The sequence below is a fragment of the Oryx dammah genome, unplaced genomic scaffold (assembly GCF_014754425.2).
Source record: "Oryx dammah isolate SB20612 unplaced genomic scaffold, SCBI_Odam_1.1 HiC_scaffold_20, whole genome shotgun sequence".
Lineage (NCBI taxonomy): Eukaryota > Metazoa > Chordata > Mammalia > Artiodactyla > Bovidae > Oryx > Oryx dammah.
In genome coordinates this window covers 67783207-67908403 of record NW_024070204.1, presented here as the reverse complement: position 1 = coordinate 67908403, position 125197 = coordinate 67783207, and the positions used below count along the sequence as shown (strand labels likewise).

Below are 125197 nucleotides of genomic sequence, written 5' to 3'. Positions count from 1 at the left end.
ATAAGGAGTGTGTCTGGCCTCATGAACCTCCAGAGACTTTGGCTTCAAGGTCTTTTTTCCCCAGGGCCTGCCCTAGGATGTCGGGGGAGGCCGCCTTAGTCCTGGGGTGGAAAGTGGATTTGGCTTCAAGTTGACTGAGGGTCTCTTCTAGGGTCCTGCTGCTGTCACCTGCCTCCGTTGAAAAATGCCCCTTGCCGAGAACAGCCAGAAGAGGTCCCCAGTGAGGCCCTACGGAGAGGGCAGGGGCGGGGGCAGGGGCAGGGGGTGAGGTGGGTGGGGGCAGCAGCGTCTTCTCTGCAGAGGCCTCCCAGACAGAGGGAGCCGGCTTCTTTTAGCTCCCTCTGTGACCCCCTCAGAACTCAGGCCAAACACCGCTCTTGGTTCTGTCTGTCTTCACCCCTGGGCCCTCGCCTTCCTGCCCTTTGCAGTGCATCTTCCTGAGGGCTTTGTGAAGCCCTTTCAGGGGCCTTATCTCACTGTGACTTCAGGATGATTTGTGAGGAAGGGGCTATCATTATCCTCATGGTATGGGTGAGGAGACTCAGAGAAGTTTAGCTGCTTTCCCAAGGTCACGGAGTAAGTGGTGAAGTGGACATCCAAACCCTAGGTGCTCTTCAGTTGCAGTACCTGCTACTTGGTGAGTGCTTACTGGATGCCAGACCCCCTGCTGGCTGCTTCGTGTCCCTTCCCTGGCACCCAGCAAATATTCCTTGTGTTGGACAGTTGGACTGATGAACAGACTGGGGCTCAGAGAGAACTCTTGACGTGCCCAAGGCCTCGGTGAGCAAGTGATGAATCTGAGATCCTTGATGATAATAATGGTGACTGTGGTGGTCATTTATTGGGCACTTATTATGTGTCAGTTCCTTTCACCCTCTACTATTTTATTTCACTGAAGCCATAACCCTGTGAATTGAACACGTCCTATCTTTCGTGTTGGAAGTTTCAGAGACGTGAAATGACCTGCCCAAAGCAATCCAAGCTAGAAAATAGTGGCACCGGTATTCAGTCAATACATTGAATCAATCATTCATTCATCTGATACATACATACTGTTTATTGTGAGCCAGATGCTGTGTCAGGGTCTGGAGATACTGTAGTTAGCTGAGCAGAGTCCCTGCCTCACAGAGCTTATGGTTCCTTGGGGGAAGATACAGTCAACTGAATAAATATAAACTATTTCAGGTGGTAGTAAAACATAAGGAAAAAGAAAATAGGGTGAGGAGGTAGAGGTGATGGAGCTGCTATTTTAGATAGAAAGGGAAGGGAAGGTCTCTGGCAGAGGAGTCCCATGCAGACAGCGAGGGTAAGAGCATGCCAGGCAGAGGCAATAGAGAGCTCTCAGGCCTAGAAGCCTGTCAGGGAAATAATTTGGAGGGCCCATGGGCTTATTGCAGAATGAATGGAGGAGAGAAGCTGAGTGTTGCAGGGGCTAAACCACCACTCCTTCCCTGGTGGCTCAGCGGTGAAGAATCTGCCTGCCAGTGCAGGAGACCTGGGTTCGATCTCTTGGTCGGGAAGATCCCACTCCAGTATTCTTGCCTGGGAAATCCCATGGGCAGAGGAGCCTGGTGGACTGCAGTCCATGGGGTCACAAGAATCGGACACGACTTAGCATCTAAACAGCAACAACAAAACCACCCCTTGAGCTTTTTTATTTGGCGTGAGATGGGGAGCCACGTGTGATGTGCCTTACACTTTCAAGGGTCTGCTCTGGCTCCTGTGTGGGGAAGGACGGGCAGACTCCAGCCTGGGGTGCCTGAGGCCAGGACAGCCCTGCGCTGCACTGCCTTCTGCTGCTGACTGCGGCCTGCCTGCGCCCCCGGCACATCCTCAGGCCTCCATCCTCATCCCACAGGCTGCCGACACCACCCGCTCCCAACGCCTTGCCTTGACTCCATCCCAGGTGCCCAGGGCCGGTGGTGATTTCCTCTCCTTAGTCCTCCAGAGACTTGGAGGATCTGGAGCCCTGGAGTGAGTCACGGCCCCTGTCTGGGCCTGACTTTGGAAGATGCGGACAGAGATTTCTGGATATTTCCCGAGCTGTGAGAAACATGTTAATCAGTGCAGTGGACTGCTGAGAAGATTCCTCAGCCAAAGAGGATGTCTTAGGATGCTTTCCTGAGGAGAGCGTTGAATGAGTGTTTCCACAGTCCAGCTGAACAGAGCCCCACTGGGGCTGAAATACTCATTCAGAACCACCACTTCTGAAGCATCTTCTATGTACCAAGCATGAGCTTATTGAATCTACCCAACCAGCCTTTGGGGTGGGCATTTTTAGCCTCCCTTTATGAAGCAGGCTCAGAGAGGTGAAGTCACTTGCCTGAGGTCACACAGACAGTAAGTAGAGGAGCTAGGATTTGAACCCAGGGCCGTCTGTTTCTATGGTTTGATGCCAGCCTGAGTGGCTGGAGCACTCAGCATCTGTCCAGAGTTTTCATCTCTCCTCTCAGCCCCCCGATCCTGCCTGGGTGTCCGTCATCTTCCAGCTCCCAGAGGGTGAGGCAGATATAAACGACATTTTCAGGTGCCTAATGACAGCCTGTCCCTGACCCTCTGGATCCTCCCCAGGAAGCCAGTGTCCCAGAGGTCATGAGGATGGGGTACCTAAGGTACCAGAGTTTGTTTCACTTGGCCACTTTGCCAGCTGTGTGATCCTGGGCTTGTCGTGTCTTCCATGAGCAGTGTCCTTCGTTAATCCAACCGTTCTTACCTTGCAGGGCCCATGCGATGTTCAAAAGAGATAGGAGAGCAAATAATTGGGGATTATTCCTGTAATAAGAGCTGGAAGGCACCCATGCAAGTGCTTTATCCTCAGTCTTTTCTCTCTGTCTCTCTTCAGCCTCATCACCATTTTTTTTTCCCTTTGGTCAAGACCCAGGGAATATGTGGGATCTTAGTTCCCTGACTGGGAATCAACCTGTGCCCCCAGTGGAAGGATGGAGTTTTAACCACTGGACCGTCTGGGAAGTCCAAACCTCATCACTTTAGAGAAGAAGGAACCACGACTCAGACAGAGGAAGTGACTTGCTCCAGAGCACCTAACAAGTTAATGACAGAACCCATTAGAATAGTGATGATGCTGATGGTGAACCCCACGCGTTATAGCAAAGGGAGGTGAGTCAGGGCTCTTCCAGGGAGGTCAAGGGTCAAGGGCTCCTTCTGTGGCCAGTCAGGTCCCCCTTAGCATCCTTTCAAAATTTGCTTCTCTGACCCAAAGAAGAAGAGGGCAGAAGGAAAGGGCTGAGTCTCATGATCCCAGACCCTCACCCTCTGGTCCTCACCCCTCCAGTGGTATGTGTGCCTGAATGCCAGAAGTGAATACAGATGGACCCTTGCCTGGTGTTTCAAGAGGCCAGTAGGGGCGATAACTGGGATCAGGCCCCACACAGGGAGGGACGTGGGCTTGGGGTAGCAGTGTGCTCTCCACCTGCCTGCCCCACCCTCTGCTGCTTGTTGTTGTTCAGTCTCTTAAGCTGTGTCCAACTCTTTGCAACCCCCCGGATGCAGCACACCAGACTCCTCTGTCCTCCACCGTCTCCCAGACTTTGCTCAAATTCATGCCCATTGAGTCGGTGATGCTATCTTAACCATCGCATCCTCTGCTGCCCTCTTCTCCTTTTGCCTTCAATCTTTTTCCCAGCATCAGGGTCTTTTCCAGTGAGTCAGCTCTTTGCATCAGGTAGCCAAAGTGTTGGAGTTTCAGCTTCAGCATCAGTCCTTCCGAAGAATACTCAGGACTGATTTCCTTTAGGATTGACTAGTTTGATCTTGCTGCAGTCCAAGGGACTGTCAAGAGTCCTCTCCAGCATCACCACTCGAATGCATCAGTTCTTTGGCACTCAGCTATCTGTATGGTCCCTCTCTCCATCCATACACGACGGCTGGAAAACCATGCTAAGGCATTGTTTGGATTCAGTCTCCTCCCTCTGTGGCTACCCCTCCCCTGACTACTGGGATGGGAGGAGGAAGTGATGTCTATCAGGCACCTATTCTGGACCAATGCTTATGATTACAGTGATGTGCACACATACTGTTCAGGATGGTTCCTGGTGCAGAGTAAGCTCCTGGTACCTTAGCTATTACTATCATCACATTCGACTGGCACAAAGACCTTGCAAGACAGATATTAGGAGGCCCCTTTTGTAGACAGGGAAACTGAGGGCCCTAGAAAAATGCCATTGGCCCCAGGTTTAATGGTAGAAAGTGACAGAGCCAGATTTGAATCCAAGCTTCTCTGTTCCTACTTTCCACTTCCCCACCGTTCCTCCTCATCCTTGCTTTTGTTGGGGGTGGAGAGGGGAATAAGGCACCAAAACTTGGGGCAAGAGAAGTAAAGTGTCCCTACTGGGTGAGTGGGGACGACATAACAACAGGAGAGGCTGGGTCTGGGGGTGTTCCTGCCGCCCAGGTGGGCTGAGGGCCGGGCGGGGGGTGAAGCCCCGGGCTGAGCGCAGGAACGAGATGCTCTCCTGCCTGCCTATCCAGATGGAGCCTAACAAACCTGGGCTAGGATGCTGGGGGCTCGAAAGCCCCCATGAACAGGCAGAGCCCTTCTTCCATAGCCCCAGGATTGGGGCTTCCAAAGAAACAGTAGTGAATCAAATGCCAAAGATGTGAAGGCTGCCCCCCAACCATGCAATTAGCAGTGGGTCTGTTACAAGCGTTAGGTGAGGAGTTGGGGACCAGATGGCGGCAAGGCTCACCCTTGCCATCCTGTCCCGGGACAGCCTGGCCCCCTGGCTGAAACTCCCAGCTCTGGCAAGGAGAGAAGACGGCAGGTAGCCCGCTGGTGTCTGGCCCCCTGCAGAGCGGGCCAGTAATGAACCAGGCATCCCTCCCCTCCTGAGGGCAGCTTCACGGACCTAATGAGCACCTGTAAGAGTTTCTCCCCAGCTCCTCCACTTGTAGAAGCAGCAGCTCTGTGAATATTCCAATCTACCAGACTGACCACTGCAGCTGCGGGCCCCACTGTGGCCCCTGGGGGGGTCAGAGGTGCTGCTGATTTTAAATGACTCTCATAGACTGATGTTTCAATCGTATGGGGCTGATTGTCACCTACTGATCACCAATATTGATCACCTATTGATTACCCCAATTCTCTTAAGTCTCATCCCAGTTCTCTAAGATAGTTAATTTTATCTGCTTCCTACAGATGAGAAAACTGAGGCCCTGAGAAGGTCAAGGTCAAGAAGTCAAAGCGTGGTTAAGGTCATCCATCAGACTGCTGGAATCCTGCACATGACTCTTATTACCATATAACAGTCCCCCAGGGAGTTGGTCTTAACCTGTTCTATCCACAGACAGCAGATCAAAGAGGCAAAGTGACATGCTCAAAGTCACTCAGTTATTAAGCAGAGAAGCCAGGGCTTGAAAGTATGTCCATTGGGTTTTAGAATCTTACCTCTGTCTCCTGCTGAATCTCTACTTCTGTCTCTGTGTTATTCTAGGTTCTTTGGCTAGGACTGACAGAAACACAGGAAATTTGACTTAAGCTTATAAGGGAATTTCTTGGCTGGTGTAACAGGAAAACGCCCAGTGACTAGCTTCAGGTAAAGCTGGTGCTCAGTGTCCTTTCCCAGCTTCTGCAACGCTGGCTTTGTTCTCAAGAAGATTTTTCCTGTAGTTACTTATATCTAGTTGGCTTAATGACTTCAGGGAAGAGGGAACATACCTTTTCCTGTGTGTGCATGCTCAGTCGTGTCTGACTCTTTGCTACCCTATTGACTGTAGCCCTCCAGGCCCCTCAGTCCATGGGGTTCGCCAGGCAAAAATCCTGGAGTCGGTTGCCATGTCCCCTCCCCGCTTCACTCCAGCCCCTCCCGTCCACACAGTAACCAGGGATCGAACTCTGCATCCCCTCCGTTGCAGGTAGGTTCTTTTCCACTGAGCCTCCTGGGAAGCCCTCCCTTTTTCAGGGGCTTTGTAAAAGTCCCAAGGTTGATTCTGGATCAGTTTTCTCTCTTGCATGTTCTTGAACCAACCACTTGTGATCAGGGAGAGAGAATATTTGAGTGACAAGGTCTAGTCATGGGCAAGTCCTTGGACCTGGGGTAGGGAAGCCATGGGCCAGTTCTATCAACAGTATCATCTGAAAGGAGCAGAGGGGTGGTTTCCCAAAGGAATATGGAAATGTTATTATTAATATCAGAAGAAAGGGGCAAAAGCAAGATCGGTCTGCTCCAGTGTTCTCTGCTTGGGTGTGCATCAGAGTCCCCAGAAGGGCTTGTTCAGCCGGTCTTCACCCTACGTGTTCTGCTGTGAGAGGTGTGGGGTTGGCCCAAGAATGGGCAAGTTCCCAGCTGGCACTGCTGCTGGTCTGGGAGCTGCACTTAGAGAATCACTGGTCTGCACCTTTCTCTTACCCGCACTCTCGTCCCATCCTATCCTACTGTGTAAGGGCGTGTGTGCCCATCCAGGGCCTTCAGAATGGGGATGCATGCAATTGTGCTGCTATGTGAAGGCTTTCTGAGAGGCCCATGGGTGCAATAATCTTATGGGAATCGACTTTCCCAGGTGGCGCTAGAGGTAAACAACCCACCTACCAATGCAGAAGTGAAGGGTCAATCCCAGAGTCGGGATCTCCCTTGGAGGAGGAAATGGCAACCCGCTCCAGTATTCTTGCCTGGAGAATCCCTTGGACAGAGGAGCCTGGCAGGCTACAGTCCACAGGGTCGCACAGAGTCGGACACGACTGAAGCGGCTTAGCACACACAACATGCAACTTTCCCAAGTGCTCTTTCTTAAACTGATCTGCCGGAGAACTTCCCCACGGTCCCTGGCTCCCTCCCTGCCCCTCCTCAACTCTACTGTAGAGAGGTGCACCTCCACCCTCCCTGCATTGCAGGCATTGCCTGGGGCCTAGAAAGTCCCAGCTCATGGAATGAGGGGATGCCATCAGTGTGGGGAGCTCCCCTTATTCATGGTGCCCTGAATCTAAGGCCTCAGGCTTTCCCTTGTCTTAAGATTGATCTATTCTGTAAAGGCAAAATGGGTATCCTGTTTGGGTCCAGATTGGATTATTCTGAATTCATGTACTGTGGGGTGGTGGGAGTACTGACAATTTTCTTCAATTACCTTGCTTCTTTTATTCCCCAAATATTATCTGTCATGCATTCACTACTAAGCGATGGTCTTATGAAAACAAAAGATGTATCAGTGGTGGTGAGAGTAATTTATTTGACTTAAGGGACACAAACTTACAGCTAAAGTCCATGCTTTACCTCTCCATCTGTCTACCTACCTACCTACCTATCAAACCATCTTGGAATGGCAATATTCAAGTCTTTGAAAAGAACATTCTTTGGAATGCCAGTCTGGGTCCTGCAGCATCGTCCCCATTCTCTGAGATGAGAAGGAGCCAAGAATGTTTCTCATCCTCTCCGTTGGTTCCTGTTTCTGTGGGATGTTTTGCCAATTTCAAGAAGTAGCTGAAATATTCCAAAATTACTTCCTACAGGTCATATCTGAGTAAAATGCAGCAGAGGAAAGTTACTGTTTTGTCTTTCTCGAACATTTACTAAGACTTTCAGGAGGAATATTTTCATTTAACTTTTGAATAAAGATGACTGGCTACCATAAACCCATCATTTTTCACTTGTTCACTTGGGTGTAAATCTTCTATTTGCTGTCACTTGTCACCACTCATTTATTCATTCTTTGTATTTATTAGAATTAGATGAATGTAATTTGTAAGCTGCTGCTGCTGCTAAGTCACTTCAGTCGTGTCCGACTCTGTGTGACCCCATAGACGGCAGCCCACCAGGCTCCCCCGTCCCTGGGATTCTCCAGGCAAGAACACTGGAGTGGGTTGCCATTTCCTTCTCCAATTCGTGAAAGTGAAAACTGAAAGTGAAGTCGCCCAGTCGTGTCCGACTCCTAGTGACCCCATGGACTGCAGGCTACCAGGCTCCTCTGTCCATGGGATTTTCCAGGCAAGAGTACTGGAGTGGGGTGCCATCGCCTTGACATGGTTTTTACTGAAAAGATATCTTTTCAAAGTTATTTAAGGGGATTCATGAGAAAAAAGTGTGAAGACCCTGATCTAGTTAACTTCGTGCATCTGTGCTTGCTACACTGAGGCATAGGTGTACAGTCTCATTCTGTAAACCCTCCCCAGGACACCGGCTGCCTGCCTGCCTTCTGCAGCTGGGAGCACAAAGGTGCCTCAGTGTGGTCTCATCGAGGGGAGACCTCAACAGGCAACCTTTGGGGAGCTCACAGTTGAGGTGGACAGCTGGACTCTAAAACAGTAAATGGAGATTTAACTGCAAGGAGAAAGTGGGGAAGGGCAGTCCAGGCAAAAGGAACATCAATATCACAGCGGAGAGAAGCAAAAAGATATAAAGGTATATAGAATATGACCTGGCCGAAACTGGGGAGTGTGAGGTAGAGTGATGGGAGAGGCAGCTGGGACGGGGAGAGACAGTAGGCCACGGCTTTCATAGCCCCCATTAAAAAAAGTCCACTCATATATATACACACATATATGCATGCACACTAAGGCACCTGTGTCCTACTCTTTGCAGCTCTACTGGCTGTAGTCCACCAAGCTCCTCTGTCAATGGGATTCTCCCGGCAAGGAAACTGGAGTGGGCTGCCGTGCTCTTCCTGACCCAGGGATTGAACCCATGACTTCTGTGTCTCCTGCATCGGCATGTGGGTTCTTTACCACTAGCACCACCTGGGAAGCTATATATATGTGCATGTATATATATATATGTATGTGTGTGTATATATATATATGTATATATACACGTGTGTGCATATATATGTATATATAGAAAAGGTTTCTTTGCTTGGCTGCCTTGGGTCTCAGTTGCATCCTGCAGGATCTTTGGTTGTGGTGCAAGAGCTCCGTAGCTGTGGTGTGTGGACTTAGCTGTCCGTGGCATGTGGAATCTTGGATCCCAAACCGGGGGCTGAGCTGGTGTCCCCTGCATTGGCAGGCAGATTCTTCACCACTGGATCACCAGGGAAATCCCCGCAGCTCCCATTTTTGCACAGCACTCTTGCACTGTGCGCATATCTCCAAGTTCACACACACCCTGCTCTGCACACACAGGAACAGTCACACTCCAACACTCTGCTAAGCGTACACCAAGACTAAGCTAGCACAAGGCCATGCCTCCCTCCTGCCTTCCCCCCTTCGTCCTTCCTGCTTGTGACATTTTCTGAGTACCTACTCTATACTGGGCTCCTTGGAGATAAGAACTGTGGTCTCTGTGGAGGAGATCACAGTTAACAGTGGAGACAGTTAACAGTGACCGTACACTGTGGTTAGGACACAACAGGCGAGGAGAGTACAAAGAGGGAGTCAGTGAGGACTTCCTGGAGGAGGAGTCCTGGAAGCTGAGAGCTGAAAAAAGGAGGAAGCGTGGGCAAGAATAGAATGGGGTGGGAGGGGCGGAACCTGCTAAGTAGAAGAAGCAGCATGTGCAAAGACCTGGCTAAGAGAGCATAGCCTCCAGGAAAACACAGGGAGGGTCCCCAGGGAGGATTCACTATTTCAGCTGGGTTGGAAAAAATGGGGGAGGGGTTGTTACTCCAGGACTCTCCTCCAGTTTCTGTTTTGCTGGGGAGGCTGGGCCCTGGGCTGATGGACGAGGATGAAGGTGGTGGGTGCCACACCTTCAAGAACCCCCGGGGGCTGCTTTAGAATCACGTGATTCTGTTCCTCCTGTGAATGCAGTCGTTGAGGATCATTCCCTGCATCAGGGGTTCCCAACCAGGGTGACTTCGGGACAAGTGTGTGGGGACACTTTGGGTTGTCACAGTTGGGTACCAGCTATGGGCATCCAGTGGGTAGAGACCAAGGATGTTGCTAAACATCATACAATGTACAGAATAGACCCCACAACGAAGAATTATCTGGACAAAGTGTCAGTTGTGCTGAGATTGGAAAACCTTGGCCCAGATCCATTTTTTCCAGGAAAGTGGCAAAACGGTTATTTTTCTAATGTTATCATTTCTTCTGCAGTGATTGACTGGGATTCTTCTGTGAACAGGAACTTTTCTCCATCAGCTATTTATTCAGTTACCCCAAGAGATTCACACAGGAAAGACAAGTACCTGAGTTTTTATTTACCAGCTCTCAGAATACTTCATTAACTAGCATTCTCCAAAGATGACCAAAGCATTTTTTTTTTAGTACCGCTGTGAGAATTTAAAGAAACTTAATGTCTTTATTTCCTTGTTTTTAAAAAATATTTATTATTTGGCTGTGCTGTGTCTTAGTTGCAACATGTCAACATGTGTCTTAGTTGCAGCATGTGGGATCTAGTTTCCTGACCGGGGATCAAACCCGGACCCCCTGCATTGGGAGCATGGAGTCTTAGCCAGTGCACCACCAGGGAAGTCCCAAGAAACTGAATGTCTTTCAATGCATGGCCATGATCAGTCCTTGTGAAGGGCAGATCCCTTCATCTTTGGCCAGTGAGGACTCCTTGGCATGACTCCTGCGTCCTTCTGTCACTGCCCTACTGTTCTGATCGCTGTTTGGCTTCTGGGTATGACAAGGTGTCCCTGGGTTATCTCGTACATTTTAGAGTTCTTAGTACAGTGCCTGGGACTTATGAGTGTTCATCCAGCTCAGTGATTATTGTAAGGACAGAAATCAGTTCCTCCAAATTGCTTCCTCACAACCCCCAGTGATTTCTAATACTTGCTTTCTGTACCTCCAGGCAGTTTGGGGCAGGTCCTGAGTGTGATGAAGATTCAAGTTAGCCAGAGAGGGTTGCAAACAGTGGCTTTGTTGGGCAGAGGGACTTGCCAGCCAAGAGAGCACTTCGATTAGAAGCCAGGGCAAATGGGCAGAAGAGGGGCAAATGAGCTAATTCAAGGAGCCAAGGCCTGGCTTTTGTTTTCACTGTCAGTTCTAATCCTGCCATAACCTTTGACCTAAGCCTTGGGGCAATTAGTGCCTGCAAGTGAAGTGGTGGTAGGTTTGAACTTCTGCCTCCTTCCTCACGCTGAGTCAATACCTTTGTATTCCATTACATGTAATTGAGGCGAAGGGGCTTATTTAAGCCAACAAATGACTATTTCCCACAATAGAAGCTCCATCCCAGTTAGTGAATTGGCTCTTCTAGGCAGCCTATGTTTTGTCTGCAACCAAAGCCTGTATTTCACTGATGGCTTTGTCCTCTTTCCTCCTGCTTTCTTGCTTCTCTCCCCTGCTCCTCCCCTTTGCCCTCACAATTCAATTGAGTAAATTCAATGTAACTAGCATTCACACTTAGATTTAGGCATTAGACAGGCCAGGGCCTTAGATCTCAGTCCAGTTCTGGGCCACCCCAGATGGATCTGACAGCTTATTGGCAAAGACAGACACATAAACAGATAAATTATAAATTATACTGTGGTATGATAACTTTAAATTAATTCAGCAAGTCTAGACAAGGAAGATAGATGATGTGGAGGGGACCTTGTGCAGAAGAGTTGAAAAGGGAGATGAGACTGGAGACATCTGAATCATTAGACATGAGGCTTCCATGGACCAGAGAGGGATTTTATCCAAGGGATTTGAGGGTAGTTATTTAATAGAATGCGGCAGATTTCTCATTACAGAACACAGATTTGGTTTGGGTTCCCTACTTGCCTACGGGGTCATGTACTTCACAGAAGTCTTATCCTCAGTGGGTTGAGTCTTGATTCATCAATGCTTGTCATACTAATCATATTCCCCTAGCCAGTGACTGGCTTAAGACAGGGGTATATGATTCTATTCTGACCAGTGAGCTATGAGGGAAAGCCTGTGGTGGTGGTGGTGGCTAGACATGTTTCTATGGAGGTTTCTTAACCTTAAAAACAGACACAGGGAAGTCATAATCCCCTCTCTGGGTCTAGATTTTGGTGAGGATGTGATGACTGGAGCAATTGTAGCCTTTTTGCAACCATGAGAAGAACCAGTTGTTAAATTGAGGGCAATAGAACAAAGAAGGAAGGAACCTGGGTCCTAGATGCCAGTTAAGCTCCTAAATAAAGCAACATGAGGCCTCCTTTCTGCCTTGAGATTCTCACTGTCTGAGATAACAAAATTTTCTTACATATAAGCCTCTTTCAGTTGGGTTTTCTGTTATATGTTGCTGAAAGTTTCCCAACTAATAATACAGAAAAGAAGGTAGAATTTGAAGAACAAGTCCTGAGAATGAAAACAGCATTTCGGGAAGGTGATACTGCCTAGACAAAGATACTGAGAAAATAGGAAATGTACACTGTAAGTGCACCGAAGGCCCAGTTCTGAGAGGTAAGGTCAGATAGGGTTTAGCCAGGTTAGGCAGCAGCACGTTTCCCTCTCTCTGCCTCCCTCTGTTCCTCCATGCTTCCTTCCTCTTCTTCAGCTAGTCTTCTCTCCAAAGGTACATAGGAGTGAGATGCAGGTAGCTGTAATCTTAGCCTATATATAAAGTTTACTGAGTATTCACTCTGCTCCAGACCTTGTGCTGGGCTGAATGGTTCCCTCTCAAACAGGTATCTAGTCTAGGGATAGAGACAAAAGGGTAAGCCTGTTTCTAAACATGTGGTTAGTTTTAGATGATTTGTGGGCTAATATTTGCTTTTTATTTGCACAGCTATGAGTTTATTTTAATGATCAAATTCTATACATGGCAGAAATTTACATTTTCCTTTCAAATGTATCTAAGCATAGGGAACAAGAGTTCATTTAAGGAAAGCTAGTTGGTAATGTTACAGGTGGTGTGTGCAGCTGATAAAACGTGTGCAGTGATAAAACCTGTATGTGTGTCTGCATATGTGTTGTTAGTCTGCTCAGTCCCCCCGCCCGTCATTTGAGAATAGACTTTTATTCTTTCAGGAGCTTCTGTTTCTGTAATTTATGTAGTTCTACTGGGAGATGCCATGTACGTATATGACTACCCCTATTCGTACCATATTCAATTAGTCCAGTATCTTCTCTGAGAATTTGTCAAAGCATGAAAAGCCTCTCTATAGTGGCGGAAGTTATGAGGCATGTGACTTGAGAACTGTTGGCTATTCCTTGCCCTGCCAAGAACACTGACCTGGAGTGAGGGAGGCAGGCAAAGAGAAGGAGAAATAGGAGATACAGTTCATTCTTATTGTTCATGGTAGTTAGGTTCTGTAAGTGACCACAAACTGAACTAGTAAATATCCAACTATTGCTCCTAGGGGAAATACAGGCTTAGGTTCCTGTGAGCCCCTGGTCACATTTTCATCAACTGATCAACACAGTGTTGTTCAGTCACTCAATCATGTCCAGGTTTTTGAGACCCCATGAACTGAGGCATGCCAGGCTTTGCTGTCCCTCACCATCTCCTGAAGTTTGATCAAACTCATGTCCATTGAGTCAGTGATGCCAGCCAACCATCTCATCCTCTGTCTCCTCCTGCCCTCAATGTTTCCCAGCATCAGGGTCTTTTCCAATGAGTCATCTCTTCACATCAGGTGGCCAAAGTATTAGAGATTCAGCTTCAGCATCAGTCCCTCCAATAAATAGTCAGGACTGATTTCCTTTAGGATGGACTGGTTGAATCTCTTTGCAGTCCAAGGGACTCTCAAGAGTCTTCTCCAGCACCATGGTTCAAAAGCATCAGTTCTTCACACTCAGCCTTCCTTATGGTCCAATTCTCACATCTGTACATGACTACTGGAAAAACCATAGCTTTGACTATATGGACTTGTGTAGGCAAAGTGATGTCTGTGCTTTTTAATACGCTGTCTATGTTTGTCATAGCTTTCCTTCCAAGGAGCAAGTGTCTTCTAATTTCATGGCTGCAGTCACTATCTGCAGTGTTTGGAGCCCAAGGAAGTAAAATTTGTCACTGTTTCCACTTTTTCCTCATCTATTTGCTATGAAAGTGATGGACCCGGATGCCATGATCTTAGTTTTTTGAATGTTGAGTTTTAAGCCAATTTTTTCACTCTCCTCTTTCACATTCATCAAGAGACTCTTTAGTTCCTCTTCACTTTCTGCCTTTAGGGTGATCTATGTATCTGAGGTTGTTGATATTTCTCCCAACAATCTTGATTCCAGCTTGTGATTCACCACCCTGGTATTTTGCATGATATATTCTGCATGTAAGTTAAATAAGCAGGGTGACAATATACAGCCTTAATGTACCCCTTTCCCAATTTGGAACTGGTCCATTGTTCCACATAAGGTTCTAACTGTTGCTTCTTGTCCTGTATACAGGTTTCTTAAGAGACAGATAAGGTGATCTGGACCTTGTTTTACTTGGGTTCCTGTTTAAAGACAATTTACTTAACGTACATTGTTGATTCACTAACACTAAGCTCACAGCCAGCAGCGCTATAACTCACTTCTGAAGGAACCTTATCTAACACACATGTTTTCTCCATAAGGCACATCACAGTGTTCTTGCACTTAGGATCCCTAGAGAGCACTTCAGCACTGTGCTTGGAGTCATTTTCAACAGTGAAATCGTCAACAAAAATCACTAAAATGAGAAAAAATATGGCATTAAATAGACTTAAAAGAAAGACAATTTTTCATAATATGAAAGCTGAGACCAGAAGGCAGAATGTCATCTAGTTTGACCTTAGCTGGGAACGCATGACTCAAATTTTTCACTCTGTGCTTGTCCACAAATGACTACGAAAATGCTACAAATATTGATCTGTGTTGCAAATAAATTTAACAAGTAAACAAATTTTCAAACAAGGAATCCATGAAAAATGAGATTTACTCTAACAGAGAGAGAGAGACAGAGATGAGAGAGAGGGGGTGGGAGGGTGGGGGAAAGAGAGAGACTGCTCTTCTTTTTCTGCTGGGATTTGAGTCACAGGCTTTAGCTCCTCTCTGCTCTTCTTATGGTTTGAATGTTCAATTTTGTTTGTGTGAGATATTTCAGGCTTCCCTGGTGGTTCAGGGGTAAAGAACCAGCCTGCCAATGCAGGAGACACGAATTTGATCCCTCGGTCATGAAGATCCCCTGGAGAAGGAAATGGCAACCCATTCCAGTATTCTTGCCTGGGAAACCCCATGGACAGAGGAGCTTGGCGGTTACAGTCCATGGGGTCACAAAAGAGTCAGGCATGACTTAGTGACTAAACAGCAACAGTAATAACAATGAGATATTTCGAGATCCTTTCTAGATCCTCCCCCCTTTTTGTTTTAAGTTGATTCAGTTGGAGTTCTGTTGCTTCCAACCAAGAGTTCAGAGTTAGTATATAAAGCTCTTGGCACATAGTAGGTCCTCAGTGAATGTGAGTCCTTCCCTCATGGAATACAGGGTTGACTAAAGGTAACCAATGAGTGTATGTCCTAGGGAGCAACAGTGGTTAAGAAAAAAAAAGGCTTTATAATAAAAACAAAAAATTGGGAGCAACATATTTCCAACTCTTTCCTTTATCCCTAGCAGCAGCAGTCACTTCTTGCCATGTTCCAGTACAGATGGAAAAGTCACCGAATTACAAACCCAGTTACAAGCTATTTTTGGTGGAGTCGTGGTGTGTGTGTGTGTGTGTATAATGTACGCATTGGGATTCTTGGCCACAGCCTCTGTTTGTATCAGCTGTCAGCAAATCAGAGGCGCCATACACGTTTGTCATAATTCATTACATTAATTAACCACGTTTGAGAACTGGGCACAGGCCAGAGGGGATGCGGGGGAGGGAAGCCTCCACATTGTTGTGTCTGAACCTCCCGGGTCAGAATTTCCACGGTTTGATGGGCTGCCATCGCCTGCACATGTGTCCCCTGACACGCGGACCTTGATGAAATCATCATGTTTACATCTTTTAATATTCTCTGCAGATGATGCCCGTGGCGGAAAGCCAGAGGCAGAGAGCATCCCAGAACTTGGCTCTGGAGGCCCATCTCTGTACCCAAAAGGGGTCTGGAATTACCCTGATGTCCGATACCACATTGGGCACCCTCTGCTGCCCACCCCTCTCTGGCCAGTTCTCTGGGCAGGCTGCCTGCGCTAAGCCTTCTGCAGGACAAAGGGCACCGGGCATACCACCCCCACTCAAGGCACAGTGAGGGAAGATGTCCTTTCTCCGTGTCGCCCATTTCAGCGAGTGCCAGCTGCCAGGAGCAGGACTTGTGGATAATTCCCGACTCTTCTGCCGTATCCAGTCTGCCCCCACATCCCAGTTCACTCCCCTTTGTCACCCCTTCTCAGGCCCCTGGGCTTCAGCTGTCTCGCCACTGCTCCATCTGGGCCTCCATCACCTCTCGTTTGGACCACAGCAACAGCCCTGTCTCTGCTTCCTTTTTTCCCTGTCTCTTGCTTCCATCGAATTTCCTGCACACTGCAGCTGGAAGGAGTTTCTAGGATGTACATAGCACATCACTCCTCTGTTCCCATTCCTCCATGCTTCTCATTGACCTTGGGATTCTTTGTGATGGCTTACAAGGCCTTTCCTGACCTGGCCCTGCCAATCACTGACTCCTGACTATTTTCAAGCCTTATTCTCCAGCCTCCCTAAAGTTCTTCCAGTAAGCTTTTTTTGGCCTAAGTTAATTTCTTCTGTATGCAACCACAGACCAAGACTCCTGAATCATCAAAGTTTATATTTGTTCTGTATGTCAGATTAAGGGCAAATTTGTTAATATTTTTTTGACAAAAAAAATTCCGAGCACATGTTCTTACCATGTGCTCAGTAACTGGGCCTCTGATTGGTATTTAGCAACTAAATCTTTCATGACATCATTTAAACCTTGGATTGAACCTTACCTGAAGCCGGTGCCAAACATTTCCCAGTTTTGGTTTTGTTTTGTTTAGGCCATGCCACGCAGCTTGCAGGATCTTAGTTCCCACACTAGGGATTGAACTCAGGCCAGACAGGGAAAGTGCTGATTCCCAACCACTGGACCACCGGGGAATTCCACTCTTAAGTTTTTTTGTCAACAGATTCTCCTTATATTTGAATCAAAATTTCCGTAGCTTTCAACTTGACACAGACATTGAATTACAAGCTATTTTTGGACAGGACAATGCCTGCTTCATCCTGACTCTGATTATTTGCTAGGTGGACTTTGTATTAGCCAGGCCTATTATCAGTCTCTTCTCTTCCTTGGTGTAATTACCCTCTGCACATCACTTACAGTTTGTAAAGCATTTTCACGTCCATTGTCTCATTTAAACATGCCCACAATCCTGGGAGGTATGTGTGTGAAAGTGAAAGAAAAAGCGTTAATCACTCAGTCATGTCCGACTCTTTGCGACCCCTTGAACTGTAGCCTGCCAGGCTCCTCGGTCCATGAGATTTTACAGGCAAGAATACTGGAGTGGGTAGCCATTCCCTTCTCCAGGGGATCTTCCCAACATGGGGACTGAACCTGGGTCTCCTGCATTGCAGGCAGATTGTTTACCTTATGTATCCAGTTTATAGATGAGAGAACTGAGGTTCAGAGAAGTAACATAACAGGCTCACATGGTTAGTGAGAAGCAGGGCTAGCTTTAAAATCTTGTCCGCTGATTCAGAACTTGCATGTTTTCTTATACCTGTACATTTATTCATTCATTCAAGAACAACAAAAATCACTGATTGCTGGAGATCAGATAAAAAATGATTATGTCAGAGATTGTGCTAGACTTTAGAAATACACCAGTGAACAAGTCAGGGTCCTTGTCCTTGAGGAACTTACTGACTAGCAAGAGACACAGACTGTAGCAGTGATCTGTGATGGGGGCGCCTCTCTATTCTGAGCCTGAAGAGCTGATCAACAAGCCACCACTGGAGGGGACAAGCCGCTATCATATCCAATCTCTTTGTTCCCCTGTGTAAAATTCAAACTCCAGGCCTAGATGGAGTGGGGTAGAAGAGATACAATAGACTGTGTACAGTGGGGAACAGGCAATTCTGCAAGAGAAAACTGAGACACTGTAAGGAAGGGGAAGGAAATGTCCACTAAAATTCAGGACACTTGAGTCACTGGATTCCAAGGTTTTTGTGCCTGAGCGATGGGCAAGAGTTACCATGGCCATGTCCTGGCATTTAGGAAGTGAGTTCCCAATTTGGGACACTAGGGTTTTTTCCCTTTAAGCCCTTTTGACTTATTTTGGAACCATCTTCTGTGAATAAAAGTGTTGTTAAGCCCTGCAGGGAGAAGGCAGAGGTTGGTGAACAGAGCCAATGCATTTTTTAAATCTTCTTCTGCAGTAATGTAAATACCTCCTATGTACTTTCTCCACTCAAGGCAGACAGGACTAATTGAGCCTGGCATTCTTTCTCACTGAGCCTAGCTAGATAAACCCCAGGAATCTTATTGTACCCACAACCAACTGACCAGAGTCAGGCGGTGACACCTATCTGCCAGGCCTGTTTCGGAGACTGTGGGACCTCGGGGAAATCCCTTTCCCTGTGCCTCAGTTTCCCATCTGGTTCAATGACCTGTCAGGCACCTCCCAATTCTGACAGCGAGGGGTGGGCGCTCTTCCAAGTGAGGAGTCATTTCTGTAGAGCAGGCCTCCAGGCTCCAGGTGAAGTTCGCCCCTCTCTTTCCTCATCCTCCTGGCAGCTTCAGGACTGAGAAGCGGGTGAGAATCATATCACGTGCTGGGACACAGACTGAATATTTCCCTCACAGTCGAGGTATGTAATGCTGCTAGAGAACGCCTGAGACTCAGGGACGTGGAGTCAAGGAGCAAATCGGCAAGGATGGTCACCATTTATTGAGCACCTACTGTGTATTCCTGGCCCCACCTCTAACTTCCAGCACAGCCTTCCAAGTTAATGTTATCGTTCTTTTTTATTTTGTTTTTTTTACTAGCATATAGTTGATCTACAATGTTGTGTTTGTTTCAGGTGTACAGCAAAGCAATTCAGTTTTTTTTTTTAGATTATTTCCACTATAGGTTATTACAAGATACTGAATATTGTTCCCTGTATTATACAGAAAATCCTCGTGCTTCTCTATTTTATGTATAGTAGTTTGCATCTGTGGTGGGGGCCCTGTGTTTTATAAGTAGCGTGATTCGCATTGTTTAGATCAGTTTATATGCCATGTAACACTTGTCTGCTTTACTTCACTGAGTATAATACTCTCTAGGTCCTTCTCTGTTGCTGCAAGTGGCACTAATCTACTCCTTTTTGGACTGAGTAATATCGCGTCCCGCACCTTCTCAGGTCACCCTTCTGTTGATGGGTGATTGGGTTGTTTCCACGTCTTAGCCATTGTAAAGAGTGTTGCTATGAACATTAAGGTGTGTGTCTATTTTCAAATTAGAGCTTTTCTCCAGATAAATGCCCAGAATTTGGACTGTAGGATCACATGGCAGACCTGTTTTTAGCTTTTTAAGGGCCCTTCATGCTATTCTCCATAGTGGCTGCACCAATCACCCACAATGTAGGTGGGAATCCACATCCTTTCTTTGTTTGTAGGCTTTGTGGTGATGGGCCATTCTGACCATTGTGTGACATGATACCTTATTGTGGTTCTGATTTGCATTTCTTTAATGATTAGCCATGTTGAGAATTTTTTCATGTGCTGATTGGCCATTATTTATGTCTTTTATGGAGAAATGTCTTCTGCCCACTTTTTGATTGGATTTCTTTTTAATATATTGTCATTCTTATCTTACAGTCAAGAGTGCTGACCTCTGAGAGTTACCACACATGCCCCCAGTGGCAGAGTGAGGATTAGAGCTCAGGTCTGTGTCCATTGCTCTTTCACCAATTCCACCTTCTTGCAGCTGAAGAGGCCCTAAGGGTGTGATCTGTAGTCCGCTGGGGGCTTGGCCAGGCCCGGCACCCCTCCTGGTCTGGCTCCCCTGGGGGGCACTCTGTCTGTGCACCCAGAGCTGGCGCTCTGCCCGGCTCCCCCATCTCTCCTGGCGTCGTGGTCCTTGGGCCTATTGGCCTATGTCTGCACTCTCTCTGGAGGGCTGCCCAGGACTGGAGAAGCTCCGCAGAGGTGCCAAGGGAGGGCCATGCCTGAGGACTTCCATTCTCCTTCCACTCTGCCTTTTGCCCAGTGACTGGCTGATATTGCAGTCTGAAAGCCCAGTGCCCGTGTCCAGAATCTGTGCAAACTCGGAGGGGTAATGTCCACCCAGAGTCCCACTGTGGGATCAAGCTGAAGCCTCAGCCTCACCGTTGCACCAGCTTGCACCCTTGCTTGGCTTCCTTCCCTTCCCTGTTGTCCTTCTTCAACTCTCTGACTGAAAGTAGTGCTTTAATAAATCACTTGCCTTCAAATACTCAGCTCAAAGTCTGCTCTGGGCAACCTGACCTCAGATACCTTCCTTCCCTCCATTTCTTAGGAAATTACTCAATCATCATAACTAAGATTTATAGAATTCATTGCAAAGCATTTTTGAGAGATGATCTTACATAGTTCTCTCTGCCTGGAATGCCCTCCCACTGCCCACTTCATTGCTGGACCAGTTCGGTCCTCATTTTCTCTAGGAAGCGTCTCTGCTCAGCTGCGTGGGGTGATGTTCTCCTTTGCCTCCCCGGTGGCAGAGACCTGCTAGATACGCATCAATCCTGGCTCCTCACTTCCCAGCCTCTCGTGCAGTGAAGTGGGGCAGTGTGACTAGTTCTAGCCGATGGAACAAGGACAAGCCAGGTACATGAATTCTGGGCCAGGTCATAAAATGTTCCATGCAGTCCTCCACAACGCCTCTCTCCTGCTTATTGGCTGACATCCAGTAGAGGATTCCAGTAGAAGGCTCCAAGGAGGCCTGGCTCTCCTAATAATTACACGGAGCAGAAGCCCCTGCCAATGTATTGCAACATGTGATGTCTTTTTAAGTCACTGAGATGCGGGGGTTGTTTGTTAAAGCAGCTTGCATTGAATGTCCTGACTAATTCACCCAGCATCCTGTAACTCATCTGTTGTGACAACAATCATGCTACCTTATAACTGATTGCTTATCTGTCTCACTGAATGGGTTGGAAGCTCCTTGAGAGCAGATACAAGATTTACCTCTCCATCCACAGTGCCCAGGACAAGGAGAGTTTCCAGACTGGTTTGTCCGATGACTGCATGAAGCATAAGTCTAGTCTGTAGAATCCAGAGTCACAGCGGCTGGGTTGGAATCCTCTTTTGTTGCTTGGATCACCTTGGGCAATACTTACCGTCTCTTAGCTTCCTCATCTGTAAAGTGGTGATAATATTAGTACTTACTTCACAGAATTGTCATGAGGATTAAATGTGGGCATGTGTTTAGCCAGAGCCTGGCAAGTAGTAAGCAGGCCGTAAATATTATCATAGCTATTACCCCCAATGACACTGAAATTCTGAAAGGTGGCTTGACTGACCCAAGTGAGGGGCAGAAATGGTCCTTGCATTCAGAGATTCCTCCTTCTGCTATGCTTTGAGGAGTAAGTGGGGAGCTTGCTTGTCATCTTGGGCTTTTCTCCTGAAGTCTTGGGTGGCAGCCAGTGTCCCCAGCAGGAGTGTGACCTGGGGGGGTTTTAACGTCTTCAGGCAAAGGGCCTAAGTGGCTTCCCTGGAGAGAATCATGCCCTTGGATGAAGGACCCCTCAGGGTGGAGATGTGGCCTGGGACCAGGGCCCCCCCTGGAGGAGCGGGGTTGCACCTGGGGGCGTCCCTTGTTGTGAGAGACAGGCATGGGTTTACTCCGGAGGAGCCGTGGAGACCCGCCGCCAGCTTCCTCCATTTTCCAGGCCCTTCGCCCTTCTCGTTTTAACTTCTCTCTCCTCCTCCTTCAGAAAAATACTCAGCAGTTTTCGAGCTGCCTTGGCAGTCTCTGAGCTTGAATTTCAAGACCTGCGGCCTCCGAGGATGGGAGCCCAGAGGAAGGCTTTTAGCTCTCTGAGACCCAGACGGCAGGAAGCGCGGGGGTTTCCTGAGGGCGGGGCGGGGGAGGGGCACGCCAGGGTTTCCCCGGGCTGAACGGGAGGGGCCCCAGCTGGAGGCCCGGCCTGGACCAGCTGGCGAGAGAAGGCCCACGTGGAAGGCTGAGCAGTTCCAGGGGAGCCTGGCTCCCAGGGGCGCGGGCCCCGGCTGTCCTGGGGGCTGCGGGGCCAGAGGCGGCCTGTGCTGTGTGTGCTGAGCTCAGTCCCTCAGTCCCTTTCCTGGTCTCGCTCTGCTGTCTGATGCACCATGCTCTTGCTCACCTCTGCCATTTGCCTTCCCTTTCACCACCTGGTGCCCTCTACTCGCCTTTGCAGATCTCCCTCTTGTCTGTGAGGTTCTCGCAGCTGACCCATCGGCCTCCGACAGCCTTATGTGGGCTCTCTCTCAGCGACTGCCTGTGGGGAGCCTGTCCTGTCCTAACCCCAGAATGCCTCGAGGCAGCGTCTGTGACTCTTCACCTTCAAGCCAGTATATCAGGGAATGAATGAATCAGTGAGGATGGATGAATGAATGAGTGAGAAAAAAGGAATGAATGAATGGACGGAAAATGGCTGCCTGAGCTACTGAATGAATGAGTCAGTGAGATCAGGAGGGGCTGAATGAACTTGCCCCGGTGGGAGTGAGTGGGGAGCTCGGGGCTTCTGGCGTGACCTCCAGGGGAAGAGGCATGGCCAGGGAAGGGGCTGCCACTGCTCAGTATCCAGGGAGGACCCAGCTGGCCAAGGAGTCCCTTCCCCTCGCACAGCCCTCTGTCTTCTCTCCGGGCTGTGACGCCCCCTTAGGCTGCCATCCCTGGCCAGGCTCAGAGGAGAACCCTCCTGGTCCCCGCCCTTGGGTTTTCTTGGCAAGATCCTCCTAGGAGGCTGTTTCTTTTGGATGAAGCCTCTCTCTGGCCCCTCCTCCCCTCCCCAAGTCCCCATAAAATGTTCAAAGTATTTTCTTTTACTCAATAAAACAAACAAAGGCGAGAGCAGCCTTGAGCCCTCAATCTGCAACCCTTGGCTTCGCTCGGCCCGGGCTCGCAAACCACCTCCACGCTGGAGTCTCTGGGACCCTCCCATGTACTCCACCTCCCAGATGGGAAAGCAAGGCTCAGAAGGATAGAGAGCAGCTTGCGGAGACTTGACCTGGGACCTTGTGACTCAGCTCAGGGGAGAGTCATCCCCTCTCAGGGGGCCATCTCCGTCTCACTTTGATTCCAGTGATGTCAGCTGGAAGGGCGCTCATCTTCTGCACTGAGGGTCCGCAGTTCTCTCTGCAAGAGGCTGCCACGTAGCTCTGGGCATCCCTGCTGAACGTCCGCCCCACATAGGCAGGAGGGTGGCAGGGCTGACCGAGGCGTGGGCTGGGAATCCCGCCTGGGGCTCCACAGGGATGGATGAGACCTGGGTGGGTGCGTGGGGCAGGCAGACCCATGGGGAGGAATGCAAATTGACTTAGCACACTCTCTATGCCAGGCGTTTATTATAGTAGGCCGTATGCTGGGTGGGCCTTCCCAGGTGGCGCTGGTGGTAAGGAATCCACCTGCCAGTACTGGAGATGTAAGAGACACAGGTTTGAATTCCTGGGTCGGGAAGATCCCCTAGAGAAGGAAATGGCAACCTGCTCCAGTATTCTTGCCTGGAGAATCCCATGGACAGAAGATCCTACTGGGCTATGGTCCATAGGGTCGCAAAGAATCAAGATACGACTGAAGCGACTTAGCACACACAGCCTGCGTATGATTATCACCATTCTGCAGGTGAGGAAACCAAGGCCATAGAAGTGACATGCCTTGTCCCAGATCATGCAGGGGGAAGTGGTGGAGACAGGATTTGAACCCAGCATTTGTCAGACCCCAAAGCTGGGGTCTAACGTGTGCTCCTAGTTGGGTGAGAGCTTGAGGTGGGAAGGGGGACAGGTATAGGTGTGGACTACAGAGTGCCAGGCCCGGAGCAGGGCTCACCGAGCTCCTGGCGTCATGCTTTCCTGTGACTGAAGGCCAAGCTTGCCCAGGCAGATGGATTCTTTCTCTTCTTGCACGGGTTTGGACTCTCCTTGCTCGGTCAGTTCTTCCAGAAGCTTAAGCACTCTCTTTGGTCTTCCATGGAGATAGATGCTCTCCAGCCCACGCGTGTGGGCCAGTCTCCCGCTGCCTGCGTTAGCCCTCCAGCCCTGCGGTGTGTGGAGCCAGCTCCTCCGGAAAAGGGGTTCCCTCTAGACAACCCTGCCCTCCGCCTTCCCCTCCATCACTGGCCCCGGCTGGCCCCCTGGGCCCCGGCTTGAGAACAGACACCCCTCTGCCAAACACGGAATGGGAAGGGCTGAGCTGAGGCAGCCCAGCCAGGAGTCCCAGCCAGGGAACGGGGTCAAGAGCGGAGGGGATGGCTGGGGCTGCTGACAGGCTGAGACCAAGGCACAGGGGGCCTGAGGCTGCAGCCAGGGGTAGGTGGGGGCGGCCTGGAGGTCAAGGGGGGAGCAGGAGGGCTCCCTATCCCCAGCTCAGCCTTGGCATGAGACTCAGGAGTCTTGGAGCCAGAGGGGCACACAGTGGGAAATTGCCTTGCCCCTCCTGGCTCTCTTCTTAAGGGGGCCACATCTCTTAAAGGGGCAAGCTGGGCTGGGCAGAGTCAACGAGAGGCCTCAGCCCTGGGGTCAGAGCGCAGTGCCCTCCCTCGGGCAGTGACGTCCTCTTAGGGATGTCTTGGCTTCCTGCTTCCTCACTGTAATGGCGTCCAGCTGGGCCTGTTCCCATTTGAGGGGCCAGGGGCCTGGGGTCCTCATTTACTTTGCCCTTTGAAACCAGTCCCAGGCCAGGTCCAGAGAAACACCTCAGCAATTAGTAAGGAGCAGATGACTCAGTGAAGGGAGCTGCGAGCTGGGACCCCAGAGGCCCACTAGGGCCCGTCCCTGACTCAGTTTCTTCCGGGTCTCCCAGGCCCACTTTATCCATGTGGTCCAAATAGATTCCAGCATCTCCCCCTGCCCCCCACCCCGAGAGCTCCTTCCCCTCTGGTGACGTCGCCTCCACTCAACTCCTAAGCTCCCAGCCCCACAGCACATCTAATGTCCATGATGTGCTTTCCATGCTTCCTAAGTGGACACTGTAGCTTAGTGTTTAAGGGGCCAGACAGGCTGAGTGCAAATCCGTACTCTGTCCATTCCCAGCTCTCAGGTTCCTCATCCATAAGTGGAACCATCAGTAACATTGTGTCTGAGGCCTGCGGAAGGGATTCGCTCAGTTAATGCAGCTGAAGGGATGAGAACAGGTACAAGAGGTAGTAGCCGGGACTGAACTTGGGTTCAGCAGGTGTCAAAGCCTGCTTTCTCTCTGTCACCGTGTGCCTCGGGGTTTCACGCTCCCTGGGAGCCTGTGGCTGGGGAGAGCTGGACTCGGCGCTGGTCCCCTCCTCCGTCCTTCTAGTCTGACTTCATGGATTCCAAGAATGATGGACAGCAGTGTGGGGTAGAATAACCCTGAAACCCCATGGCCCCTTCCCCTCCCCGGGGCTCAGCATCCCTCTCTGCAGGTGAGAAGATAGCGTGAGTCTCAGTTGAGCTATAATGTATGAGAAAGGCTTTATGACACAGAGTGGGCGAGGCCTCCCCAGGTTGGAGGACAAGAAGAAGGACTTCGGAGCCAGGAAAGTGAGCTGGCTGGGTCCACAGCCTCGGGCCTTGGCCTCGGCCGACAGCTGGGCTTGGACGCCTGCTCATGGCCACCCCCTCTCACTGGCCTTGAGGGATTTCCCTGCTCCAGGCTGACCCCTTCCCAACTGAGAATGCCTCTGAGGCCCACCCAGGAACTGCCATGCTTGGGTACCTGTGTGTGTGTGAATGTGGCCTGGTTCTCGCAGGTGCTGAGATGGAGCCGCTCCTGAGCTCATGCTTGGCCCCACGCACACAGCTCCCGCGGAGTCAGCCTGGGCCATCAGCTCAGCCTTCCTTCCCGGAGCCTCTGCAGTCCTGGCTGCCCCCGCAGGCAGATTCCCGGTGAATGGTGCTCCTGAGACTGCCACGGGCCCAGGCTGCGTCATTCCCACCCTCCCTGAGCCCTGGGACTGGCTGGGCAGGGATCCAGCCCTGGAAACTTCGCCTGCTGCTTCTTGTTTTCTTCTTCTCCTTCGAAACTTCCCTCTCTGATTCAGTGAAAATGTCCTCTGCTCCCCACTGCCTGGCTTGGCCAAGTTGACCTCGTAGGGTAGAGAGCCCTGGATCTTGAGTCTGAGCTCTGGTCTGTGTCTGCCTTGGATGCCCTGTGTGACCTTGGGAGAGTCCCTTCCCTTCTGCAAAGCTCAGTGTTTCCATGTGTAAAATGGGCCTGGAGGATGGTGGTAAGTGTGCATCTAGCGACAGAAGACTGCCTTTGTGCCCTCCCCTGCCTGTCTCCTGGCACCCTGGTGGGCACTGGTCTTTCTTTGTAGAGAGGTTTACCCAGGGGTCCAAGTTGGACTTCTCTACTCTGCCCTCCCCACCAAAGTAGCTTACAGGTCCCAGGCCCAGCTGTGGTAGCGTTGGGTCGAGACTCATCTGCAGTCCCAAGAAGGTACACGTCTAAGATCTAGGTCCCAACTGTTCTGCCTTCCTTACCCTCCAACCCCCAGGCTAGAGGCTAAGGCACCCCTCCATGTGGGGCTCCACCGCTAGAGGGCGCCCACCACTCCCCAAACTGATTAAAACCAAACCAAAATGCTTACCCCAACGGAACTTAACGATAACAGCCAATGTTCACTGAGGATTTACACGTGGCAGGTGTCACGCCAGTTCCCACAGACCCCTAGGAGGTGAACAGTACCATCATTCCCACTTAACAGATGATAAACTGTGCTCTGAACAAGTAGAGTGACTGACCCAAGGTCACCCAGCTCAGCTGTGTCCAACTCTTTGAGACCCCATGGACTGTAGCCCGCCAGGCTCCTCTGCCCATGGAATTTTCCAGGCAAGAATACTGGAGTGGGTTGCCATTTTCTACTCCCGGTAATCTTTTGGACCCAGAGATTAAACCTACATCTCTTGCATTTCCTGAATTGGCAAGCAGAGTCTTTGCCCCTGCACCACCTTGGAAGCCCCAATGAAACTAGGACCTGTATCCATGTCCAACTGGCATCAATCTCAGGCCCAGAGCTGAAGGCTCAGTAACCCCTAGAGTCAGTCCAGGGTGGAGGATGATGGCTGGGATGGGAACTAAGATGGGAGCTAGAATGAGGTGCTCAGAGACCACCAAAGGGAATGGTTTGAAGAAACTTGAAGAAAAAAAAAAACATCCAGCAGATCTTTTAATAATTGTATTAGAGATAACACAGAGAAGGCGATGGCACCCCACTCCAGTCCTCTTGCCTGGAAAGTCCCATGGACGGAGGAGCCTGGTAGGCTGCAGTCCATGGGGTCGCTGAGGGTCGGACACAACTGAGCGACTTCACTTTTCACTTTCATGCATTGGAGAAGGAAATGGCAACCCACTCCAGTGTTCTTGCCTGGAGAATCCCAGGGACGGGGGAGCCTGGTGGGCTGCCGTCTATGGGGTCACACAGAGTCGGACACGACTGAAGGGACTTAGCAGCAGCAGCAGCAGGGACAACATCTTTGAAGCTCCTGCCATGTGCCAGACATGAGTGTCCAGTGTTTTACATACATAAGCTTGCCCTATACTTGAGACTATCCCATGGGATGTGTTCTAGCGTGATTTCCATTTTATGGATGGGGAAACTGAGGCTTGATGAAAGCCACTGTCTTGCCCAAGCTTACTCATTTGAACCCAGATCTCTTGGCCGAGTTTGTGACTCAGCTTCCACACAGTGCTGTAAAAGTGTAGTTTAGAAATTTGTCTCAAATGAATTTTACCCAGAATCTCAATATTTAAGAGACATGAGTAGAAACAGAGGAAGCAAGGACCCAGAAGCCTGAGGCCCCCCAGCTCACAGCTGGAAGATCCTGGTCAGATGGATCCCTCTCTGGTCCCGAAGAGGAGCAGGGGCGGCTGAGGGCAGAGAGCTGGTTAAAGGCAGGTAAGAAGAAGAGTTCAGGCCTCCTGGTCCCCAGTCCAGTGTTCATTCTATGCGCTGCCCTGACATGACAAGTAGAAGAATCTGTGTAGGTCCAGGCCTGGGATGACTGGGGGTGGTGCTTCAGACCTTGACTCCAGTGACTGGGCAATCAATGGGTCTTCCTCCTGGTGAGGAGACCCCAGCTCTTGTAGAGACCTCTGGGTCACATAGGCTGTTATAGGTCATGGCAGCCAAGAGGTGGCTTGCAGGGTAGTTACTGGGCCCCTATAAGCTCTAGCAGTTTTCCCCTAAGCCATCCCAAACAAGCAGCCCCCATCCTACCTTTAACCCGAGTGCAGCCTGGAAGTTCTCCTGGGTAAGATGCTGGAGCAACTTGTGGTCATGTGCGTTGACTTAATGGTCTCACAGCAGTCTGTCCAGCACAAAAGCACCAGGGTGGGATATGGTCCCTGCTGTATGTGAGGCTTTCTTTCTGCATAATGGGATACATTCCCAATGCCAGGCCCCACCTTGGGTCCACCTTATTACATGTACGAATTGGACCTTTGAAACTTTCTGACTTCTGCCGTGATGCTGGAGTAACCAAGTTCAGCTGCAGGTTGGACCTCACTTCCCTGCAGCTGGGGAGACTTGTTTGGTGGGTCAGGCTGGGGCTGTGGGCATCAGAACTAATCATGTGTGCACTACTGGGGACCAGGCTGGTGCTAAGCATGATCACAGTGAACCCTTACAGCAACTCTGGGAGGGAGGAACGCTGTGCTTTCACTCCATTTATGCAGATGAGAATGTAGAGCTCACAGACTAGTAAGAGATGCAAAGGCAAATCAGGGAAGAACAATGCAGAGCAGCGCAGGGGTCACCAGTCCACATCATGCAGGCCAGAGGGGCAGGGTAAAGACGGGATGGGGCCATGCGTGAGGCAATAGGGAATGGTGGGGACTGTGGTGAACTTCAGAGACACACCCGAGTGGGGCGGTGGCGGCTGTTCTCAGCTCGAGTCACTTGTTACCATGTGGACCCGATGTGCTCACAGTCCCTAGTTTTTAAAACCAAAGCAGATATTTTGATATTTGTGTCAACTCTTCCATTTTCTCAAACTTGGAAAAATGTTTTAAAACTAATTTTTACACATCTGGGGCGGGGGGAAAGCATGAATCAGATTGCTAAAAGTTTGTGTGTGTGTGTGTGTAGTTTTTTTTTTTTTTTTTAAAAAACCTGGGCAGGCCAAACAAATTTGGAGACCAAATCCAACCTGGTAAAATGTTAGAGGGGTCTGTGGGATCCTTGAGGCAGGACCCCTAAGTCAGCCCAGGATGTCCCCTACAAAAAGGAAACCTGAGCTGAGGGTGAGGAGAGATCAGGGAAGGGTAACAGTCGAGGAGGAAGGGTGACTTGGGCAGTATGATGGCCCGAGAAAGGGTGGAGGAGGGAGATGCCGAGCGTGTGGCTTCGCCAACATGCGCTGAGCCACTCCACACATCTCCTGAGGGGAGCTGCCATCTCGGCGGCTCCCAAAAGCAGAAGGAGAAGCATGCAAGAGATTCCTTTCGTTGGGGCACAGGGTCAACAAACCCTAAGGATACAATATTTCCTGTCATCCTATTTATTTTGGGGTGGCCATGCTGTGTGGCATGAGGGATCTTATTCCCCAACCAGGGATCCAACCCGGGTCCCCTGCATTGGGAGCCTGAAGTCTTAACCATTGGGCCACCAGGGAAGTCCCTGTCCTTAGATTTAAACTGAGTTTTGTTCTTTGACGGGATATCCTTCAGGCATGGGTCGAAGCCCTATATTAGAGGCGCTTTGGGGAACAAAGGAGAGGAGACTGGGTCCACACTTGGGGAAAACAGGGTGGAGAGGGGCCAAGGCGACTAGAGAGGGAGAGGGGCCACAGGACAGCTGGCGGCAGGCTTTTGGAGGAGACAGAAAACACTGAGGCGGGGTCTCCTCTGAAGCCATCAGGAGGGCACCGTGCGTCCTGCAGCTGCGCCTGGGGTGGGGCTGGGGTGAGGCATCTGAGACCGTGGGGAGGGGCGCCCCGGCCCAGGTCACACACGGTGAGAGTGGTATTTGGTTGAAGCTGTTGGAAAGGCCCCAAACAGTGTGCAGCAACAGAGCGCCACTCTATGCCCCAGTCCAACATCTGCAAGGAAGTGGTTTGACCCAGATCAAGATGGCAAATATTTTCATCTCATGAGTCAATCCTCACTGATTGGCTGTGGCTTTGCATTAATAAGAATTTCAGGCTGTGTTGGTTCCGCCAGGAAGAATACGAAGATAGATTAATGATGCCTGTCCAGGGTACAGAGAAGGGAACAGTTTCTATTCCTGGCTTGTCGATCATGTACCTCCAAAGGAAAAAAGGTTCTTATCTTCGTTTTCTTGACTCCATTCCCCTCTCTTCATGGCTTGAGGCACTTCTGCTCAGATGGTCTCATGTGACTTCTTCCCCTCTGGGACCTGGCTTCCACATCTGTAAGAGGGCAATGCAATGCGGATAGTGGTAACAGTACCCACCTACGGATCTTGCAAGATGCTGTAAAAGTGAAACAACCTCTTTGTGATATGATTTCATTCTCATAAATGCTTGTCTACGAGGTTAGACTCAATTCCCCAGTTTTAAGTATTGCGACTTTATAATGCATTTTAATATCTGGTAGAGTAGGTCCTCCCTCATCCCAATCATTTCTTTTTAATTTTTTTCATGCTATGCCACATGTGAGCTCTTAGTTCCCCAACCAGGGATTGGACCTGCACCTCCTGTATTGAAGTGTGGAGTCTTAACCACTGTACTGCCGTGAAAGTTCCCCCGATTATTTATTTATTTATTTTTTGCCAAATATTTCCTTTTCTCTCACAATTATCCTTCCAAACAAACTCTAGGATCGTTTCATAAAGTTGTGATAAAAAGTAAGATTCTCTTTGGTTTTTTTTTATAATTTTTATGGAGTCTGATGCTTAAGAGTGTGGGCTGTGAAAGCAAACAGTTGGGGTACAAATCCTGGCCTCATGCTTGGTGATTTGGGGCAAAGACTTATCCTTTCTAGCCTCCATGTCATCATTTGTGAATGGGGCTCATGGTGGTACCAACTTCATCCGTTTTTAATGATGCGTAAACAATTCGTGGGCAGTATTGCCCGGCACAGGGCAAGCATGCAGTAACCGAGAGCTAGTGTTCATGTCATTTGGTGTGTGCCCTTTCCCTTCTGCCACCTGCCCAAGCCTGTTGTGGTCCACGTGTGGTGATGATGGCCGAGGGTGGGGCTTGTGTGAAGGTGGTATGTGGAGAAGCCAGGAGCTGGTGAGTGACTCCAGGCTACACAGCACAGGTCTGTGGCACAGGCTGCCATCTAGGACATCAGAATAAATGACATATGGTCTCTGATTTCTGGGGCCACAGCGTGAGGAGGAGGCAGATGCAATGCCCCAATCACTGTACAGACTGGTAGCAGGTTCCGTCTGTTCAGACAGAGAGATGACACCCTGCAGGGTGGCCAGAGAGCTGGGAAGACTTCCAGGCAGAGGGAGGTGGTGAGAAAGCTGAGAGCGGTCCAGAAGGTGGGCGTGGCCAGAGCAGCTGCATCGGAAGACAAGTTTGGGGACCCCTGTACACATGTACACTTGGAGCCTCAGGCTAGGTGATCTAGGACTTATTCTGAGGGTAATGGGGAGTCAGTGAAAAAGTCTTAAAAGGCACAGAGGGACCCTCCCTGCTTTTTGGTCCTATTGCCTGGTCCTGACAAAGCTTCACCAACAACATTTTCCAGCTTCATTTTCCCTTAAAAATGGCACCTCATGTATCTGGACACATGAGGACAACTTGGATGGAGGCAAAAATAAAAGACATCTGAGCAGCCAAAATAGAAGTCATCAAGGTCATCGTCCCACCATGCTGGTGGTTCTGCCCACTCAGGATTCTCACTGAGCGCTGAACTCTTCCCTTACACATGATTCAAACATTATTTCTTACCGAGTTTCCTAATATCACATTTTGAAGCAACACATTACAAGTGCCTCCTAGAATTTTAATAGATCATTACTTACCATTTACCACATTTTACTGCTCTTCACTTATTTTTTCGTATTGTTATTTTTTCTGATTATAAACACAACAGACACAGTGTAAATAATCTGAGAAAATGCAGACTTGTAAAAGATGATGTGGTGGTTAATTTTGTCAACTTGGTTTGGCCACAGTGCCAAATATTATTTTGGATGTTTCTTCGAGGGTGTTTTGGAGGTTCGCATTTAAATTATATCCAGGTGATTGATGATGGTGTTGAGTTCCACTCTGTCCTTTCTGACTTTCTGCCCGCAGGATCTGTGTGGTGCTGAGAGAGGATTGCTAAAGCTTCCAACTACAGTGGTGCATTCATCTAGTTCTCTTGCCATCCTATCCGTTTTTGTCTCACATACTTTGATGTTATATTCTGAGGCATATACACATTAAGGATTGTTATTTATTTTTGGAGTATTGACCCCTTTTTCGTTGTGTAATGAATGTCCTTCCCTCTTTGTCCTTTTAAGTTGATGGACTTTGAGTAAAGCAGATTGCCCTCTATAATGCAGGTGAGCCTCACCCAATCACTTGAAGGGCTGAATAGGTCTGAAAAGACTGACCTCTCCAGAGCAAGAGGGAATTTGGCAGTAAATGGCCTTTGGGCTTGAACTGTGTCATTTGCTCTTATCTGGGCCTCCAGCCTGCTGTTCCATTCTGCACATTTTGAGGATATATAGATGACCTTGGACAGGGGTGATGGCTTTTTAGGTACAACACCAAAATAGAAATAATTGTTAAGTTCAACTTCATTAAAATTAAGAACTTCTGCTATGGGACAATGTCAACAGAATGAGAAGACAAGTCACAGTCTGGAAGAAAATCTTTGTAAAAACACATCTGATAAAGGACTGTTAGCCAAAATACCGGGTTGGTCACAAAGTTCCTTTGGTTTTTAAGTAAAAATAAAAACACATTTTTCATTTTCACCAAGCACTTTATTGAACAACATATTCATCGTTTTGTTCCACTACCTGCTGCCATTTTTCAGACAACTTCATAATTCTTTCCAAAACGTTTTATCTTTTTGAGCAAAGAACTATTCCAGGTGCTTTTTACAGTCTTCTAGAGAATGGAAATTTTTTCCATTAAGAGAATTTTATAAAGACCAAAATAAACGGAAATCTGAAGGTGCAATGTCTGGTGAATATGGTGGATGAATCAGAACTTCCCAGCCAAGCTGTAACAGTTTTTGCCTGGTCATCAAAGAAACATGTAGTCTTGCGCTATCCTAATGGAAGATTATACATTTTCTGTTGACTAATTCTGGATGCTTTTCGTTGAGTGCTACCTTCAGTTGGTCTAATTGGGAGCAGTACTTGTTGGAATTGACCACTGGTTTTCCAGAAGGAGCTCATAATAGAGGATTCCCTTCCAATCCCACTGTATACACAACATCACCTTCTTTGGATGAAAGCTGGCCTTTGGTGTGGTTGCTGGTGGTTCGTTTCACTTGCCCCACAAATTCTTCTGTTCCACATTATTGCACAGTATCCACTTTTCACTGCCTGTCACAATTTGTTTTTAAAATGGAACATTTTAATTTTGTTTCAGTAGAGAATCACATACAGAAGTATGGTCAAGAAGGTTTTTTTTCACTTAACTTATGTGAAACCCAAACATCAAGCCATTAACATATGCAAGCTGGTGCAAATGACTTTCAATGCTTCCTTCGGATATTTTGGGGATGTTGGCTATTTCCCATGTGGTATAATGTTGTTTGTTCTCAATTAATGTCTCAATTTGATGGCTATCAACTTCAGCTGGTCTATGGAACTGTGGAGCATCATCCAGCGAGAAATCCCCAGCAGGGAACTTCACAAACTTTTGACATACTCAGTCAGTCACAGCACTTTCTCCACACAACACACAAATCTTTTTTTTTTTTTTTTTTTGCATTTCAGTTGCATTTTTACCTTTCTTGAAATAATAAAGAATAATATGTTGAAAATGTTGCTTTTTTCTTTCATCTTCAATATACAAAAATTTACCAGTTTTGGCAAGCTTTTAAAAAAATTCATGCTGCTATGACAGCTGCCACAGTACAATCTAACAAAATTGTTCTGAATGAAGTTAAAGACAACTAAGCGCTATTTGAGCCATCTCCTGGAAAAATCAAATGAACTCTTTGGCCAACCCAGTGAATGAAGGACTCTTAAAAGTCAACGACAAGAAAATGAACAACCTAATTAAAAGGTGAGCAAAAGACCTACTGAACAGACATTTCACCAAGGAGGATACACAGATGGCAAGTAAACATATGAAAGCAGATACAAAGATGATTAACATCACATACTGTTGAACAACATGTTCCACATCACATATTGTAAATTAAGATGACAATGAGATAACACTACACACCTATTGGAATGGCAGAGTCCACAATACTGACAGTACCAAATACCGGTGAGGATGTAATGCAACAGGAAACCTATTTCATTGCTGGTAAGAATGCAAACTGGTACAGCCACTGTGGAGCACAGTTTGGCAGTTTCTTATAAAACTAAGCATACTCTTACCATGTGATCCAGCAATCGTGCTCCTTAATATTTACCCAAATGAATGGAAAACTATGCTCACGTGTAAACCTGCATATGGATGTTTACAGAACCCTGATTCGTGATGGCTGAGACTTGAAGGTGACCGAGATGTCCTTCAGCAGGTGAGTGGATGAATGAATAAACTGTGCTACATCCAGACACTTTCTAAAAAGAAATGGGCTATCAGGCCATGAAAAGACAGGGAGGAACCTTACGTGTCTATTACTAGATGAAAGAGGCTGAAAAGGCTATACACTGTGTTATCCCAACTATATGGCATACTGGAAAGGCAAAACTAATAAAACAGTAAAACACTTAGTGATTCCCATGAGTTAGGAGGATGAGAGGGATAAATCGGTGGGGCACAGAGGCTTTTTAGGGGAGTGAAACTATTTTTTATGATACTATAGTGGTGGATACGTGTCATTGTGTGTGTGTGTGTGTGTGTGTGTGTGAGAGCGGTTGTGTCCAACTCTTTGCAACCCCATGGACTGTAGCCCGCCAGGCTACATGGAATTCTGTCCATGGAATTTTCCAGGCAAGAATACTGGCGCGAGTTGCCATTTCCTTCCTCAGGTCTTCCCGACCCAGGGACTGAGCCCACCTCTCTTGCATCTCCTGCACTGGCAGGCGGGTTCTTTACCAGCTGAGCCACTACATGTCATTATGTGCTGTGCTGTGCTTAGTCACTCAGTTGTGTCTGACTCTTTGGGACCCCATGGACTGTAGCCCACCCGGTGCCTCTCTCCATGGGGATTCTCCAGGCAAGAATACTGGAGTGGGTTGCCATGCCCTCTTCTAGGACATGTCATTTTACATCCAAACCCATAGAGTATACAACACCAAAAGTAAACCTAATGTAAATTATGGACTTTGGGTGGTAATGATTTGTAATATAGGTCCGTTATTTTAACAAATTGGTGGCTCTGGAGTAGGATGTTAATAGTGGGGGAGCTTGTGCCTGTGTGAGCACAGGGACATATAAGAACTCGGTATTTTCCACTCAGTTTTGCTGTAAACCTAAAATTGCTATTAAAATAAAGTTTGTTGATTTAAAAAAAATCATCCCATGAAAAGAACAACTATCAAGAGCAACATATCCTTTTGGAGTATTTTATAAAATATCTGTCTATATTATATACACATTTATTATGTCTGCAACTTTGCTTTGTACATTTTTTGTTTTAGATATCTTTCATTGACACAAACATCTGTCTTTGTCTTTACATTTCTTACTATAAATGCCATAACAAAATTTCTCTCTTTATATTTTTGCCCAAGTTTTACTTTTTTTTTTGAGTTTTCAAATTTTAATTAATAACTTGTTTCACCTCATAGACTAAAGAAATGATCAAAAAGAAATTATGAGTAACAATCTAGAATAACATAGTTCATTCTAATGGGACCCCCCCTTTTCACCCTACAGTTAGTAATATTACAGTTAAAATAACTATATTCTTCTATATTTTTTCTGTTAAGCTCATCTCATAAATTTACAATGCTATTATCAGTTTGCAAGACTAATATAAATTCACTCTATTTTTCTACAATGAAAATTATTAATTTAGAAGCATATGTCATGATGAAAACACAAACATTTTAGTAGCAAGGACTTGATCAGTTAAGAATTATTTTTCCTGTATAACATTCTGAAGCCAAGTAAAATATCCATTCTTATAACATACCTATAGTATGAGACTAAGGAATGAGGTTACATATAGACATACATTGATTTGTCTTTTTATTTATTTATGTTTTTAAAAGTAGGCATTTGTAAATAAAAAAAGAGGGACAATATAACTTTAATTGACCTCGATGTGTTCAATCAAATTTGTGGATTTTTTTGTAACCAAGTTTTACTTTAAGATAAATTCCATATGTTAACTTGTTCAATTGTCTTCCAAAAATGTTAGTTCAGTTTACAATCCCACTAACACTAAATGACAAGGCCTGTTTTCTCATACTCTCAGTACTAATACCAACCTTGTTAATCTTTATCAAAAGATGAGGCAAATTTTAAAATTTTCTTCGTTTCATGATTACTGCTGAGGTGAAAATTTTTTCTTTATTCTTTCTTTAAAAAAATTTTTTTTTGAAATTTTTTCCTGCATCACACAGCACATGGGAACTTCTTTTCCCAACCAGGAATCAAACCAGCACCCCCTCCAGTGGGAGCACTGAGTCTTAACTGCTGGACCACCAGCCAAGTCTAGAAGAATCTTTTCTTATATTCAATTTTGGTTCTCTGTATTTCCTTTAAATGCCATTTCACATTATATGTTCCCTCAGTATCATTTCTCCATGATGTGTCTCTTCTAAATGTCTCAGGACAGCAATAAAGGCATAGTAAGTGAGTGAGTAAAAGAATGAATGAGAAAGCAAGACCACCACTTCATATCTCAGAGGTAGTACATGGTATGGAGAAATTCTCCATTTGGTTCCATGATTCAAAAATGAATCTCTTTGTGCATCTGGGCCAGAGGAGGTCTTGGCAGAGGGACATGCCCTATTGAGAGGAGAACTCGAGTTTTCTCAGGTGAGCAAGGGCCAGGTGTTGGGACCAAGAACACCCTCCCACCTAAGGCGAGAATGTGGAACTTAGCTTCTCATGCAAGAACGCTCCCATTTCAGTCATTCAAGTGCCCGTTGGGGCAAATAATACCACATTTATGCACTTAATAAGGGAGATGTGTTTGGGAGGAATTTATCTGCAAAAATTGTAGAGCTGGACACTGGTAAGATTTAATGAAAAAAGATAAAGAACAATAACCTAGATACAGCTCTGTGTGCTATGGGGCAGATTCCTGTTGGTTAGTTTACCTATGTGCCTTGAGTGTTGCCCAGCTGTGTCCAGATCTTTGCGGCCCCATGGACTGTAGCTCCCCAGGCTCCTCGGTCCATGGAATTTTCCAGGCAAGAATAGTGAAGTGGGTTGCAGGGGACCTTTCAGACCCAGGGATTGAATTCACATCTCTTGCTCTCCTGCATTAGCAGGTGGATTCTTTACCACTAGCGCCACCTGGGCGGAGAAAGCAATGGCACCTCACCCAGGACTCTTGCCTGGAAAATCCCATGGACGGAGGAGCCTGATGGGCTGCAGTCCATGGGGTCGCTAAGGGTTGGACACGACTCAGTGACTTCACTTTCACTTTTTCACTTTCATGCATTGGAGAAGGAAATGGCAACCCACTCCAGTGTTCTTGCCTGGAGAATCCCAGGGACGGCGGAGCCTGGTGGGCTGCGGTCTATGGGGTCCCACAGAGTCGGACACGACTGAAGCGACTTGCAGCAGCAGCAGCAGCGTGTATATTTTGGGTTTTCCTTACGGCTCAGGTGGTAAAGAATTCGCCTGTAGTGTGGGAGACCTGGGTTCGATCCCTGGGTTGGGAAGATCCCCTGGAGAAGGGAAAGGCTACTCACTCCAGTATTTTGGCCTGGAGAATTCTACAGAGTGTATAGAGTAGGACACGACTGAGCGACTTTCGCAGTGTGTATATTTTAATCCCAAACTCCTAATGTAGGGAACTATACCTAATATCTTCTCAGGGGTAAAGAATCTGCCTACCAATGCAGGAGGCATAAGAGACAGTGGGTTCAGTCTCTGGGTGGGGAAGATACTCTGGAGTAGGAAATGGCAACCTACTTCATGGAAAATTCCATGGACAGAGGACCTGGCAGGCTACAGTCCATGAGTCACAAAGAGTCTGACACGCTGAGTGGGTGCGCACATGCGCACACACACACACACACACACACTCAATTGTTATAATTTCTTATAACAAATTATAATGGAAGAGAATGTTTAAAAAGATATGTATACGTATCACTTGATGTGCACTAGAAACTAACAGCACATTGTAAATGTAATATATTTCAATAAAACTTGAAAAAAAAATAACCCAAGTAAATCCACCTTTGGATATTACTCTCCAACAATTGCTGCTGGGTGCGGTATGGAGAATAGGCCACACCCACTAGTGTTCAAGCTGATCAGAATGTTCAGGGTCCAGGTTAATTCAGCCAACCAGAGAGCAGCATTCTCTGATGCAGTGTCTGGGGGCCCAGCTAATTGATTTCTGCCAGTGACAGAAATTTAGCGGTCCTACTGGAGAAGTGGTTGATGGGGTGGGGGAAAATTTTTGAGAATTACAAGTCAATTGAAAAAGTAAAGTCCACATAATTACTCACATAATAATTAACATTTACTGAGCCCTTACATATCAGTCAGGTTCAAAATGCCCTCAGGGAGGTTAAGTAGCCTGCCTAAGGTCATGAAGTAGCTTTAAGTCTGTGTCCCTGACTACTCCACCACTCTGTGAAATAATTATCATCGCTGATATTTAATGGTTACTTCCTGTGTGCCACCTATTGAGCCTTTAGACGTGAAATGCACACAAGAACTCTATGAGATGGGTACTCTTACCACTTCATTTTCTGTATGACTGATCAAATAATAATAAAAAAAATCAAACCTATCCTAAATACATCTCCTGTTGGGAGAGACTTTGACAAAGGTGGAGAATGTGAATCTGAATCCTTTGTGTAAAAACTAAACCAAAAAACCAAAACCCAAACCCAAAGTCTAGTCCGTGTAATTATTTAACAAATGTTCATCGACGGAATGAGTAAGTGGGGGCCTGAGACCCAATTACAGAAGACCCAATGGAGAGCCACCAAGCATGATAGATGGCAATGCACAGTAGGATCAGATAAACATTGGCTGGATGCCTGAAGGAAAGGACAGACTGAGGACTGTTTCTAATTATAATCCAAGGCAGAAGATGTGATAAATGGATTGGGGGACTGTAGGACGTGGGCACTCCACATCCTTTGCCCTGTCCCCACCTCCTGCATGGTCTTCCAAACGTTCAGGATCAGTTCTGGTACCCTCTGGGTGGCCCCAAGACAGAGGAGGGCTCACATCTACATGCAGGGGCTCCAGCTCTATGAGGTGAGCACAGGGACCTAGAATCACAGCTGGTGTCCCACACAGAGCTGGCTCTGCTGGTTGTCATGGATACACCCATATGTGGACAGCTGCACACACACACACGCCACACACTTCTTTGAGGATCCTGTAGAATTCCTAAACAAGGAATTCATTCCTACGTGCCTTTTGTTGTTGTTGATGGTGTGACGGCCTGGTCGCCCACCCGCATTTCCTGGGTACCTACGGCGTGCCCTGCACTGTGCTGAGCCAGGGGCTTGTCCTTGGGGGCCCCAGGAGGGAGAGGCCCCCACTGAGGAATCAGGAGGACTCAGGTGAAGGGGTTAAAGTGTCAGGAAATCCATGGTGGTGCTGATGGGCCCGTTGGGGAGAGCTTGTCGAAAAAACTACGGGGAGCTGGCTCCAGTTCAGACATCTTCCAGGAACACAGAAAACAACCACATTTTACTAATTATAGCGAAGGAAAACACGCTGCGATTACAGCTAAATTACGTTAGGACAGAGCTGGCTGGCTCTGCCGGGGCTCTATCTCTCGGGCTCGGGTTTCAGCCAGCCCGGGCGGTGACGAGACGGGCCCGCAGGCCCGCGAGGCCTTGGCCGTGGGAAACCCCGCAGCCCCGTTCTCCGCGGGGTCACGAGCCTGGCGTGACTGTGGGGGTCCTCGGGCCAGTCCCTGTGCACGAGCCACGTCGTCTCCACGAAAGGGGCTTCCCCGGGCGCCTGGGCTGGAACGGAGCGCTGAGAGGGCCGCTGAAGCAGCCGGTGCCGCTCTCCGTCCCTCCCAGACCAGAGGGGCAGAGAGCTTCGGCGCTGCGAGGAAGCTCCAGGCCAAAGCCTTAGTCATTTAGAAGGTAACTCGAGTGGGTTGTTTTCCTAAACCTTCTCTCCTGGTGCAGCCACCGACTCTGTCGTTTCCTTCCAGCCCCCATGGTCTGCACCTGTCAGGGAGGTCTTGGCACCTGTTTGGGGAAGGGAGGGTTGGACCCTCTGCCCCTATACTTGGTGTAATTATTCCCAGAGGGCCAACGTCTGACTCATGCCTTACTGGTAGGAAGGAGGGAAAGAAGGAAGGACAGAAGGAAGGAGGGAGGGAGAGGGAGGGAGGGGGAAAAGAGGGAAGAGGCAGGCAGGCATCAGTGTAGGACAGATCACGTAACTGGGCATTGGCTAAAGGCCAGGCGATGTCCATACAATTTCTCCCTGAGTCTTTACAGTAACCTGGAGGATGAGAACCCCTCCCGGTGCTCCCATGGGCTCTAGAACTGCACACACACAGCAGGTACTCAGTAAACATTTCAGTAACTTCCCAAATGAGCAAGTGAGGCCATGAAGCTAGGTCGTATCGCTATTTCTAGGTGGGGCTCCTGGAGCTCGGCTGGGACAGTGACAACGATAACATCACGGGGCTGGGGGTCCAGTCCAGCTGTTTGGCTCCATAGCCCATTCACTCATTCCCACACAGGCTGCTCACCTTTGGATGCTAATGAAAGTGACCACTCTAGTAACCACAGGGACCCCAGTTATGACGGCATCTTAATCTCCAGCCTCAATCTTGTTGAGCCTGGGGCTTAACCAAGGGTATGCTTTAATTCTGTCAGACACTGTGCTTTATTCATTTATTGTGTTGGCCAGGCCACATGGCATATGGAATCTTAGTCCCCCTGATCAGGAATCGAACCTGCACCCCCTGCATTGAGTGCAGAGCCTTAACCACTGGACCACTAGGGAAGTCCCCAGATCCTGTGTTTAAGATGCATGGTCTCATTTAATCTTCACTCCACAATTTGGAGATGGGGTGACCCTGAACATCCTCATTTTTTTAGATGAGGGGCCTGGGGCTCAGAGAAGTAAGTAAAATGACTTACTCAGTCTCACACAGCTGCTCTGTGGGGGTATGGGGTTCCATCCTGGTCTGTGGGTTGCACCAAGCACCACACTGTTGGGCAGAGTCCCTGTGGGCCTGGTCTCTGGCTACCTCCTCCAGGCCTGATGGATGGCCAGGCTCAGAGGCCGGGGTGGGAGGCCCTCACCCCTCTGAGGACAGACCCTGCAGCTGTTCCCCAGGCCTTCTGACTAGGAGGACAGTGTTTGGCCAGGGCCCCTGGGCTCAGCTCAGGGAAAACACACCGGCCTGTGCCCGGTGCCTGTGGAGCTGGATCCATCCCAGATCCAGGGGCAGCAGGAGGTGTGGCCTTGGGCATGGGGAGCAGCTGGGCTGTGGTCTGGTGGCCACTGTGTTCTGGCCAGTTATGCTGGTGTTTACAATCCACATTTTTAATAATCTGATGTTATACTTGGCCCTAGATCCCTTCTGCAGGGCCTAAGGCTTGACTCCAAGATGGTCTTCTAGTTCCTTCCAACTCCTGCCCTGTAATGAGGAGGGAAGAGAGAGAAAGAGACCTAGAGGGAGATGGGGGGCTGGGAGACAGATGTAGGTGCAGAGAGGGGAGGGAAAGCCACCTGACAGTTAGGGAGCGCCTACTGTTTACCAAGAGTATTTTTAACATTAGTTTTACATGATTTCTGCTGCCTCCCAGTATGGTGTGTTTTCTGTGCTCATTCTGTGCATAAAACTGAGGCCCAGTGTCTGAAGCTACCTGTCCAAGGTCACACATCCAGGGTGGGTGAGCCTGGATTTCACCTCAGCTGGGTCCTGCCCCAGCGCCTGGGTCTTTCCCAGGATGCTTGCACCCAGAAATGCTGCTTGCTCAGGAGGACTCACCTTTTCCAGGGGCCGAGCAAGCTTTCACTCCAGGTTCAAGGGAGAAGAGAGATGAATGACTATTCTCAGGGCAGGAAAGCCCAGACCTTGAGCAGTCCCTTTCCTCCCTTTTCCCATTCTCTCCTTAGCAGTCTGCACCCCTCCTCAGCCTGGGGTGGTGGCATGACTCAGCCTTGCAGTGAAAGGTGGAGCTTTCAGCCAGCCTGCTGCCTGCCAGCCCCTCAGGGCCTACTGAGTCAGGAACTGTAAAGCCAGGTCTCCCTTTTTAGGGAAAGGTCCAGTGTGGAACCATGCCTAGCTGAAGCCATGAAAGGACTCTCATCTCCAGGCCCCCACCTCTGCCCCTGTTGTCTTGCTTCTCTCTGAAGTAGCAGGATGGACAGTGAAGTCAGATCATAGCACTGTGCATACTAGCTGCACCATCGTAACTCTAACAAGTACATGGTATTGTGCTAATGGGCTTCCTCATGGCTCCGTGGTAAAGAACCTGCCTGCCAATGCAGGATATACAAGATACTCTGGTTCAATCCCTGGGTCAGGAAGATCCCCTGGGGAAGGAAATGGCAACCCACTACAGTATTCTTGCTGGGAAAATCCTATGGACAGGGGAGCCTGGCGGGCTACAGTCCATGAGGTCACAAAGAGTTGGACATGACCAAGCCATAAACCTCAAAATTGTGCTAATAACTCAGAAAAAAGCGTAAGTAGTCATTGCAGGATATTTATTGTGTTCACAGATGGCTGAATACTTTCTGCTACTCTCTGAGAATTCTCAAATGGTCCTTTGAAGTAGCCAAGATTATTGTTCCCATCATAGAGATTTGGAATTTGTCATTTCCAGCCAGCAAGTGGCAGAGGCCCCGTTCTTAACGGCCCTGTCATAGTGCTTTCTAGGACTTTGGCTCTTAACCTCAGTTTCTTCACTTGTAAAATGGATCTGCCAGTTCCAGTCTTAAAGAACTGGTGTGATGATGCAATGAGCAAATGAAGGCAAAATGTTTAGGATATGTATTTTGCCGTTTGTTGTTTAGTTGCTAAGCGTGTCCGACTCTTTGCGACCCTGCGGACTGTAGCCTGTCAGGCTCCCCTGTCCATGGGATTTCCCGTGCAAGAATACTGATGGGGGTTGCCATTTTCTTTTCCAGGGGATCTTTCCAACCCGGGGATCGAACCCGTGTCTCTTGCATTGGCAGGCAGATTCTTTACCACTGAACCACCTGGGAAGCCCATTTAAAACATAAGGGGTGCCCAAAAGATAGTTGCCTCAATTTGTCTGTCCTTCAACAAGTGTTTAGTGCGTTCCTACCTGTGCCAGGAACACACAGGTGGAGGCTTGCTGCTTTCTGGAGCTCCGAGGTCTGTGGTGAAGACAAACAGTAAGCAAATCACGACACATAATTGATGAGATGATTTCAAGTGTGCCCCATGCTGCCAGAGAAGGCCTGGATGACGCCCGGGGCAACTAAGGTCCGGAAGTCTCTCTGCCCCAGGGCACTACAAGGGGTCCTCAGGGTTGAGCAAAGAGGATATTGGAGGGGCAGAGGGATTCTTCTCCATCTTCTCTGCAGCAGCCAGGTAAGCCCTGGGTGGTCTGGTTCTAGGAGTTCAAACTGACCCAGCTAAAAATGTCCCAGTTCTACAGGCAAGCATCAGCTGCCTTCAGCTGGGAACCTGCTCAGCAGATCAAGGGTGGGGACTGGTGTCTGAGGTCTATGGAGGCCAAAGCATAGCTGGACTTGCCTCTTATGGGCTGGCTGTGTGGATCTGGCCTAGTCCTGCCTATTGTTGAGATGACGTTCAAATCTATCTCTGGTGTTTATTTCCTATGAGTGACCTCACTTCATGGAGCCTCAGTTTACCTGATTTATGAAATGGGGACCTTAATAGCCACCTTTCTGTTTTGAAGATTTGATGGGAGAATGAATGAGCTGTTATCATGTTTTACTAAAAATCTTTTGACAGCATATTAGTTTCCAGCTTGTACTATTTGACAAGTTCATTTAATTCCACATCACAAACTCCTGCAAGAGGTGCCTTTGTTATCCTGTTTGTTATAGATGGGGAGACAAAAGCTCAGGAAAAGTTGGGGAACTTGGTCAAGATCACAGAATGGTGATAGAGTCTATGAAGAAAGAGTAAAACACAGCAGGATACTGCAAATAAGCGGAAACTGTAGCTACAATTTACGGGGTCCCTTCTAGGGCCCAGGCAATTTGTGCACAGATCTAGATCTGCTTGCTTCAAAGGTGGCTTCTCTATTCTGATTTCAGGGTTTCTGCAGGGTGGTGCTGGCAATTTGGGGACATCAGTTCCATTTGGCCCTGGCCTCGCAATCGTGTAGGGCCTTAAACATAGACAGAGGTTCAACAGTCTCTTCAAATATGATTACACATACTGTTAGAATTGCCAGATTTAGGACATAAAGTTGTTTTTAGAAACACAACAATTATTTTTTTCATGTAAATATGTTCCAAATATTCTAGTTTCTTCTAACTATTAAGCATGGATATAGCTATATTAAAATGTTGTTTGCTGTTTATCTGAAACTTGAATTTTACTGGGTATCCTGTATTCAATCTGGCCACCCTATATACTGCCCCAGAACCACCCTGATGGGATTAAAAAAAAGAGGTTTCATCTCAACATTTATTACACTGCCTTGCCTATAATACTATATGGACTGATAATTTTTAAAAGCCCTAAAATTATCTTGGGGCTATCTTGCATTTTGTGGGCTTAAAAATCTTCAGTTTTTTCAATGCTTATATTTAAAGCAGGCTACAGATTAACAATAAGGTCCTACTGAAAATCAGGGAGCTATATTCAATATGCTGTGATAAACCATAATGCAAAAGAATATGAAAAAGGACATATGTATATCTGAATCACTTTCTTGTACAGAAATTAATACAATATGTAAATCAATTATATTTCAATAAAACACATAAAGAATAAAACATGCTACACAATATTTTGTAAACTTAAGTTGATATTTGGGTGGGCAAACTATGGCCTGTGTGCCAAAACCAGTCCAAAATAAAATATATTTTATGTATACAAATAAAGTTTTATTGGCACACAACCCCATGCATTTGTTTACAGATTGTCTATTGTCACACCACAATGGCAGAGCAGAATTGTGGGACAAGACCATATGGCTACAAACCCAAGATATTTATTACCTGCCCCTTTATAGAAAGTTTGCTGATCCCTTTGCTGTTATTATTCCTATTGATCAGAGTTTGCATCCTCAGCAGGAGCAACATACAGGTGGCCCTTGCATGTGGAGGTGGTGGAGGGGTGACTGGAGTTTGGAGATGTCATTTCTAAGCCTCTCAACATCTTGCCTGACCCATGGTGGGAGTCCAGTGGGGGTGAGCCCTCCCCCACCTTTTTTCTCAAATTTCCTCCACCTCCTTCTCTTAGAAAAGGAGCTCCCCAGTAAGCCCCCCTCTGCTCTCATGGAGGTCTGCTCTGCAAATTCAAAGCAGGTTTCTTCTGCATTTTGAGCCCTGTCTGCTTTTCACAAATTTCACCTGGTTAAAAATAGTCATGTGCTTAATCCCCTGATTCAAGTGTTGAGCCCAGGAGGGAGGTCTGTACCCTGACTTTTTGCAGCCCTCCTTCTCTATGGTTGACAACCCCACCTGCCTGTCAGTTGGGGTGCAGAATTTGTCAACTTCCCATCCTCGGGGCTTGGGGTTCAGCTGGGTTTAATTGCAGCCCTCTTTGGAGACCGCCAGTGCCAGATTGGAAACAGGAGAAGTGCTGGATCCGGCAGCCGCATATGAGAATTTATCCACTGTCTACTGCTTCATACCTGCCTCTCTTCCCCAGACCCGCAGGGATGATAAGTCACCTCTCCTGTCTGAACACCTGAGAGGAATTCTTCCTTTTTTCCTCCATCTCCCCATCCATGTATCCATCTCAGAGCCAGTTTCCCAGGGAAACTGACCACAGACAAACTCTGTCTTCATGTTCAAATAAGACTTCCCTGGCAGTACAGGGGGTAGGAATCTTGCCAACACAGGGGACACAGATCCCCTCTCTGGTCTGGGAAGATCGCACATGCCTCAGAGCAGCTAAGCTTGTGCAACACAGCTACGGAGCCTGTGCAACAAGAGAAGCACCACAGTGAGAAGCGCACACACCACGATGGAGGAGACCCCGCTCGCTGCAAGGAGAGAAGAGCCTGTGTGCAGCAACGAAAACTCAGCACCGCCAAAAATAAATCAATAAATAGAATTTTTAAAAATCTGACATTATAAAAAATTTCAAATAAATGGTTGTCAAGAACTGTAAAGGGTCTGAGATGTTATCTACTTGTAAGGTAACAGATTGGCCTGCAGGGCTTCATGGAGGCTGGCAGAAGACACAGGCCTCCTGGGTCAAAGAACAATCAAAGTACATTGATTCAGCAGGCAGCATGAATGTCACTGATGTGGGCAGATGTGGAAAGGCCAGGTGAATGCTGTACATTCAGTTGGTTTGTGCCACAGCTGAGCAGCCTGAAGTAGGGGGAATTAGATCCTTTTAGTGGGCAGAAATCTTGCCTGACTTTTGCCCTGGAGAAAGACACTTTCTTTGTTCTACTGGATAGTAGACAAGTGTCCACTGCTGTGGAGGGAGACACCATCTATCTTCCAGGACTGAAAACACAGTTCAGAGCCTCGGCTCCCAAGATATGCAGAAAAGTGAGAGTTGATTCCCATTTGCTATCAATTTGTTAACCTTAACCATAGATGGAGAAACAGTGGAAACAGTGTCAGACTTTATTTTTGGGGGCTCCAAAATCACTGCAGATGGTGATTGCAGCCATGAAATTAAAAGACACTTACTCCTTGGAAGAAAAGTTACGACCAACCTAGATAGCATATTCAAAAGCAGAGACATTACTTTGCCGGCTAAGATTCGTCTCCTCAAGGCTATGGTTTTCCAGTGGTCATGTATGGATGTGAGAGTTGGACTGTGAAGAAGGCTGAGCACCAAAGAATTGATGCTTTTGAACTGTGGTGTTGGAGAAGACTCTTGAGAGTCCCTTGGACTGCAAGGAGGTCCAACCAGTCCATTCTGAAGGAGATCAGCCCTGGGATTTCTTTGGAAGGAATGATGCTAAAGCTGAAGCTCCAGTACTTTGGCCACCTCATGCAAAGAGTTGACTCATTGGAAAAGACATTGATGCTGGGAGGGATTGGGGGCAGGAGAAGAAGAGGACGACAGAGGATGAGATGGCTGGATGGCATCACTGACTCGATGGACGTGAGTCTGAGTGAACTCCGGGAGTTGGTGATGGACAGGGAGGCCTGGCGTGCTGCGATTCATGGGGTCGCAAAGAGTCGGACACAACTGAGAGACTGAACTGAACTGAACTAACTATGTGAGCCTTCCTAATGATTGTTTGTGTACATAAAATGAACAGTGCTCACAACTGTCATGAGTTATTACAGGCTTTTAAGCTAGTAATAATACATCATTCTTTGACCAATAAGACATAAATCCTCCAAGGCAATTTTCACTTGGAGTTATATTTGGAATCATTGCCTATGTTCAGAAGCAAAGGTTTAGATATTATCAATGGTGTGTCTTCTAAGAATTACTGATGTCGTTACAATGATCGGACATGTTGGGAAACCTACATGATTACGTGACCATTTATCACACACAATTTAGGGATGCCAAAAATGACTGTGAAGTTGGCATTTGGTTACTGGCTTTACAAAGCAGAGACCAAGGCTGAAGCCAAATAGTATATTTGGGTTGAATTCTGAGGCTGAAGTTGAATGTTGAGGCATCTCAAATTATAACACAGAGTATTATTATAATACCACTGGGTTCATTTAGAATAAACTGGCATGTGGAATTGGGAAGGGGACAGAGGGCTGTAGAAGTTGATGAGTGGGGGTCACTTAACACAAAATCTCTGGTAAGCATGGTTATGCTTCCTGGCAGAGATGAAATTTAAGGTCGGGCTCTGCAGAATGAGTCAGAATTAACTGGGTGGGGGTGGGGAAACAGCATTTCAGCCCGAAGGACCAGTATGTGCTAAACCTCAGAGTGAGAGAGAAAGCGAGTGCCTGGTGTTTTCTGGAAACCCAAAGAAGCTCAGAGTGGAGCATAAATAGCAAGTGGTGTCTGTGTGGCGGGGAGGGGAGGAGTGTACTGAGGGGTACAAAGGCAGACAGGGCTCAAGGTCAAGGTGAATTGTGCAGACCTGCAAGGGCTTAGGTCCACTCCGAACATGATGAAGGGCACGGCAGGACTGCAGATAGGGTTGAAAGTCAAGGCTGTGCTTTAGAAGGATTCCCCCTGGACAGGAATTGTGAAGCATGGATCAGAGGGGGCTGGCTGGAAGCAGGACAACTAGGGAGCGGGGCTTCCAGAGGAAGGGGCAGAGCAAGCCACCGGCCCCATGCCTGGGAGGAGCTGAGTGGAGGTCAAGAGGGAGCTTCCTCAAGCCCCACTGACCCCCTTCTCTCTGCTGAAGCTTGAACAACACACTCTCACTCCTTTGATAGAACAGGTAATGGTTTCAGATCCCATTTCTCTGCCTGCCCCTCAGCTCTGACTCAGATTGTTTCTAGATTTTTCCTTTGCTGATATTTCTGGGTTAGGATACCTGAACTGGTTGGCCAGAGTTAGAAGAAGAAGAGTGATGCCAAATGAAAAGACCCCCAGGTGATTCCACACACAGCTAGGATAAAGAAGCTTTGAGCTAATCTATTTCCCGGAAGACTTTTACTCGTCTCCCGATTGTGAAATTCAACCTAGTGTACTTATATTGGGACTAAATTAATATCCAAAACCATCTTAACTCAGGAAGACTCTGAGAGTAAACATTGGTTTTGTAGAAAAAAGGGAGAACGACACCAAATTGAGTCCTTGGTATGCTCCAGGACTGGGCTCAACATGCTTGGTCTCTTCTCTGATTCCATTGATTCACAGTGCCTGGCTAAGCAAGACAAGGTCAAGGTTAAGTGACTTGAGCAAAGTCACCCAGCGAAGGGCAGAGCCTGTGTTCACCTCTGAGGGTCTAATTCCAACATCAGATGCTGAGCGATTATGGGAAACATTCTAAGCCAGGGGATGCAAGGCGGTGTTCAGTATGGTGAATGACAGGACAGAGTCTGGCCCAGCAGAGCAGCCATTGGCTGCCAACAGCCCTCTGAACTGGAAGTCCTAGCTAAATGTTAGCTCTACAGGGAGGCAGGCACCAATGAGGCCTTCCAAGCCCTTAGCTGTGTGCCAAGCATATTGGTGGCCTCCCTGCTCAAAGCCTGGGGCAGAGACTGGTGAACTGTGCTCCAAATCTGTTTCCTCTTATCCCCCAGACTCACAGCTGGACTACATTTCCACACTCCCTTGCAGCTAAGTGAGGCCGTGAAGAGGCTCAGGTCCTGGAGTGTGGGTGGGAGAAACGGGTCCACAGCCGTGCAGCACCCTGCAGGAGCCGTTGTGTCCCTGGCTTCTACTATTTCCTGGCCATTTGCAGACGATTCAAAAGACTCAAGCCCGAGGAGATGCTAGACCCACAGGATGGAAAATCCTGGGTCCCTGGGTGACTCCGTGAAGCAGAGCCACCAACCCCTCATCATCATGGGACTTGACATGCGTGAGAAATAAGTTTGTCTTTGATTAAGCCATAGGCCATTTGGGGGCTTTTTATTTGTTATTTTTATTTTAAATTTTGTCTTATTATTTTTCCTGAAGTATAGTTGCCATACAATGTTACATGTACAGGTGTACCACACAGTGAGCCATTATTTTTTAAAGTCATACTCCATTTGTGGTTATTGTAAAATATTGGTTATATTCCCTGAGTTGCACAGCACATACTTGTAGCTTATTTTATACCTAATGGTCTATACCTCTTACTCCCCACCCCTGTATTTTCCTCTCCCCCACTTAAAAATAATTGTGTTAATTAATTTGTTTCCTTGCCCCCCCCACACAGCCCAGCTTCCGTGTTCACTTGGTGAATGAAGCAGAACAGTATTTCCCAGCGTGAAACCTGCTGCCTCTAGAACCTACAGGGTCTTACCAGGCACTGAATGCCCTTCTTCATGGTGGGAGCGGTGAGATGCAGTAAGTGGTTCTTTAGTGTCAAGGGCGTTGACTCAGCATGCTCCCAGACGACTGGGCCCTTAAACTAGCACTCACGTGGCGGGTCCCCAGATCTTCAAAGTTTCTCTCCCACTCTCTGTTTGCAGGCTTCTCACCAAAGTCTCCAGTATACTCGCCACTTCTTGTTTGCTTGGTCTGATAAACAGCCGGTAACTTTCTGATATCATGATGCTTAGCCACGCCATCTGCTTCAGGAGTCTTGTAGTGACCGCTTTCCCCAACCTCTCAAAACACCAGTGAGCGTTTCTGGGCTCCCCCCACTGCTGCGTGGCTGGGAGTCCTCTCAGGGGGTGAGAGCGGGCCTGGGCAGAGGGGAAACGGGTGGCCTTGTGCTGGACTCGAAGGCCTCCCAATCCCACGGCCATTTCTGGGGCGCTTGGAATTGAACCGAGGCCAGCGTTTGGATGGGGGCTGCCCCAAGAGGGGTGTAGCCTTTGTCGAGGCTGAGGGCTGGTCCTGGGGCAGGGCTTGGTTCTGTGCCCTCCTCAGGTGGCCCTGTGGGCAGCTGGGGAGTGAGTACTGTGGGGCTGAAAGGGGCGATCTCCATGGTGCGGCACGAATTCCTCTGAGCATTCTCAACCTTCCACGCTTCTCAAGGTCCTTGCCGTTCACGTCAGTGACCTCAATTCTTCATCAGTGTGTCTGGCTTCCTCCCATATCTTTCTATCTATGTATGTGTATGCTAAGTCACTTCAGTCATGTCCGACTCTGTGACCCCATGGACCGTAACCCACTAGCTCCTCTGTGCATGGGATTCTCCAGGCAAGAATACTGGAGTCGGTTGCCATGCCCTCCTCCAGGGGACCTTCCTGACCCAGAGATTGACCCCACGTCTTTTTATGTTTCCGGCATTGTCACATGGGTTCTTCACCACTAGTACCAGCTGGGAAGCCCCTTCCCCATATATATATATATAGATAGATGAAGTTCTCTGGAAGAATAAAGAAAAGTGTTAATACTGGTTGGAATCTAGGTCACTGGGAAACTTGGGTGTGAAGATGGCTGACTTCTCATGTATACATTCTTAGTTTTGTACCACGTGCATTAATTTTTATATAGTATACACATTTATAAAATAAATTAATAAAAATCCTAGGGAAATGAAGCACTATAAAACATATCATGTCATTTCCAAGGCAGTTCACAAAATCATCATGAATCACATTTTTCTTAGTTGTCAAAGTGTTAAATAACAATTCTAGCTCCTTTAATATTTTTACCAAAGGAATCACTTTTCTTTCAAAAAACTGCTCAAAAGCCTTGGATTCTGTGCTTTGCTGGCAGGACCTAGTTTAGGGTCTCGTTTTGTCCACACAACACCTTGACGTAGGTCTTAACATCACCCCAATTTTCTAGGTGGGGAACCTGAGGCCCAGAGAGGTTCAGTGACGGTGGAGCTTGCTAATGAAACTACCCCTTCATTTGTCCCCACTCTCCCCTTCAGAGGCAAGACTGGGGTTCTCAAAAACGATTTGCTAAGAGGAGACTGAGATACAGACAGGGAGAATGACCTGAAGGGGAGCCAGGGCACAGCCGGGCCTTGAACCAGCATTTCCGACTCCTAGGCCAGGCCTGCGTCCCACAGTTAGGGCCCTGTGCGGGCTCAGGAGGCCTTGAAAGGAGCGGCCTGGTGGGCCGGGAGGCCAGTGGCCTTGGAGTCAGGAGGTCATCACCCTGCCTTGCCCTGCCCTCAGTTGCTCACCCCAACCAAGGGGTCAGGGGGGAAGGGGCTTTATGGCTGAGGGGATTTATGGCAGAGACAACAGTTTGTTCTCTGAGCTGCACAGCCTGAGCCACCCAGGGAGCAGTTTTACACACATCCCTGCAGCCCCCAAATGGGGTTTCCAGCTGGAGCTCTGGGGCCCACCCCTGGGCTGGAGCCTGAGATGGCCCCATTTCCCATCTGTGCAGGAGCCCTACGGGGCCTGTCTGCTCCTGTGAACCCTCCATGAACCCCAGGGAAAGAAGGAGCGGCTTGGAGGGTCCCCTGGTCAGAGCCAAACTCCACCCAGGAGCTCAGAGCAGGGGGAGGTCAGGACCCCAGCCAGGGGAGAAACGAGTCTTCTGGGATCCCCTTGCTGCTCCCCGATAGAAGTCTGTTTATGGCCCTGAGACTCCTCAGTTCAAATCGGTCACCTGCTCATTCCTTCCAACTCAATCCTCTACCCTCGGTTTTTGGTTCCTAATCTCCAGCTGATCTTATCTCCCCTTGTGCTCACTGTGCCCCACAGAGGCCCCCGGAACCACCAAGCCAAGGCAGCCAAGCCTGAACTGTTGACTTTCTTTCCCCATCTGCCATCTCCTTGTTCTCAGCCGCGACACCTCCGCTTATGTCCGCTCTCAAGCCAGAAACGTGGGGTTCTCTCTGATGCCATCATCTTTCAGTCACCAAATTCTGCCAATGCTGCTTGAAAATATCGCTCAAATCCATAAGCTTCAGAATCCCCTCTCCCTCAGGAAACTCAACATTTTTTCCTCTTAAGGCCTCCAACTCATTGGATGAGGCCTACTCATATTATGGAAGGTAATCTGCTTTACTGAAAATTTTCCATTAATCTAAATGTTAATCTCGTTTAAAAACATCTTCATGCTGCATCCTGACTACTGTTTGACAAAATACCCGGGGACCATGGCCTAGCCAACTTAACACTTGACATTAACCATTGCAGCAAGGGTCTATCTTTGTATATGTGCAAAGTGGGTGGCTGGGTGGCTGAAAGTGGGTGATTGGACATGTGGGTGAGAAGATGGATGGTATGTGGTTTGCTATGTGTTTGGATGGGAGGATGAATGAATGAATGAATAATGGAATGATTGGTTAAATTTATAGGTAGGGGACAGACAGGCAGGTGGATGTGTAATTGACTGAGTCTGGGTGAGGGCCGTAGGTGGTTGAACGGCCGATTGACTAGTTGGACGTTATATAGTGACTCTGTTGTTGGGTGCGTATTTACATGCACTGATGGATGGCTGGGTGAATGCGTGTATGCACAGATTGAATTAACAGATAATTGAATGGTAAAGTATATAGATTAGATATAAGTATAAATGGGTGGAAGGGTGGATAAGTGAGTGGATGGATATGTGAATAGATGTTTGGGACAGTAGGGTTCTTTGGGCAAATGCTAAATTGGGAAAATCTAGAGATGACAAGACCTCTATTATGGAAGAAAGACTTGGTAGAAGGAAAGCAACATACCACATACCATGTGTGTGATTTATGCAAGCTCCTTCATTCCTCTGAGCCTCTGTTTCTTTATCTCAAAAAAGAGAAATAAAATTCTATCTACCTGGCAGGTGCTGTGAGGTTCAAGCGAGGTGTGCGTGCAAGTGTCTGGCACAGTGCCCTGAATATTGTTAAGCTTTCAAATGTGTCAGTTTAATGGATTCCTCTGCTTCTCCCCCTCTTTCTCCCTTATGGGTGGTAGGTTATGATTTACAGGGCAGATTCATACTGAGGTCTCTTCCAAATCCTCCCACCCCAGCTTCAATATACACACCTCCCTGACACTGCTGATGTGACCCCCTGAGCCCCACACTGAGGCACTGAATAGACTTTGACCTCTCTCGGCTCAAAAGGGACACCCCTGGCTGAGTCTCTTGCTCCAAGTGGAATGATTTCTTTGTCCTCAATGGACCAAGGACAACATCTGGGCCTGGCTACTGCTTCTGCCTGAATCTTCTCATGATACTTAAAAATGATGAGAAACACATTTGGTCCCCTTGCAGTGGCAATCGATGCTTTCTTCAGGACAGATGAGAGGCATGTCCAAGGCCACACACACAGTCACACACACAAACATGCACACACAAACACACCAAGTTTCTATCGGGGTGGGATGAAGTTCATGATATAGCTTGGGAGTCTGAGAAACCCAGGTTTGAATCTTGGCTCTGCCATCTTTCGGGCTGTATGATTTTGGAGATGTCACTTTCCTATATTGAAACTCAGAGCCCTTCTCTATAAAATGGGAATAATATTGCTCAAGCCCTTTGTGTAAAGCAGTGACATAATTATGACAAGTTGTCTGGAATATAATAAGCATTACATAAATACAAGTTCCCATTTCCATCCTCATTGGGAAAAGTCTGGTTTGGGAAAGAAAGACCTAAGTTGTGGCAATTTGAGTTACATCTGTGTATCTAGAGCCCTGAGGTATAATTTATGTACCATAAACTGCATCCATTTAAAGTGAATAATTTGAGTTTTGACAAATGTATGCACCAGTGAGGGCTTCCCAGGTGGCGCTGGCGGCAAACGACCCACTTGCCAATGCAGGGGACTTAAGAGACACAGGTTCAATCCCTGGGTCAGGAAGATCCCCTGGAGGAGGGCATGGCAGCCCACTCCAGTTTTCTTGCCTGGAGAATCCCATGGACAGAGGAGCCTGGCGGGCTCCAGTCCACAAGGTCACAAAGAGTCGGACACAACTGAAGCGACTCAGCACACATCTATGCACAGGTGAAACCATCGCCACAATCAAAACACGAAACACCTTCATAACCCCCTTTGCAATCCGCGCCTCCGCCCAACTCCATTCCCAGGCAACCGTGGATCTGCTTTCTGCTTCTGTGGATTAACTTGCATTTTCTAGAATGTTATATAGATGGAACCGCACAATGTGCCCTCTGTATGTCTGATTGCTTTCACTTTGATTAATGATTTGGGGGTGCATCCATGTTGCTGCATTATCAGTAATCCATTCCTTTAAACTGTTGACTTATTTTCCATAGTATGCCACTTTTTGTCGTTAACATAATGTTTTATTAATTTACTCATTCAAATGCTTATTTGTTTCTTACTACTACTTTATCCATTCACTCATTCCACAAGTGTGTACAGTGTGCCTACTCCATGCCAGGTGTTCCTCTGGGATAGCACTGGAGCTATTAATAGAATGTGTCTATGTTAAAGGTATATATTATATATACTTATAATTATATTATTAATAAATATAATGTATATTTATTAGAGGAATTGAAGCTAAAGTAAATAGAGAGGACCTGTGCTGAGAGAAGGAGATTATATTTTTTCATATAAGCAAATAAATATATAAAACAACAGGCTGTGATAAATGATATGAAGAGAAACAAAGCAAGTTTTGGAGGTAGGTGTTTACGGAAGTGTGAGCTACTTTTCGCAAAGTGGTTGGAGCAGCTGCTTTGGAGGCAGCTCTGTAGATTTGCGGATATGTAGAAGGGGAGTCAGAAGGGCAGAGGTGTTTGTGTAGGTACGTATCTGGGATATTAAAGAGAAGCAACTCTACTTTCTGGACTGAACACCGGTGTTGGAAGTAGTTGACATTCAGAGAGCATATTTAGAGGAGGGACACTGATGAGATCCACACCAAAGAAAGTTTTGTAGAGAGAGGACAGAAACTCGAGGCGTTCTGATATTTAGGGGCAGCAGGATGACGGGTAATCAGCTGAGGCAGCAGACAAAGAGTGGCCAGAGGGCAGGAGTGGAACCAGGGAGAGTGAGTCCAAAAGCTAAGTGCAAAGGAGGTGTGAAGAAGGAGAGAGAGCATCCCTTGGGCACAGGGCAGCTGGGGGATTGAGGTGGAGGAGGAGGGGGACGAGAAGCAGGCGGAAGAGGCGGAGGAAAGGGGGGCTGCACATTGCCCACGGGAGGGCTTTGTGTTACAGAAATGCAGTGGTCATGGAAGGTGGGGATGGTGCAAGCAGGGCTGGGAGAAGGGGGCGCGAGGAGATGGAGAGAGTAAGCACAGTCTTTTGAGGCATTCTACCGGGAGGGGAGAAGGAAAATAGGGTGATCGCTGCTGGGGCTGTGGGAGTCAATGAGTTTATTGTGTTTAAGCTAGGGACTATGTGACATGGTTTTACACTAATGTGATGGAGTTGGTATTTACTGAAGACTTTTTCTTTTCAGGCCTGATGCTACATACCCTATTTTTCTCAATTTTTTTCTAGAATGTTGTCCCTCCCTTCAGCTTTAAGTAACTACTTTACATGGAGGAGAGGGGTGTCTGAGTGGATCCCAAGGGCCAGAGCATGGGCTGGGAAGAAGAGATGGGCAGAGGGGAAAGAGCCCAGCTTGCCTGGATGGCTTTCCCCTCCTTCACCTCGGAAGGGCTCGCTGGCACCAGGCGAATGCAGGCCAAGTCTCCCCAGCTCCTGGCTGAACTGGGAAAAGCATCACCTTGGCCCTGCTGAGGGAGGCCTGGGCCCAGGAATGGGCTGAGGCAGGAAGCGAGCCCCTCGGCGGTCACTCGCCCTCGCTCCGGAGATGAAGTGAGCCCGGCACCTGCTCTGAGGTCACCGCCCTGCCCGCAGGCCTCGGGCCAACCCCTCCTCAAGTCCGCTTCCGCCAGCCTGCAGGCCCTGGGGACTGGGAGGGTCTGGATAAGCAGCCGGGGTGGGGGGCTTCCCTGTCTTTGGACAAGATCTCACTTGGACACAGCTTTTTCCTTTCCTTCGGAGGCTGCTTGGGAAGGTGGGTGTGGAGTCTACAGATGGGGTGTGAACCTGATTCTAGGAGATTTCTGAGGGAAGACCAAGGTGACTGACTTGTCTGGGGTTAGGCAGGATTTTCCTGAATTTAACACTGAGAGTCTCACATCCTGTGAAACCCTTCAGTCCCAGGCAAACCACTGTAGAAATAAACAGTGGATGCGGCTGAAAGTCAAGGGCAGGGACTGACTTACTCAGCCCAGAAGAGGCAGTATAAGAGTGACTAAGGGCCCAGCCGCAGTCCTGACATCAGCGATTCTTAGCTGTGAGACCTGGCTAACAGTTCCTCAGTGCATCCATATGTACAATGGAGATAATCACAGTTCCTATCTCTTAGTGTTGTTGTGAAAATTATATATAAAGCACTAAAAACGGCCCGACTAATAATAAATACTCAATAGATGCTAGTATTTGGGGATAATTTGTAACATTAGTGCCCTAAGTAGGTACTCAGCAAATGTTTGTTTGATTGGTCTATCTATCTATGGAACAATTGATCTTCTACTTACTGATTTGTAAGTGAATGCAAGAGTGTACACAACACATTTGGGGAAGCCCGGTGAAAGGGAGACTGATTCTATTTAGCGGCAATCAGAGGCAGCCTCACAGCGAAGGTAGTGTGCAGGCTGGGTGTTACAGGTTGGGCAGGAGTTTTCCAGTTAGACATGGGTGAAGGAAAGAATGCCCGCGGAGTAGCCTGTGCAAAGGCACAGAGGTGTGAGAGCAACCGAGCAAGTTGTTTCACCCCAGGCACAAGCTGTTTAGACACAGCTCAGCAACTCTGTTACCAAAGCAACCAAATCCCGCAGAGGTCGGTTTTCCTCGGAGATTTTCCTCCACCCACAACTGCGGATGCGCCTCCCCCTGCCTAGCCTTTCCAATGGGTGCCCTAGCAGGGAACGCAGCACCTAGTATATAGGATGCGTGCAGCAAATACTTACTGCTCATCGGCTTTGTACCTGCTCCTGTGTTAAGGACATTGTGTGTATTCGGGGATGTCCTTGGTGGTCCAGTGGCTAAGATTCTGCACTCCCAATGCAGGGACCCCCAGTTCGGTCCCTTGTCAGGAAACTAGATCCCACATGCTGCAACCAAGAGTTCACATGCCTCAACGGAAGATCCTTCATGCTGCAACTAAAGATTCTGCATGCTGCAACTAAAGATCCCTTTTGCTGCAACTTAAAAAAAGCCCTGCATGCCTCAAACTGGAAGATCCCACACACTGCAACTAAGACCCCGCACAGTCAAATAAATAAATTAAAACTATTAAAAAAAACTATTTCAAGTGAACAAAAACATCACTTAAAAAATCTTTACTTTGACTGTCTCCCATTTTAAAGATGAGGAAATTGAGGTATGAAATAAACACATTGCTTGAACAAGGTCCAAGAGCTGGTAGGTAAAATGTGGGCATTTAAAACCAAGGAGTGCCTGCCCCCTCCCCTGCCCCCCAGTCAAGCTTTAACTGCTCCCTTACATATTTCTTTAGCATTTGGCAAATGGCATCTCTGGCTCCAGTTCTAAAAACAGGAGGAGGTTGGCTGAACTCTGGGATCTCTGCCTTTACTCTGGTGGGGAGCTGCCTCTGCTCAGCTCAACTCAATAAACAAGAGTCGCTCACTGCTCCACCGGGGAGGCCTTGCACTGGGGAGACCAGGTGAGCGGTAGAGCCAGGCTGCTTGCATTCCCATCCTGGCTCCATGCTTCCTGGCAGTGTGGCCCTGGGCCTGCCATTGACCCTCTGTGGCCTTGGTTTCCTTTCCTCCACAATGGGGGATTAAGTGAGTTGGCTCACATAAGGCTCTTGGAGCAGTGAGGGCATGTGGCGAGCCCTCAGTGTATGCTAGCTGTTCTTAGAGCAAATTTTATCATTATAGGCCTCCCTGGTGGCTCAGCTGGTAAAGAATCCGGTGCAATCTGGGAGACCTGAGTTCGATTCCTGAGTAGGAAAGATCTCCTGGAGAAGGGAAAGGCTACCCACTCCAGTTTTCTGGCTTGGAGATTTCCATGGGCTGTATAGTCCATGGGGTTGCCAAGAGTCGGACACGACTGAACGACTTTCACTTCACTGATCATTACAGAGCCCCAGGTTCCAGGTGGGCATCAGACAGCGGGGACACAGGATGGAGTAACATGCGACCCTGCCCTGGAGGAGCTCAGGGGACAGGAACAACAGCTCAGAGAAGTGGAGGATCACCTTTAGGAGTCAATGGCATGTGCGTTTTCCTTTCGAGTTTTTATTTATCTTTGTGTGTGTTTGTTTTCAGTTGTGCTGGGCCTTCACTGCTGCTTGGGCTTTTCTCTAGTTGCAGAGACCCGGGGCTGCTCTCCAGTGGCCGCGGCAGGCTTCTTACTCTGGTGGCTTCTCGTGCGGCAGAGCACAGGCTTTCGGGTGCACAGGCTTCAGTAATGGCAACATGTGGGCTCGGTGGTTGTGGCTCCGGGGCTCTAGAGCACAGGCCCAGTGGTTGTGGCTCCCGGGCTCTAGAGCACAGGCCTGGTGATTGTGGCTCCCAGGCTCTGGAGCAGAGGCCCAGTGGTTGTTTCTCCTGGGCTCTAGAGCAGAGGCTCAGTGGTTGTGGGTCCTGGGCTCTGGAGCATGGACTCAGTGGTTGTGGCTCCTGGGCTCAGTTGCTTCACAACATGTGGAATCTCTCTAGATCAGTGTTTGCACCCGTGTCTCCTGCAATGACAGGCAGATTCTTTACCACTGAGAAGCCCTGGCAGGTGTATTTTACTTAATTTACAGGGATGTGAGAGAACACTTGGTGCAAAAGAGCAGCGTAGGAAGAAAAGTTGTGGATGATCAAGCTCACGGAGTTCAATCCAGGCAGAGAAGATAGCACCCCAAATAAAACGACCAACTATCCTGCAGTTGCAGGCAAACTAGGACATCTGGTCACCCTAGCTCCAAAGGAGACCAAAGCCACGGCCAGAGGTAGGAGAAAACCAGGATAGTGAGAGGGAGATGAGTGACCAGCACTGACGCTGTGAGTCCCCTGGATTCGGTGACGCAGCCATCACCAGGGGACTAAATGAGAGAAGCCCCTGGGAAGCCAGGGCTTAAAGTTTGGTTGAAGCAAGTTGAGAGTGAAAGTGTGGTGTGGAGGTGAGAGGATAGACAACTGAAAATTTCTGAAACATTTGGTTGAGAAAGGGAATGAAATCCAAGACAGAAACATTTAAAAACGCTGACAACAAAGAACCCAGCAAAGAAGGAGAAAATAGAGATTCAGGACACAGTGCATTGATGGGTGTCAGATCACCAGGGGAAACGGGATGGGAGAGCCCAGCTGGGGAGACCGGCCTTTGGGAGCAGCTGGACCGTCATCTCCATGGTGAGGGGAGAGGAGGAGAGTGGAGATACAAGGGCGTGGCTGGGAGAGGCAGGGACTCCCATCTGTAGGCTTCCGTCTCCCTTATGAAGATCAAGACTCTCTGATATCTTGTGGAAAACAGGATAGGGCTTGGGCAAGGGTGAGGCTGAAGGAGGAAGGGTGATCAGAGGGTTGAGGAGCAGGAAGGAGCGATAAAAGAGCCGTTGTGGAAGGAGGGAGGGCAAGCAGGCTGGAGTGGAGGGCCAGCCTGCTGGCAGCGAGTCACCTGGTGCATGGGAGGGACTGTGGTTCCAGAGACCATCTGCCTGGCTGGGTGGGTTCCTTCAGGTGAGTTCAAAGCAGGAGCAGAGGAGGCGGGGTGTGTGGGGTGGGTGGACCTAATCCAGGCTCATGGCTCAGGGTGATGGAGGCAGAGGAGGCTGGAAGGGGAGAGTATGTCGTGATGATACAGATGTGCCGTGGGATCTGGGCTGGAGAAGAGGCACAGGAACTCAGCTAAGTGGGGGACAGAGATGCTAGAATCAATGGATGCGTTGAGAACTGCTCAGAGGGAGTAGACGGGGGGCAAATCAACCTCAAAGACAGAGAGGGCTGTGGTTGGAGAATGCAAGGTTTGAATTCTTGTATTTCTGGTAACAAGTTATGACAGCTGATTTGGAGCAGAGGGGCATCGGTGACGAGGACGTCCAAGGTCAGGGAGGCCAAGGACTCGGTTGGGATGTCTGTAGGGGTGTCCAAGGGACCAGGGCAGCAGCAAGACAGGTTGAGAAGGGAGCCCTCAGTGAGTGAAGAGCAAAGGAGAGGCTGGTGGACGATCGTGATGGGGGTGAGGTGTAACCTATCGGCCTGAACCCCAAAGGAGCGGGGGCTGTGGGGAGCAAGGCAGCGCCACCTCCACTTCCTTTCTCTGAGGTGTGAGAGGAAACCCAGCCTCCCTTGGGAGGTGTGGGGGGAGGACACCCTCAAGGAAGGGCCAGCTCTGCTGGAGTGAGGGGCCCGGGGCTCTCCGGGTGTGAGGGGGTGTGCTGCTAATGGAACACTCGATCTGGAGGGCACCCCGAAAAGGCTCTGAAAGGAGGACAGCTGGCATGCTGGGCCCGAGGAGAGACTGCACAGCCTACGGGGGTGAGGATTCAGAGGGACGGGCCATCCTTCAGGGACATGGTGCTTTGCCCTGAGCCCCTCAGGTGTCTGGAAGAAGGATGGACACTTGGGCCCAGAGGGATTCGACCGAGGCCCGGAGGTGGGACCAGAAGCTTCAAGGTGCTGGTGACAGTGGTGGTGGGTAGCTAAGTGGTGCTCCAGGGAGGAGGAGGAGGGACTTTTATGCCTCATCCTGGGCAGAGGGCTTGTGTCCCAGGGCTGGGTCCGCTAGGACCGGTCCCAGCTGTCTCTGAGAGGGTACCACCCCCTTGTCAGCCTCTGACCCCTGGGTCAGGGGCCTGTCTCCTTGGGAGCTGGGAGTTAGTGGCCAGCCTGAGCCAGCTGCCTGAAGGGGAGGAGGCCCCTGCAATGACCGGCTCTTTCACACCCCAAGGAAAAACAAGGCCCATCTGCAAAAACCCGGAGGTGTGAGCTGGGGGCTTGGCAAACAGGCTGTGAATGAGGAGGCTCCCCGTCAGCGCTCCCGCTGAGACGGTGTGGGAAGGCCGGCCAGCCTCCAGTCTGCAACCTGGCGCCCCTCCCTCCGTGGGGCCTCATAGGGCCTCTGGAGAGCAGCGTGGAGCTGGGAGGGCCTCGGAAGCACCTGGAGGAGCAGGCAGCTTGGGATTCTCAGCAGAGGGCGGCCTGAGAATGAGCTCTGTGAGGGGTGCTGCAGACCCCCGCCACCCCTGAGCACCCTGGGGTGAGCGGTCCCCACTGGAGGCCTCAGTTTCCCTGGCCATCCAGCTTCGCGTGTCCAGGGCTTGGGATGCTCCCTCTGGCTGGTGAGGGTGTTCAGACCCTCCCTGTACAGGGCAGAAGGGCCCAGGCAGAGGGCCTAATGCCTGCCCGCTCTCTCCCGAGCAGCTCAAGTTCCATTCCTGAATATCAATGAGCTGGCCCAGGAATGTCTGCCACACAGCTGGCTGCAGAGGGCTGGCGGGGTGGGAAGGGAGAAAAGGCCTGCCAGGCTCTCCCAGACCCACCTGCCCCAGCAGGCAGGGCAACCTGGGGCGGGACAGACCCTCCCGAGGCCCCAGTCACACCTCGAAGTCTCAAACAAACTCCCGGAGTCTGCTTTCCCACTCTGGGAAGAGGCTGAACTGAGATTCCACTGCTGTCGTCTTCAGCTCCAAACCTGATATTTACTCTCTGTTGAGGTAGGGGATGGAGGAACTGCAAATTTGGACAGCTCAGAGGCTGCTGAGCTGAGAGCTGCATTCGTTCATTTCTTTATCCTGCAAAGATGTATGTGCCAGGCTGGTGTTGGGTGCCGAAGATTCGGCTGTGAGCAGGTTGGGGAGGTTTTCGGGACCAGAGAGGAAAAGAATCATCTGTTGTGAAACAATGCTCCTTAGTCGTCCCTGGCCCCAGTGGTTCATCTGAAAAGGCTGGTCAACTCCTCTGCAGTTCAAAAGACTCCTCCAAATTAGCAAGAGTGTTTATAAATGAATCACTTCTCAAGATGGACCCCTGCAACTTCAGGAGAAATAAACCTTCAGAGAACTGGGACATCGGGGCTCTCAGATGTGCCAGTTCCTGGGACTGGTGCAGGGAGCGGGCAGGTTTCAAGGTTGTTGGACAAGGTTTCTGCAGCACAGAGCTCACAGCCAGGTTGTCAAGGAGCAGAGAGCAGGGAGGGGCCAGGTAGGAAAAGGGTCAGAGGGTGGGAACTGGGAATTGGAGGAGGAGCAAGTATTCTTCAAGGGATAAAGCAGAGAAGGGCCTTTTGGGTAGAGGAATGGCAGCTTTGAAGGCCTGGCAGGGCGCTATAGCACCACTGGAATGTAGACAGGGCACCTGAGGTTGGAAGGTGGGCCTAAACTCAGAGGGGAGGTGGGCGTGGGCAAGCAAGGACACTCTCTGCTTGACTCCAGGAATAGTCCAGCCTTGTCCCTGCCTAGGCAACCATTCTAGATGTGTCTCCTTGTGTCTGGTGAACAGATTGGGGCTGCCCATGACGAAGGACAATGTCTTGAAGCTGACCCGCCTGCCCCTCCACTGACACTAGGGTTGAGTCTAGGCCTCGAACACCACCACCTGTAAAAAGGAAGCTATAACAATGTGCCTGTGGCAGGGGGGTCCGAGTGGCTGCTGGGTCACACCTGCTTGGGCACAAAGCTGCCACTGAAGCCCTCCCTACCTAGACAGGTTAGCCCCAGGACCAAGACTGAGTAACCTCGACACGTTTCTTCCCCTGTCTGTGCCTCAGGTTCTCTGCAGGCTCAGGAGTACCCTTCAACATCGTCATTCTGATGTCCCAAAGCAGTAGAGTTGGGTGGCCACATAGAAGGTTGCTGCAGAACTAATTTAATTAATTGTGGCTATCATTTCTGATCTCTGGCTTCTATGGGGGTTGGGGGTGGGGAGCGGAGGGAGATTGAGAGCCCTGAGGGCTGGTTGCAGTGGTTTCACTGTGGGGCCAGCCCCTGGGAAAAGCCATGCAGCTTGAAGCTGGCACTTGGACATCCATGAGGTTTAGACCCTGAATATTCGTTGGAAGGACTTATGCTGAAGCTGAAGCTCCAATACTTTGGCCTCTTGATGCGAAGTGTCGACTCATTGGAAAAGACCCTGATGCTGGGAAAGACTGAAGGCAAAAGGAGAAGGGGGTGGCAGAGGATGAAATGATTAGATAGCATCATTGACTCAGTGGACATGCATTTGACAAAACTGAGGGAGATAGTGGAGGACAGAGGAGCCTGGCATGCTGCAGTCCATGGGGTCACAAAGCGCTGGACATGACTTAGCGGCTGAACAACAACTAGGCCTGGGATAGGGAATAGACGCAGGCTGTGGACCCTGGTTCCTGTTATCCAGGGAGAATGGAATTCCCATTTCGCTCTGGGATCCATTCATCCACCCATCCATGCATTTAGTGACTGAGCACAGACCCATTCCAACCGTGTGATCAACAACGGTCACTGAAGATGCTTAGAAAGCATGGCACCAACGCTAGAAGGATCTTACTCTGGCAGTGGGGCCATTCCACTGAGCACCTCGGGAACTTCTTGCTTCCTGTGTGCACTCAGGGGAGCCACTTCAATCCCATGAGCCTCCGTTTCCTCCTCTACGTGGTGGGGTTCCACAATCCCCATTCACAGTGCCGTTGTGAGTTTCACAACGTGAAGGCTGGAGAACACCGGCAGGGCACAAGGGACTCTGCGTGGGAGCTGTCCTTAGACTCACTGTGGCCTCCTGCCTGGGCCTCCAGCTAGCATGGTGGAGCTGTCCTTTGATTGACTGTGGCCTCCTGCCTGGGCCTCCAGCTAGCATGGTGGAACTGTCCTTAGACTCACTGTGGCCTCCTGCCTGGGCCTCCAGCTAGCATGGTGGAGCTGTCCTTTGATTGACTGTGGCCTCCTGCCTGGGCCTCCAGCTAGCATGGTGGAACTTTCCTTTGATTGACTGTGGCCTCATGGCTGAGCCTCCAGCTAGCATGGTGGAGCTTTCCTTTGATTGACTGTGGCCTCATGGCTGAGCCTCCAGCTAGCATGGTGGAACTGTCTTTAGACTGACTGTGGCCTCATGGCTGAGCCTCCAGCTAGCATGGTGGAACTGTCCTTAGACTGACTGTGGCCTCCTGCCTGGGCCTCCAGCTAGCATGGTGGAGCTGTCACTAGACTGACTGTGGCCTCTTGCCTGAGCCTCCAGCTAGCATGGTGGAGCTTTCCTTAGACTGACTGTGGCCTCATGGCTGAGCCTCCAGCTAGCATGGTGGCAGGACCAGCTGTGGGGACTAGAAGAAAGGGGGCAATGGGGTTAGGCTGAGCTGGCCATCTCCCAGCTGTGTGACAGCAGGTGGGCCCCTCAGCTTATAAGTATCCTCATTTGTAAATCAGTGATAATCAGTCCTACCTTGCAGGGTTGGGATGAAGAGGAAGAGGACATGAGGGACAGTCTTCGTGCATTAAGTTGGGGGCAAATAATGAATGCTAGCCTCCTTCCCGTTTCTCATCTCTGATGGGCTGGGCTGGGAGTGTTATGAGTCTTGAGGGCTGTTGAACAGAGAATCAGGAGGCGTCTCCAGTGGGGCTGGGAGTCCCTGAAAAGCTCCTGGGAAATCCCTGAGTGGCACAGTCAGGATGGAGGAATGGGTAGAACAGACCAGATTCTGGTTCTCACGGAGCCCCTTGGCTGGGGGCGAGAGAGGGGTGAACAATACCAAATATACAGAGCAAGCTGTGGGAATTGATCTGAGGGAAATCTCCGGGGAGACGTGCTGGCAGTTCAAGTGGCTGCTTGGGATGGAGAAGTCAGGGAAAACCTCTCAGAGGAGGAGGCCTTTGAGTGGCGACTAGAAGGGCAAGGAGGAACCAGCTGTTCGATAGTTGGACAAAGAGGCTAGAGCAAGTGCCAAAGCTCTGGGGTTGCAAAGATTTTGGAGGTTTGAGAATGCAAAGGAGGCCACGCTCGTGGAGAGGGGTGGAGGGTTCATGCATGAAGGGAAGAGGGTAAGATACTCAGCTGGAACGTCAGATCCAGGCCAGAAAAGTTTATGGAGATGGTGATGACTCATATTTCCCAACTGAGGAAACTGAGGACTCAGGTTAACCCACCTGCCCAAATGCAAGTTGGCAAGAGATGGCGCCCAGGTGGGTCTGCAGCGTCAGACCCCATTGAGAGGCAGGGGGCAGAGCCCTCAGGAGCTCTGAGGTCCCCCCAGCCCCGCCCTCGCCCTCTCGAGGGGTGAGGAGGGAGGGGCCGGCCCAGCAGAGAGAACACCGTGTCTGCGGGAGAGCGTCCGAAGAGGCAGCAGCCTAAACACACGGCAGACCCCGGCTAGCCCCGGCTGCCAGCACAACTGCTTGTGCGCCTGCCAAGGAGCCAGATGCCGCTTCTGGAAAAAATATCTTCCTGGCTTGGCACTCCCTGGCTGGCCTGCCTGCCATGCGAGGGGCGGAGGGGCTGCCGAGTGTGGGCCGCTCAGCACCCCAGAACGGCACTGCTGTGCCTTTGAAGCCAGGGCAGGAACAGGGAGGGGAGGGGGCGCGGAGGATGCAAGCAAAATATTTTCGCTAAAAATATTCTGGTCCAGGAGAAGATCTTTTTTCTTTTTTTCCCCTACTCTTGCTGGAAAACCAAAGTCTTATTAAAACAACACCAGAATATTTCATGTTGATATCAATTAGGCGAAGGAGAAGGAATCTTGAATTTTCCTCCCAGCCAGTTTCACATAAAAGGAATATTCTCCCAGAGGCCAAAGGATGAAGGTTTTTAGGTTTTGTTTTTTTTTTTTTCTGCAAAAAAAATTCCTGCAATGTGGATGGAAAGTTCCTCACGTCTGAGTGCTCCCTGAGAAGTTGGGGCTCTGGGTCCTGAGGCTGGGTTCTATCCCTATGTCAGGTGGGACAGGGCAGGTGGCTGGCCCCTTAAGAACCTGTCAGGGAGGGATGCAGCCAGGACTGCCCTGCATCAAGGCAGACCTGTAGCCTACCAAGTCTGGCCAGTTGGACTACGGAGCTAAGATGGGCAGATATAGACAGAGAGCTTGGCCTCTGCCTCTGGCATCTCTCAGCTAAGCGTCTCAGGCAGCGTCAAGACAGGGAGTCCACTCTGAGGTGCCAGGTCTGGCCTGGCCCCTCTCCTTGGCTGAGGCCTTTCCTAACCATGATGGCAGCACCATTTCTGCACACCTCTTATGTGTCAGGCACTGTAAAATATGTATCAATACAGTACCTCCTTTAGTCCTCACAATGAATACAAGAGGGCCGGGGATTACGTTATCCCCAGCACCCCTGAGAAAACTGGGCTTGGTGTTACACACTGATTAGGCTGCAGTAACGAAACTGGAAGCCAGATCCTTCCAACCCTACGGTCTGTGCTCTGTCCTCTGTCACAACCTGTCTCTTGATGGTTTATTGGCTTCCGTCCCCTTGGCATCCCCAGATTTGTTCTTCCATCGAGTATTTGGTAAGGAAGTGAGGCTCTCCTGTGTTTGGTGTTATCGCCGTCTTCCAACTCCAAATCAGAAGTCTAGGGAGCAGCCCGTCAGCCATATTTTCTCCTCTTCTCAACTCTCTGAATTTCCCTTCAGTTCAGTTGAATTGCTCAGTTGTGTCTGACTCTTTGTGACCCCGTGAACCGCAGATTGCCAGGCCTCCCTGTCCATCACCAACTCCTGGAGTCCCCCCAAACTCATGTCCACCAAGTAGGTGATGCCATCCAGCCATCTCATCCTCTGTCGTCCCCTTCTCCTCTTGCCCTCAATCTTTCCCAGCATCAGGGTCTTTTCCAATGAGTCAGCTCTTTGTATCAGCTGGCCAAAGAATTTACTCCTTTATTCAATCATCCATTTATCTATCTGTCCATCCACCCTCATTCTACTCTTCCATCCATCCACCCACTTTCCATCCATCCACCCATCCATCCACCCTTCTACCCATATATTTATCCACCCATCCATCCCGTGTTTGTTAAGTACCAGGCACTGGGGATATAGAAATGATCAGAACAGAGCTCCTGCTCAAGCCCCGTTCAGATTTATCAAATATTGGAGGTGGAATATAACTTTAGAAAGTATCTAATCCCATCTTCTCTGTAATTCAGATAGGAAGGAATATCTTTATTTTATAGATGAGGAAACCGCAGTCCAGGGAAAACAATGAGACTTGCTAGGAAGTTGTGCTTTGCAGCAGAAGCTGGAGAACCTTGAAGACAAAACAGACTTGAGTTCTAGTCCTCTTCGCTCTGCTAGAACTTGATTTTGTGCAAGTAACTGAAACTCTGAGTGCAGAGGAGAGCAGTAAGTGAGGTCCGAGAGGGCTCCAGGTTATGCAAGGTTTTGTAGGCCATTGTTAAGAACTCTAGCATCTACTGCAAGGAAGAGGGCATCATTGCAGGGTTTTGACCAAGGTAGAGACACAATTTCAGTTTTAAAAGGACTGCTGTGACTCTTGCGTATAGAATATCCTGGCAAGAGGTAAGAGTCCAAGCAGGGTGATGACAAGCTAGGAAGCTATTGTAATAATCTAGGCAAGAGAGGATGGATGGCATTGTGGCTTTATGGCTGAACAGCTGGAAGGATGGAGTTGGCATCACCTGAGAGGTAATAGGTGGAGTCACTGGGAGGGCGATTAGGAGTTCATGCTGAGTCTGAGATCTGCACTAGTTATCTAAGTGTCAATGTTGAATAGGCAGTTAGATATGCCTCTGGGTCAGGAGCAGGTCTGGGTAGAGGTATAGATCTGGGAGTCATTTGGTATATGAATGAAGTTTAAAGCCTTGAGGTTGGAAAGATCACAAAGCAAAGAGAAGAGACAGAGAAGAGAAAAGGACCAAGGACTGAGCCTTGGGGCCTCCATCACTAAGAGATTTTATTAGTACCTAGTGAGCTTGCAGGATACAGAAGGGAAGAAAACGTGGTTATAGGCCTCGCAGAGTGTGCATTTTAAAGAGGGCAACAGACACAGAAGGAACCAGCAGGTCCACTCAATTTGGTTTAGGAAAGGTCAGCCCAAGGTTTGTGACAGCCTAGAGGCAGTGCCTCATCCAGCCCATGGAACACTCACAAACCTGGTCTGTTCTCATTTCACTCTGATGGGTGTTGCCTGGGCCTGAGTGATGGCTAGACCCCCTGAACTTATTCTGTTCCACAAAAGGGGGAAGGAGGAGTTGTGGGTGGCCCAAACCCAGGGATTGAAAATGCAAGTCATTCTGTCCATAGTCCAATAGATAAGTACTAACATCCTTGTTTTAAAGATGAGAAAACTGAAGCTCAGAAAGAGAAAACCCCGTGGGCCCCAGGCCTAACTTTAAAGATCATGCACTAAAAAAAAAATAAAATAAAATAAAGATCATGCACTTAACACAGAGATGGATGCTGAGGAAGGGGCTCAGAACCTTCACACTATGGTCTGGGTCTCTCTCCTGAGAGGGAGCCCCCAGGCCTGCCAGGATGCAAAGGCAGGTACTCCCAGGGGCCAGGCAGGGGACATCTATGAGGAATGTGGGCTGGGGCCGGGTGTGGTGACCACAAGCCTGGACTGAGGGGCAGCCACTCCTAGCTCAGCCAGTTGTGGTCCCATGGAAAGGTGGGTCCAGGGTTGCCAGATCTGATTTCTAACCAGAAGCCGGAAACCTCGTCTTTTATGTGAAATTTCCTACTTTTTAAAGCAGCTTTGGATCCAAGCAAAACATGTCTGCATGCTGAGTTGACCTCATGGGCCACTGGCTCCAAGCTTTGGCCTTTCTGACTGGGTGGCTGAAAAGTAAGGACTTTAGGACCACAAGGGCCTGGGTTGAAATCTCCAAACCCTCCCTTACTAACTGTGTGATCTTGAGCAAGACAGTTCACCTCTCTGGCTCTTCGTTTCCTCATCTATCAGTCATCGCTGAGTCGGGTTGTGGGGGGTCCCGGAAGACACCATGACAGGGTGCCTAGACCATTACTGGGCCCTCACAGACGCTCCACGAAAGGTGGTGAGGAGATGGTCTCTCTGTGTATGCTGAGGGTGGGGGTTGGGTGAGGTTTTGTTGCCTGTCTTGGCTTTACTCAGTAGCCCCTGAGTGCTGGAGAGCCCGTGCGCCCCACACTTGCCCTGAAGGATGCCTTTCCCTTCCTGACGCCTCTTGCAGGCAGTCCCCATGGGCCACTTATGTCAGCCCTGGGTAGCAGTGGCCTTCAGCCCCCAGCCTTCCCCTCGAGCCCAGCTTCTCCCTCCCTCTGCTGCACAGGAGAGCCGTGGGGACGTCTGGATTCCTGAGGGGATGTTTTCCACATTTCTGGAAACCCACTGCGGTTTGGTTTGCTGTGGCAAAGGCCTTGGCAGGGGCTCAGCCCAGTGGAACGGCTGGTGGCTGGGAGGGGCCCGAATGGAGGAGACATTCATTGAGCGCCCACTGTGTACCAGGCCCCAGGGAGTCACAGATGCTTAAAACAGTCCCTGCCCTCCAAGAATCTCATTATCTTATTATGGATACAAACTCGAAACAGGAGAAGCTAAAAACAGACCTCCAGCCCAAGTGCTTGTCACTCAAGCCAGGAGCCTGCCGCCCCGCCCCCTTCTCGGCCCGCGCCCTCTCTCTCCACCTGGCTACCAGTTTGGGTCGCCGTTTTCCCTTCCCTGGATGATGGCCACCGTCTCCTCCAGGACTCCCTGCCTCCAGCCTCCTTCAGTTCTTCTGCGCAGGGCCTGCTGAAAGGGCTTTCTAAAACACAAATCCGCTCCTGCAGCTTCCCTGCCGAAAGCCCTCGTGACCTCACGATGACGTCCAAATGTCCTGTGCTGGCTCAGAGGCCTTTTGGCCTCTGCGCTTGCCGCCCTCAACAACTTCATCTCATAAGTTTCTCTCCACCTGAGTGTGTCCTCTGTGCCAGAAGTCTTTAAATTAACTGTGTGCCCTCTGCTTTCTGTCAGCTCTGGGCCTTTGGTTCTCCCTTCCTAGAATACGTCTCCATCGTCACAGTCACCAAGTGAACTCCTAGTTATTCCTCAGGGCTCAGTTTAAATGCCAGTTCCTCCAGGAAGTCTTCCACACCCACTCCCATCTGCTGGATTAGGTGTCCTCATTCTGTGTCTCCAGTGTGTAGTTTACAGTGTGGCTCAGATGATAAAGAATGTGCTTGCAGTGTTGAAGACCTGAGTTGGATCCCTAGGTCAGGAAGATCCCCTGGGAGAAGGAAACAGCAATCCACTCTAGTATTCTTGCCTGGAGAATCCCATGGACAAAGGAGCCTGGCAGGCTACAGTCCATGGGATCTCAGAGTCCAACACGACTGAGCAACTAACACTTTCACTTTCATTCCTAATCCTAAAGCTAATTCTGATCCTAATACCTAAGCCAATACTAACATTTAAAACAGACTAAGACTAATAGCAACAGTTAGAACTGGACATGGAACAGCAGACTGGTTCCAAATTGGGAACGGCTGTATATTGTCATCCTGTTTATTTAACTTATAATACACAAGTACATCATGTGAAATGCGGGGCTGGATGAAGCACAAGCTGGAATCAAGATTGCCGGGAGAAATATCAATAACCTCAGATACGCAGATGACACCACCTTTATGACAGAAAATGAAGAACTAAAGAGCCTCTTGATGAAAGTGGATAAGGAGAGTGAAAAAGCTGGCTTAAAACTTAACATTCAGAAAACTAAGATCATGGCATCTGGTCCCATCACTTCATGGGAAATAGACGAGGAAACAATGGAAACAGTGAGAGACTACTTTTTTGCGGCTCCAAAATCACTGCAGATGGTGACTGCAGCCATGAAACTGAAAGACACTTGTTCCTTGGAAGAAAAGCTATGACCAACCTAGATAGCATATTAAAAAGCAAAGACATTACTTTGCCATCAAAGGTCCGTCTTGTCAAGGCTATGGTTTTTCCAGTAGTCATGTATGGATGTGAGAGTTGGATCATAAAGAAAGCTGAGCACCAAAGAATTGATGCTTTTGAACTGTGGTGTTGGAGAAGACCCTTGAGAGTCCCTTGGACTGCAAGGAGATCCAACCAGTCCATCCTAAAGGAGAGAAGTTCTTTTTTTTAAAAATTAATTAATTTTAGTTGGAGGCTAATTACATTACAATATTGTAGTGCGTTTTGCCATACATTGACATGAATCAGCATGAGTGTACATGTGTTCCCCATCCTGGACCCTCTGCCATCTGCATCCCCTCATCCTACCCCTCAGGGTCATCCCAGGGAACCAGCCCTGAGCACCGTGTCTCATCGAACCTGGGCTGGCAATCTATTTCACATATGGTAATATACATGTTTCAATGCTATTCTCTCAAATCATCCCACCCTCACCTTCTCCCATAGAGTCCAAAAGACTGTTCTTTACATCTGTGTCTCTTTTGCTATCTCACATATAGGGTCATCGTTATCATCTTTCTAAATTCCATATATATGCATTAGTATACTGTATTGGTGTTTTTCTTTCTGATTTATTTCACTCTGTATAATAGGCTCCAGTTTCATCCACCTCATTAGAACTGATTCAGATGCATTCTTTTTAATGGCTGAGTAATATTCCATTGTGTATATGTACCACAGCGTTCTTATCCATTCGTCTGCCAATGGACTTCTAGGTTGCTTCTATATCCTGGCTATTGTAAACAGTGCTGCAATGAACATTGGGGTACACGTGTCTCTTTCAATTCTAGCTTCCTCAGTGTGTATGCCCAGCAGTGGGATTGCTGGGTTGTATGGCAGTTTTATTTACAGTTTTTTAAGGAAAGGAGATGAGTCCCAAGTGTTCATTGGAAGGACTGATGTTGAAACTGAAACTCCAACACTTTGGCCACCTGATGCGAAGAGCTGGCTCATTGGAAAAGACCCTGATGCTGGGAAGGATTGAGGCAGGAGGAGAAAGGGATGACAGAGGATGAGATGGTTGGATAGCATCACCAACTCAATGGAGATGAGTCTGAGTAAACTCTGGAAGTTGGTGATGGACAGGGATGCCTGGCGTGCTGCAGTCCATGGGGTCGCAACGAGTCAGACACGACTGAATGACTGAACTGAACTGAACTGATTGTCCTTATTAATAAGGTTTTTATAAATACTATTGTAAGTGTTTATAGTACTATTTTAAGTAAATATGTTGTCATCTACCTAATCATCCCAATATTATTGAAGGTTTAAGTTATTTCAACTTTTAAACTATTGTAAATAAATCAAAGTTTAAAATTTAAGGATTGTTTTTCTAAGATAGATGCTCAGAAATAGAATTACTAGGCCAAAGCTCTTAAAATTTCTGTTATATATTGTTGAATGAATGAACATGTTAGTTGCTCAGTTGTGTCTGACTCTGCAATCCCATGGACTGTAGCCTGCCAGACTCCTCTGTCCAGGGGGTTCTCCAGGCAAGAATACTGGAGTGGGTTGCCATTCCTTTCTCTAGGGGATCTCCCTATCCAGGGATTGAACCCAGGTTTCCTGTATTGCAGGCAGATTCTTTACTGTCTCAGCCACTAGGGAAGCCCAAATCTCATGTATATATTATATATATGTACATACATATATGTGTATATATGTAAAAATTCACAGTTCCACATCTAGTTATTGAGGACACGCATATTACTCATGCTCATCAGCATGGGGTCTTATATACTTTTAACCTTTAAAACTGCTGTTAGTTTGACAACAGAGAATAGACATCTTCTTGCTTTAATTTGCCTTTGTTTGATTTCCAGTGAAGTGGAATTCCCACTCTTGTTTCTTTTTAAATAAATTAAATACAAATTTTTCAGCTATTTGTCATTTGGGGTTGAATTTTTTTTTTTTCAAATTCTGAGACTTGCCTTTTTTTTTTTTGCATGTAGTTATATAACATTTGCCTTTCCTGCTGTTATTTCCTCAAATGCATTTAAGCATACACTGCCCTTGCCTTCCAGAGACTGGGTGAGGCTCCCTTCCTTGCCAAGGGTGAATGTCTACACTAAATATTCAAAGCCTATTGATTTGTGGTTTGAGCACAGTGACCAAGGCTGGTTATGACCTTTCCCAGAACCTTCCACAGCTCTTGCCACCTCCCTTACTCTGACTTCCTGCTTCTGAGCTAGGTGCTTATCTATGACAAAACCTTTAGACAAATGCCACAGCCCATCAGAGTCATTACTTCACAAAAAGTTCTTTTGAGTGTCTAAATTAGGGATTTTCCTTCAGTGTTGACCATTGAGTTTTTACAAATGATCGTCATAGATATGGACGTCACTTCCCCTTTCAGAAACTATGCTTAGCACATTAGGGAAAGCTCCAGCTGCTGACTTTTGCGCTTGGGAAACATAAATATCCTCTCTTCCTTCCCTTTCTCCTCTCCTCCCTCCTCCTCTCCTTCCTTTGGTGAATCTCGACAGCCTCCCAAGGTGCAGAGCTGACTTCTGCTCAAGTAATAACAGGCAAAATGATTCCCAAATCAGGCACTTTATGTATGGAGCCCAGGCAGGGTAGCCTGAAATCCACAACTGCAACAGAAATCACCTCCCAGTTATCACCTGATCAGTTCTCCAAGGTGTCACCTGTCGGTCTGCAGTGATCGGGACTTTAGTGCCCTATTATGGGACATAGGTGGGTCACAGCCTTTTAGCTTTAAAAGACCTGGTCCTTAAACCTGGTTCTCCTGATGGGGTGGTTCTTTACATGGCAGTTCCACCCAGCATGCAATTTTGGGGCTCTTAGTCTTAGTTTTAATGAAACTAGAGTTGATTTATAACATTATCTTAGTTTCAGGTGTACAGCATTGTGATTTAGTATTTGTACAGATTAAATCACATTAAAAGTTATTACTAGATAATGGCTATAATTCCCCATGCTATACAATATATCCTTGTTGCTTATCTGTTTTATACATGACAGTTTGTATCACTTAATCCCATTGGGATTTCTTAGTCTTTATATTCTTTCTAATGCTTTCTAAAATTCAACTCAAGCCTAAATGCGAGGTGATCTTATAGTTTCTTTTATCCAGTCATATGAAACAGAAGACAATTGGCTGTTTTTAATTTATCAAAATAGCAATGTCACATGGTTCATTTTAATATTTTCAGAAATTATATAAGGGATATAGAAACATCATAAGAAAATTGGAAAATGTAAAGGAAATATACAAATACTATTACTGGTAATATTTAGTTGCATATGGTACATACACATATATAAGTACACCTACACATAGAGATTTAGTAGAAATAGAGCCTAACTACCTATATGAAACATTTTAATCTAATTAACAATGTATTATGAGCAACTTCCCATGTCAATAAAGCACTTCTTCATTATTTTTAGTTGTTGATGTTCAGTTGCTCAGTCATGTCTGACTCTTTGCAACCCGAAGGACTGCAGCACAGCAGGCTTCCCTGGCTTCAGCAGCACATATACTAAAATTGGAACAATACCGAGAAGATTAGCATGCCCCTGCACAAGGATGACATGCAAATTATTTTTAGTAGCTTTATCATTTTCCATTGCGTGGTTGTACCATAATTAAACATAGCCAGTAATGCCAAGGATGAAGGGTAGGGCTGGAGAAGGTTGGAGTAGGAGGTCCAAGGTGGTATGAAGTTACTGACACCAAGGCTGGAAAGACTTCCAAAAAAATGATTTATTTAATGTTTGGTTGTGCTGAGTCTTCATTGCTGAGCAGGGGCTTTCTCTAGTTGCAGAAGCAGGGGCTCCTCTCTAGTTGTGATATGTGGGCCTCTCATTGCAGGGGCTTCTCTTGTTGCAGAGCACAGCGTCTAGGGCGTGTGGGCTTCAGCTGGAAAAACTTTTGAGATGCTTTCTATTGTGAGAGGTCCTGGAGGGATTTGGATGGATGAGAAAGATCCTCTGGCTCTGGAAAGGGAACCATTGGAAGGCTTATAAGAGGTTGAAAGTCATAGTCATTTGCTCATTCACTCAATAAATATTTATTGAACTTCTAAATTGTGCCAGACATTCTGATGGTGATACCACAGTGAACAAGATAGACCCTTGAATTGCCTGACTTTCAAGGAATTAGTGAGGAGCAGCCCCATGCTGCAACTAGCGAGTAGCCACCCACTCATGGCAACTAGACAGGAGCCACCCTGCACATCACTGGTAGAGAGGAGTTGCCCCAACACAACTTGAGAGGAACTCCAAGTCCTGTGCTGAAACTCGAGAGGAACCTCAAATCTCCGGCTGCAACTCATTGTATTGTAGGCTAGGGGAGGGGGAAGATCACAAATAAATAAATCATCTCACATTGAGAAAAGTACTAGGAAGGAAAATGAATAAGGCAACGTGGTGAAACACACAGAGGTGCTAGAAGTGAAAGTGTGAATCTTGGACAAGGTGAGCAGGTCCAGCATCCTGAGAAGGAGGTATTTGAGCTGTGATCAGAATGAATAAGGTGAGGAAAGTTCTAGGCAGAAGAACCAGCAAGTGCAATGGCCAGGTGGAGTCAGTAAACATAATAGATGACTGGAAACATTTCATTCATTCACATGTTCACTTAGCTTGGATTGAGTTCCTCCTCTATTGTAGATAAGAATGTGGAAATCAGTTACTACTCCTCCCTCAAGGGAGAGAGTCATCCATTCACCTCATTTATTTACTCATTCATTCACTGATTCAAACACTTTCTGAGTACCTACCATGGGCTAGACCTTAGACAATAAAAAGAAAACAAAGGTGAGTAAGAATTAGTTCTTCTCTGGAATTAGGTTTTGAGGGGGGGGCGGGGGGGTTCGCAAAAGCAAGGATGGGAAGAAGGTTCAACCAGAGAGAAGAGGTAGCCAGCTCAGGGTCCCACATCTGGCAAATGTCAGCGATGGGACTAGAAGGAGAAGGAGACGTCCTGATTTCTAACCAGAGTTTTGTCCGCTGTGTTTCCTGTGACCCTCTACTTTCCTACACAAGTCCTTTGTCAACCCAAAGTTTATGCATGCAGCTTCCCCCAATCCACACCTGGAAAAAGCGTTCCATTTATATCACTGCAGGCCTTAGGATTAAGTCTGTAAGTGGTTCTGCTCACAGTTCTCTCATGTTCACTGCATGTCATAAAAACGTCTCAGCACAAACGGAACCGTTGCTTTTAACAGCTGGATGTTAACGACTGTACTTGCCAGCAGAGCTGTGTCTTAATACCCTCCAAATAACAAGCTGGAAGTCCTTGTTGGATTGGTTGCATGCGTGATAGGGGTGGTGGTCGGTGAGCATGAGGTACCATCCGCACTTGGGGTGATCATGGACAGCCAGCATGAAGTGCCATTGGCCAATGGAAGGTTCACGAATGTGAATAACAAGAACTTCAGGACATATATCCTCACCTGTTATCATCTGACTATGGAAAGACCGAATTTAAATCATACTTCTCCCTCTTGTTGGACTTCCCTCGTGGCTCAGACGGTTAAGAGTCTGTCTACAATGTGGGAGACCCAGGTTCAATCCCTGGGTCGGGAAGATCCCCTGGAGAAGGAAATGGCAATCCACTCCAGTACTATTGCCTGGAAAATCCCATGGACAGAGGAGCCTGGTAGGCTATAGTCCGTGGGGTCGCAAAGAGTTGGACACGACTGAGCGACTTCATTTTCTTTCTTTCACTTTCTGCCTCTTGTAGCCTGGGTGACTTTGGGCATTTTGCTTAACCTCTTGGAACTGCTGTTTCATCATTTGTAAAATAAAGTGAAAGTGAAAGTCACTCAGTCATGTCTGACTCTTTGTGACCGCATTGACTACACAGTCCATGGAGTCCTCCAGACCAGAGAACTGGAGTGGGTAGCTGTTCCCCTCTCCAGGGGATCTTCCTAACCCAGGGATTGAGCCCAGGTCTCCTGTATTGCAGGCGGATTCTTTACCAGTTGAGCCACAAGGAAAGCCCAAGAATACTGGAGTGGGTAGCCTATCCCTTTTCCAGCTGATCTTCTTGACCCAGGAATTGAACCAGGGTCTACTGCATTACAGGCAGATTCTTTACCAACTGAGCTATCAGGGGAGCCCATTTGTAAAATAGGCATGTGGTAAATAAGCGAAAAGCTCCAATACTTTGGCCACCTGATGCAAATAGCCGACTCATTGGAAAAGACCCTGATGCTGGGAAAGATTGACTGCCAAAGGGTAAGAGGATGAGATGGTTAGGTAGCATCACCAATCCACTGGACACGAACTTGGGCAAACTCTGGGAGATGGTGAGGGACAGGGAAGCCTGGCGTGCTGCAATTCAGGGGGTTGAGAAGAGTCACACATGACTTGGAGACTGAACAATAAAACACTGCTAATAACCCACCACATAGCTATTCACCCATTTTCCTTGCTATCAGAGAATTCATCTATGTGGCAATGTGCTTACCATGTGGATGCCACATATTTGATCTAAGCTAGTGATTGGCTGGGGAGATGGCATGTGACCAAGTCTGACCAATAGGAAATCTGATTGGAGGCTTATGCAAAACATTTTCCTTCCCTTTCTTTTCTGCCTTGAATTCCTTTGTGCAAAGGTGTGCTAACTGTAGCTGAAGTAACCATTTTACAACCATGATATGATGAGCCTATAAATAAAACCCCGTGCACTGGGGATAATCAGGGGAAGGATAGAAAGTTCCTTGATGATGATACTGAGCTATTGCACTTGGGACTCACTGTTACAGAAGGTAATTAAGTCAATGTTAATCTTTGGGTACTCTGTTGCTCGCGCCTGAAGCATCCCTAACTGACACAAGAGATAATGAGAGCTATTTTCCAGAGTTCCTACAGGAATTAAATGACATATTGTATGTACTGCTCTTGGCATATTGTCATCATTCTCTTCCCAGATCCTCATTATATACAGTGTGATCTCTTACACAAGCCTTGAGAAAGCCACCTTGGTAGAGAGTGACCTGTTGTTAGTGTCATTTGTGGACAATTGATGGCCTCTAGAAATACTCAGAGGGGAAAATAATACAGTAAAATACAATTCAGAATAACTGTCAATGTGTGTCGCCTTTAGACCTGTCAGAACCCACGTCTTTAATGGCACATTTATTAAACAGATATGTAATTCAGAGGGGTTCTTTTAATAGAGGCATCTGCAGCTGTGGGGCACACTCAAGTAGGTGTCACCATTCATTCTAACGTCCAGTGCATCCAAGGGGGTTTGGTGGGTTACTCACTAAGTCGTGTCTGACTCTTTTGTGACCCCATGGGCTGTAGCCCATCAGGCTCCTCTCTCCATGACAGGCTCCGCTGTCCATTCCCAGGAAGAATACTGAAGTGGGTTGCCATTTCCTTCTCCGGGGGGTCTTCTCAACCCAGGGATCAAACCTGTGCCTCCTGCTTGGCAAGCGGATTCTTTATCACTAAACCACCTGGGAAGCCCTCCAAGGGGGTTTTTGTGTGTGTGTGTGTGTGTGTGTGTGTGTGTGTGTGCTCAGTCATGTCCGATTCTTTTGTGACCCCACCAGGCTCCTCTGTCCGTAAAATTTTCCAGGCAATAATACTGGAGTGCGTTGCCATTTCCTACTTCAGGGGATCTTCCTGACCCAGGGATCGAACTCTGATCTCCTGTGCCTCCTGCATTGACAGGTGGATTCTTTACCACTGGGCTTCCCAGGTCTTGCTAGTGGTAAAGAACCTGCCTGCCAATGCAGGAGAGGGTAAGAGACACGGTTTTGATCCCTGGGTGGGGAAGATCCCCTGGAGGAGGGCATGGAAACCCACTCCAGACTTCTTCCTTGGAGAATCCCATGGACAGAGGAACTTGGAAGTCTATGGTCCATAGGGTCAGAAAAAGTCAGACGTGACTAGAGTGACTTAGCCTGCACGCACACACCTGGGAAGCTCCCAAGGGGGTTAGTCTGAGTCAGTTAATACGACGTCACCCACCTAGGTTCAGCAGTGGCCCTGCAGAGCAATTCTGGCTTATTAGATGAGAGAGGAAGCTGCTGGAGGCTCTCCAGAAGAGTTTCCTCTCTTCTAAGAGAGAGCCACGGAAAATGAGGGTCTCCCACTTTTCCCTGACGCTGCGGTGTGGGGTTGAGACATCTGGAACCTCTGTGGCTGTGTTACTACCCAGCTGAGGACGAAACCAACACGGAGACCCAGAGGGTGACTGGAAGGAGTCCACTCTGATGACAACCCTGAACTGCTACGCTAGCCAGTTCTGGAAACTGCCCTGCACCTGGACTTTTCATGAGCTAAACATGAGCTAAATATTTACTTATGGTTTATGAGTTGAGGTTTTGGGGTTTTGTTGCTGAAAGCATCTTGCCTGATACTCTGAGTTTAAGAGATTTTAGTTTACACAAAGAAAACCCATATGTACGCCCAATTTTACAGAACCAAGCTCTTGCAGGAAGTGAGGAAGGTTGTGCTACATTGATCGTTATGGATTGGCCAAGAGGCATCCCTGTGCCCCTGCTAGCAACAGAGTTCAGCTCTGCTGAAGCCGCAGACTGGTAAGGGAATTGAGGTATTAGCCAGGGCTCTCCAGAAAAACAAGAGGTAGAGAAAGAGAGAGATGCATTTTATGGAACTGGCTCACACAATTGTAGAGATTGGCAAGTTGAAAATTTGCAGTGGTCTGGCAAACTGCACACCAAGGGACAAGCTGACATTATAGTTCAATTCCAAAAGGCTATCAAAAGGCTATCAAAAGTTAGGCTTAAGTCCCAGAAGACAGCCAGTGTTTCAGTTCAGATATGAAGGCCATTTGCTGTAGAATTCCTTGTAGCTCAGAGGAAGTCAGTCTTTTGGTTTTATTCAGGTCTTCAACGGATTGGATAAGGCCCACCCACATTGCAGAGGTCAATCTGCTTTGCTCAGAGTTCACTGACTTAAACTGTTAAATTCATTCAAAGACATCCCATGGGACTTCCCTGCTGGTTCAGTGATTAAGAATCCACCTTCCAATGCAGGTGATGTGGGTTCAGTCCCTGGTGGGGAACTAGGATCCCGCATGCCACATGGCAACGAAGCCTGTGTGGCACACCTAGAGAGGCCGGGTGCCACAGCTGGAGAAGCCTGGGCACCGTGACCAAGGGCCCACATGCCACAGCTGAGATCTGTTGGAGCCAAGTACACAAAGAAATGTTTTGTTTTTTTATTTTTATTTTTATTTTTTTTTAAGAAATGTTTAAAAAGACAAACACAAAACCATTCTCATAGGTGTATCCAGAGAAATGCTTGACTACCTATCTTGGTACTGGGACCAAACCAAGTTGACACACGAAATTAACCATCACATCTACTATAATAACAATAATGAACTTGATAGGCACTCAGCAGACAGATGCTCAAAAATGCACTTGGTCTCGTGGCTGAGTAGCTCTCCCTTGACCAACAGTCCATAACAGCCGCCCCCACTCCAGCCTTCCCCTACTTCCAGCAGTCTCTGGTCTGATTATACCCGTTTAAAACTTTCAGTGTCTTCCATCTACAAACAGAATGGAGATCAGGCCTCTGAACCCGAACTTTGTGGCCCTTCGTGAATAAGAGTCAGTGTGCCATCCTGCTTCTTTCCACATGCAAATCTGGCTGCCCTTCCTCTAAAATGCCTCCCTATTTCCCTGCCTCATTCCGCCCCCTCTGTTCGTATTGTCTCCTTCCTTGGGAGCAGTGGATCTCAATGCTGAGTGCAATCAAATTCCCAGGGAGCTTAAAAAACTACAGATTCCTCAGGCCATACCCCAATCAATTGAATCAGACTTTCTTGGAGTGAGGCGCTGAGTCTGTATTTTAAAAGTGTCCTGGGGTGACCCCAGTGAACTCTGCTCTATAGTGTCTTCTTCCCTTACTGGGGAAATACTGTCATTATTGATGGACCCCTCAGAAGCCCTTCCTTTAGACTGTCTTCCCTGAGAGCCCCTCAACGCTGCCTCTAACCCCCTGTGACTCCCTGAACTGCCCTTAGAGGCCTCAATTTACTCTACTTTGTCTTGGACTCTCCTGTGTCTTGTATCCTCAGAGGCCATAAAACCCAGTGTCCACCTTGATTCTCCTGTGACTTGCGGCATGCCAGACTTGGTCACACTCCCTGCCACTGTGCACTCTGTGCCCTGCTTGGGGTGCTTAGACCCCTCCTGTCCACCTGGCGAACTCCTCTTCAACCTGCAAAGACTTGCCCAGACATCATCTCCCTGAGGACCCCTTTCTTAACCATGTCAGCAGAGCAAATCTCAACCTCCTCTGTCCTCCTTTGCTTCCATGCTTCTTCTCTCCTCTCCCATGTGCGTGCACCTAGAATAGTCCTTAGGATACACTGTGGGTGCTCCGTGAACCCATTGACAGTGGTTAAATGGATTTGTACTAGCAGTGAGTGCCCGCCAAGACCACCCACGTCTAACCACTCCACTCCATCTCCACCCATAGTTAACAGCAAACCGGGTCTGCTGGGTGGCTCTTGAAAGAAACCCTGAAGGAAGGAAGGACAGAAAGGGAAGGGGGAAAGGGAGAAAGAAGGAAGAAAATGAAAAAAAAATCAAGAATCTCTGTTTAGAGAGAAATGGTTTATTGGGGTAGGTGCTGTGAGAAGAGTGGCCGAGAGACCAAGATTCCACTAACGGCTCCCTTTTCCCCAACTAAGCACCCAACCCAAACCCCCAAAGAAAATAAATGCTCAGGGATAAACACATCTCCTCGGGAAGTTTCTTTTCCTCTTCCCAGGAACATTGTGGGAAGAATTCTAGAGAAGGAAAAATGGGTCCCAAATGGCTGAGTCATTTGACATATGCCAAGCAAATGGTCAGGGCCTGCTGGGGAGGGAGCCCACAGGTCCCAGCTTATCTCGGCAAGGACCGTGGTCTCCACCAAGAAACTTGCATACTCTCCCACCCCCCAGACCTGCTCAGTTGGCAAGGCTTCCTGGGACGCTCCACAGAGCTTTGCTCCAAAGCCACAGAGCCCAGCGACAGATGAACCGGATCCTGAGTGGGGCCAGGGCCGCGCCCCAGACTGGGAACGGAGCTGCGTTCCAGCCGCTGTCCTGCTCCAGCCTCTGTCCTGCTTGGCTGACTCGGTTCCGCCTTCGCCCCCAAGTCTGGCCAGGCCCCGGGTGGGGCTGGAGCTGGGAACGTCCCGAGCAGAGAGTCACTGGCACAGGCCACTCTTAAAGTAGGGATGGCCATCTCCATTTCACAGATAAGGAAACGGAGGTTTATCAAGCACAAGAGGCTCCCCAAAGATCACACAGGCAGGAAGAGATGGGGCTGAATGGGTGTCCTTACCGTTGGCTCCTAAGTGCTGCCTTTTCCCTCTCTGCCACTGCAATGTCTATGGTGATGGCAGGTCATCTTCTTCTTTTGTTCCTGAGTGACACTGCCGAATCATTTTTGAGGAAAAAAAAAAAGGCAAAAAAGAAATGAATTCTGCTCTAATCAAAGTGGGCTCAAATGTAGCCACCAAGAGGGCAGAGAGTTGCTGGGTGTTGACTGAGCCTAGATTCCCAACAGGCACTTGGGACAGACCAGATGCCTGCCTTCATCCATCCCACGGTCTAGGTCTGGCTTCTGTCTGACCCCAAATCAAGCTGATGCTTGCCTCTGGTAGTGTGATATTCAGGACTCTGGAGTCCCATGCACTTGACCTAATGTCATGAATTGTTGGTCTTAAGCAGGGCCACACCAGGAAGGGAAGGGCAGGAAAAAAAAAAAAAAGAGGAAGAACAGATAGTTAACTAGCCAGAACATGCAGGGACGTGGTGACCAGGAGCTTTCGTAAAAGAAGGGGGCTGAGGGGAGGAGGGATGTATATTTAGAAACAAAGAGTCTGACCAACTTAGTGGAGAGAAAAGAGAAAAAAGTCCCAAGCCCTGCAGTAACCTGTTTGCCGGAGCTGCCTAATTTAGCAGAAAATCACACACACTGGTCCTGGCATGGGCTGGTGGAAGGTATTTCCTCCCCAGCTTGGGTCAGGTTTCATTCATAGGTACTGTCTAAAATTAGACCCTCCGCTTTCATTCTGGTCCAAACTCCCTGCCTAGCGTAATATTTGGGAGAAACAGGCACACCATTAAAAGTGAACCTTCCTCCCAGCGGCCCCTGGCCTGGGAAGGGCTGGGCCCTGTCCTCGGCTGGCGGCTGCTGCGGCTCATAAACCCGGGTCTAAATTCAAAGCATCCGCTCTGACTGGTGACCTCTGCTTCCCAGGCAAACCCATGCCTCCTCCTCCAGCTCACACCCAAGAGCTGGTCAGGTCACTGGGAGGGACCCATTTCAGACCCGAAACCTTCTGTCTGAGGGTGACACCCCAGAGAGGAGAGGTGGCCCGGGAAGAGGAGCCTGTCGCCCCAGCCCTGTGATGGGACTTCTTGCTGGGATGTGCCCTACTGTTTCATTTCTGGACTCGAGGAACCAGATGTTCAGGACTTTCTGTCTTGGACAAAAGTGGTTTTGGTGTTATTATTATTCTCCACATTAGTATGGGGCTTCCCAGGTGGCACAGTGGTGGGGAGCCTGCCTGCCGATGCAGAAGAAGCGAGAGATGCGATTTCAATCCCTGAGTTAGGAAGATCCCCTGGAGTAGGAATTGGCAACTGGCTCCGATATTCTTACCTGGGAAATCCCATGGACAGAGGATCCTGGCGGGCTACAGTCCATGGGGTCACAAAGAGTCAGAGAGAACTGAGCAACTGACACACACATGGTAATATACCACCAAGGAAAGACTTGGAATCAGCACCACGTTTGGACCAATTCATTCACTGAATAAATGTTTGTTGAGCAGTTTGTATTTGGAGCCTTAGGGTTGTGAGTAACCATAAGGAGAAGGACACTACGGGCTTGGCCTCCGAGAGCTGGATATGCGCCATGGACGGGCTGGACTCACAGAGTGAGCACGGTGGTGGGGAGCCCAGGAAGGGCTTTCTCTTTGTCTCTCGCCTCTACTTCTCTCCCAGCAACAGTGTCCACTCTTCGCTCACTGCCTGCTGGCCTTTCTGCTGCTTGGGCCACGTGGCAGAACGTGGCTACTGTTGCATACAGTCCCAGCTTTGTGCACAGAGACTCCTCTTTCTGGGCTCCAAATCCTAAGTCCCAGGGAAGGCTTCTGATTGTCTTAGCTTGCACCAGGTGCCCACCCTTCAACCAATCAACGGCATCCAGGGAAGGGCCATTTACTAGCACGGTGAACTCTGCTGCAACAATGTGAACAGCAGGAGGAAGAGATGTTCCCAGAGGTAAAGGTATAGTTTTAACACTTTGCAACTGTGGCTCTGCTAGTGGTCTGTGGAAACAAAGAAAAGACCTTGACCCAGGCACCACAAGTTAGGGAAGGCTTCCTGGAAGAGGTGATCTCCATGCTGGGTGAAGGAGATTTAGCCAGGATGTGAGAAGGAAGAATGGAGAAGGTTGTTAAGAGAATGGAACAGGCAAAGTCTTCAAGGCAAGACCCAGGTCTCCATTCCCAGCTGTGCTGGGGACCATCCAGTGTTACTTTCTGAGCCTCAGCTTCCTCATCTGTAGATGGGAATCCTAGAAGATTATGAGGATTGAGTGAGGCTATGTCTAAAGTAATGCCAGGCATGAGCATTGCTCAGCGTGTGTCAGTTGACTCTTCTCACTCAAGAAGCCCTCCCTGATCATTCTTCAAAGTGGGCTTGCCTTTGAGAGTGAAAGTGAAAGTCTCTCAGTCATGTCTGACTCTGGAATTCTCCAGACCAGAATACTGGAGTGGGTAGCCTTTCCCCTTCTCCAAGGGATTTTCCCAACCCAGGGATCAAACCCAAGTCTTCTGCATTGAAGGTGGATTCTTTACCAGCTGAGCCACAAGTAAAGGCCAAGAGTATTGGAGCCGATCCTTTCTCCAGCGGATCTTCCCGACCCAGGAATCTAACCAGGGTCTCCTGCATAGCAGGTGGATTCTTTGCCAGCTGAGCTATCAGGGTAGCCCTGGGTTTGCCTTTGACTGCTAATATATCATCTTGTTTCCCTCATAGAACTTTTCTCAATTTGAAGTTATTTGGTTTGTCTTTCTTATTGACATATACTTGACATATAACATTGTGTAAATTTAAGGTGTACAACATTTTAATTTGATACATTCCTATATTGCAACAGAATCAACACTGTAGTGTTGGTTAAGACCTGGATCATGCCCCATAATCATTTTTTTTAGGGATTGGATTAATTAAGATCTAGTCTCTTAGCAAGTTTGATGATTCCAATACGATGTTGCCGTCTATATTCACTCTACCATTCCTGAGCTCCCTAGGACTTATTTAGGATTCTTTGAAAGTTTGTAAACAATGTCTCTCCTCTTGTCTTCTCATTAACCCATGGTTTTGCCCATGGCTGAAAGGGCCATGAAGGCAAGGAGTGTGCCTGTTTTGTTCTCTGATGTACCCTCCCGATATGCAGGGTACCTGGTACCCAGTAGGCAATGACCAGTATCTGTTGCATCCGGAAATGAGAAGATACAGATGTGCAGAAGGGAAGTCGTGGCAGTCTCACACCAGAGGGGTGGACTTCTCGGACAGTGTCTGAGGTTTGCTCTCTGACAGACCTCAGAATGAATTGTTCTCAGACAATTTGCTGAGGTTGAGGGCTCCCTCAGCACTGTCACTTGGCAGCTGCCTGAGTCCTGAGCCCCCTGATGAGAACCCCTCCCACAGCCCAGTTCAAAGGCTGTGGTGACCCGGCCACCACTCAGATCTACAGTACCTGGAAAACTCGGGTGGGACCTCAACCATCCTATCATCCGAGACTCTTCCAACCAGGTCTATTAAGTTGGAAGGGGGAGCGGGCTTGGATTTAGAGGTCTAGCTCTGTCCCCAGACTTCTTGGTACTTGTCCTGGGAGAGATGTCTCCTCAGGGCCTGACCAAAGTCTTCGCCTCACCCTCCCCATCGTCCTCGTTCTCGGGGAGATGAGCCCTGACAGAGAAATGGAGAGGGCTAATAAGGGTAGGGCCTGGCCCAGGGGTCCTCGCAGCAGCACTGGGGCGTGTCTTGGTATCTGCCCTGCCCCTGCACAAAGGCTGACCCTACTTCCCATCATTTTCTTCTCCATCCTTGGCCATTCTCCTCCCTCACTGACCTCCTGCAACTTCCTAGAAACCCTCCTCTGTCTCCCTTCTTGTCTCAGCCTGGCTCCCTCACTAAAGACCTTGAAATGAGGATGTGAATACAAGTGGTTTATTTGGAAAGTGATTCCCGAAAGTGCTGGCAAGGGGAATGGGGCCGTGAGACAGGTTGGGGCAGGGGGCCCGGAGTGGGTGCGTTAATAGTGAAGGGTCTCTCTGGCTCCGGCCCTGCGAGGTGGTGTTGAGCCCACCAGAGGGGCGGAAGCCGTTGGCTGAGGGGTCCTGCAATGGGTGTGAACTCCCCAGCCCTCTGTCCTGGCCTGTCTGTAGGGAGCCCTCAGTCTGCCTTGTAGGAGCTTCTGGTTTGCCCTCTTTGGGCCAGTGAGCAGGGGAATGGTCAGTGCTGAGGGCTTGTTGGCCAGGCATCTGCTACTCCACCCGTCACCCCAGCCCCCTTGGTGGTCTCTCCCGCCACCCCTAGGGCTCCCACGGATTGTCCACCACCCCCCTTGCCCCAAGGACCTCTCGTGCATCCCTGGCGATGGCTGTTTGCTGGGCCATCAACCCTGGAACACTTGTCCACCCTCCCCTCCCCCACGCCCCAGGATCCTTTGTCCCCATTTAACCTTCCAATGACCCCTGTTCCCTTTGCTCCACTCCCCTCCCTCCTGCCTCCTGTCCAGGAGCTTGGGGATGTGAGTGAGATGTGCTCCCTGAAACAGCAGGCGGGTGGGGGAGGGTGGGTCTACTTCCTGAACGGCTCCTCCTGGGATCTTCTGTGTCTGACGCAGTGAGTCATGTCCTCCGCCTCCCCCTAACCTGGCCCTTTCCTAGTCGCTCAGAGAGGGGCTGGTCCTCACCCGGGTCCTGCCCGCTTTCTTCTGTTTCCCTGCTCAGAGAAAGAGGTCTGGTGAGGCCTCCAGGTGGCCCAGGGGACCTTGAGGTTCAGCCTGGGTAATCCAATGGGCCCTGCAGCTAGCCCCTCCTTAGGCAGGGACACAGCCTCTGGTTTTCTCTGGGGCTCACCAAAGCCTTGAAGCATCAGGTGGGGCCCTGGACTTGGGAGGGCCCTGGACTTGTTACCAACTGATGTAGCTACAGCCTACTCTGAGGAAAGTTTGTTTTCCCCATTTTACAGGTGAGAAAAGAGAGGCTCAGAGAACATGTATCACTCGCCCAAGGCCCCAGAGCTAGCCAGTGTCTGTCATCGAGGCCCAGAGTTCTAACTCACAGGATGACTGAGTGTGTGCCCAGGCTCGTGCCATGCCTTACCAGAGGTGCAAAGCAGGGTAAGCCACGGGCACCCGGGGAGCCTGGGGCAGGGCTGGGAACGAGGCTGACCTCTGCCCTCCTCCTTCGCTGCCTGCACGGCTGGGCTGGCCCCACCCTGGCCCTCAGCTTTCCACTCCTGCCCTCTGCGACCCACTAGCCACAGAACAGCCGGGGGAGCTTAAGGAAAACAGTTCTGATCATGTCCCTCCCCTGTTTACAACCTTCCAACGGCTTCCCACAGCCCTGAGAGTGAACTCGGGACTTTCCACAGGGCCTTGCTGGCCTGGTTCCTGCCTCCTCCTCCAGTCTCACCTGGGCCCTCCACCTCACACACTGCTCCCCGACTCGGGCCCCCTGGCCGTCCCCAGACACCCCAGGTCCTCCGTGGCAGCAGGCGTCTCTGCTTGAAGCTCTTCGCACCCGTCATCCGGCCAGCCTGCCCTGGCCCCGCAGCTGTCAATATCTCCCAGCCCTGTGGCTAGCTGTCACGCCCCTGATTCTGCTTTGTTACCAACTGATGTATTTCCTCATACACTGGATGATTTACTTGGTTATTGTCTCTCCCCAACTAGAACGTGAGCTCCGTGAGGGCAGGTACGTGTCTGACCTCCTCACTGCTTTATTCCTAGTGTCCCAGAGGTGTCTGGCACATAACTGGGGCCACTAGTCAACAGGCGTCTGCAGAGCTTGAACACAAGGCTTGGAGTTTGGTCTGCTATAACCAGGCGGCCCTGGATGAGGCGCACATGCGTGCACACACACACTCACACGCTCTCACAGGGCTTGGGAGTGTACTCAGGCCCCACCCACTGCTCCAGCTTCCACTACTTTCAGCTCTAGGGATGACTAGGAATTTGGGTTGTGTCATCATCGTCAACACGCCATCATCGTCAACGGGCCATACCCAGAGCCTCAGGACCGCTCATGTGGCACCCCACCGGCCGGCCTTCTCCGCCCTCCCTGACCATCTTCCTGCGTGGGAACAGGCATGTCTTCGGCCTCTCAGGCAGATCCTGGCTGGGCTCAGTGGTCGTGAGACCCACTCACCTTCATGAACATCTTTGACAGGCTTTTCCCAAGGGTCCTTCACTGTGAGCCTCTCTGTCTTTCTCAGTGTCTCTGCCTATGTATGGATTTCAGTCTCTCTCTCTCCCACTATTTTGTTATTATAAAAGTGACCCTCAACCCAACAGTCTGTTTCCCAAGAGAGAAGCAGCTGGACACGACCCCAGTGACCATGTTCCTCTCCCACCTCCTTCTAATCGCTCATCCATAGGCCAACCGCTGAGCCTCTGTGTGTGTCTTTTCCTCTCTTCTCTCTCTCTTCTACCCCACCCCCTGCCCTCTCTCCCTCACACACACACACACACACACACACACACACACACACACACACACTGTGTACCTGTGCCAAACATTCTTTCTCAGGGACGAGTCTATCTTCTTCAAAGAGGTCAAATTTAAAATGCACCCAGCGGTCATGAAATGACCTCAGTGAGCCCAATGCAGCGGTTACAGGATGGTAAGTCCACAGTTTCTCTGTTGGGAGATGCAGGCGGGTGGGGACAGGGCAGGATGGTCAGCACAGGACCCACCCCGAGGGCAACCCTCCACACAGCTCTGGCCAAGCATTGCTGTGTGGATGGGGGCCCATTGTTACAGCTCTTTTGTGCTTTAAAAGATGCCAGAAAATCATCTTATGTTTTAAAAAATATGAACTCTTTCAAAAATGTTGATAAATCCAGTGCATGGATTCTATGGGCACTGATCCATGGACTGCCAGTCTAAGACTTCTACATGAAATCTGTAAGAAGTAAGAGATTTTTATTACCCTGGTGCTGAGATGAACTTTTTAAAAGTTGGTTCTTTACATTCATCCATCTTTGTACACACATCTGTCATAGACGTGGGGCTGTAAAGGTCAGTTTCTAAGATTGTCTTCTTCAAGAAGACAAAACAAAAAAAGCTTATTTTCCTTTGTACGCCCATTGCCTGACTCTCTGCCTGGATCATGGAAGGCATTCGGTGAATGTTGGATGAATGAGGAAATGAGGTCAGAAAAGGAAAGTCAGCTTTACGATGTATCAGAGGAAAAGGTCAATGAATTTATAAAGTTGAGTCATGGCAGTGAAAGCACGTTTAATCAGGAAGATGTAGACCCCATTTTTCTGCTAATGTCACAATCCATCCCCTCTACCCTAGACTCTACCGTTTCCCATCCAGACACCTGGAATTTATATCTTGGAACACAGAAGACAATTCACATTTCCCTGGAGTAGTGATTATGATTGAATTCTCAAACCTGGGCTTTGACCTTTATTTTTTAACTCAAATTAAAACCAATTTGAGTCCTCAAAGACAGATGTGCAGGAAGCCCAAGATCTTTCTCTGGGGAAACCTCCCTCCACTTGAATTGCCCACGATCTCCAGGGGTTTTTATACAGTCAGAAATAAAAGTCAAGCCAGCTTGTAATAAATCTTGCCCTGGCACAACTCTGAGAGCAAGGACCTCCTTAACTTTCACCCTGCACCTTGCTTGCCTCTCATTAGTCCCCACACTCAAAAGGCAAACAGGCATTCCCAGGCACCATCCCAGTTTATCTAAGGATGAAATTTCTCTCCCCGTGCCTGCGGGCTGTCATAGATGTCTCCATGGTCCCTAGAAAGCCTTGGCCCTCTGGGACTCTTTTTCTTGTGCTTGAAAGCCAAGGTGCAAGGGGAAGGGAATAATTAGCCTTCAGTTTCTGTGTCTTGTCTAATCCTCTCCAATATCCTCTTCTGTGTAGTGGAAGGGGAAAATCCTGAAGCTTAGACATGTGTGAGTGGCATGTTCTCCTTCAGGGCTGACTTGCTAATGGGTACAAGGTCTCTTTTGGGGTGATGAAAATATCCAGAAATTAGATAATGGTGATCGTTGCACAGCCTTGTGGATATACTCAAAACCACTGCATGCTTCTAACCGGGTGCATTTTATGATATGGGGAGTACATTTCGATTAAAAAAATTTTTTTTAAAAACTGAGTTAAATTATTTGCCTCTGCCTTCTGCCAGCTGGGCTCTGCTAGCCCAGGGACGTGGAATCTCTAGCTGCTAAGCTGTTCCTCCCTGCATCTGGACCCTGGGCCAGAGGCTCACTGCACAGAGGAGGTGGCCAGGGCTGGCTCAGGGAGCATAGGGAGGCCCTCTAAGCCCGAGGCCACTCATGCTGAAGGGCAGAGTTATGGCCTGGAGGCTCCCAGGGCAACAGTCAGTGTGGGGTGGGGCCAATAGGCAGAGACACCCGCGTGGGTACCCAGGGACTGGAAGTGCAAATGTTTTCTTTCTTAACTCCAGGAGAGACAAGGGGTGGTGTGGCCTCAACCGAAGAAGGAAACAATTCCCGTATTCTGAATTTAGCAGCTGGGAAAGATCATCGAAATGATTTGAAGTGACAGAATGGAAGCTACTCTTGATCTATATTTGATCTTAAGAAATATATTAGTTCAGAATAATTTTCGCTTTAAACTGAAAGCCTTGAATCTCCTGGATCCACACTGGCCCACTCTCGCCCAGGGAAGCTCTTCTCCCTTACCCCTTCTTTAGAGAGTAGAACAATGAAAAGTCTTATTTTACTGCTGGACAGGGTTCTTTCTTGTGTTTTCTCATTTGGAGAGAAGAATATGGAAAGATTCATCATGGAGGAATTATCTAAGTCTTCAAATTATAAGCACGATAAACTATTAAGGCATTTTGAGAATGCTTTCTCCTCAATAATATTTCCTGAAACATTCTGAAAAGGCATCCGTGTATATGTTTGGGCTGCTGCTGCTGCTGCTAAGTCACTTCAGTCGTGTCCGACTCTGTGCGACCCCATAGATGGCAGCCCACCAGGCTCCCCCCGTCCCTGGGATTCTCCAGGCAAGAACACTGGAGTGGGTTGCCATTTCCTTCTCCAATGCATGAAAGTGAAAAGTGAAAGTGAAGTCGCTCAGTCGTGTCTGACTCTAGTGACCCCATGGACTGTAGCCTACCAGGCTCCTCCATCCATGGGATTTTCTAGCCAAGAGTACTGGAGTGGGGTGCCATCGCCTTCTCCTGTGTTTGGGCTATCTCTAGTTAAATGTCTGAAGCCCAACTCAAATGCACTTATAAGGAGTTTACTGGTTCATGTAAACTGAAGCAGTTCAGACTTCAGGCATGGCTCAAGCCAGAGGATCAAGAAAGATCACCAGGCTCCAGTTTATTTTTTTCTCCATTTCTTGGTTCTGCAAAGAGTCTTGTTGCAACTCATTGATCCTGGCTGGATCATATGCTCACTCCTGAATCAATTACCACGTCCAGGCAAATGCAATGTTAAAGTTGGCGAGGCCTGCATTATGTGTCCATTTTTGGAGTAGGAGTGATACCCCATGTTAACCATGTGGATGTGCAAGGGCAATGGAGTAATTCTTTAGAGAAAAATTGTTGTATATTTACTGGGAGAGGGGAGAACAGGTGTTGGGTGACAAGAAAAACAAGATGTAGATTGAAAGTTTGGATTGCTGTCTGGGATAAAATCCATACCCTGACATTGTTAGCTATGTGACTTTTCCGAGCTTGGGAGTTTCATTTGGAAACCAAAGATAAGAGTACTACCTCTGTCCTAGGGTGGTGAGGATTAATTGAGAATCCAGGTAGAATATTTAGCATGCTGCTGCTAAGTCGCTTCAGTCGTGTCGACCCCATAGACGGCAGCCCACTAGGCTCCTCTGTCTCTGAGTTTCTCCAGGCAAGAATACTGGAGTGGGTTGCCATTTCCTTCTCCAATGCATGAAAAAGTGAAAAGCGAAAGTAAAGTCGCTCAGTTGTGCCCGACTCTTAGTGACCCCATGGACTGCAGCCTACCAGGATCCTCTGTCCATGGGATTTTCTAGGCAAGAGTACTGGAGTGGGGCGCCATTGCCTTCTCCAAGAATATTTAGCATAGTGCCCTTTAAGTGATATTAGTAACAACTATAGCTATTATACATTAGTTTGCATCTAGGTAGAATCTTGTCATCAGTGGAAAGTTTTGTTTGTGTTTTAATGAGAAACTGAAAATATCAAAGTAGTTTGATTTTTTTCTTTTCCAAATGAAAGACCCAGGAATGAGTAAATTGGTAGAAAACTGCAAAGGAAAAACAGGATTATCTGGAGAATCAGAAGACTGGTTACATTGGAGGGAGAGGGAGGTCATGTGATAGGGAAGGAAGACAAGTTTTCTTGATGCTTTCTCTGGCAGGTGACTCCATGGATGCATACTTTAAAACATAAATGTGCTGAGGTTGTCTAGCTTTTTCCTCTTCCTCTGGAGAGCACATAGACGTCCGCATTTCTCAGCCTCTGTTGCAGTGAACTGGGCCATGAAACTGAGTTCTGGCCCATGAAACATGTGCCGAAGTGGTGTGTACCACTTCCAGCCCTGACCCGTCAAACAACTCTGCCTTCTTATATCTGCTGCCTGGATGTCGATCTCCAAGGTAACCGTGGAAGCCTGGTGATGAAGACGGTGGAGAGGCCGTCATTCCGAATCCCTGATACATGCTGGAGCAGAGGGCTCACCTCCCCACACTCCACTGCTGTTCAGGATTACCTTTTATAAATTTTTTTAAAACTTTTAAGCTTTATATTTGAGTATAGCTGATTAGCAGTGTTGTGACAGCTTTGGGTGCCCAGCACAGGGACTCAGCCATACACGTACACGCATCCATTCTCCCCCAACTCCCCTCCCATCCAGGCTGCCACGTAGCATTGAGCGGGGTTCCCTGTGCTGTTTTAAATATACTGATGTGGACAGGATTACCAGTTTGAAGGTAAGTTCTTTTAGGGCTTCCCTTGTGTCTCAGTGGTAAAGAATCCTCCTGCCACTGCAAGAGACACGGGTTTGATCCAGGGGATGAGAAGACCCCCCAGAGAAGGAAATGGCAACCCGCCCCAGTAATCTTGCCTAGAAAACTCCATGGACAAAGGAGCCTGGGCCACAGTTCCATAGGGTCACAAAAAGCATCGGACACAACTTAGTGACTAAACAACAACAACAAAACAAAGTTCTTTTGAGTGGAGTCATCGAAATGTTAGGGCCTTTGGCAAATGGCAATGTTTGCCAACCTTGATTCATAGGGTACGTAATGTTTTCTATGCTTTTCAGTATGATAGAGCCGGCAATAAAAAATGTAAAGAATAAAGGAAAACGAAGGCAAGATGAAGATCATGGGAATAACAGGAAAGCAGGAGAAACGACCTCTCAGATTCAAAGCATTTCCAATTCTTTTTTCTGGAGTGGGTACAGCTTCAAGGGTAGAAGCTAGGGGACACTTTCCTATCTACATTTTTTCTGATCTTTTTGAAGACTCTGTCATGTGGGTAGAAACTGAAATTTCCTTTCTAGGAACTACTTCTCCAGAAAGTGTGAGGCGGAAAGGATAGGAAAAAGAATAGTAATAATAAGCAATAGCAAGAGCTGTTTATTGGGTGGGTGTTTGCTGCAGCCAGGCCCAACCCTGCTCAGCCCCTAGCCACAGGTCTCTGGGAAGTATCTTCGCCCGAGACGGTGCCCCTTACCTCTCTGCCAGGCTGATAAGTAAGGGGACTCAGTTCAAAGGCGGCATCTGTTGACCTGAGACGTCTGCCCAGAAGCAGGAGTGGCAGTGGGCAGCAGTGGCAGGTGTGGTCACCCCCAGGCCCTCTCTCAACTGCCTCTCTTCCCAACAAGGAAGGAGCTCAACCCCAGGAGGGCTCCTTCCAGGGCATGTTGAACTCATTCCCCTACCCAAATCTTTTTACTTCTCATTCTTTTAGCTCAGTCTCTGGATGATTCTCATATTTCCTTCCTTGTCACCTTCACCCAGGCAGTTCCTGTCCGCCTCAGCTCACAGATCGAGTGCTTTACTACCTTCTTGATCATTTTTGCTGAAAAAAAAATTTAGGAACTGTGGTTAACCACCACTCCCACCTGCTAATCCCACCTCCCAAAGAAGAGGACCCAGAACTTAAAAACCACCTATGGTTTTTAAGCAAACCAGGTGCTTCCAAGGGAACTTTCCACACTCCAGGGCCCAGGAGAAGGGGACGCAGACAACAGAGGAGGCATTCAGAACCATCCTTGCTTGCAGAGACACACTTGCCCTTGACCACACTGCCCACAGGGAGGAAGTGGGCAAGTTCTGTATACTGAGGAACGTGTGTACTTCTAACGTGGCCCAGTGCACTCGCCCAGGAGAAATCACACAGGGCTGGTGAATTCTAGTTCCAGACTCTGCTCTGAAGGGTGCTGCAGGAGTGGGAGGGGAGGCATCAGTGATGAGGCTTGGCTTCACAATGACAGGATGTTGCTTCCATCCAAGTCCCACCCATCCCAGGCCACCCGGGGAAGAATATGCTGTACTTTAGCCCTGGTGAGAGAAGAAAGCCAAAGGCACATCACTGGACTGAGCCTTTTATTTTTTTTTCTCTCCAGGAAATATATTTCTGACAAGAGAAGCCAGCACTAAAAGGCCACTGTCTCCCATCCTCTCTCATCACAAATGGTGATGGTCTTGGAATTTCCCACCACCAGCCCCTTGGCAGGAGCCCCTGGGAAGCACTCCGCCCCAGGATTTAAGAGCATGAACTCTGGAAATGCTCAGATCTGCATTTAAATCTGGAATCCACTGCTTCCTAGCTGTGACCTCAGGCTTGTCATTTGACCCTGCTGGGTCTCAGATGTCCCTTGAGGTTGCTGTGAAGATGAACCATATGGAGATGGCCTAGGCCAGGGTTTGACACTTAGGAAGCACTTCATAAGTCTTGAATATCATCATCATTTTGCTGCTCTGTATAAAGAAGATTGGTCTTTGTAACTGTTCTAGAAAAAGAGTCTGCAGGGCTGTGGGATGAGAGACTGAGAGCTGGGGGAATCATGGAGATGACAAAGGCTGGAGAGAAGGAAGCAGGGACAGGTGACACCTCCAGGGCCCTGTTGGCAGGGAACCCAGCAGGAGCTCAGTGAAGATGTGTTAGTTTGTGCAAGGTGTGAGGAGTGTCCCAGGCTCTGCGGGTAGAAACAGGGTTCCCAAGTGACCACTCGCCCCCCCACCCCCCACCCCCCACCCCCACTGTGGAATACTCGTTTCACTGCCACCGCCCAGGGTCATCTCCCTGCCTGGGGAGTGTTGGGCAGCTTTGCAGAATCCTGATTTTGCCTCTACACTGAGGACAGCTCTGTGCCGCAGGATGGACACACATTGGCAGAGCCCCCGAAGCTGAGGTGAAAGGGAAGGTGAGAACCATCACTGTCGCTCAGGTAGGATGGTCCTGGTGGCCTGGCAAGAATGCCACCCCCACCCCCAGGGCAGGTAGAAGGTTAGGAGGTCACATCATGACCAGAAGGTGGCCTAAACTACAACATGGACTCAGAAACTCGGGTCAGAGGAGCTTCTCATTGCCTGCAGCCCCTCTTTCTCCCCCTTCTCTCCCTCCTCCTGCTTCCACCCTCCCACTTACCCTGATTGCCCTTCAGTTCAGTTCAGTTCATCTCAGTCGCTCAGTCATGTCTGACTCTTTGCGACCCCACAAACTGTAGCACGCCAGGCCCCCCTGTCCATCACCAATTCCTGGAGTTCACTCAAACTCACGTCCATTGAGTTGGTGATGCCATCCAGCCATCTCATTCTCTGTCATCCCCTTCTCCTCCTGCCCCCAATCCTTCCCAGCATCAGAGTCTTTTCCAATGAGTCAACTCTTCGCATGAGGTGGCCAAAGTACTGGAGTTTCAGCTTTAGCAACATTCCTTCCAAAGAACACCCAGGACTGATCTCCTTTAGAATGGACTGGTTGGATCTCCTTGCAGTCCAAGGGACTCTCAAGAGTCTTCTCCAACACCACAGTTCAAAAGCATCAGTTCTTTGGCACTCAGCTTTCTTCACAGTCCAACTCTCACATCCATACATGACCACTGGAAAAACCGTAGCCTTGACTAGATGGACCTTTGTTGGCAAAGTAATGTCTCTGCTTTTCAATATATTGTCTAGGTTGGTCATAACTTTCCTTCCAAGGAGTAAGCATCTTTTAATTTCATGGCTGCAATCACCATCTGCAGTGATTTTGGAGCCCAGAAAAATAAAGTCTGACATTGTTTCCACTGTTTCCCCGTCTATTTGCCACAAAGTGCTGGGACCAGATGCCATGATCTTCGTTTTCTGAATGTTGAGCTTTAAGCCAACTTTTTCACTTTCCTCTTTCACTCTCATCAAGAGGCTCTTTAGTTCCTCTTCACTTTCTGCCATAAGGGTGGTGTCATCTGCATATCTGAGGTTCTTGTTATTTCTCCCGGCAATCTTGATTCCAGCTTGTGTTTCTTCCAGCCCAGCATTTCTCATGATGTACTCTGCATATAAGTTAAATAAGCAAGGTGAAAATACACAGCCTTGACGTACTCCTTTTCCTATTTGGAACCAGTCTATTGTTCCATGTCCAGTTCTAACTGTTGCTTCCTGACCTGCATATAGGTTTCTCAAGAGAGAGGTCAGGTGGTCAGATATTCCCATCTCTTTCAGAATTTTCCACAGTTTATTGTGATCCACACAGTCAAAGGCTTTGGCATAGTCAATAAAGCAGAAATAGATGTTTTTCTGGAACTCTCTTGCTTCTTCCATGATCCAGTGGATGTTGGCAATTTGATCTCTGGTTCCTCTGCCTTTTCTAAAACCAGCTTGAACATCAGGAAGTTCACGGTTCATGTATTGCTGAAGCCTGGCTTGGAGAATTTTCAGCATTACTTTACTAGCATGTGAGATGAGTGCAATTGTGTGGTAGTTTGAGCATTCTTTGGCATTGCCTTTCTTTGGGATTGGAATGAAAACTGACCTTTTCCAGTCCTGTGGCCACTGCTGAGTTTTCCAAATGTGCTGGCATATTGAGTGCAGCACTTTCACAGCATCATCTTTCAGGATTTGAAATAACTCCACTGGAATGCCGTCACCTCCACTAGCTTTGTTCGTAGTGATGCTGTCTAAGGCCCACTTGACTTCACATTCCAGATGTCTGGCTCTAGGTGAGTGATCACACCATCGTGATTATCTTGGTTGTGAAGATCTTTTTTGTACAGTTCTTCTGTGTATTCTTGCCACCTCTTCTTAATATCTTCTGCTTCTGTTAGGGCCATACCATTTCTGTCCTTTATCGAGCCCATCTTTGCATGAAATGTTCCCTTGGTATCTCTAATTTTCTTGAAGAGATTTCTAGTCTTTCCCATTCTGTTGTTTTCCTCTATTTCTTTGCATTGATCACTGAGGAAGGCTTTCTTATCTCTTCTTGCTATTCTTTGGAACTCTCCATTCAGATGCTTATATCTTTCCTTTTCTCCTTTGCTTTTCACTTCTCTTCTTTTCACAGCTATTTGTAAGGCCTCCTCAGACAGCCATTTTGCTTTTTTGCATTTCTTTTCCATGGGGATGGTCTTGATCCCTGTCTTCTGTACAATGTCACGAACCTCCATCCATAGTTCATCAGGCACTCTATCTATCAGATCTAGTCCCTTAAATCTATTTCTCACTTCCACTGTATAATCATAAGGGATTTGATTTAGGTCATACCTGAATGGTCTAGTGGTTTTCCTTACTTTCTTCAATTTAAGTCTGAATTTGGCAATAATGAGTTCATGATCTGAGCCACAGTCAGCTCCTGGTCTTGTTTTTGTTGACTGTATAGAGCTTCTCCATCTTTGGCTGCGAAGAATATAATCAGTCTGATTTCACTGTTGACCATCTGGTGATGTCCATGTGCAGAGTCTTCTCTTGAGTTGTTGGAAGAGGGTGTTTCCTATGACCAGTGCATTCTCTTTGCAAAACTCTATTAGCCTTTGCCCTGCTTCATTCCGTATTCCAAGGCCAAATTTGCCCTTAGCACCCCTCTTCTTTCCCTCTTTTCCATTATGTGTGTGTGTGCTGAGTCGCTCACTTGTGTCTGACTTTTTGTGACTCCAGGGACTGAAGTCTGCCAGATTTCTCTGTCCATCGAATTCTCCAGGCAAAAATACTGGAGTGGGTTTGTCATTTCTTCCTCCAGGGGATCACCCTGACCCAGGGATGGAACCCACGTCTCCAGCATTGGCAGGTGGATTCTTTACCACTGAGTTATCTGGGAAGCCCCTTCTCTGTTACATACACATCCAATACATATGGTGACAAGTTCAGACAGCACAAAAAGGCATACTCTTCAAAGGAATCTCACTCTCATCTCTGATCCCCAGTCCTCAGTTTACCTGCCTAGAAGCCACTGCTTAAGCATATGCATGTAAATGTGTAAGTTGGTGGCTATGTATTTTACACAAATATGAGCATGCCATATAGATGTTTTGGTACTATGCCTTTTTCACCTAACTCTATATCTTTAAGCTGGTTTTAGGTACCTCGTTCATTTTAATAGATGCATAATGTTCCATTGTATGGACACACTATGATTTACCTAATCAGTCCACAGCTGATGAACTTAGGATGTTTCTACTCTTGATATCTACCAACAGCTATCATGACAACAACAATAATGAAAGTAGTTGACATTTGTTGGGCTCTTAACAAGTGCTGGACACTTTTATATAATGCATTTTCCTCCATTAAGTCATTCAGTCTTCAAAATAAATCTAAATGGCAGGTGTTATTATTATCATTTTATGGATGAGGAAATCAAAGCACAGAGAGATTAAATACCTTGCCTGCTTCTTTGCACACATGAATGATTATATCTGTAAATTTTTATGTATTTTACCAAGTTGTCCTTCTAAGACATTAATCCAGTTTATATTCTCATTGACCTTGTATAAAAGTTCCTATTTCCTTCATATATTTCATATCTATGTTTATATAGGGAAATAGAGAGCAAAAAGAATAGGAAAAAACTTGTATCTTGTTGTGACTTAATTTGCATTCCTATTATTATGAGTAAAATTGCACACTTTTTTATATGTTTAAAGTCGTTCTATTTATTTTTTTCATGAATCCTTTGCTGTTGATCTTTTTTGAATTACTTTATAAGAACTCTGTATATTAATAATAATCTACATTCTTTTTGGAAAACTATTTTATTTAAAAATGTATTGTAAAATACACACAGAGATGATTAAGGATGATATATACATCCAAATGGAGAAGGAAATGGCAACCCACTCCAGTGTTCTTGACTGGAGAATCCCATGGAAAGAGGAGCCTGGTGGGCTACAGTCCACGGGGTCGCAAAAGAATTGGACACGACTGAAGCAACTTAGCACACGCACGCGCACACACACACACACACACACACACACACACACCCCAAATGCAAAGAGTAATAACAGCATAAAAATGGAACATTTCCAGTAGCTCCAAAGCTCCTTGTGGTTTCGTCTCTCACTGTATTCACCCACTGACCCTCACGTCCTACCCTCCAGGAAACTGTTACCCTAAATTTTGTGCTAATCATTCCTTTTTTTGTTGCTTTACCACTATGCATATATTCCTAAACAATATATTGTTAGTTTTGTCTGATTTTTAAATTTCACATAAACTGTGTGTATTTTCCTGTGACTTCCTTCTTTCCTTCTTATTGTTTTGAGAGATGTCCATGTTCATGTGTAGAAGCTGTGGCTCATTAATTATTAATGCTATTGCGTGTTTTATGATTATGCCATTTATACGTGAAAAATACAATCCACCGCAGTTTATGGGAATTTTCATGACTCTAAATTCTCTCTAATACTTGCTTTTCTTAGGCTGTGATGGGTGTATAATGTTATCTCGTTGTGACTGTATTTGACATTTCCATGATTAGTGAGGTTGGGCATATTTTTGTGTTTTATAAGCCACTGATATTTCCTCTTCTCTGAAGAGATTATGACTTTTATCCATTTCCTATTGTATAGCTTATCTTCTTATTGATTCTGTGGTGTTCTTTATATATTCTGTATATTAATCCTTTGTGAGTTGATGTGTTGCAAATATATTCAATTTGTGGTTTGTGTTTTCACTTTATGATATCATTTTGTGAAAAGACGTTCTTAATTTTAACATAGTCAAATATGCTAATCTTTATATTTTTGCTTTTTGCATCTTGTTTGAGGAATCTTTGCTTTATCTGAAGTCACAATAGTATTCACCTCCATTGGCTTTAGCACTTACGAATTTAATCCATTGGAAATGGATTTTTGTTATGCTGACACAGGAATCCAGTTTCATTCTTTTGCCGTATAGAAAGACAGTCCCAGGATTAATGTCCATCTTTCATCATTTATCTTCAATTCCACTCCGGTGTAAACCCAGTCTGTTTATTTGCATGGGTCTGTTCCTGGGCTCTGTTCTTTTATCTTTATTTTTGGTCTATTCCTGCACTCATCGCACTTTCTTCCTTGTCATAGTTTTATAATAAATCTTGATATCTGTTAAGGCAGCTTCCCCCCAGCTTCTCCTCCTTCTTCAGGGGTCTTTTGACCATCCATGGACCTTTACTCTTTCATATAAATATTAGAATCTGCCTTCAAGCTCCAAGAAATGCTCTGTTGAGATCTTGTTTGGAACTGCATTGAGTCTGAAGATCAGTGTTAAGAGAAATGATGTATTTATGATATTGAAACTTCCTCTCCCAGAAAATGGCATGTCCCTACATTTACTTGGGTCTTTTAAAATGTCTTTCAGTATGGATTTATATTTTTTCTTAAAGGATTGCACATCTTGTTAAAGTTCCTTAAAAATTTTTCTCTTTGGGGATTATTGCAGTTGGCTTTTTAAAGAATAACATTTTGCAAAATGCAGTTATTAACTGAATACTGACTTTGTGTCCAGCAGTCTTTCTAAACTCTTATATTGTTTTATAATTTATCTATATATTATTTGGGTAGATAATCCTAGCACCTGTGAACAATGGTACTTTATTTCTTTCAAAACCTTTAATTTTTCTTTATTTTTGTCTTAACTCACTGGTTGGAACATCCAGTATAATGTTGATTAGTAGTGATCATAGCATCCTTGCCATTTTTAAAGAATAATTTTATTTATTTACTTAGTTTTGGCTGTGCTCGTTCTTTGCTGATACATGGGCTTTCTCTGGTTGCCGTGGGCAGGGGCCACTCTCTAGCTGCAGTGGGCGGGGGCCACTCTCTAGCTGCAGTGGGCAGGCTTCTTATTGCAGTGGCTTCTCTTGTTGCAGAGCAGAGGCTGTATGGTGTGCGAGTTTCAGTAGCTGTGGTTCCTGGACTCTAGGGCACGGGCTCAATAGCTGTGCCTGGGTTTAGTTGCTCTGAGGCATGTGGGATCTTCCCAGACCAAGAATTGAACCCATGTCTCCTGCATTGGCAAGCAGATTCTTTACCAATGAGCCACCAGGGAAGCCCCCAACTTTTTTTTTTTTTTTTGCCACACCATGCGAGATCTTAGTTCTCCAACCAGGGATTGAATCCATGCCCCTTGGAGTGGATGCACAGAATCCTAACCACTGGAGTACCAGGCAATTCCCTCCTGGCCTTATTCAGATAAACGGCATGTTTTCAGCATTGAATATGACTTGCTGTGACATTTTTTTAAGGTATTCCTTATCAGGTTAAGAAAAGCTCTATCTAGTCCTAGTCTGCCAAGAGTTTTTATTATGAATAAATTTTGAATTGATCATATGGTTTTTCTTTTAAAATTATGTTTATATATTGACAGCATGCTAATATTGAGCTACACTTACGTGTTTAGCACAGAACCAATCTGGTGAAGTTGAATTTTTTTATTTATTGCATCTTGTGGGCATCTGTTTGATAAAATTTTGTTTAGGATTTTGCGTTTATCTCCAAGAATGAGATGAGTTTCTTCATTGTGGCATCATTTCCTGACTTTCTAATCAAGAAAAGGTTAAGCTCATAAAAAAGTCTATGAAAAAAGTTTAAGATTGAATTATCTGATGATAGCATACTTATGAAGAGGTAAAGGATTTTGGCCCTGCGATTTCATTGTAGGAAGATTTTAAACTACTGATTTAATTTCTTGTATGATCATTAGATTACTTAAATTTTCTATTTTTTCTTGAGTCACTTTTAATGATTTATGTATCTGAGGAATTTGCCCCTTAATCTAAGTTTTCAGATAAATTGGCAAAGATTCTCACAGCTTATCTATTTAATATCAACCATTCTTTTCTTTCTTTTTTATTGATAATGTAACTAGAAATTTGCCTATATTATTATTTTTTCAAAAAGAAAACTTTTGACCTTGCTGATCTTTTGTTTTTAAATAATTTCTTTACTTATTATTCTATCCCTTCTCTTATTTTGTGTGTGGGGGATTGTATCATTGAATACTTACATTACTAATGTTGAGCTGCTATTCTTTTTAAAATGTAAACACTTGATGCTATATATTTCTTGAAAAACTCAGTGGTAGCTGTATTGTTCAATTTAAATGTTTTAATGTACCACTACTTGTTAGAAATTTGTTTTTAATTTTCCTATTGGTTGCTCTAGAAGTTTTAGCACATTATATTGAACCATTATATGGAACCTGTGCTAAACACGTTGCTCCAGAAGTATTAGCAAAGTTAATAGCTTTGCTTTCCTACTAAACAATAAAATTATCTTCTGAACAATAAAATAATCTTCAAATGCTGTGATTCCAATCATCTCCTAAAATCATTCTCTTTGTTCTATTTTATCCCCATGAGCAAACTCTGGGAGACAGTGGACAGGGAAGACTGGTGTGCTTCAGTCCATGGGGTCACAAAGAGTCTTACAAGACTGAATAACTGAACAATGAAGCTAGATCCAGGGGTTTCCCAGGTGGCTCTAGTGGTGAGGATCCACCTACCAGTGCAGGACACCCACGAGATGTGAGTTCGATCCCTGAGTCTGGAAGATCCCCTGGAGTATGAAGTGGCAACCACTCCAGTGTTCTTGCCTGAAAAATGCTATGGACAGAGGAGCCTAATGGCCCACCATGGGGCTGCAAAGAGCCAGACATGACTGTGCTTGCACACACACACACACACACACACACACACACCTGTTTCACAAACATCTATGTTTAGATTTAGCCTACATTTACTTTACCATTGTTTTCCACACTTGCTCACATTTAAAATTTTTCTTCTGAGATAAAGTATAATTTTTTCAGAAACTCATCCTTTGGAACTCTCTGGATGGTAACCTCTCCCAGTTCCTACGTCTGAAATATATTTATTTTGTTCTGTGTGTTCATATTGAGAAAGAGGAGCATGATTAATATGCATAGCTTAATATCACTTAAACATCTAATCAATAATCTCTGCCTTTGAAGATGATCTTATTGAGGCATAATTAACATTTAACAAAGTACACAAATTTAATCACGTACAGTGCTAAGTAGAGGTGGGAAAAGCAGCACGTTGTGTTCCTGGAGCTTCCCTGGTGGCTCAGCTGCTAAAGAATCTGCCTGCAATGTGGGGGGCCTGGGTTCAATCCCTGGTTGGGAAGATCCCCTGGAGAAGGGAAAGGCTACCCACTCCAGTGTTCTGGCCTGGAGAATTCCATGGGGTCACAAAGAGTTGGACACGACTGAGAAACATTCCCTTTCACTTGTGTTCCTGATCTTAGAGAGAGAACATTCAGTTCTTTCCAATTAAGTATAGAGTTAGCTGAAGGTTTTGAAGGTAAACATTTTTCACAGGATTGAAGAATTCCCTTTTAGTTCTAGTTTGCTGAGAATAATTTTGCTAAATCAGGAAGTAAATATTGGATTTTTGTCAAATATTTTTTCTGCATCTACTGAGAGGATCATATGGTTTTTCTTTTTGGTTTGTATTATGGCAAGTGACATTGATTGATTTTTTTAACCCCATTTCATCATGATGTATTATCATTTCTATATATGGTTGGATTTGATATGCTAAAATTTTATTTAGAATTTTTGCATTTATGTTCATGACAGACATTGGGCTAGTTTTTTTCATATTGTTTTTTCTTAGTCTGATTTTAGTATTAGGGGTATTAGGGGTGCTGTTGGCCTCGTAGAGTAAATTGGAAAGTATTCTCTTCGATCATGTGGAAGTGTTTCTGTAGAACTAACATTTTTTCCTTAAATGTTTGGTAATACTTACCAATGAAGCCATGTGAAGCCTGTAGTTTTGCTTTTGGGATGATCTTTAACTGAAATTCATTTTCTTTAATTGTTTTAGAAATATCTGTAGTGATGTCATTTCTCTTTTTTCTGATATTGGTAATTATGTGATTTTTTCCTTTCTTCTGATCAGTTTATCTAGAAATTTAAAATTTTTATTGATATTTTCAAGGAGCCAGGTTTTTGACTCATTGATTTTTCTATTGTTTTTGTTTTTATTTCATTAACTTCTATATTAATTTTTATTATTTCCTTTACTTTGCTTTATTTGGGCTTAATTTGCCTTTTCTCTAGTTTATTAAGGTAGAAGCTGACATCATTAATTTGAAAATTTCTCTCTTTTCCAATAGAGGCAATTAGTGATATAAATTTCCTTGTAAGTACTGACTTAGTTCAGTTCAGTTGCTCAGTCATGTCTGACTCTTTGCAACCCCATGGACTGCAGCACACCAGGCTTCCTTGTCCATCACCAACTCCCAGAGCTTGCTCAAACTCATGTCCATTGAGTTGGTGATGCCACTCAACCATCTCATCCTCTGTCATCCCCGTCAATCTTTCCCAGCATCAGAGTTTTTTCCAGTGAGTCAGTTCTTCAAATCAGGTGACCAAAGTAGCAGCTCACAAATTTTGATATGCTGTCTTTTCAGTTTTATACAGTATGAAATACCTTTCAGTTCCCCTTTTGATTTTTTCTTTGACCCCTCAGTTATTTAGAAGTGTGTTATTTAGTTTTAAATATTTGTGGATTTTCCAGAGATCTTTCTGTTATTAATTTATAATTTGATTTCATTGTGGTTGAAGAACATACTTTGTATAACTAGAATCCTTTAAAGTTTATTTAGACTTGTTTCATGGCCCAAAGTATGGTCTTTCTTGGTAAATGTTCCTTGTGCACTTGAAAAGAATGTGTATTCTGCATTGTTGGGTGGAGTGCTGTATAAATGCCAATTAGGTCGAGTTGGTTAATACTGTTATTCAAATTTTCTGTATTTTTACTGATTTTCTGTCTACTGATTCTATCAATACTTGAGAGAAGGATATTGAAATATTTTATTTAGTGATGGATTTGTCTGTTTCTCCTTGTAGTTCAATTCTATCCGTTTTGCTTCATGTGTATTGGACCTCTGTTGTTAGTTACATAAACATTTAGAGTTATGTCTTGATGAAAGGACTTCTTTATCATGATAAAATGTGTTTCTTTCTCCCTTGTAATATTCTTTGCTCTGAAATCTTTGTCTGATATTTATATAGCCATTCCAACCTTTTTTTTTATTTGTTTAGACATAACTCTTTTGTCATCTCTTTTTTCATGGTATCTCTTTCTTCATCATTTTACTTTCAATTTATTTTTATCTTTATAGATAAAATGCATTTCCTGTAGGCAAGCTGGACTTCCCTGGTGGCTCAGATGGTAAAGAATCTTCATGCAATGCAGGAGACCTGGGTTAGATCCCTGGATTGGGAAGATCCCCTGGAGGAGGGCATGGCAACCCACTCCAATATTCTTGCCTGGAGAATCCCTATGGACAGAGGAGTCTGGTGGGCTACAGTCCATGGGGTTGAAAAGAGTCAGACATGACTGACTGATTAAGCACAGCACAACAGAGTAGGCAAGACAGAGTTGAGTCTTGTTTCTTTCTTTTTCTTTTTTAATCCAATCTGAAAATCTCTGCCCATTAGTCAGGAGTGTTTAGAACATTTACATTTAATGTAATTATATGATTAGGTTTAAATCTATCATCTTGATATTTATTCATCTTTTCTTCATCTCTTCTTTTTCCCCCTGATTTTTCTGCCTTCTTGTAGATTATTTTTATGATTCTATTTAATCTTTTTATTATATTATTAGCTATGCTCTTTTGTAATTTTAGTGGTTGTTTTAGAGTTTATAGGATGCATCTTTAACTTGTCACAATCTACCCTTAAGTGATATCTCATCACATTACAGAGTATGAGAAACTTAAAAAGGAATACTTTCATTTATTCCTTTACAATCTTTATGCTATTGTTGCAGGTTTTACCTAAGTTATAAATCACACTGAATGTCATTATGCTTGTTTAAAGACTAAATTATCACATAAATAAATCTTTTATAATTCTATAACGCTTCTCATTCCTTTGTGTAGATCCAGATTGCAATTAGTATCATTTCCTTTCTGCTTGAAGGAGTAATTCTTCTTGCTCTGTAGTTTACTGGTTATGAATTATTTCAGCTTTTGCATGTCTGAGAAAGTCTTTATTTTACTTTTATTTTTGAAGATGTGTGCTGGGAGTATGATTTACGATTGTAGATTGCTGCTGCTGCTGCTGTGTCGCTTCAGTCGTGTCCAACTCTGTGCGACCCCATAGACGGCAGCGCACCAGGCTCCTCCGTCCCTGGGATTCTCCAGGCAAGAACACTGGAGTGGGGTGCCATTTCCTTCTCCAATGCATGCGTGCATGCTAAGTTGCTTCAGTCGTGTCCGACTCTATGCGACTCCATGGACAGCAGCCCACCAGACTCTTCTGTCCACGGGACTCTCCAGACAAGAGCACTGGATTACTAGGTATTTTTCTTTTGGGTATGTTAAGATATTGCTCCATTGTCTTTTGCTTGTATTGTTTTCAAAAACAAATCTGTCATTTTTACCTTTGAGCCTCTGTGTGTAGGTTGTTTCCCACCCCACCCCTCTGCCAGCGTTACTTAAGATATTCGCCTTACTCCAGTTTTGAGCAGTTTGATTCTGATATGACTTGGTGATTGAACTGGAGGTTTGTTGTGTTTCTTGAATCTTTAGTTTTATTGTTCTCATTACATTTGGAAAGTTTGAGGCCATTACATCTTCAAATATTTTTTCTGTCCCTGTTCCTCCTTCAGGGACTCCAATGACGTGGATATTATACCACTTGAAACTGTCTCACAGCTCCCTGATGCTCCTTTAATCTTTTAACTTATTTTTTTTCTCCTTGTCTCATTTTGCATAGTTTCTATCACTGTCTTCAAATACAGTGATATTTTCTTCTGTAATATCTAATATATCTTTAACCCCATTCAGTGTATTTTCTAATCTCAAACACTGCAGGTTTTATCTCTGTGAGTTTTTATTGATTTTTATGTCTTGAATGCATTTATGTAAAATTTTGAGTATTTGGAATACATTTATAATAACCAATTTAATGTCCTTGACTGCTTATTCTGACATTTGTGTCAGTTCAGGGTCAGTTTTGATCCAGTTTTTTTCTTCATTATGTTTTATAAATTCTATTTCTTCTTCTTTGAATGCCTGGTTTTTTTTTTTATTGGATACCAAACACTGTGAATTTGACCTTGTTGATTGTTTTATGTTTTTATATTTCTGTAAATATTCCTTTTTTTTGTTTCCTGAGATACAGTTTAGTTACTTAGAAACAGTTTGACAATTTTAGGTCTTGTTTTAATGATTTATTAGATGGGATGACAGGAGTATTTCTTTTAGGGCTAATTATCCCCTACCTCCCACAGAAGTAATAACCTTTAGAGTATTCTACACCTTGAACTATGAGGTTTTTCAATCTAACGGGTGAAAATGGTCACTATTAGTAGCTCTTTTGAGCTCTGGGTACTGTTCCCTCTGATCCTTTTGAGAGGTTCTTTCTCTGGCCTTAAGTAGCTTCCTTATACACATAGGCTTATCAGTTCTCTGTTAAAGACATGAGACCCCTCTATGGGTCTCCAGAATTCTCTTTCTGTGTAATACCTCTTAATACTTAGTTTTATCAGATTCTAGGAACCTTTGCTCTTAGCTGTGTCTCCAGCTCAGGGAATCTTCCGGCTCCTCCTTCCTCCACTGCAGTCTAGAAACTCTCTCTCAGTGCACAAGCGGGGCAGTTGTATTATTTTGTATATTTGTATTTGGTATATTTGTATTTTGTATATTTGTATTTGGTATATTCATATTTTGTATATTTTTCCCACTCTCAGGAATCGCTGTTCTCTGTTGATGCTGTTGGCTGTCTTGAAAATAGTTTTCTTTTTTTTGAAAATAGTTTTCATATGCTGTTTATTTCCGTGGGAAAGTAAAGACAGTTCCTGTCATTCTATCTCGATCAAAGTCAGTCTTTTAATGGGAGTGCTTATCTCATTTACATTTGATGTGGCCATTGTGTAATTGGGCTTAAACAACATCCTGCTATTTGTTTTCTATTTATCTCATCAGGTTTTTGTTCCTCTGGTTTTCCTTTTCTGCCTTTTAAAACTTTAATCAAGAAATTTTTATTATTCCTGTGAATATCCTCTATTGGATTTTTATCTATGCAGTTTTACTTTTTTGTTAGCTTGCTCTAGAGAGTGAAAGGTGAATTTTAGTACATCACAATTCTTCAATTAACAATATAAAACTCTATGCTTAAAATAAAAAACCTTACAAAAATAGGCTTCTGTTACTCCTGTTTACTATTATTTTCATATATTTTATTTCTATTATATATTGGACACCCCACCATGCATTATTTTACATACACTGTCAGTTGTAAGTAAATCCAAAAATAAACTTTTATACTTATATACTTATTTTTCCTGATACTTTCCATTGCTACATTTCCATTTCCATCCAACTTTCAATCTAATACCATTTCTCTTCAGCCCAGAGACTTTCTTTAGCAATGATTTTTTTTAGTTCTATCTGTGAGTTACACATTCTCTCACTTTCTGTTATCTGAACATGTTATTATTTTGCCTTTAGTTTTGAAGGATATGTTCTCTGGATATAGAATTATAGGTTGATAGGTTTTTCTCACCTCAGTACTTTGAAAATGTTTCAAAAATTGCTTGTTACTTACATTATTTCTGGTGGCAAACCAGTTATTATTCTTATCCTCATTGCTATTGTACACTTCTCTTCCTCTAACTCTTTCTAAGATTTTATCTTTCATTTTTCAGGAATTTTACTATGACATTTAAAAAATCTTTCTTATGCTTATTGGGCTTCTTGGGTCTGTAGGTTGGTTTCTTTAAAAATCAAATTTGAAAAATTTTGACCACTAATTCTTCAAATATTTCTTAGGCCACATTTTCTCTTTCCTCTCCTTCTGGGACTTGAATTATACATATTTTAGACTGCTTCATACTATTTCACTTTATTAAACATCATTATTACTGATGTTTTATTTTTATCAATTCTTTTTCTCTTTGTACCTCACTTTGAACAACTTCAATTTACCTGTATTCAAGTTGTGTGGTCTTTTGTTCTGACTAATCTGCTGTTAATTTTATCTAATCTATTTTTAATTTCACATATTTTAGTTCCAGAATTTACACTTTGCTATTTTTGAGAGTTTATAATTGTCTGCAGAGATCCTAATCTCATCACCTTTTTACCTCTAAAATTTTAAATGTACTTGAAGTAGTTGTTCTGAAGTCTTTATCTGCACTTTCAATAACTACCCTTTGTGGGTCTGTTTCTATTGATTATGTTTTCTCTTTGTTATAGTTTTTCAGTCACCCTGCTTTTTTAGATGTGTTATAATTTTTTTGATTGAGGTTAATACAACATTATATGTTTCAGGTGTTATAATTTTTTAGTTGTATTTCTTATTGTATTCCAGACATTGTGTATTAGAAGCAGTGAAGACTGACTTCTTCTGAAATAAACAAAGAGAAGTGCAGTCTGCTCTTTATATGTAATGTCTGGAATACAATGAGAAAGAAACAAGCTGAGATGGGTGTGGGTGTGTGCTTCCACCAGAAGCCGCTTGGGGCAAGGCAGTGAAGACGTATGGCTGGAGGTGTGGCGTGGGGTTCATCTGTGTGCCCCCACTGCAGGGGTCAAGATCCTTTCATGGCAACTGAAACAAATCCCTGGGCCTCTCTCAAGGAGAAGCTGCTGCTCATGAGTCCACCAGCAAGTTCCTGTGGTGTGTCCAGAAAATGAATCACTAACAATCCCTATCATAACAACTCCCCCCCCACACACACTGTACCTTATACTTGACAAGTCCAGGCCCACGGCTCTCCTTTGATTCTCAGTTTTAGCAAGAGGGACAATGGGCAATGTGCAGTGGGCCAGTTTTGGAGTGGCCTTAAAATGTCATCCTAAAGACAGCTGCATCTCACGTCTGCCAGCGCCTCGTCACTGCAGTGGCCTCAGCGCATGTCTCCCTGCCTTTGGGACCGACTCCTTCAGTCCATCGACCTCCCTGTGTAGGCAACCTAAAAGGCAGATCTCCCTTTGTCACCCCCCTACTCTATACCCTTCAAAGGCTCCCCAGTGCCTTTGGGACAAATCTAGAATGCCTGCACGACCTGGCTTTCCCCCACTCCTCCAGCTTCATCTTTCTCCTCCTGCTCCTCACTCCAGCCCCAGTAAGGACTCTGCAGTTCCTTCACTGGGTCTTGCTCCCTCTGGGACACTTCATCCCATCCCTGAAATGCATGTGCACACACACACACTCATCCCTGCTCATCTGTAAGGTCCCCTCTGCGGAATCCTCTCCTCTCCCTGACACTGCATCTGGGTGAGGCGTGCCTCCCCTGGGCCTGAGCTCACCTATGCCACGGCCCCCGCTCACCATACTGGCGGCTCTCCGTTACTCACCTCCTCCTCACAGAATGCAAACGCGAGGAGGACGGGGACTGTGTGCATCTTGCTTGCCACTGTGTCGCCAGCCCCAAGCACAGTGTCTGTACATGACAAACCTCAGTGGAGAGTCACTTCACGGAATAGCACCCAGGAAGCTACAGACTGCCTGTTTTTCATATTTTCCACCACTTGTTTAAAGGGCCAGTTCACAAGTACTTATTGTCTCTCATAGCCCCAAGGGGCTGGATGAGAAGGATGCTAAAACAGAGTATTAACATTTGAAAGTTTATTGAATGCTTTGTATGTGCTATGCCATGTAATCCTCACAACAACCCTATATATTTAGTGCTGTAATCATCACCCTTACTTTATAGATGAGAAAACCAAGGTATAGCAAAGTGAAGCAATTTGTCCAAAATCACAGAGTTCAAGAGCAGTGGTTCTGGGGTTCAATCCAGGTATGCGATGCCGGAGACTTGCTTCTCTAGTGACTGTGCGACGGCGATACTGACCTCCTGAAGCTTCCGGGCTGGATCTTGAGGAGGATGGAGATGCTGGCACAATGTCGCAAGTGCAGGGGACACCCAGAGAAGGGAGGATGTAAGTGTCACCCACTGCAGTCTCAGGAATCCAGGGAAAGTGATGAGTCCTGGGAGCATAATGCAGGAACCCTCAAGGGATCCTGGTGGCCCTGATTTCCCAAAGGAGGGCCGAGAGCCCCTTCCTCCAATTTCCCTGGGACCTCAGGATAGGAGATGACACTGAAGCAGGCTGGAGCGCAGCATCAGAGACTGCAGGAGATAAATGTCAGAGTGGAGAGCCCCAGCCAGACCTGGCTGCTCTGTGCTAGCATCGTGCCCTGGGAGGAGAAGCAGGGAAAGAACCCACAGGAGCCCTCGGAAGAGCTTCCAACAACGGCCCCCAAGCCAGGGAGCAGGGAGAAGCGGGCACTCTGGCGGCCAGGTGGGGCGGGGCAGCCGGGCCACCCGGACACCTCTGACAGGCTATTTCCAATTTCCTATGGAATTAAACTGTAAAAGCAGAGAGTCCGTCACTGTCTGCTGCCTCCCTGGGAGAGGAGAAAGTTACTGTGGCAAGCTCGAAAAAGCTGAACGGTCCTGTCCCAAACAAAACAGCAACCAAGGAAGCTGATGTTTGGAGGGTGGTTTCAGAGCCATGAGCTACATGGCTGGACGTCTGAATCTTCTGTCCCTACCTGCTTGGGTGACCTTGGGCAAGTCCCTTCCTCCCTCTGGGCCTCAGTTTCTCCATCCAGAAAAGGAGGCACTGTATCAATGATGCTCGAGGCCCTTTCAAGCTCTGAGATGCTAACATTCTGTAATAAAGTTGGGTGTGGGAAAATATGAAGTCTAGGGGGATGGGGGGGAAGGGGCTGGAACCATCCTGGGTTGGAATCGTTAAAGGAAGCTCTGTTCAGCCCCAGCCCCAAGGCTCCCAAATCCAGCAGCAGAACTGGGATCCACCCAACCAAAATCAGCAAGGGGAAGCCAAAAGCATGAGTAAGGAGAGGCTGGGTCATAAACATGTCATCTGCACAAACATCCAGCCCCCTCTAGGGTCCCATTGGCCTTGCCGGGGTTGGCGGGGTAGACTGCTGCCGGGGCCCCCTCAGCCACAACCCCAAGCTTGCTCTCTTGGCCCGAGGTTTCAGGGTGGAGGCCTAACTGCTGAGAAGGGAACCTGGCTGTGGACGTGCCCCGAGGAGCTGTCAGGAAGGGCTGGGTGAGGCGAGGGCTTCGCCAAGGCCAGGCAGCTGGGGGTGGCTCTCAGCTGAAGGGAGGCCTTCCACCCTGATGTAACCCAGTGCTTTCCGGACAGTCTCCATCTTAGATGTGTGCAGGCTGCTGACTGTTCTCCCAAGTTCCAGAAAACCAGCAGCCTGGGGGACCTGGCTTCCTGGACCTTCATGCATTTGAACTCGACGTTCCCTAAGCACAACTCTTGGTTCTCTCCAAGCTGTCCTCTTCTATGCCCTCAGAGATGGCCCCATCACCGAGGCACTCAGGCCAGGGTTCCAGAAATAATTCTTGATCCTCTGTCTTTCTCTTCACCCTTGTCTGAGAGACTCCCCACAGGCATGGGGTCCTCTGAGCCGCCTGTCCTGGCCCAGCCCCCTCTCTCCACCTCACTTCCTCTCTTTCTTGATCTCAAGTATGCACAACTTGACTGATCGTAATCTGATTTTCATATGGCTCACTTTTTCGAAAGTGTCATTTTTAATAATGAAAATAATGGCTACAATCTTGACAATAATGTGCATTCCAAGTGCATTATTCCAGGACTTCCCTGGCCGTCCAGTGATTAAGACTCTGTGCTCCCAATGCGGGGGGCATGGGTTTGATCCCTGGATGGGGAACTAAATCCTGCATGCTACACAGCTTGGCCGAAGACAAAAAGCCAAATGCATTATTCCTCTATCCCTTCCCATGTAGCTCAGTCGGTAAAGCATCTGCCTGCAAGGCGAGAGACTTGGGTTCAATTCCCGGGTCGGGAAGTTCGCCTGGAGAAGGAAATGGCAACCTACTTCAGTATCTCGCCTGGAGAATCCCACGAGTAGAGGAGCCTGACAGGCTGTACGGTTCATGGGACGCAAGAGTCAGAAGCGACTTAGCACCACCTTTCTTTCTTTCTATCCCACCTCCTTGCCTTCTGCCTTCTGAAGGGGCCATCATCCTGCATCCTATGTCTGTCGGTTTATTACTTCCTTTTTAATACAACATTTCTTCATCTATGTGCGCTCCTAGAGCCTAATTTCAAATACTATTAAAAGGATATCATTTTGTATGTAATCTCTGGGAATGACTCTTTTCACTCAGCGTCATCCTGCCGAGCAGGGTCCACTGTTTGCAAATGCGGCTGCGATTGCTCCTCTCTGTGCTGCCACATCCCCTCTGCAATGTGACTCGATGCAATGGAAGCATCAAGAGGTGGAGTAAATTGCCCCACCTTTTAAGTCTAGGTGGGCCTTATATATTATTTTGGCTAATATAATGTGGCATAATGCCACGTCTGAGTTTAGGCATTAAGAGGATTTGTGCTATCCTTCATTCTCATGGAAATTTCCGTAGCCCCGTGAGCAAGTCTGAGCTAGCTTATTGGACATTAAGAGACATGTGGCCCATTTACCACCAGCCCCCTAGCTGAGAGCTTATCAACCCTCAAAAGCCAAACCTCCTAGCTGACTCTCTGCTGAGCAGGGACTCATGAGGAAGCCCAGCTAAGACCAGAAGTTCTGCCCCAGCTGAGCCCAGCCTAAAATGCCTACCATTTATTTAATTGTGCATTAAATAAATAATAGGTATTTAAGCCACTAAGTTTGTTGTGGTTTGTTAACGCAGCAACCACCAACTAATATGTCAAGACTCAGCCATATTATTGCCTGCATCTGTAGGTCATTCATTTGCACTGCTGAATAATATTCCACTGTGTGTATATAGCATTGTTTGCTTACCCACTCTCTTGCTGATAGGAATTTGTGTTTCTGCCATGGTGAAGTGCCTCTATTAATTTGTCTTTGTTTACGTGCAAGACATGAATCTACCTTGAGTACATTCTCCTCATTGTCCCAGAAGAGACTATCAAAAGCACCAAAACAGATCAGGACATTCCCTGCTCAAAATCTTTCAGGGGCTCCCATGACTTCAGGATGGGGTTCAGTGCCTTGATCCCTGTGACCTGGTTAGTTATCTTCTCTCTGTCAATAAAGTTGATTACTAAATAGCTCTCAGACCCTGGGGACAAATTACTTTCCTTCTCTGTGCCTCGGTTTTCTCTTCTGAAAAGTGAGGCTCAGTTCAGTTCAGTTCAGTTCAGTCGCTCAGTCGTGTCCGACTCTTTGCAACCCCATGAAGTGAAGAGGAACTAAAAGAAAAAAGTGAGGCTAATAATATACCAAAGCAAAATGCTAATGCTGAGGTTTCCTAAAGTACGTCACACTTCCAGGCCTTTTCACATGTGGGTCCCTCTGCCTAGAGAGCCTGCTCTTTGCTTGTCTACCTGGCGAGCTTGCCCATCCAGACCTCGCCTGGGGTCACTCAGTTTATTGCCTGTCCTCACCCGCCAGGAGAACTGACCCCACCCTCCTCTGGGCCGCACTGGCCCTGCACACATCTACCATTGTTCATATCTGTTTACTGTGCCTCTTTGAGTTCAGGGACTCTGTCTCCCTCATTTCTGTATCCCAGAGCCTGGCACAGAGTAGATTCAGGGTACATGTGTGGTGAATGAATAAATGAACAAATGAATTACTGACCTTGTCTCATTCATCATTCATCCAACCACCGTTTACTGAGTCTGGTCTCTGCTGTGCACTGCCATGGCTCAGAAGAGACCTCTGCCTGCAGGGTCTAATAGGGAAATACAGACTCCTGTGCAGAAGAACATGACTCAGGGTGGTCTGGGCTGCAACATGGGAGTGTCCTGTCCAGAACAAGTGGAGCCAGGGGTCTGCCCTCAGGGAGCCCACTAACCATGGAGGGAAACGAGGTTGAGACCCGAGGCTGGGCTAAAGCAGCCTGTGCATTGAGTTCACTGGGATTACCAGGCTGCACGGGATGGGAGTTTAGTCTAGAGAGCCAGGGAGACGCACAATGGTGTCGGGAGCGTGGGTGCAAGCTCCGTGTGTGCAGGAATCATCTTCCTCACTCCCATAGCCCTAGGCCCAGCCAGGCTTTGACACCAAGGGGGTGGTCAGCATAAATATTTGCTGAGTATGTGATAAATGAGGAGAGGGAATCTAAAGAAATAAGGACTGCATTCCAGTCCTGCTCCGCCACATGGCGGTCAGTGACGACGGCCAGACATGTCTCCCCTCTGGCCTCAGATATTTTCCGACATCCTATCCAACTTTCGGTCCTATGACAATAGAGAGATGTAGGCTATGCCCTCAGGATGCTCCTTGACTGGCTGCTCTGTGTGTCTGTGTGTTTGTGTGTGTGTGCACGCGCACCCCTCTTTGTGGACACGCATGCACTGTATCTCAGAGCCAGAGTTGAAATGGTAACAATAACAGCAACAAAATAGGACACCTATCATTTTCGGAACAGAATGCTAAGTTCTCAGTGCTTCACCCACATCATCTCATTTTGCCCTTATACACACTCCATGAGATGAGTGAGGTTCTTGTCCCCACTTTTTTTTTGGCTGCACCACTCAGCATGTGGGATCTTAGTTCTCTGAACAAGAGTCAAACCTGTGCCCCCTGTATTGAAGTCTTAACCACTGGTGCGTGCATGCCAAGTTGCTTCAGTCGAGTCTGATTCTTTCTGACCCTATGGACTGCAGGCTGCCAGGGTCCTCTGTTCATGGGATTCTCCAGGCAAGAATACTGGAGTGAGTTGTTATGCCCTCCTCCAGGGGATCTTCCCAACCCAGGGATCGAACCCGTGTCTCTTACATCTCCTGCACTGGCAGACAGGTTCTTTACCACTAGGGCCACCAGAGAAGTTCCCCGTTCCCCCATTTTACAGATAAGGAAACTGAGGCTCCTAAGGGTGAATAAATGGTTTTAAAGCAAGAACTGTCTGACTCCAGGCTCTCAGCCACTCCATGCCACCACCTCCCACAAGAGGTCTGCTCTGTGACTCCTGAGTGTCTTTCTGCCACTTGAGGGCAGCTTCTGATGACAGAACCTGGCTGAAAATTCAGAGGTAATGGAGACCCAGGCTGGGGTGGGGGAGCAAGGGCGAGTGAGGAGAGGGTGTTCAGCCTCACTGCCTCTCCAAGCCCCTGCTAACTGTAGGCAAAGCCCCCATGCAAAAGATCTGGCTTGGGCCCTCCAGTGTTTGCATGGGAGCTTTTGGAGTTTTGGCTTTGCTTAACCTAAGGACTTCCCGCGGTGCTCTGGATTGTTCTTTTCTGGCTGGGTTGAGGGAGGGCAGAGGTCAGTGGAGGCCCTGCCTTTGGCTCACCCTCAGGGAGTGGATTCTCAGCCAGCCCCAGAGATCCTGAAATGGCCTCTTGCACTCAGGCGGGAGAACCGGGACACCTGGGTCTTCCTGGGCCCAGCTCCTACCCTCACTCGCAACAGAGCAGCTTACGGACAAGCTCAGCCCTGGAGATCCAACTACACAGAGGGCTGCTATGATTTGGCTTTTGAAAGGTGTACTCATTCTTCTAAAGCTTAAGGGAGAAAAAAAGCAAGCAAGAAAGTGAGACATAAAGAAGAGAAAAATGAGCCAGATGAGGGGTCTGGTCTGTTGAGCGAAATTTCCTGACCCACTCATCCTCATCATGCCTGAGGCTGAGGCTGTCATGGGGCTGTTCTTGCAAACGTACTCAGTGGACAATTGTGGCTTTCTCTGCAGCTGCAGACTCCGCATTCCAAGGCCCCAACTCAACAGGACTGATGGAAGGTCTTGGATGCTGATCCCGAATCAGTCACCCTGGCGGGGAGGGCCTTTCTGGGCTCCCAGGGAAAGATTTGGTTGGTGGGGACCTAGGATTCTGCAGCTGAAGCTGTAGCCCTTCCTGGAGGCCAGGGGCTGTGTGGGAGGGTTTGTGGAGGTGACGGTTAAGAGGGTAGGAGCTGCAGGGGCCTCAGGAAGACCATCTCCTGGCTCCTCAGATATACTCCCTGGAAGTGACCTGAACCCCAGAGAATCAAGCCAGAAGCAGCTCCACCGAGATTTCTGCACACACCCCTGCCCCTCTGGCGAGGCGTGGGGGTGGGTGGGGGAAAGGCTTGCTCATCCAGGCCTTCGGAAACATCCCGACACACTTTCCTGCAGGCCAGCCGAAGTTACTTTCCAAGTATTTCACTTTCCATTTCTTCTCCAGATCTGCTCACAGGGTGTTCCTGCCCTCTTCCCCTTGCTGACCTTTCTGCTGGGGCCCTGCCTCTGCTGTGCTGCATCAAATCGACATGCTCTCAAGAAACCAGGCCAACTCTGCTCTCAGCCCCGCGGGAGGCGCAGATGCAGGCGATGGGCACTGATTGGCCGGCGGCAGCTTACCCTCAACGCGGAGGGACACCGGATGGAGGGGATGAGGCACCAGGGGACTCACCGACTGTGAGTTTTGACACTCTGCCTACCGAGGCCAGCTCTAACAGTCTCTAACCAGCTGTGTTATCCTGGGAAAGTGTCTTGAGCTCTCTGAGTCTCAACATACTTGTCTGTAAAATGGGCGTTATCCTGTTGTGTGCCTTGAGATGTCGGGAAGTTGAAACAACGCAAGGAAGGCTTCACCGTGTGGGTGCTGATCTGGGTTGATACACAGTATCTGAGGCTGCTTTATGTTTCTGAGGCAGAAGTTCACTCCTTGAATTTTCTCTCTTGAGGGGGTGGGGTCCGCCTCTTCTGCATCTTTCTAGGCAGGTGGGAGGAAGCTGAAGCAGTGGAGTCACACATAACTGGGTTTGAATTCAGATTCAACTCCCTTCACCTCTCACAACCTGTCATAAAGGAAATATCATATAAAATGCGTATAAAAATGCCACCATCCTTAAGGGGTGGAAGGCAGGGTTAGGTGACACCGTGAAAGCCTTTGGCACAATGCCGTCCAGCTGGAGGGATGGTGCCACGGTGGTGACTCTTCCTTGGGATCAGGGTGGTGATGTGGTGTCCTGAAGGTGGCCTGGGGCAGCGGCGGGGAGGGGTGCGGAAGTGGTTCTTGGCTGGGAAACCAGTAGTTTCTCTAACAGGAAGAAGACAGCTGCATATCTCATGCTCACTCAACTCCATTCCCTCCTACTCACCAGCACCATTTTTCTTTTTCCAGGCCACAGGAGTTTTGCAGAGCAAACAGAAAGCAGAGCGTAAAGAAAAAAGAAAAGAAAAAAGTGGAGCCATCCGAAGCCAGAGTGGGCGTCATGTAAGAGGCTGTGGACTTGCGGCCAGTCGCAGCCTAGATACAACGTGTGACAAGTGTCCCAGATTTCCCAAGCAGAGCTCCAGTCTACTTTGAAGTGTTGACAACACATGAAATTAAAAGCATCACAATGTGAATTATCACGTTGTTTTTTCCACTTTGATAGCCTCTACAAAGCATTTTATACTGATGAATCAATACAAATGTCTCTTTATGAGGACATCAGGAACCAAAAAAGAATTTTTTATTTTTTCCTTGAGAGAAACCAGAACAATGATTCGCGCTCTGGCTCACATAATAGCCCTAGGTAACATGGTAGGTTGAGTCTCTCCTTTAATAGAGGCCATGGAGGCAACAGAGGTCCACTGGCTTGGATCACACCATCAGCTCCTGGATGAACGTCCTGCCTGCTGATGGGTCCGCACCATGAGATGGGACGACCCAGTTCCATTGTGTCACTGCTGTCTCGTGACCACACACATGAGCTTGTGCGCACGAATAAGAATATATATAGTGTATGTATGTGCATGTACAACTGTGTGTGTGTATATATATATATGTATTTTGTGGTTTGGTAAAATAAAGCTCACAAATTAGGAATAATTTATAACTCGTTATAACTCAATTATTGGCTGGGACTCCCTTTATGTTACAGCAGATGGACTTTTGCGTGAAATATTTTCCCTGAGTTGCTATAGAGACATGCCAACATCTTTCTGCTGAAGTGATTCCCTGCAGGCCTGTTTGTTGTTGCGCCCGGTACAGAATGGCTTGTAGGCTGAATCACTTGCAGCCCTTGCAGAGGCTGATTAAAGAGCCTGGGGGCCCTGGGAGGCTGAGGCCTCTCAGCTACTGCCACCAGGGATGGGCTGCAAAAGTCGTTAGGGCTGACTTGGAGGGTGGGGGCTGGGCTGGCGGGCGGAGGAGGGCGCCCAGGCGAGCCAGGCAGCTGCAGGCGAGAGGAAAACAGCGCGGGCTCACCCGGGACCTACTGTGTGCTGCTGGCGGTTCCAGGGACTTGTCCATCTCTGTAACAGCCCTGGAGGGTGGATCCTGTTATTCCCACTCTTTTAGGTGGAGAAGATGAGACAGAGAGGAGTCAAGTAAGACGCTCCAGGAACTGCCATAGCATTCTAACCCAGGGTTCTCGACACTTTCATCTTGTCATTAGTGGCAGCCCCAAATGGGGGTGGAGTGGGGTGGATTTGGCCCTTAGAATCTTGGTTGAACTGAAAAGGCACAGGCTGGGCAGGGTGGCCAAATTCAGCCCTCTGCCAGTTCCTCTGGCTGTCGGAGGATCCTCAGACAAAACCTCCAGCCTCTCTCACGCAACTCGCAGTCCATTTGGGCAGACACACTCAGGCCTGTCTGAGCAGCAACATAAACATGGCCGAGCTCTGAGACGCTGTGGGTCCTGACTCTGAGACAGAAGCTGTGTACAGGCCTCTGCCTCCCCTCCCTCTCAGCAAAGGCAGGGACTGAGTGATGCTCCCGGAAGGCAGAGTTCACAAATAGAGCGGCCTGGAGTGGTGACAAGGGCATCCACTCTGGTCCAGAGGTGTGACTATGGGTGACTCCCTCCTCCTCTCTGAGCTCTGCCTCTCCTAATTTGTAAAATGGCGCTCATAGCACCTACCTGGCAGGGTGAGACAAAGGTCTCCCACCAGAATGCAGGCTCCCTAGTATGTGCCTGTCACACAGTAAGCATTGCTAAATAGATAATGAGTAAATGAATACATTTTAAATATGTCTGCCATGTAACAAGTACTTGATTAAGTGGTAGAAATTATTTTAATCTGATATTTCTTAGACTTTTAGGGCCCTTCCTTAATGTTCTTAACTTCCCTTCCTGAGCAGAATTTCAAGGAAGATCCTGAGTCTCTGAGCCTCCTCCCTAGATTCTTCCAACGCATAATAGACTGGATTCTTGGAGAATAAAAACAACCCACCACAATAACAAATATCTCTGTCCGTGGAGAGCTCTTCCTTGGAAAAGATGTTAGTCAGGACTCTTTAGAGTGTAAGGAGACAGACCTAGTTAAAACCGTCTTCAGCTAATAAAGGTACATAAACACAGGAGTAGGCAGCTGCAGGTATGGTTGGAGTCAGACATCTAGCCAATCTTCACCCATTTTTTAAATTCACTCTCTTCCAGTATGCTTCATCTTCAGGCAGGCACTGCCCTTGTGATGGCAGGATAGCTGCTCAGTTCCAGAATGATTTCTCAACAGCTCAGCATCTTTGCAAAAAGAGAACTCTTTCCCCTGAAGCTCAAATACAAATCCTAGAACTGAATTTCATCAGATACACTTGGGTCAGAAGCCAAGGCTAATCAGGCATCCATTCTAGAAGCCCAGAAGTAGAGTCAGCTCTCCCTAAGTCAGTATGGCCTCAGAGTGGCAAAGGTGCAGTTCTCCAAGGAGAACTGTTCCTGCCAGAAGAAGAGGAGAGGGATGCTGAGCAGGCAAACTCAGACGGTATCTTCCACAGAGAGGGAAATAACCTAACATAATCTTTATGCCCATGATAATCTGTAAAATGGCACTCATAGAATCTACCATCCACTAGAATGGTACCTCTGAAAGGTATTGGGTTGGCCGAAAAGTTTGTTTGGGTTTTTTCCATACCATCTTATGAAAAAATCTGAATGAGCTTTCTGGCCAACCCAGTAGTTATGATTTTTCTCATTTTACAGAAAAATGAAGAACAGCGAGTCTGGGGGCATTGCCCAAGGCCGCATCATGTGCCATCATCAAGCCTGTGTTCTTGCTGGGACTTTATAGGAGGAAATGAACTTTGCAGAGGATGTAGAACTAGCATTTGAAACGGTGTGAAAGATGCAGGTGGCCCCAGGATCCCAGCTTCAGCCACGGGAAGTTTCTAGGTTGGGCTGCTTATGGTTCTTATTCTTGTTTGTGCCAAGTAGAATGTCTTGAGACAAGCAGGTGCTTGCTTTCTTCATCTTTTCAAAAGTCCCAAAGCATAATGCATTTGAGAAAATTGTAAGCAATTTATCATTTTACTTTGATTATCTCGAGTTAAAAATAATTTGACCTTGGCATTATTAAGGATTCTATTTTTAATATACATATACTTGTATATATGTGTATACTTAATGTAGTGTATTTGTATATAAACATGTTTATTTATGTGTAATTGATATATAATTATATGTGCAATTATCTAATATATACATAAAAGCACTCAATGAATGTCAGGACCTTTCTTTCTTCCTCTCTTTCGAGATTCTATAGTACTTGCAAGAGTGGACAAATATTGGATGTTTGAGTGAAGTTGCTCAGTCGTGTCCAGCTCTTTGCGATCCTATGGACTGTAGCCTATCAGGCTCCTCCATCCATGGAATTTTCCAGGCAAGAGTACTGGAGTGGGTTGCCATTTCCTTCTCCAGGGGATCTTCCTGACCCAGGGATCGAACCTAGGTCTCCCTCATTGCAGGCAGACGCTTTACTGTCTGAGCCACCAGGGAAGCCCATTTGATTGATAGATGAATGAATTTATCAGAGTGATGGGCACCACTCAGGTGTGGGAGTTCCATTACCGCTGAGAGCAAACTATGAGGTGTGTAACTGAGTTGAGAATTCAGAGAGGCTGTGATGAGAAGTTAGAACAAGGCGAGAGCTAGTGTTTGTTTCTGCATGCACGTGTGTGTGTAATCGTTTTAGGATGGATATGGATAGATGTATGCAAGAGAGAGGACTAATTATTCAAAGTCCTTTGATTCTATGTTAAGAAAAAGAAGTTTATAATCAAAGGAATTCTTGGAAACCCCTGTAAGTTCTTGAGAAGGAGGAATGTGATGGAAATTCTTTTGGTATCTGTATAAAGAACAGACTTAAACAAGAAAGGCTGTGAAGATGGTTCTAGTAATCTAGGAAAAAGAGAGAAATGACTAGGAGGCATTCAGTAAACCATGTTGACATTAAAAAGTTAAAAAAAAGAGGCAAGTCTTGAAGACTCCTTGGATCCTTAAATCAAGAAATATTTATTGGGTATGGAGCAAGAGAGAGGAAGGGACTAAATTTGTTTTATTTTTTCTTTTAAAACTGTAAATGTGATTTTTCCATTGCAAAATAATACAGCCCCACTACAGGATATAATTAGAAAATGAAAGGAAAAATAATCATTCATAATCCTATGACCAGAACAGCATTGTGACTGCATTTTATGTCCCCATGTCTACACCTATAGGAGAACGCATGAGTCTGCTGAGTTCCTGATGGGAATATAGAAGGAGGGTCAGAATGATGTTTCAGAGAGGCCATGACTGAAGTTACTTACTCATTTGCTTATCTGACTCAGTCATCACAAGAGATACCTAAACAGCAAAACCATACCTTGATCTTGGGTTGAAGTCTCCAAGTCTCTTTATGCAACGCTAGACATCAACCAAGTTGGGTTACCTCCAACCTAATCACTACTCAGAGTCCTCACTGAGTAGTGGACATTTTAGTTTTTTGTCTTTTTTCGCATCTGCTTGGGCTTCCCAGGTGGCACATTGGTAAGAATCCACCTGTCAACACAGGAGACATGAGGGATGTGGGTTTGATCCCTGGGTCGGGAAGATCCCCTGGAGAAGAAGATGGCAACCCAACCCAGTATTCTTGCCCGGACAGTTCCATGGACAGAGGAGCCTGGCGGGCTATGGTCCCTGGGGCTGTAAAGAGTCAGGCATGAGTGCGGGCCTGAGTGCACGTGCGCGTCCACACACACTCCTTTCTTACTGTCTCTGGCCTTCCTCTGGAGAGCAGTCCTCATCACGTGGAGCCCTGGGTCAGGCCCTTTCTACTATGTTGCTTAGCTGGTCCCTCACCAGGTACTCTTTTCCTTTCCACACTCTTCTGCCAGTATGCGAGTGGGTTGATTCATCAGCCTGCCAGTCACTTGGTCAGCTGGTCATCTCGGCTTTTGGGGAGGCAGGCAGGTTAACCTCAGCCCACCTGCAGTCACTGAGTGGACTGTTGGTCTGTTGACTGGTCGGTAGTCCCCTTGACTATCAGTTGGGCCGTTCTGTTTGCTGATGTACCAGCCACTTCACTGGCTCTACCATCACTGTCTGTCAGCCTGGGGGTCAGGCTCTCCATTAGCTTGCCAGTTGACCAGCTCTTCAGCCAGTCAGTAAGTCAGGAAGCCTGTCAGTTGGCCAGTGAGTCGGCTGGGCCCCACCCGTGGTGAACCCCTCCAGCTGGTGACCTCAGTCCACACCTGAGTGTGGAGGGCACGGAGGGAGAAGCTCATTTCCTCCCTGCGGAGGTCCTTTGAAGTGTGCAGTCAATGCCTGGAAACTAAATCAAAAGTTATTTATTAGGTACTGGAGTGAAAACAGCCCCACCATTCTAAGTTAGTAACAGCTAGCGTGAGCGCAACTCATTTTCTTTCATAAATTGTTAAAATTCAGAACTAGGTTTCTTTTCTTGCCCCCCTCCCACCCCCAGGCCTGCTTCCTCCTCCTCCGACTGGGGGATTGGTTCCCAGGAGCATGTGACTTCATCAGCCGCTCGCAATGCCAACCAGAGTTGTCCTGGGCCCTGCAGAGATGAGTCACCCTCCTGGAAAGGAGGAGTGTGGGAGCCAGGCAGGTCCCAGACCCCGGGGCCTGGGCCTGGAGATCCTGCTCGGGGGCTCCTGACCCCAAGTGGAAGGCAGTGGGCCAACCTGTGGGGCCATTTTCCACTTGGAGGCCTGATGTGTCTGGAAAGATGATTCACCGGGATGAGCTCCAGCAAAGGGGGAGCCTGTGGGCGCTCCTTCTTTCAGGCAGAGGGGAGGGGGAGCATAGGCTGTTTAATACCCAGGGTAGGTTTGCCAATGCCTGAGAGAACAGGCAGCGCACTGGGCGCCGGGACATCTGGGTGTGGGCTGGCCCACAGCTAAGAACAGAGGAAGAGATTGGCTCTCTCCTGGCTCCTCACTGAGCCACTGTCTTTCCAGCTTTCCACTTCCCTCCCTCACCTCCACCTCAGG

The 125197-nt window shown here is 47.4% G+C and overlaps 1 long non-coding RNA gene and 1 other non-coding gene across 2 annotated transcripts; both read left to right on the top strand.

Annotated features, from left to right (window-relative positions):
• The first annotated feature begins 39982 nt into the window (after window positions 1–39982).
• LOC120879681 lies at window positions 39983–119812 on the top strand. Its single transcript, XR_005724853.1, has 4 exons — window positions 39983–40155; window positions 58700–58834; window positions 118184–118416; window positions 119126–119812. It is a non-coding gene; the product is annotated as an uncharacterized LOC120879681 (long non-coding RNA).
• Window positions 74911–75014, top strand: LOC120879733. Its single transcript, XR_005724878.1, has one exon. It is a non-coding gene; the product is annotated as a U6 spliceosomal RNA (small nuclear RNA).
• Window positions 119813–125197: the final 5385 nt, after the last annotated feature.